This window comes from Amphiprion ocellaris, chromosome 18 (genome assembly GCF_022539595.1).
Source record: "Amphiprion ocellaris isolate individual 3 ecotype Okinawa chromosome 18, ASM2253959v1, whole genome shotgun sequence".
Lineage (NCBI taxonomy): Eukaryota > Metazoa > Chordata > Actinopteri > Pomacentridae > Amphiprion > Amphiprion ocellaris.
The window spans coordinates 24,119,537-24,241,432 of record NC_072783.1 but is presented as its reverse complement, the minus strand read 5'-3'; the positions used below and the strand labels follow the sequence as shown (position 1 = coordinate 24,241,432).

The 121,896-nt window shown below is 39.7% G+C and overlaps 9 protein-coding genes across 17 annotated transcripts in view; 5 read left to right on the top strand and 4 right to left on the bottom strand.

Moving 5' to 3' along the window:
• Positions 1–463: 463 nt before the first annotated feature.
• On the bottom strand, positions 464–13,496 carry LOC111582629 (sodium-dependent neutral amino acid transporter B(0)AT2-like). 2 transcript variants are annotated; one of them, XM_023291422.3, is made up of 12 exons: positions 13,350–13,496; positions 9,111–9,324; positions 8,704–8,861; positions 7,763–7,883; positions 7,465–7,640; positions 6,021–6,131; positions 5,685–5,926; positions 5,368–5,551; positions 5,073–5,274; positions 3,706–3,865; positions 3,393–3,555; positions 464–2,863 (listed from the first exon to the last, which is right to left on the bottom strand). In XM_023291422.3, the coding sequence occupies exons 1-12, from the start codon at positions 13,458–13,460 to the stop codon at positions 2,624–2,626; spliced, it is 2,082 nt and encodes a 693-aa protein (XP_023147190.2). In that variant the 5' UTR covers positions 13,461–13,496; the 3' UTR covers positions 464–2,623. The 2 variants fall into 2 exon arrangements, with proteins under 2 accessions (XP_023147190.2, XP_023147189.1); XM_023291421.3 differs by lacking the exon at positions 13,350–13,496 and adding an exon at positions 10,749–11,735.
• Positions 13,497–15,437: 1,941 nt separating this feature from the next.
• On the top strand, positions 15,438–26,605 carry LOC111582628 (epidermal growth factor receptor kinase substrate 8-like protein 1). 3 transcript variants are annotated; one of them, XM_035957752.2, is made up of 19 exons: positions 15,438–15,549; positions 17,334–17,378; positions 17,464–17,622; positions 18,577–18,726; positions 18,819–18,901; positions 20,052–20,164; positions 20,414–20,469; positions 20,556–20,685; positions 20,791–20,879; positions 20,972–21,046; positions 22,115–22,263; positions 22,861–23,005; positions 24,172–24,215; positions 24,312–24,408; positions 24,575–24,700; positions 24,825–24,975; positions 25,165–25,330; positions 25,496–25,628; positions 26,266–26,605. In XM_035957752.2, the coding sequence occupies exons 2-19, from the start codon at positions 17,358–17,360 to the stop codon at positions 26,350–26,352; spliced, it is 1,974 nt and encodes a 657-aa protein (XP_035813645.2). In that variant the 5' UTR covers positions 15,438–15,549; positions 17,334–17,357; the 3' UTR covers positions 26,353–26,605. The 3 variants fall into 3 exon arrangements, with proteins under 3 accessions (XP_035813645.2, XP_023147188.2, XP_035813643.2); XM_023291420.3 differs by having other exon boundaries at positions 24,169–24,215; XM_035957750.2 differs by having other exon boundaries at positions 15,457–15,549; positions 17,339–17,378; positions 24,169–24,215.
• Positions 26,606–26,778: 173 nt separating this feature from the next.
• On the bottom strand, positions 26,779–33,963 carry luc7l (LUC7-like (S. cerevisiae)). Of its 3 annotated transcripts, none has more exons than XM_023291423.3 (10): positions 33,739–33,963; positions 30,600–30,694; positions 30,248–30,346; positions 29,788–29,898; positions 29,509–29,652; positions 29,219–29,395; positions 29,040–29,128; positions 28,902–28,931; positions 28,613–28,774; positions 26,779–28,061 (listed from the first exon to the last, which is right to left on the bottom strand). In XM_023291423.3, exons 1-10 carry the CDS (start codon positions 33,797–33,799, stop codon positions 27,941–27,943), a joined length of 1,089 nt encoding a protein of 362 aa, XP_023147191.1. In that variant the 5' UTR covers positions 33,800–33,963; the 3' UTR covers positions 26,779–27,940. The 3 variants fall into 3 exon arrangements, with proteins under 3 accessions (XP_023147191.1, XP_054860615.1, XP_023147192.1); XM_055004640.1 differs by having other exon boundaries at positions 30,600–31,830; positions 33,739–33,961; XM_023291424.3 differs by lacking the exon at positions 33,739–33,963 and adding an exon at positions 31,760–31,822.
• Positions 33,964–34,238: 275 nt separating this feature from the next.
• On the top strand, positions 34,239–40,572 carry fam234a (family with sequence similarity 234 member A). The gene is made up of 12 exons (XM_023291406.3): positions 34,239–34,398; positions 35,046–35,351; positions 35,437–35,547; positions 35,670–35,852; positions 37,069–37,193; positions 37,403–37,535; positions 38,188–38,320; positions 38,408–38,551; positions 38,744–38,825; positions 38,945–39,097; positions 39,197–39,299; positions 39,429–40,572. The coding sequence occupies exons 2-12, from the start codon at positions 35,081–35,083 to the stop codon at positions 39,638–39,640; spliced, it is 1,650 nt and encodes a 549-aa protein (XP_023147174.2). The 5' UTR covers positions 34,239–34,398; positions 35,046–35,080; the 3' UTR covers positions 39,641–40,572.
• A 2,364-nt stretch (positions 40,573–42,936) lies between these two features.
• LOC111582626 (cytochrome c oxidase subunit 6B1) lies at positions 42,937–45,071 on the top strand. Its single transcript, XM_023291413.3, has 4 exons — positions 42,937–43,096; positions 43,860–43,973; positions 44,249–44,349; positions 44,808–45,071. Exons 2-4 carry the CDS (start codon positions 43,868–43,870, stop codon positions 44,859–44,861), a joined length of 261 nt encoding a protein of 86 aa, XP_023147181.1. The 5' UTR covers positions 42,937–43,096; positions 43,860–43,867; the 3' UTR covers positions 44,862–45,071.
• Positions 45,072–45,660: 589 nt separating this feature from the next.
• katnip (katanin interacting protein) lies at positions 45,661–66,858 on the bottom strand. 2 transcript variants are annotated; one of them, XM_035957747.2, is made up of 29 exons: positions 66,747–66,858; positions 66,097–66,218; positions 64,161–64,249; positions 63,682–63,857; positions 63,177–63,289; positions 62,957–63,058; positions 62,654–62,803; positions 62,166–62,406; positions 61,856–61,987; positions 61,563–61,714; positions 60,044–60,168; positions 59,664–59,760; positions 59,363–59,572; positions 58,575–58,712; positions 56,778–57,639; positions 55,161–55,928; positions 54,864–55,072; positions 53,146–53,224; positions 52,866–53,043; positions 52,587–52,752; positions 51,990–52,156; positions 51,825–51,889; positions 50,481–50,591; positions 49,097–49,236; positions 48,904–49,005; positions 48,655–48,815; positions 47,799–47,825; positions 47,385–47,470; positions 45,661–47,292 (listed from the first exon to the last, which is right to left on the bottom strand). In XM_035957747.2, exons 2-29 carry the CDS (start codon positions 66,133–66,135, stop codon positions 47,234–47,236), a joined length of 4,944 nt encoding a protein of 1,647 aa, XP_035813640.2. In that variant the 5' UTR covers positions 66,136–66,218; positions 66,747–66,858; the 3' UTR covers positions 45,661–47,233. The 2 variants fall into 2 exon arrangements, with proteins under 2 accessions (XP_035813640.2, XP_023147180.2); XM_023291412.3 differs by lacking the exon at positions 47,799–47,825.
• A 201-nt stretch (positions 66,859–67,059) lies between these two features.
• On the bottom strand, positions 67,060–78,435 carry dcun1d3 (defective in cullin neddylation 1 domain containing 3). Of its 2 annotated transcripts, none has more exons than XM_023291407.3 (5): positions 78,007–78,399; positions 76,853–76,919; positions 73,865–73,915; positions 73,178–73,722; positions 67,060–69,135 (listed from the first exon to the last, which is right to left on the bottom strand). In XM_023291407.3, exons 4-5 carry the CDS (start codon positions 73,609–73,611, stop codon positions 68,592–68,594), a joined length of 978 nt encoding a protein of 325 aa, XP_023147175.2. In that variant the 5' UTR covers positions 73,612–73,722; positions 73,865–73,915; positions 76,853–76,919; positions 78,007–78,399; the 3' UTR covers positions 67,060–68,591. The 2 variants fall into 2 exon arrangements, 1 of the variants encoding a protein (XP_023147175.2); XR_008599537.1 differs by lacking the exon at positions 67,060–69,135 and adding an exon at positions 74,926–76,003 and having other exon boundaries at positions 73,624–73,722; positions 78,007–78,435.
• Positions 78,436–78,776: 341 nt separating this feature from the next.
• Positions 78,777–82,897, top strand: lyrm1 (LYR motif containing 1). 2 transcript variants are annotated; one of them, XM_055004704.1, is made up of 5 exons: positions 78,777–78,860; positions 81,249–81,420; positions 81,516–81,576; positions 82,254–82,285; positions 82,394–82,897. In XM_055004704.1, the coding sequence occupies exons 2-5, from the start codon at positions 81,262–81,264 to the stop codon at positions 82,505–82,507; spliced, it is 366 nt and encodes a 121-aa protein (XP_054860679.1). In that variant the 5' UTR covers positions 78,777–78,860; positions 81,249–81,261; the 3' UTR covers positions 82,508–82,897. The 2 variants fall into 2 exon arrangements, with proteins under 2 accessions (XP_054860679.1, XP_054860678.1); XM_055004703.1 differs by having other exon boundaries at positions 78,805–78,912.
• A 32,360-nt stretch (positions 82,898–115,257) lies between these two features.
• Positions 115,258–121,896, top strand: part of kcnj12a (potassium inwardly rectifying channel subfamily J member 12a) — an 11,778-nt gene continuing 5,139 nt past the window's right edge. The window contains exon 1 of the mRNA XM_035955751.2: positions 115,258–115,830. The gene's annotated coding sequence lies outside the window, so the exon portion shown is untranslated. The remainder of the gene's footprint in view (positions 115,831–121,896) is intronic.

Below are 121,896 nucleotides of genomic sequence, written 5' to 3'. Positions count from 1 at the left end.
ATTGCACAGGTCGTGAAATAACATATGTTTACATTGCGTTTAAATGTTGTCTCGATTACAGCTGTTCAGATATTTAAGTTAACACAAGTCTCGATATGCTTCAACTTTCCCAGGCAGATGATAGTGCAGCACACAGCGGGCGATGGAAGCGTGTTTTTGTGGAGAACTTGATCGCAAAAAGGTTCTTTACACCTCCCAGCAACTCTGCACCTTGAAGTTAGAGAGCCACCAAATGCAACAAAGAAACCTAAAGCTGAAAAGTAAATGTTAATGTTGGTTCACGGTCGCCAAGATAATAGAAAAATGTGGCAAAAATAAAGTCTTTACTTCTATCTGATGACACATTTTTAGGAAATCAAGTGTTAATAAGTATCTTTAAAGCAAAGAACATTTTTAAAAAATGTGCAGAAAAAACATTGTGAAGTCAAAACTTGATCAGATGAAAGTCAAAACACTGTGTGAACAGAGTGCTAAAAGTTTTTTAATAAAAGAATAGAAACACTTGACAGAGCGGTGGCATATTACACTTCCTTAAAAATTTATATTACACATTTATAATCAACACACTATTGATCTGGCAAAAGAAATGTTCTTTAAAATTATACATATGCTGGAATTTATTCAACATTTTGTTCATTCAGCCCTGTTAAAGTCAAAGGCACCCAGAATTCAACAGCATTCAAGTTCATAAACTCAAGTGATTTTGATAGTAACCCGCTCAAATAACAGAAAAACTAAAAACAAACTACAGAAAACAAACTATGACACATTTGTAACCTGCAATCAAGTCTAAAAAATACTTACAATCGTATACTGCATGTAAATCTGAAGTGAAGAAGTACTTTGTGTGGATTTGTGTAGCCTGTTTAAAAACACACACAAAACTACTTTACTTTCCATACGAGCTTTACAAAAACATACAATCAATGCTTCATGCACATTTCCGATTCACGAAAAACTAAACAAGGCGGAACCGACATCCCACAGAGGTTTCATTACTGTTCTTGAAGAGTTTTTACATTATATACATATTTACATTGCTAACAGGAGTTTACCTTGATATTTTTACCATGCTGTCACAACTAAAAACAGCTCAGAGTCCTTGTACATGTACGCTCCATAACACTTCAATGCTGGTTTATTTTTCCCTCACAAACACTCCAGACAGTATGTATCAGCTGTTGGTTTGAAAAGAGAATGTTAACATGCATATTTTGTGCAGCTACAACTGCTTACTGTATGAATAAATATAAAAGTAAAACAGTGGCTCTGGACTCATTCATGTTTTTTACAGTAAACGCGGTTAGATAGCTTTTGTGTAAGAAGTTGCATTTAAGATCCAGTGTGGAGGATTTTGGGGAATCCGTCAGCAGAAATGCGACATAGTATTCATAATAACTTTCATATTAGTGTAAAAATTACCTGACATTTTTACACTGAAGTGGCAGAAGCTGTAAGTTCTCCCAGACACTTGGAAAGAGAGAGTGACTGAGTTGCTTGCACAATAAATCCTCCACACTGGACCTTTAATACAACCTTACAGTTGTACTTAAACCTCAAGTGCGGAACTTTTGTCTCCCCCTTCTGGCAGTGAGAGTAACTACACAAACATTGTCAACACTTCCAGGAGTTTTACTTCTAGTTGGTGTTGTCACTGCCTGATATGCAAATTTAACGCAATATTTTGAAAGTTTGCAAAAACATAAAAGCAGAAAATGAGTTTTTTTTACATGAACTGCTTTGGAGCAAATTAACTAGGCCGTGTAGAGGTGCTAGAAAGTGGCAGTACAGGCTAAGTTCCTCGTGGCTGTAACAGAGTAGAAGAGGACAAAAACAAAACCAATTGTTTGCCAACTGCTAAAAGAAAAATTCAAGGAAGAAAAAAAAATTCTGTCCTCAGAAATTCTTTTCAACCGAGCAAGATGTAATTATCCATTAAAGTTCCTGGTGTAACAGTCTTAATAAACTTTTACTGTACTGGAAGAAGTCATGTGACAGCCAGTTGACGAGGAAAACAAAAATATAAACATGGAAGAGCTTTAAATTGAAGAGAAGAGGTTTTTGGCAGCGATGAGCTGTAACTGTCCTCAAATGAATAGTGAAAGGTTGTTGGAATATTTTCAGTAGCAGGTGTGGATTGTTGAAATTAAGTACAACTTACATGCAATTATGTGTTTTTTAAATTGAAAAAACATTATAATACAGATAACTTAATATTTGAAATATTGATCCAAAACAACCAAACTGCAGGAACATGACATCATGTCTTCTACTGAAACATTGTTTTTGCTCATTTGAATGAATGAATCAGTCATGTTGTTGATATTCCACATTGTAGGCATCAAACAGAAATAAATTATTTGTTCCATATTTTCCATATTACATACTTTTTAAAAGTTTTACTTGCTGGAACATCATTAGAAAATCATATCCTCTGGATATGCTTGGACTTAACTAAAGTTACAAAAATAGTGGAAAAAAGTTTTAAATATTAAAATTATTGGGGTTTTTTTTTGGTGGCATGTGCACTAAAAGCTGTGAGATAACAGAATGGTCCTTAAAAATGGCCCATATACATTTCTAGTGCATACTTCAGGTCCTTTCCTCGATGCAAGTCCAAAGTTTAGGAAACAGAAGTAGCGACCCCGTTCTTATGGTCCAGTTCTGACATGTCAGTCATAGGAGTGTCGACAGTGCTAACGATGCTGTACTGACCAATCTCTGTGTCTCTGGATCTTGGATTTCTTCTGTCCTGCAGAAGAGCGTGGATCAGGGCCACTGGGACCGGCATCATGGCAAATACGATCAATGAAGCCAAAACAGCCAGAGCCCAACCAGGATACTCCAGGTACTCCTCAGAAGCCTAAAAACATACAAATCCAATGAATCTGTCAACAACTCAAACAACCTGAAGAGCATTAAATATTCATAGTGTTATTTCTTTCAAATAGAGAATTACTGTGCTTGTAATATATGCAATCACTTATTTTACATTAGATTTTTATTATTGTTATTATTATTCTTAACTGACATTACTGATGAAATTTGTTTATGAATTCTTGTCCAAAAACCCAAATAAAGTGACCATGATTCAATGTTGAAAAGCAACAACAAAGGAAAACTTCCAGTGAGGGGAATGCTTTTTATAGTTACAGCAGGTGCAGAGAGCAAGAGGCAGCGTGTTTTACTTTGTAGTTTTTGATGTGCAGAAAAAAACCTTACTCAAGACACAGCATGTCTTATGGCCTGAAGCTGTTGATAATTTAGAAGGTAAAGAACACCATGTTCAGACTTGTCTGAACTTATCCTCGGCATAGAAAAAAAAAACATAAATGCACCAATACGTCTCAAACAGCTTTTACTTTTTTCCACTTTAATAAAATTCTCCATACCTTCTCCTGATTCCATGCCATGTAAGTGGGGCGTGCGATGAACATGCGGATAGTGGTGGCCAACAGCAGCCCCAGCATGGCAAGTAGGCAAATGTATTTCCACAGGTACTTGTAAACAACAGATGGACGCCATCCCAGCATCGCCTCGATGTCATCAAGGAATCTTGAGGAAATTTTAAAAAAACAAACAAAAAGATTCAACTTCCAGAAATTCTATGTTTGTGATTAAGATTTCTTCCGCTGAGAGGTTGAGGAGTTAAAATTACAATAAATTTAGGATTCCAGTTTCCCGCAGTCTGAATAGAAACCTCACCTATCGGCTCCATATAGCCAAGACACACTGAAGGTCTCAAACACTACGACAATGATGAGGGGAAGAGTGGCGGAGTAATCATCGAACATCGTCACAAAGTAGTTCCCGCAGCGTTGGGTGAAGAGCAGGCCAATCACAAAGCCAACGATGCAGCTGAAAACTACAACAACAGAAAAAGACACATAAGGCACAACAACACACCTGTGTTATCAATTTAATATCTTTACCCAAATGAGACATAGATTGCATGGTAATATCATGTGACTGTATCTGTAAATCTTCCTGCTTGAAGTGCGATACCAATAATAGAGGGAGAACGGTGTGTTTCTTTAACCCCTCTTTGCTTCACTGGAATGGGCCATAGGGCTTGCAGAAAATCTTTCTTAGCTTCACGTCGAAGACAAGACACAAATAAAGAATGAAATATCTGCCAGCACAGCAGTAAGATAAGACTGTTCATTCCAAAAGCACTTACTGGGTGACATAAAACAGACATTTAATTCAGGACAGTGTTCATATTTTTGCTCTAAGTAACTAATACCTGAATTGCAGAATCAAGGTTTCAGAGTTTTGGCGATGTGCTGTCTTTTAACAACAAGTGCCCTGGTCAGTCAGTTAGTTAACTATGCTGAATCACTAATGTGATGTTAATGCATGAACATTTTTGGCTTCTGTCACATTTTTACTCACTGTGCACTAAATTTTTCACTACAATATAAAGTCCTGCACCTCTATGGAAACAGTACAACCATGAATAAAAGGAGAGAGAACCTACAAATGCCTTGTTTGTGCAGTAAGACACAATTACAATGTTTCAAATTATTTAAAAAAAAGAAGCTAAAGTGGAATTTCTTTGATTACTCATTTTTACAAAAATGATACAACAATGGAATCAACATGTACAAAAAGTGCCCACAAGTGTTATAAATACTGGAAAAATAATGGTGACTTCACATACTATAAATATGTTTACACTTTCATTTTTGTTTACATACTTGTCTGCTTGGTGTAAACACAGCCTGCAGTTCAGCCCAGCTTAGCTGAAAAGCCGCTAAATGCTTGTCAAGTGACTGCTGGTTGCAGCGATGTCACTAAACCCTTCAAAGTTGTGCTGAGGAGCATAATTTTTTACTTATTTTTAAAGAATCTGCTTAGAACAAACTACATATTTTTGAACATTTTTAAATAAGACATGGAAAATAACATTAATTTATTGAAATATAATGATATTAAGCATAGATTTGGTTCATTTTCCCCAATGCAATGGTTTTTCAAAGACACCATGCCTCTCCCTAACCTGCTGATGGGGTTGTGGGATACAGAAGATTAATTAAAAAAACAAAAGTAGAGGTAATAGAGGTGTTTACTTGTGAGTTTGGTCTTGTTGTTTGCCAGGGTTTTGAAGCGGTCACTGAGGGGGGCGAGGATGCCCTCCATCGTGCCAAACATGGTGCTGAGTCCCAAGTTGAGCAGCATGAGGAAGAAGAGAGCGGACCAGAAGGGGCTGCCAGGCAGGAGTGACATGGCCTCTGTGAAGGCAATAAAAGCTAGACCTGTGCCCTCAACGCCCTGAAAACAAACAGAAGAGTGTGCTTTAGGAATTATGCACTGCACGCAAGTGCAAAATAATCCTCTAATCAGTCCAAGAAAATCTGTGTTTACCTTCTGCATCTCTTTTTCCAGGTCACAGTCTGTTAAATTGCCAGGGACGAAACGTCCGTATTGTTTAAACCAGGACCTGTAGTCCTCCAGAGCAACAGACTTGGGATCAGAGTAATTGAATGCTGGCATCAGCCTTTGGTCCACATAAACGCTGTGAAACTGCTCTGATAGCTCCTTTAAGTTACTAAAGAAAGCCAAAACAATAGACAATCAGAAACATATACTCATTCATGTAAAAATGTGCCCAAATATTGACTATACATGGTATCAGAAGCAAAGGGAATGAAGCATACATTGCAGTATCCTTCATAACATACCTGACTACACATTCGATGACCTTGTTTTTGGCACGGAAGCCGAGCACTGCAAACACCACCAGAGTGGCCAGCACAGATGTGAGAAAGTTAATAAAGGAGACAGTGAAGGCATCACGGTGACAGTTGTTGTTCTTGGGATTGTAGGAGGAGTAGGCGATTATGGAGCCAAAACCGAGACCCAAGGCAAAGAAAACCTGTGTGGCTGCCTGCCGCCACACCTGCACATCTGCCCAGATTTCCAGCTGTAAACATGATGGGAAAAACAGGTGGGTCAGGGGGAATATTGACATTTGTCTCCTTTCTCTACACTCACGCAGACATTTTATCAGCGGATACCTTGGGGTAGAACATGTGGGATATTCCCTCTAAGGCTCCATCCAGCATTAGTCCACGGACAAGAAAGCAGAACAGCACCACGTAAGGGAAGATGGAGGAGAAATACATCACCTAGGAAACGAAAGGCAATGATTACCTGTCAGCACAGGCACTTTGGGTTAAATTTAACAATTGTTTTCAAGTGGCTCCCTATTTTTTATTCTAATCATTTACAGCAAATGAGCTCTTTTTTTTTTTTTTTTTTTTAACAAATGTCTATTTTTCTTGTTAGCATGCAGTGCTCCAATAAACTCCTTTCTTCAGACTGCTTATTGATATTCTTGCATGCTTTTGTGAACTGCCTTTTAGTTAAGTCTCTGCTGAATTCTAACAATTATGCTGCTATAGCAACTACAGACAGTCTATGATAGCAACACGTTCCCCATGGAGGGGACTAAAAATTGAGAACAAGACTATCAGGTTCATAACAAAAGACATTATGCTTGGGCGACAGTGTAAACACCATTTAGCAAATGTCAAAGCAGGTGAACAAGGAAGTGTGAAAATGGTTGCACTTTCAGATGTTTGTCTCTGCAGTTTTATCTGCATTCTTACTTTCAAGGCACAAATGTGAAAGACACATTTGTAACAAAGAGTAACCTTGACAGAAAGGAATACAAAGAAAGCTACAGCCTGTATCTTCACAGATACTTTGTCATTGCTTCTAATAATGTGCCTGTGGCTTGTTACAAACTGAACATATGGCCCTTGTAATCAATACAGCATGTGCTTAAGTCTGTTATCAGCTTGAGTGGGTTTAAGGTCTCTCCAATGCTAGCACCAGCACAAAAAAAATAACTTCCACTCATGATATGTTTACTTGGAGTCTCCTTATGAATCTGAATACATCTAGGTAGAACTGTATGAAATGCTTTGCCCTGGGTTGTTACTGTATATTGTCCTGCATAGCTTTACTGAGACTGGACTGGCTAATATGTTAGGGAAAACACAATACAGTATAAAAAATGTACATTTATATAAATTTATAACGCATTATGTAGTCTTAGTTTTGAAGCAGGTTAACACATAAGCCACACATTCCACAGATTCTCTCACCCACACTAACCCTGAAATCTAAGCCCAACACATGACAGGGATTTAACCCAGCTGAGAACGTCCACACAAAAAGAACAGGATGTGATTTTGTCGGTAAATCAGTAATTGTCAAATTATGGGCTTCTCTTTACATAACCTTCAGTCTTTCACTGAGCTAAGTCCACAGTAAACACTATGACATTCAAAAATGTACTGACAGGGTACTTGTAATATTCTTTTAGAACCGTCACAATAAATCTGCCCAGCATGATTTTAAACAAACTTTTAAATTTCCTTAAATGGCACAGCTTCCGTAACAGTAGAAATGAACATTTTGAAAGTCAGAAGTCACAACAGCTTGAACACACACCTTGACAGAGGACTTGATGCCCTTGAACATTCCCAGACACACAACAGTCCAGGCTGCCAGCAGACAGCAGACGATGTAAATGTTGAAAGAACCCGTTTCATCAATTGAGTCTGTGATATCCAAAGCTTTACGGTACCAGAAATACGATGTGGGGGAGCTCTTTTCACATTCTTTCACTGGAGGAAAAAGAAAAACAAGATAAATTACTAGTCTTACACGTGACACATGGGTAAATAAATTCTGAATTTGATAACTCCCTGTGCCTTGTGAGCTCTGAACCTTAACTGTGTGTGTTTACCTGTTACATTCCCATGTTCTGGACACTGTTCCCAAGGTAAAGGGTGCTGGAACGAATTCCCAAGGTAGAAAAGACTCCATGCAAGGATCACATTGTAGTAGAGGGCCACAAAGAAACAAACCTGAGAACATTTAAGAAGAAATTTATCAGGTTGATTAAAAATGATATTATGCTTTAAAGGGAAGCATTGCTAATACCATTTACCAATCAATAAATCAATCAGATTTTATTTAAATAGCACTTTTCATACAAAGGAAATGTAACATGAAGTGTTTTACAGATAAAAATGAATAACAAGGCAATAAAACAATACCCCCTACTCACACCAGCACAATGTTATAAAAGAAGGACTCAATAAAGCACGGACTGAGGAACTGACACAATCATAAATAAACACATGCAATGAGGAAACACCGGTGGCAGGATCCATAAAAATATAAAAGCGAGATAAGCCAATAAAAACAGAAAAGATGTGATAAAGGCCAGACAAAAAGCCAAACTAAACGTCAAAATTCACAAAAGAAAAATATTTAAAGATTAAATAGACTTAAAGATGTAAATATGTGAATAAAGAGAGAATTTTAAAAATGACTGAGCAAGTGTATTTCTCTGCAGTTACAGCTGCATGCTGATATTCAACAGACTACAAGAAAGACAAAACATTTTTAACAAAGAGTAGCCTAAAAAGGGAGTAATCCAAAGAAATCTACAGCCGGCATCTTGGCAGTTAGCTCAAGGTAATTTTCTGGAATAAAACGCTACATCTCATCATATCAATGCTCTCTGTCTGTACACAGTATATTAATAACATTCCTACATGTGCTTTTCTATCTAAAACTAAGCTTGAGTGGACAACACACTTTGAAAGAATGCAACAATAGATCCTAAACAAACTAACAGCATCAGAAGGAGGGCTAATTATTCAGCACTTGCTAACTTACCACACAGCTGGAGTAGCCAATGCCTGCGAGCCTCGGGGAGATGTACTTCCAGACTCCGATGCTGCCCTGTCGGATGGCTTGACCTGCCGCCAGCTCCAGGAAGAACAAGGGAATGCCCACAAGCAGCATCAGCAGCACATACAGCAGGAGAAAAGCTCCTGAGAAGAGGTGAACAACACTCAGTCAGCAAAAGAGCAACACATTTGAGTCTCTTTTAATTGTTCCCCAGCAGGATTTGTAACTCTGATGACTGCTCGGTGCAACACCGGTTCTACTGAAAACGTGTTTTGTTTATCCTTCAGATTTTAATATTAGATCATTTTTATCCTAAAAACGCTGACCATCTACTTTCCTGTCTGAATAAATACTGTGTAGGATAAAAACAATCATAAGTTACAGTTACCCACCTCCTCCATTCTGGTGGCATAGATATGGAAACCTCCAGACGTTGCCGAGCCCGACACTGAATCCCACCTGAGCCAGAAAATACTCTATTTTACTGTTCCATCCTGCTCGCGTGGACGACGATCCCTGCTGGCTCTCTTCACCAGCGTAGCCATTAACCTCTGACTCTCCGGCGTCTGTTTTCTCATCATCGGTGGGCAAAGGCTGCTTCTCCATCTAAAAACAAAGACGACAAGGGAAAACAGAAGAAAATGTCAAAACATTAAGCAGAACATACAACACTGCGCCGGTGAAATATCAATGTGGCTGACAATCTATCCAGACATCCTGCGATTGTTTCTTACAGATGTATAATTAGGGCTGCAACTAATGATTATTTTCATTGTTGGCTATTTTCTCAATTAATCTATAAGTAGTTTGGGGTATGAAATATCAGAAAGTGTCAATCATTGTTTCTCAAAGTTCACAATGATGGCCTAAAATGTCTTGTATTGCCCATAATCGAAAGGTATTTTGTTAACAGTCATATAGGAGGAAATAAAACCAGAAAATATTAACAACTAAATAGCAGAAATCTGAGAAAAATTTTTTTACTGAAAAATTACTTTAACCAAATTTCAGAAACACTATCAGAAATAAATGCATGCAATGAGCAAACACCAGAGGCAGAATCCACCAAAATAAAATCTAAAAAATTGGTTAAAGGTCAGAGAAAAAGAAAAATCATAAAAGCAAAATAATAAATTTTAAAAAATGAAGCAAAAGCGACAGATCAAATAAACTAAAACATGTAAATAAGAGATTGAAGAGATAAAGCAATAAACAGAATAACAGAGCAAGTGCTCTTCTCCATCTAAAAGCAAAGACGACAACAGAAAACATTAAGAACATGAAGAAGAACATGCAACACTGCACTGGTGAAATAAAACTGCAGCCGTTTTACTTAATTTTACTTGATTTACTTCAACCAATTACCAGAAAAGCTGACAACTAAATGATAAATGGATTAATTACTGTAGTTCTAGTCAGGTGTGGCATTCATGGTGAGCCACAGACTTATTATTGACGCATTACTACTGAGACAACACAAACCAGTGACTGGTGCACTGGTTTTCTTCTCTGGTGGCCAGTTTATTAGGTACTCCTGTTTAAAAGCTCGCAATAAACAGCATTTTTAGTAACATTTTAATGTTAAATTTTCTTTGAAATTGCTTTAGAATGTGTTAATTCTAATACTTGATTTTGGAGGCAGCAGTTCAGACTGAAATGTGCTATAATACAGTTTTTCCTAACATTTTATCTCACTGTTTACATGAATGACTATGCTATGCTAGTTTAACCTGAGAGTGTTACAGGAACTAGCATCCCCGCTATCCCACCAGGTGGTGACTTACACTAAGTGCTTTGTAACCCAGGTTCACAATAATCCCTGATTAGAGAAGGGTCCAGTTAGCACATCTCCTCATATATGTAAATATACATCACATTACAGTTAAACCAGCCACTTAAATCAAAAATAAAGCTCGTTTTAACGACTTTGTACGTTAAGTGACACAAACCAGTGAAGCTACAACCCGCCAGAGAGCATCCTCGGCTAGCTGACTCACAGAAAACAGACACTTTGGACAAAACAAACTGACCTGTGTGCCGGTAGACGACGTAAACGTGGAGGTAGAAGAAATAAATCGATGAACACACCGGAGACAATCGTTTATCCGTCGCTCACTGATAACGAGCACGTGCGGCGGCGACTTCAACCGTTACTCTGCTGTGGATCATGTCGCGCGAGAAGCTAATCCTCCATATTTCATTTATTCACATTAGCTTTAACATGAAACGCGCCCGTTTAACGTTGATAAACTCCACTAAATAAATAAAAACAGACACATGTGTTCTATCCGCCACCGTATTCTCGCGGTTCACGGATGTCGTCGTGCGTGGATTGTTTCTTCCGCGTGATGCAACACCAGCACCACACCTACGACACGACGCGTTCAGGGGCTGCACGAAATCTGAACACCAGCACGAACCACAACAAAGCTGCACCCTGAAAGCATAAACAATTATAATCACTGTATTTATTAGACAACTTTTAAAAACGGGGTTTTAACAAAGTGATTCGACAGACAAAGCTAAAGCGGGCTGCTTAGCCATTTATTAATTTATTGTCAATATTAATAAATATGAATAAAACGAGAAAAATAATTTAAAAACTTTATTAAGCAATGAAAATATCACATGTAAGCAAGTTGATAAAAACTGATTTTAAAGAAGTTCCTTCAAGTCTTATCTCCTCAAGCAGGTTCATCCAAAGCAGAGATTTGAATCAGAATCAGAATCAACTTTATTGCCGAAGTATGCTAACACATAGAAGGAGTTAGACTCTGGTGTTGTCTTTGCTCTCAAAGTATTTACACAAAATAAAACACACATGCATTTGAACAAAGGGACATAGAGTACAAAAGGTGGATTTAAACCTCAACTTTGTAGTACCTGAAGGGCCTCAACCTGAGAATCTGAGGCTACAAGCTGACTTATATGGATCCAACTCATATGGATCCATCTATATCTTCACTATAAAAGATCATAAATGAATGTAATCACATCAACTCATCTTTGCTGGTTTACTTTGTGTAAATATATACACTAAGTAAACCAGCTATACTTTGCTAATTTCTGGTCAACTGAACCTAAAATGTGTCATTTTTATTTTCAGACCACTTTCGAACTGAACAACATGAATTCTTATTAATTGAGGCATTTTGACTTAAAATGATGAGTTGAATGAACAGCTCATAGTTCATTCAACTTACTGTATTACATTTATGAGAAACAAAACTAGCATATAAGAAAACTTCCCAGGATGCACTGTTAGAGTTTAATTCCCCTCAAAACTCTTATTTTTTGTGTTGGTGGGAAGTCTTTGTTAAATTAAGTTGTGCCACGACAAAGGTTGGTACTGAATTCACTTAGACTCAGTTTATCTCACTGTAATCGGGAGCAGATTATCTTAGTACTAACTCTGATCAAAATGGCTTTAACAGCTGTGACTTTAAGTTCTGAATGTTAAATCAAAATTACACTGCTTAAACTTAGAATCTGTCTGAGTGACTAGTTGATTCAACTTAATATCTTCGTTTAATTAACTTGTTTTTTTTTTTTCAAATCAAGTTAATTTAACACACCTAGTTTAACACTTTTGCAGCTCACAAGATGACTTTAAACTAAATAATGAGAAGCGAAATTTACATTTCAAAGCTGAATGATGTTAAAATGATTTACAGTGTAGACATGCTTGCAAATGATCAGAAAAACCTTAAAATCACATGGAGCCAGTGGAACGAAGTCAGACTACAGGGGAAAGTATAATATTTGTGGATGAAGTGTAGCGGAATATAAGCACACTAGAGCTGACCTTATTTACAGTATTATGAAGGAAAATGTACTTAAGGATTTTGCACCACTCCTCAAATGTTATAATTCAAACTAGACTGGTAGATTTTGGAACTTTTATCTCGACGTAAATGAGCCGAACCGGTTGAGTCCTGACGGCTCTCACATGCACATTAACGAGCCTGAACGCAGCACGAGTCGAACACGTCTTTGAGATTTAATTTTCCGACACGCGTGACTGTGAGATGCCAGGTAGATCCAGGTGGAATCCTGGTCAGAAAGTGAAACTAGGATCCGAGAAATATTTAGAGTTTTTGTCTACAGCAAGGACTTTAAATAAATTTTAAATATTATGCTTACAAAATCTGATGAAGGAAAGTTTAACTGGTATATTTCGGGTTTCCTCATTTAGCAGATTACAACTTTTTACCATTTTAATTTGTGACTTTTACGATCATTATCGCTAACACTCGGTTTTCGCGCTCTATTTATGAAAAACCAAAAAAAAAAAAAAAAAAAAAAGAAAGAAATCCAGGCTGATGCAATAGTGCAATAGTGTCCCTCTGTCCTTGACTATACCAGCATCAGTGTTCAGATAATAAATAGATCTACAAATATTATAAAGTGCGTGCAGTCACACTGACCTGGCAGGACATTTTTCTGGTCACACACACGCACTCACTCGCACACACATACACATACACACAGTGATCCGTGCGCATCGTGTGCCACGTATGCCTGCTCTGGAGGTAAATAAAGCAGCCCGCTGCCACTCTAAGCTCACAAACTACAAAACAATCAAGGTGTCCGAAAGCACCAGCACGTATGTGTGAATAAATGATAAATACCTCTTGGTACCAAACAGTAGAGACTCTCGGGAAAGTTCTCCAAACGTCCTCAAACCCAAAGTCAAGCGGTAAAGTCGCCGCCGCTTCACCTGACTCGTCTCCGCCCAACATCTCCCCGATTGGAGAATAAAAGGGAGGTCTGTCCGCTGCCTATCAAACTCTGTTATGAAATGTAACACCTCACTTTCCATGTCACCCCACCGACCAAGCTATTCAGCTTATTTCCAAGGTCTTAAGTTACTGCTACCCTGCAGAGATCTTACACAAAGAAGTGTCTTTCGCAACACTTTTTAAAGAGTCTTGAAGTAACCAATTCAAATAAAATATAAGGTAAGAAAGGATAAGATCACCTTTACTGTTCCACTGAAGGGAACATTCAAATTGACAGCATCACATGGGAATGGATTAGCATCAAAGAAAGACATTTCCATAAATACCTACACAAAAGATACAGCCATCCTTTTTTACAATACAGTACAATAACTTGATTGTTTATTGATTATTTATACATTAGACATCATCTGTGCATATGAATAAGAAACCAAAAACATCAATCTGTGCCACAGTTTTTTTTGTTTTTTTTTTGTATACGTGTGCAATATCAGTGTTAAAGCATATACACTACCGTTCAAAAGTTTGGGGTCACCCAGGCAATTTCATATTTTCCATGAAAACTCACACTTTTATTCATGTGTTAACATAATTGCACAAGGGTTTTCTAATCATCAATTAGCCTTTCAACACCATTAGCTAACACAATGTAGCATTAGAACACAGGAGTGATGGTTGCTGGAAATGTTCCTCTGTACCCCTATGGAGATATTCTATTAAAAATCAGCTGTTTCCTGCTAGAATAGTCATTTACCACATTAACAATGTCTAGACTGTATTTCTGATTCATTTGATGTTATCTTCATTGGAAAAAAACTGCTTTTCTTTCAAAAACAAGGACATTTCTACCCCAAACTTTTGAACGGGAGTGTATACAAGTGCAATATCTGTGGCATAGTATATATTAGGCTACATGCAAAGTAAATAGATATCTATAGCATTGTATTTCTACTTATTATATTTATAAGCTACTTTAAGTTACAGTATACAACGTTGAGTTACAAAAAGAAAAACGATTGAAAACGCACTAACAAACCCTTTTACCAAATACATATTGGCATTTAATGTAAAAAAGGCTGCTGCACTCTGTCCTGATTATGATTTTTTTCTGATAATAGGGAGGCCAGAGAAAAAGCTGTTCAGAAAACTCATAGGATTTGTTTCTTTTTCATAAGGAATCTGACCGTTCTGTACTCCTGATCCTCCTCCTGACCAGCTTCAGTTCTGCAGTGGAGTATCCCACGTCTCACATTTCTTTTGTAGCACAATCTTTGTGAGTGTGCAAGATGTAATATCTGCAACATGTGCAATGTTGGTAGATGTGCATTATCAGTTACAGCACATATTGTTTACATCTAAAGGGCAGGGTCTGTGTTATAGTATATATGCATGAACATGATCTATTGCATGGTATAAACATGTACAACATCTGTGGTATAGTGCATATATATGTACAGTATCTCTCTATATAGTACACACACGTGCAATATCAGTGTGGTTTACTCCACATACAAACTATGAAGCTCGATAGCTCAGTCTGTGGCTAACATGATAGCTTTCAACTTCCTTCATGTCCTCCTCTCTGCCTCCACACTGCCCAGTTCTGTTCCCCACCAGTTTCCTCACCAGTTTGTCCAGTTTGTCCAGTGGCACCAGAAGTCCCAGTGTCACCTCCTGAGCACATCATAGCAAAGAAGATGCCACTGGACACTGGTGACTTCTTGGTACCTGAATTGAAGGATCTATGTTCAAAACATGCATAATATTGGAATCAATCACCGTGAGTATTAAAGCTACAGGCCTGCACAGCTATCCTAAATATATCCCTGTGTGAAATATGCAGACTTGTTAGCGTGTAGGTGTACAGGAGAGAGAGGAAATAAATATTTTTACCTCTGAGGTGGAGTGGTAGTCTGGGCGGGACTGCACAAGGTGACACACCTCTGCTTTGTCAGAGCTTTAATGCCAAAGAGAGCCGAGCGAGATACCTGCAGACACACTGAGACTCAGAACAGGTTTTACTGTCAGTATTAACTCACACACACAGCTGGTAACATCAGAGGAAAGCGCTGGAAGCATATCGACCTTGGTAAGTCCATTCTACATCTATTTCCAATCATCCATCTTTTGTATTTGACGGAGCTTCTAACAGTTGTCGACTGATTTTCAAATGTATTTAGACAGGAATTATGGGTCAAAAATGACCGTGGAAGAATTTTTTTTCATTTTTAATTAACAATTTATAGTAAGTTATCAAACAAAAAGGTTAAAAGCCCCTGCTGATTGAATATTTTTGAATCTGAAGGTTTAATAATGTTCACTCTGCATTAGCCATGATAGCTGGACCTGGCTTTTTTTCTAATTATTACTTCACAATATATCAACTTAAGTGTGACCTCTTTTTTTCTCCCAAATAGTTTTTCTTTTATATTAACTTTGGTATAAACAGGGCAAAGTGCTAAAAAGGTTGATTTCTTGTAACTTTTTTTCCAACATTTTACACAGTATTTTTCAATTAATAATAATATGTTTATGCTTATTTTCATTAATTGCACTGTCACAGTCTTTCATTCTGAAATGTGGACGTATGACAGCAGCCCCACTAGTTTGGCACTGATAGTGTAAACAAATGCATAGTAACAGTGATACTTTTGATCAAACCGGTCTTTGGGAAGTGTAACTGATACTAGACGACTGCTCTCATTGATACTGGTGATTCCTGTACTGGTGGTCTGACGCAGCAGCAGAGAAGCCGAACTGGGAGATTGACTCTACTGTAGACAGACTGGTTGGGCGGCTCAGTCACACAGTATAATCCCAGATCGGAGGCATAGAACGAAACAGGGGAAGGGCAAGTTTGAATCAGGATGTTGATTTCACAGGCACTGGTTGTGACCTGTCAGTTTAGAGAAAGATGAGCCAAGATTAAAACCTTAGCAGCGGTGGAAGAAGTATTGAGATCATTAACGTAAGTAGAAGTACCAGTACAGCAATGATGAAATATTCCATTACAAGTAAGAATCCTGCATTAAAAGCCTCACTCAGGGGGAAAAAATATACTTAAAGTATTAAGGTAAAAGCAGTGGTTTGGTCCCTCTGACTGGTATATTATTATATATGACATCATTCAAACTGAAGCTTCAGTGTGTCAGCAGCATGTTACTGATGAAGCTGCTGCAGGTTTATGTACAGTTTTATATACAGAGACCGCAAGTAAACCTGAGGGCTCATCAGACAAATAATGAGAGAGGAAAAAAGAATAGCAAAGTTCAGATGCACAAATCTGTTCTACATTTTTGGACTTTATCTCTCTAATCAATTATTTTTGTTGGAATATATTGAAATGAAACCACGTGAGAAGTTTAAGTAAGTGTTTGGTGAGGCTGTTAAGAACTCGTAGACATCTGAAATGTGCCCCGACCACATACTGCTTTTTATAGGAATCCAAAAAAAGGTTGGGAACCACACAATGTAAATATTTAATATTTAACTGTATGTTGCACTTTAAAAGCTTGTTATATTATCTGTTGTGCAAAATATTCATCTTAAAGGTAAATAAAGCTGCCAGATAGTTGAATATTGAGCTAAATAATAAGTAGGGAGCGTGACAACCACTGAAATGTAGTGAAATGGAACTATGTAGTAGCATCAAATAGAAGTACCTCGAAATTGTACTGAAGAAGAGTACTTGAGAAAATGTGTTTATTTCCACTGCTGAGCATCAGTACCACACAAACCATCTACTTCTGTGAATTGTTCCTGTCACAATGTCTTATATAATTCCGCCTAAAATGTTTTTTGAACAGTATAAATATTCTGTTCCTTCCCTCCAGTCGTACATCTAACTCAAACATCGCTTTTTCCTCACTCCAGTGCAGCTGACACAGTGGATACAGGATGACACGACATCTTGTTACCGTGAGTCTTAGTCCCATTTTCTGAGAGGCTGAGTGGTGCTTGAAGACACATTTCTCCTCACCTCATCCTTCCTTGCTATCTGCAGCACCTCCTGACGTTCTCGCTCCAAGACGGAGACGTCCAGAGCGTGGAGGAGGCTCAGGCTCGTCTGTCCTCTCTGGCTCAGAGCAACAAGCTGTGGAGTCAACAGATGTACCTGGATGTTGGAACAGAGGCCATTCATCTCCGGGACATACAGAGCCAGGTCAGAGCAGATCGATCATGGAAAGTGACTACAGAGATTTACTCCAGCATTTTTTTGAGTTACTTTCCATTTATTTAGTATTTCCTTGTTTGTTACTTTATGCTTCTATCATATTTCCTCATTTAGTCGAGATTAATTTTTTCCCACGTTATAATAATGTGGCCGATTGACATAATTTGCCTCATCTTCTCAGTGGATTATTGTTTGCCAAACTGAAATATTCCTTCATGGTTACAAAAATCTGATTCATTCAACCTGTTGTTAAAGTTATTTCTTCCAGTCCAAAGTACCACATTTACGGCTTCTCATTCAACACGATCTCTTAATATTGGTATGACTCAAAGGTATTATGCAACTTTAAAGCAACTTCATTATGTCCCCATTACCTCAGTTAGCTTTGTAATTCAAGCTAGAAGTTATCTCTATCCAAATGTAGGCAGAGTTTCATTGGTTAGTGTGTGCAAATACAAAATCAATTCTTTAAAATGGCACTTAAAGAATGATTTGCATAGATAAAAACAGAAATACACTACAATTTAGTATCAAATAATGTGCTTTTTACTCCACTGCATTTGTTCGAGACCTTTAGGTTTACTTTAATAACACAAAAAATGCAACAAGTAAATCAAAATTCATGAGCTACCCAGCAGATAAACTATATAAAGCAGTTATTTCAGCTTCAACATTAAAGTGGTGAACACAGCGAAGCATCATTCATCTGAAATATGTCTTTCTGCACACTGTGTACTTATACTTTTAGTATTTTAAGAATACTTTTGTTCTAATACTTTTACACTTTTACTGAGTGAACCTTTTAGTCACTTGAGACTTAAGTGCAAGGATTTCTTCTTGATGGTCAACACATGTGGAGGTTGTAAATGAATGAAGAAGTAGCTGAGAAATATTTTTCATATCTAAATTCATAATAACCTTCAGTTTCGTCTCCTCATGCAGGACGAGCTGGAGAGGTACGCTTTCAAATCCATCTACCGCTGCAACGCCGTCAACACAGAAAAACACTTTCCATCCCTCCTGCTGTTGGTCTGTCAGGGTGCGGATCAGAAGAGGCCGGACATTCACTTCTTCAGCTGTGAAACTGTGAAGGTGAGTGTAGTAAAACTCCAGAGCAGTGAGTCACTTCGAGCTGTCCTCCTGGTTCAGGTTTTACAAGTGATGCTGCTTCCCGATTCTCACAGGCAGAGCAGATCTGTGACGACATCTCTCGTGCCATTTCGGGTTCGTCCCCCAGCAGGAGTAAGAAGGTCCCGGATGCCATCAGGTGAGGTGAATGTCAGGGTCAAGAGCTCTGAAGAAAAGCATCAAAACGAGGCTCAGGAAGTCTAACTGTTCATTTCATGTCGTGTCCAAGCTTTCAAGTTCACAATTTTCAGATCTTATTATGGATTTAAGGGTGTTTTTCCCTTTTTCATTCTCTCTGTTTGTAATCATATTGCTTTGAAGGAGATTGATGGAAAGCAACGGAACAGACCTGTGACCAAACAAAAGGCCCACATAGATAATGAATGATAATCGAGGCCCATCTCCCATTCAGCTCTTTCTGATTTTCTTCTCTTTTGTTGCTATTATGTTTTACTTTCCACTGAGTTGAAACAGCCTTGTGTCACCATCCACCTGTCTGGGTGAGAGAGGGCAGTGTGAACAGCTGAGAGGGAGAGAGAGAAAGCGAAGCAGAGAGAGAGAGACTTGTTTAACCGGTTTCTACATAACTTAAGAAGGTGTGACAGAGATAACAAGGCCATTGTGACAGAACGTAGAGGGAGCAGAGGAGGGATGACGACGGCACTGTGCAGGCTCGGGGCCTGAACTGGATTACTTGTTTTGAAAAATCGAACTGGGCACACGTGTGGTAAGACAGACAGAGGGTGTTTATGTTTTTTATTGTATTTAAATGCTGATCTGAATGCTGATGAATTATCGAGAAGTTCTTTATTTGCATCTGTGTGTCCAAGAGCTTTTAAACATACAAAACATTTGACTCTGAGCCATCCTCATGCTTGTCATTTGCTTTTATAACTGTTTAACTGCTTGCCGCTTTTCGTAAAGCAGTTGTGAGCAGTACAGGGTGGAACCATGAGTAAGCACAACCAGGGTGTTTACTTTCATAGTAGAATAAGGGCTTGTGGGATTGAACTTCAGAGGCATTCTAATTTTATTAGAGGACAGTGTTTGTTAACTGGCTTCACTTATCAAACATTTCCTCGTGTTGCAACCGACCTCCAAAGCTGCATCCATTAGAGGCCTCTCAGATTGATAATGAGGCTTTAAAGGTGTGTTTGTGTGTTTGACTCCATACGTCCTTACTGAAGGGCGTTTTCCTGTGATGGTGCTGAGCGAGCGGCGGCGCCATCATCAACAAGAAAACTGTGTCACCCGTAGGAAGTGTTGAAACCCTCCTCTCGTCCCCTCAGGCTCCCTCCCAGCGACGGAGAGATGCTCGACCCCTATGAAATCCCCAGCCCCCCCATCCTTCACGCTCCAAACCCCCCGCCGCCCAACCCTCCACCTTACCCCGGACTCAGAGGTAAGGAAAAAAGAAAAGGCTTCTTTTTCCGTGTGAATGCAGCGTTTGGGTTGACATGTTGAGAAGGAGAGGGGAGAAGTGATCGGTATTTAAGGTTAGAAAGCTCCCAGGAGCACAGAGATTGCTTTGTGTGTTTGTGTTTGTAAGGGGGGTGGGTTTTCAGTGGAAGGAATTCCAAATGTGAGAGAAGACCAGGATCATGAATGAAAATGGATGAACTGAATCCTGTCCCTTCTTTCTCAACACCAGCAAACGGCGTGAGCGGCGGGCCTGATATCTCCTTCCTGAGAGCAGAGCGAGAAGTGGTACGACTCCTCATCACCTTTTTGTCTCTTTGGTCACCTCTGGACGTGTTTCATGCAGCTTAACCAAACTGGCTTTTTCCCTTTAGGGGATCCTCAATCACTGCTTCGATGATATTGAGAACTTCATGGCCAAACTGCAGCAGACAGCAGAGGCTGCCACGGTGCTGAACCAGAGGAAGAAGAAGAAGAAGAAAAGCAAAAAGCAAAATGGCGAAGGTAAGAAATATACACTGAAACTTCAGTTTAAGAGGTAACAAGATTTCATTTACTACAGCTCACAATAATTCTCAAATTTTGTATGTTATTGTTGCTGAACAACAGAGGATTTACTCACTGCAAAGGCTCGTCCCCCACCAGAGGAGGAATTTATCGATATCTTCCAGAAATTCAAATACTGCTTCAGCCTTTTGGTGTGTATTCAATCAAGTCACATTCATTATTTACTGTTTTGCTCAATCTGCTCAGCTCTGAATGAAATCCCTCTATTTGTTTCTCTTTATAGGCCCGTCTGAAATCAACTATTGCCAATCCGTCATCAGAGGAGCTTGTTCACCACGTCTTCAAACCCCTTGATATGGTGAGTCAGTGTCACAACTCAGCACCTGTTGTTGCTATTGTTGTAACCATGAGGTCCTGCACATAGACATCCCATGCAGGACACAACGGACACCTCAAAATAAATCCAAGTGTGTCGTGATGATATCTGGAGACTGATAGTTAAGCTATATATAGGAGAGGTTATTTTAATTCTTTACCTGAAGGAAACGGTTAAAAACTAAAAACGTCTGCTTGCAAAGACACATAGTTAAAAACTGTAAGCATGTGTCAAGTCAAAATAATGGAAAGTCCTCAGTGTGGCTCAGTGGTGTTGCCAGAAGCTACAAGTCTCATTTAGTGTTTACACAGGGCAGCTCCCTCTAAGGCGACCTAAATGAAACTCCAAACACTTGATAAATGCAGCATTTGTTTGATCCGGTTTGTGTGTTCTTGGTGCACAGGTCTCAAACATGTGGTCTAAATTTAAAAGGCCACATCACTGTTGCTCATGTTTGCTGATTGGTGTTCTCCAGCTGCAAAAAAAAAAAAAAAAATGTTCAGAAAAAAAGCCACCAAAGTTAGAAAATGATCTGAACAAGTAACATTTATTTACTTAAATTTTGGGCCTCAAGAAACTTCCAAAGCCTTTTGTTGAAGCTGCTTTACTCTTTATGTGTCTGCAGAGTCAGCAGAAATGAAAAAAAATGTACCTTATCTCAGGTACAATGTGAAGCATCTGATGTGGAATTCTAGGTGTATCCCAGCTGATGTTTGTCCTTATAGACCTACACCTGAATTTTCCATTCAGCTATGAATCATTGTCCTCATCAAGAGAATCAAAGGCTGGAATGGGTGTGTTTGATTTGTATGTGCTGGCACACCTGAGTGGAAACACCCAGCCTCATATCTCTGGGACTGAGCGTGTCTCTTCTATGTGCTTTTATGCACAGATACATCCATTAGGCTTTTATGTGTGTCTGTGCTCCAACAGAATTGTCGACTTCACTTTGTCCAACCCATTAGTGATTATTTGACTTTAGAATATCAGACCCGTTTCTGCAGATCTGGTAATGCTGACACTGATTTTGTCTTAACCGGGTGTGTGCAGATAGTGAAAACAACAGGAGGACCAGCTCTTGGAGCTTCAGTGTCCAGCCCTGCTCTGACCAGCTCTGCTGTGTCTCTGCTGCAAGACAGCCTGAGCGAGGAGGAGCGGCAGCTGTGGACGTCTCTGGGACCCAACTGGACACTTCCTCGGTTAGCAGCAACAATCACCAACATCTGAGGCCTTGATAATCACAGGAAACAGTGATTGATTTTACACTTTTTAAGACAATAATTCTAATTTTTATCTTATTTTGCTGGTTTACCCTCAGATAATTAATGATGCACCTAATATTTCATGGTGCAATTAAGGTATTTATGTCTTATCTTGAGGATGTATTGAATCCTCAGTAAGAAAATAGCTAGATGTTTATTATTGAATGTTATATATATTGAACATTAACCTCTTAAATGATGGAGATTTTTAACTGATCACAGCTACATGAAAGCATAAAACCTACAATGAAGTTTTTTTTTTGGCTTTATCTTGTAAACACCTGCTCACGATCTTTAATGGGGAACTTTAGTGTAATAACAGTTAATGTGCTTTTGAACTGGGGCAGTCTTAACATAGTATATACTGGTGTCTAGAAGTGTCTATTCAGAACTTCAAAAAGAAAATGTAAGAATTGGTATTCACTTCCAAAACCCTGGATTGAACCTTGTTAAATAGTAACCATAGTTTTGGTTGCGTTATAAAAAAGGCCATTGCAACCAGGCCGGGGACAGTGACTTCCTCTGCTCTCTCAGCTCTCAGCTCAGAGGACCTGTAGCTCCATACACTCCTGTGTTCCTGAGCGGCTGGAAGCCGGAAGCCTCGAGGGCAGACGGGCAGGTTTGGGAGGATCCGGTCGAGTCACAGCACAAACACGAAGCCCTCCGAGTACAACAAGAGGTATGTTATACATGCGTAAGCTATGAGTTTCAACTCACTCCATTGTCTGTCAATAAAGATGAAAGCTCAAAATATGAGTGTGTAAACACCGGAAGTGAACTTTTCTTTATAGTTCTTTCAGCTCATGTCACAGTTGTCACATAGGTACTGATGGCTGTATTTGGAGGACTATAGATCTCTTTTTAATGAAGACTGTGTTATCACTAAAATGGCTTTGTCTTCACTTGTGTGCAACACTTTGGCTCTAGTGAGATGAGTTTAACATGTAGCAACAGAAAACTTGGACTTGAGGGTTTTTTTTTCAATATGTTTGTACTCCAAGTGCAATCATGGCATATCCTGAAAAAAAAAACCTAATCGTTGGACCATTTTTCCAATGTACAAAGTTCCAGGTGTTGTTTATCACTTATCAACATTTTGTGTTGGTGGTGGCCTTAGCAAATATAACATTATAAGGGTGTCTGATTTTAGTCTCAAATGAACACAGAATGTACATATTATTACTTACACCATGCCTATAATGCCCCTGGTTTTAACCCTGTTACAAACTGATTGTTTCAGTATCTGCAGCTTTATATCTAACTGAGCTGATGCTGCTCACAAACTCTGCAGGAGGAGGGCTTCTTTTCTCTGGCTGCAATGTCAAGTCACATACTTTGTCTTTTCACTCTCAGCCCTTGGGTCTCCCTATGTTATCGTAATGTAACACCTTGAGCTGACCGTCTTGCTCATACTGTATATCTGTTACAAGTTATAGTCATCTGTGTGTGGGCTCTCGGTGGCTCAAGCTTGTTTGTACTTGCACAAGACACTGTGTTGTATGCAACATATTTAACATACTGCCTGCTGGACAGTTGATTGTGGGTCAAATGGGCAGAAAGGCACGCTGGTTGGGACATACTAAATGGTCTTCTGGGATGCTATGTAATATAGTTTGGTAGCATGGGTATTTAAATGCACCCTGCTCTGTTCTGTCAGTGGCGTACAGGAGCTTGAAGACAGAGGAGAAGCCAATAAGCCAATAACAAACTATGCGTGTGTTTAGCAAACTTTTGTGTTGTCACTCCGTCACACAATGCATGTTGATCACTCACGTATTTATCTGCAACTGTTAATGCATTTTTCTACTCTCTATATTCATGAATATCACTTTCTCGCAACAGCAGCCGCCTCAGCCCATCAGTCCTCCAGACACCCACATCGATGAAACGTAGGTCATCTTTATGAAGTAAATCAATCAGCTGCTGCTGTCATTTACCTCGACTGCATAAAAAAACTCTGTCTCCTGTGTTTCCTTTGGTTTTAGAGACGGACCAGAGCTTGACAGACTCTACAGTTGCAGTTACGACTTCATAGCCAGAAACAGCAGTGAGCTTTCAGTGCAGCAGGGAGAGACACTTGAGGTGACAAAGTCCCACAGTTGATCTAAAATGACACCGAAAAACATGTAAATGGTGCATTCAGGAGCCCACCATGAAGCGTCTTCATGCATTTGTGATCAGCTGTATTAATGTTGATACTGTAGAAATGCAGCTGTTGATCCACTCTGACTCCCCCTCCATCTGACAGGTGATTGAATCCTCCAAGCGCTGGTGGAAGTGTCGCAATCGCTTCAACCAGATCGGCTTTGTCCCCTTCAACATCCTGGAACCCGTGGCTCACATAGACAGCCCCGTCGCCCACAGACCCCCACCTGTAAGACATACGAACACAAACAGCGCAGACACACAGGAATCACACAACATTCAGGTGTGCTGTCACCTTGTAAATTCCAGAGTGAATTCCAGCGTTACTGTCTCTCCACTCCACATTCCTGCAGGCTCCAGCTCTGCCTCCCCTCGCCAAGACTTTCTCCACTGTCCCACCCAGCCCTCCTGCTCTGCCCAGCGTCCCCCCGGAGTCCCCCCAGAGACCTCGCAGCTTACCAGGGTACAACCAACACATGGCATCTGCAGAGGAAACAGATAAAGGTACCAAAGTTGATGTTTTTGTGTGGCAAGAAAGCTCTAATGTCCCCAACTATGCTGAAGTTTCAACATTTCAATAAAAAGTTAGATTTTGAACCTAATTGTCAAGTAGTTTCTGAGCTGAATGACTGTCTTAAGTTGTTTGAAGCCCAACAGTTGTGTGGTTTTGTCAATGATCTTCAATCTTTTCAGTCATGCTGGTGAACGACGAGCTGCTCCAGAGGCTGACCAACGGAAAAGTCAATCTGAACAAACCTCTCGTCATCCCTCGCTCTTCTGAAACCTCCGTCCCTCTCGACTATCACTCTCCTCCAGAGGAAGTGGCTGATTGGCTCCGAGGGAAGGGCTTCAGCGAACCGTGAGTGACGTCAGGACTCCTGACGACAGACCAGATGAACCACATTTCAGTTTAGTTACGCTGGGAGTGCTGTCCGTACGCTTGTGTTTATTCATTAGGACGATGCGTGGAGCAGCTATTCATTTTACTGGCTTTGTTTTAATCTTTTTCTTTTATTTCCCTCAGGACGGTGTCATGTCTGGGTGTGCTGACAGGCGCCCAGCTCTTCTCCCTCAACAAGGAGGAGCTACGAGCTGTGATTCCAGAGGAGGGAGCCAGAGTGTACAGTCAGCTCACTGTGCAGAAAGCACTGCTAGAGGTACACTGAAGGAGGATTAGAGCAACTTTAAAGCTGGATCCTTTTCCCCCGGTGTTTGTAAATCAATACTATCAATAACAAATATATTTAATAAGCACAAAGAGGTTTGATTGGTACTCAAGTAATCAGTAAAGTGTGCAGAGAAGTTTCAGGACTAAAGGGCCAGTTCTCAGTGTAGTCAGTGTTTTAAACTTGCCAAACTTTGAGCTTTTTACACACCACTTAAGTTAGCCTCTGATTTGGCTGCTAGGGAGAAAGTTAAGTGAAGCTTAAAGTTCTCATATGGTAAATTTTTAATGTGTTCTTATAAACCTGGAGTCATAAAATGAAACTCGTTGACATATGAAAACATTTACTTGTATTTCTCAAGCCCCACCCACAACTAGTTCGCCTCCCAGCTTCATAAATGAGTAAGGATTCAACTTAAGTGTTACCTAGCAACTAACTAAACAATAATCATCAAGTTCATTGGTTTCAGAGCAAAACAGCCCTTTTAGAAGAGCCTTAAAACAGGAGTTGTACAGTCATTGTGAAATGAACCATCTTTGAAGTGTTTAAGCTGAAGAACTGACAGACACACTGTTAATAACACTGAACCTTACCGTCGTTGGATCTGATTTGCTTCTGCTTTTTACAGGATGCCCGAAGAGCCACAGAGTTGGAGGCAGTGATGGAGAAACAGAAAATGAAGGTTGATCTGAAACTGGAAAGCAGCACATTGTGAGCTGCAGCATCAACATCATGAAGTGTCAGATGAAGGATTGTGTTGTTCTGGTACAGCTGTCACTGAAGAGTGAACTCTTGAATTACTAATTATATTTACCAGAGAGCGAACGTGACAGTGACGAGTATTTATGTCATAATGACTGCGGTGACATACTTACTTCATGTTAAAATCAAAGCATTTGGCAGCAAATAAGAAATTTAAGCTTCTAATGAAAGCAGGCGCAGTGCAAATTAAATATTTTAACATTCAAGTGCCCCATTTGTAATGCATGTTCATTTCAATGTGAATAGTACCTCCTGTCGTCTTATCTGGTAGTTAGACTAACTTAAATGTATTTATCTTTGTAACATACTTGTCTAATCACAATTAACATGCTTTGACAAAGACAAGACTTTGGCAAGGAAGGCCAGCAGACAATAAAGATTCAAATGATGGGATTTTTTTTTTAATTGAGACTTTTAAAGAAAGATTTTCCAGCAGAACATAAACAGATATGACTTCACACATTAGGTAAAGCAGTGCATCCATTAAAATCCGTTTGCATTTAATGAGAATTCTAGTCACACTAGTCAAAGTTGGGCCAATATTTTGATTTGTGACTTCATTCAAAGGTGTGTACAACTTAAACACTGGACTTCCAATGTCTTGTGTCTGAACCTGCTGCTTCACATGCCAACACTAATTCTGAACATACCATTTATTTTCATTATGTTAAATAAAAGTAAATCAAAGAGAAAAAAAATTATAAAACAAGAGACTTACCACCAATACAATTCAAAACAATCATTTACTTATACTGGCCAAACTCTCGACCAGATAGACTCCCTTCACTACTGGAAGCATAAACTAAAACCTGATTAGGAAAAAAAAGGACAAGAGCAGGTGTAAATTTGATGCTAACTCTAGGAAATTTTAAAACCTTGGTGTTTTAAATTTGAATCCCTAAAACTTTAAGTGGGCATTTAGAAAACTATTTACTGGACACAATTATGTGGACATTCGAGATCTGCACTTTACCATGAGAGGGTGAAAAGAACTCTTCAGAGGGAGAAGGGAGAAAAACTACTTGATAGGACAAGGCTTTTCAGACCATGACAATCAGTAGGCGCAAAAGATATTTACAGACAAACTCTTTATCAAAAGACCATCAGTTAATAATAAAAGAATATGGATCAGTTACATTTTATGCTCCAGTCCAGCAGACCAGCTTGTATTTGCGTTTACTATTGGGCTTCTTGTAGGGAAGTTATAACAAGACATGGGATGGACTGGATACAGACAGCCACCAAATTACAGATGTGGGTATTACAGTACACTCCACTACTGATCAATAACCAACCTCCATAATCCAAATGCAATCTGATGGATCTGGATACTAGAAAAAGTGACTCCATACAATATTTCAGTTATGTGTAGACTCTGGATCGGCTGCATTGACGATTAAAGCAAAGAAAGGAGGCAGGCGGGAGAACAGAGGGATCAAGGCAAGGACTGTGTGTAACACTAGGTTATTATAAATGGACAGACGGGTGAGAGAGAGAGACGGGGGGAGGCTGTGTGTGTCGTGGTGGATGGAGTTTGGTCTTCAGAGGTCCCCCATGTCCCTGTCGTCTGCCCGGCGGGCGTCCGACCTGCCGTTCATGCCGTCCCTCCTGTCTCGCTCCCGTGACCGGTCTCTGGATGAGCGCTCTCGGTCCCTGGACGACCTGCGTGACAAAACCACACGACTATTCAGGGAAATAACACAAATATACAGGTACAACAGAAAGGAACAGAAAACAAGATTTTATCTGTAGTCAAATTACAGGCTTTAACTGAATTCTCAAAAGCCTGAAGGTTTTTTTGGATTATGAGATGTGTGCGGGCAAAATCCTAACAACCAAAAGACATTAATTGTCCTCTGCCAAAAACACTAAATAAGCTCTGTCCAAGTACCATTATAACCACTTACATACACTGACAATAATACAATAATAATGTCTTAAACAGCAACTGTTAGGTTAAGCAAAAATTTATTATCATCCAACACAAACCTTAATGAGTTGTCTGGACTCAATCTTCTCACAAAATGCTGATCAGCTTTCAATTTTGCAAGTGTCTGAACACAAAGAGGCAACCCTAAACCTAGCAGCATAAGCACTTTCTCTGGAAAATAATTAAAAACCCAACATACAAGTTCTGACAAAACGCTTTCTAACAGTTTCTTAAAAGGAAAACAATGTTGGGGTTTGGTGTGAAACATGTAAGCTGTGATTACTTGTGTCTGGAGCTCTGCTCGTGGCTGTGACGGTGTCCTCTGCTGCGTGAACGAGATCGGCTGCGATGCCGCCTCCTTCTCTCCCTGGAGCGTGAGCGAGAGCGGCGCCTGTCTCGTGAAGAGGAGCGTGAGCGCCTCCTTCTACGGTCGCGAGAACGAGACCTGACAAAAATAACAGATGACACTTTCTAAGTATATAATTAATCTCATATCCCATTTGAGCAGAGCAACTGATTAAAAATAGTACACCACATACAGACTAACTGCATGGACGAGGTTGCTTCCTTACCTTCTATGCTCTCTGCTCCGTGACCTGGTCCTATAAAATAAGCAGATGACAACCGCAAGGTCAAACAGTTAAATATGCATTTGACACAACAATCCAACTTCCATAAATATGACCAGGATTTTAAGTGTCTTCACTCACCTCCTCCTCATCCTTTCCTCCTTCTCCCTCTCTTCTCGTCTCTTTAAGCGCTCCTGGTTTCTCTTCTCTTGCTTATCCACCACAGTTTTCTGATCAAAACAAAAAGAAGCTACTTAGTGAGAGTTAACACTTTGTCATTCAGCATTATTATCTTCAGTATGTGACAGGCTAGTGCACACCTTTAGCTGGTCCAGTTTCTCTCTGATCTGGATGAAGCCAAGATGAAGTTTCCCACCAAAATGGTCGGCCAAACGACGGTCATTGTCATGAAGTCCCAGGTAGGCAGAGCAGACCTCACACACCCGAAGCTTCTGTTGCTGGAAGCTGGAGGCCGGCATGGAGTTTCTGTATTCTTCCTGAGGAGGCAAAAGGAGAATGAAGATCTTGATGACTCAGAAGATGAAAGTATCATAATAAAAGCACCATATTCTGCTAAGCTTCAAATGCCTCCCAAACACTCCTTCCTCACCTCTGCGTCCTTCTTCCTAGTGCGGACCTTCTCCACTTCCTGCAGGACCTTCTGAGCCTCGTCCACGTTGCCCTCTGCTCCGAGCTGCTCAGCCTTGGCCAGGAGTTTCCCTATTTCCTCATTCAGCTCGTGCACCTTCTCTGCCTAAATACAGCCATAGCAACAGAGTTCACGTCAGGTGATGTCTAGCCCAAAGCACACTGATAGGGGAAAGTGAACATCGCATTAAAATGGTAAAGATCCAGGCTTCACAGCTTCTATTAATCTGTTGTTATTTACCTTTGCTGCCACTTCAGCACTGATTTCTTCTTGGGTCTCAGCCAGGCGCTTCTTGGCTAGTTCTGTCCTTCGGTCACAGTCAGCAATGAATGACTCCAGGTGATCCACCGCCTTTAGGAGTGAGAACATTTGTAAGTTACGAAAAAAGACTTGCGTATCTGACTCAGATGTTTATGGGTGTTACAAACCAATTTATCAAGGAGCTTGTATCAGAACTGCAACCTTATTTTGAATGTTCTCATTGAACTACTGTATTTTAAACATACAGATTCTGAAAGATTTGAGCTGAAAAAACAGCTACTTGGTCCTCAGTACGCATCTTTTACACTTAAAGTGTATATGTCTAACACAATGTCAGCCATCCCTTTGCCTTACGCTAATGGTTAATCTGCATTTTATTATGCTAGCTTACAATTTACAATCAGCACACCTATATTATTTATAGCAGGATATTACTTACATCAAGCTCAAAGAAAAGATCTCTCTCCTTGGATGCAATTTCATAATCTGCTCGTAGTGCCAGGTCATGGATCTTTGTGCACTCCCCCAGGTCCATACGCTGTCACCAAGACAAATGCAGACATGAGTACAACTGCAGAAACTTAAATATAAATAAATTATATTGCATTATATTGCATACATATTGCATGAATTATCTCAAAATACATATTCAGTTTCAGTTGCTTCTTCTTTCCAGTATTTTACTGAGGAGGGTGGTGGTATCCTGTTAAGAATCAAATGTGGTTTTAAAGCTTTCTCCACAACACTGCAACCAATTTTAGATGGTCTGAGGTTAAGTGTAGGCCACTTACGGTTCCAGACAGGATGTCATGTGGACAGCAGTTGAGAAGATGACTTTTGCAGACTCGCTCATCAGTGAACTTGACCCTCTGCCGCGTCTCATCTCCTGAAACAGTCCAAAAAAATAACCAGTGAGAATGACCTCACATACTTGGTAACAGGAGCGAAGTCTCCAGTGCTTTAATTTATATTATGGTAATTACATTACATTCCTTTGGCAAATGGGTGTCACTATTATTGTATTTAAATATTCTGTGCCCACATAAATGAGTAAAACACAATTATATTGTCGATGGTCAAAGTTTTCATTAAACTTCAATAATGTAAAATTACATTTCACATTAATTGTGTATTTGTGCCTCTAGTGGCTATAGAAGTGTGTGATACTTCCAATAATTTTTGGTCCTTACCTTACCCAAACCTTATTAAAAATGTGAAACTGTTAGAGGTTCAACTCAGTTTAACTTGTTATGAGACTGAATGTCCACTTTGTAAATGTGGAGCATCGAAGGACTGGGCTAAGAGGAGTTCAACACAACGTAAAAAATAAAGATAAGTGTTTCAGTTTTGTGGTGTCAAAAGAGCTACTTTGATTTTGTTTGCATGAAAGATGGCTATTGAGACTATGAATAAAAATTTAAAAGTTTCATACAAATAAACCAGCCAAGCCTTTTACAAATATGAAACATTGAAAGAAAATACAAAACAAAAACTGCAAAAATAAATCCAAGAAAAAAAATTTAGTTTATACACACTGCGATCTGCACCACATACTGTACCCTTCTGCATCTTCAAGACCTCAGCTGCAGAATTTTAAACCCGCTGTAGAAAAGTATAAATGGGAACAGTTTTCTTGCCCATACCTGTAGTAAGAAGTTGGGAGTCATACACAAGTCAGAGCGTAAACGATGTGTGAAAAGTGTTTGAGTGGACTGATTGCTAAAATTGCCTTCTGTAAACAGACGTGTAATGGAAAACTGCTCGTTTGGATTCAACGCGACCAGACGTCTTAGCTCAAGCTGCATATCACTATTCCAAATTGTAATTCTAGTGCCACTGAAGATTTAACCATTTGTATGATTTAAAAAAAAAAGGCTACAATGACTTCCGGAAGGCAAACAAATTGTTTGGATATTCATCATAACAGCTTTAAAAATTATGTGTGACTCACGGCTCGATGAACATGAGGCTTTTCTGCAACTCCTTTGCAGATTGATGTAGGCTGGCAAAGATACACTGAACCTTAATGAATAAAATAAAGGGGCCACAATTGTTCAGTTTGTATGCAACAAATGTATGGGAAGAATTTGATATCAATTTCATCACACATACACCCACAAACTCACAACACAAATGCACTCTTACTGTACAGACCGAATTATTAACTTATTAAAAGATGATCCACAGGGCTGCAATTTTATCCAAACAACTGTCAGAATGACACTGATTTATAAAATGGCAGGGTGGCATTAAGCTGCCATTTTCTGCCCACAAAAATCAGAGCAGACAGCGGATTTTACCAATTAATGTTTGTATCCAAATGGCTTTAAGCTACAATAACAGCTTTATTGTAACCATTTAAGATAACCATATATTTATCATTAAAAATAACTATTGTATTATAACTAAGCAATTAAAACAATACAGCCTGCATTTTAGGAGCAACCAGTTAAGACAAAATTAGTATATGTACACTGTACCCAAGACTTTTAAAATCAAGTGTGATTGTCTTTTCTTGAGTATTTCTATACTGCGTGAATTTACATTTGCATTCACTTAAATTTCCTGAAGCAAGTTCATTTTTATTCCCTATTGACAGCAGCAGCTACAGGTTACTTAGCTGATCAACATAATAAGCACAAATTGTATGATTAACTAAGATATGACGCAGTGTAATGAAATAAACTATCCAAGTGTATTTAAGTAGCTACAATTAGCCCCACCTGAAAACAGATAGACCACTGAAATACTGACAAAGCACTAGTATTAGTTGTAATACTTTAAAATACAGCTTTGGAAATAATTATTAGATTACTGACTACAAATTTATACCTCTTCCTTTGCGGTTCTCAGTGGAGCCATACTGTATCATCTTCTTAAAGTTGCAATGGACAGGTGTTTTGCTGATTCTAAGCCAATTACTCGCACTGCATCCCTCTTGGTTAAGCATCAAGACAGATATCTTCTTGAGTGATGACTCAGTATGGATTCTCTGTGGACTTTATATTTCAAGCTTATGGACAAAATAACAGTAGTCCCAAAAATGCTTTTGCCATTCAGTGTAAACTTTGATGTGTTTACAGTATCAATGCGTCATATAAGTATTTGATTATTATATTCATTTTACGTCTCTTAGAAGATGCTGTAGTTATTTAGCCAGCATAATAAACTTAAAACAAAACTACCAATGTTAAAAGACTGTTAAATAGACTTTGTTAAAAAAAAAAAACAAAAAAAAAAACTGGGAAAACACAACAACAGGTGGTCCAATTATTTCCAAAGCTGTAAATTGAAATAATGATAAGGGGCAACTTTAAATGTGAAATAAATTTTCTGAAGATATCTGTGGAATTACAATGTGGTAATATTACAAGGCATATTACAGGGCCTGACCTTGAGTATTTTTGCTCATCCAGTGTACCAGCTGAATATGTCGACTGTTAATGCGGCATGTACCGCTAATAATAGGCCTAATACGACGTCAAGCCCATTTGTGTGTTAAAAGCGTGTCAACTAAAAATATTATGAATTTTACTCAGTCGTGTTAAAATTAATCGAAAAGTGCCAGGTATAACTTGTATATCGACCAACAGTCATTAGCATGGCGCCTGACTGCTCCAGAACTTCACAATAAACATAACGCTAGCATTAGCTAACTTGGCTACTAGCTAAGATTCAGCTAGCGCTAAAAGTGTTAAACCGAAACTAAAAACGCATTTTAAACACAATTAGCCAATGTGGATGCAAACATTATATCCTAACATTAATCAATAAAGGCCGATTAAGTCTAATGATACTGTATTTAACACAGCCCTCTGCAGTACATCCATTCATGCAGGTCTGTCCATCACACGCCAACACCAGCCAGCCTCAGCTGTGGCTCCATCTTGGCTAGCTAGTTAGCTCAGCTAGCATGCTACGGAGACTCACCGTCCCTCGCTGTTCCCATGAGCTGGTCGAGCAAAGCTCTCATTTGAGCTTGGGCAGACATTGCTGTGGCTCTTCCGTCGGTAGCGCTATATAAAAAATAAGCAACTGAAAACAGTTCCTTAGTCAGTTTGTTGGGCTATTTGAATACTAATTTATCCGAGCATCCCCCCTCGCAGCTTTTCTCTGTTTTGTGAACTCGCCAGTTTCCGTTTAATATTACGGACATGACGATAGGGCCTCGTCCAACAAGGAAGTTCCGTTCAGTAGGGGGAGGGCTGCATGTCTGAAATTGACCAATAATAGCGTTTGAGAATAAGTAAATTGACCAATCAGAATACCATAAAGACTTCCGCAGTTTGTGCCCTGAATTTAGCCTGTCAGGCATTAGCTCTTTGTAGTATTTTGCCGACTAATAGCGCCCCTAACTACAAGTTATATATAGGTATGAGTTAGGCGGTGTTAATATTAGGGTTTTGTCGTGTTTTATGGCTTTCATATCGGTTGAGACTATACATTTTCAGCGTAGCACTACCTGACAGACAAGCTCAGGATACACATTCGCATCGCAGGTGGGCTTGCCTCTGAAATGTTTACGCAGCTAAAGTTGACAGGCCTGCTACTTCTGTTAGCCACACCAGTGACGAGAAACGAGAATCAAAAGTAAGAAAAAAAATTACCTGGTCTGCGTAAACTGTTGACTTGAGCGAAAACGGAAGGTGTTTTTGGGTTAGAATTGACCGTAGTGTGTTTCTGTGGAGCTGACTTCTCCGTTCAACAAGTTAGCAAACAAACCTAACCAGATGTCAAACTTTTCAATCCTGATCTTGCTAACATATCTGACACTGAGCTAGGCAGAGAAAACGTGTTAAGTAAATGAATATTAATTTCAGCATTTCAGTAAATTTGACAGCGCATCTGCTTGCTGTGTTTAGGTAACTAAGTTTCTGTGAAAAACCATTGTCACCTCCCCTTTTGACACCGGAGTAATAACCCTGTGGCAGCCATGATGACTGTTTATTGCGGGTTTGTTGTTTTTGTGTTGAGAAATCTCTGGAGTGGGAGCTGGCACGTCTGAATAGACAGGGATCCACAAAGGTTGATGCAGCAGAAACAGCTGGACTGACGGACACTGCTGCCTCCAGTATTTTTTCATGTGCTATATCTGTGAATGCCAGACAGTTTTATGTGCTGATTTGCAGATTTTGCAATCCACACAACGCTGGGACTGATAGGAGCACTCTGCAGTAAATTACAAAGATTTTGTCTCTGACTGTTTTGCATATAGTAAATGTCTTTCCACCTATCAGGCAGATCTGTGAGCCAGTAATGCATTGAGGCAGCGATGGAGACCACAGAGCATCCCACTGAGGGCGACCCCCTGAAGAGGGGAGAACATGGGGCAGAGACAGGGACAGCCCAGACAGCAACAGAGCTGAAGAAGAAGAGCTGCAAGGACGGCTTGCATTTTTCCAAAGGGACCCACTGGCGAACTGCAGTCTTTTTCCTGTCCTTGTTCATCTGCCTCATCATCGTGTTTGCCTTCTCCTTCATCCTCCCCTGTCCCGTGAGACCACAATATCTTATTACGTGGAACAGGACTTTCTCTGAAGCAGGTGTGTGTAATTTTTGCTTGTTTCATCTCTTGGCATTTTCTTAAACGTGACACTAACTGATTGTCCTTTCTCCCTCCCACCGCAGCAACATATGACTTCTTAGCTATTGAACATGCAAGCGACGACAAGGTGATGGATGTCATGTTTGTCCTCAAGAACACAGAAGTCACTCAGAACAAATCCTGTGCTGATGCAGGTATGAGGTGTTTCTAATTTTGATTCTAACTACGAGGAAATAAGTAGGATTGCTCGCTGTATAGCTGCTCTGTATCGTATGTTTTTTAAATTTAATTCACTTAAACTCTGTGTGTTCTCCAGGTCTGCCTTCGCCGTGTGTGTTTGTGTTGGCTGTGGATGGTACAGATGGAGAGACGCTGTGGGAAAGTCGACTGGAACCTGAGTTCCACTGGGCTCAATGTGGTCTGAACGTAGGAAAAGGGAGAACCTGGGACTGTCTGCTGTCCCATTCTGACAAACTCACAGCCATGGACAAACACACTGGTCAGTGACTCATTCAGTGTCTTTTAGCATGCTTCCTACATTACCTAATAGTTTTGTATTGTGCATATTATGCAGTCATAGCATCAGAACATTAATCTTACACACTCAAAATAAGTTATTTGTTCAGTCACTTTTTATTTTCAACTTAATTTAAACTGATGTGTAATTTTTTAGTCAGGCATTAAAAATCCCTCCCTGTGGATAATCTTTGTGTGATTGTATAGCATTTTAAATTACTCTGATATTGTGTTTTTGTGTAAGCATTACCTTTAACCCATTAACTGATTGTCTCTGGGTTGGATTTGTTATTTAAGTCACATGAACTGGACTGACTGGAAAAACCACATTTCTGTTTATGCAGTGGCAAGGACTAGATGACAGCTAACTTCCTACAGCACACACAAAAATTGAGGTTTTGATGCTTGGTCCAGATAATAACAAACTCTAGATACGGTCCTCTGTTGGTTCACTTAATGCCAATGTTAGAACCTTGGAATAACATTTGATAGCCACTCGTCCTTTAAGCAGCAGACCAGAGATATCATCCACACAGCTCTAAGATAATGCTCAACTTTAATGAAAAAAAATCTGGACTACTGTGGCTCTCTTTTTACTTACTTTATTATAGTATTTAATATTTATTTTAATGTCATTACAAATTATAATTGTGCTTGTTTTAGTATTTATCGTTTCACTATTTTATATGCACTCACATATATATACATTGGCACTTTAATAGCTTTAAAATTAAAAGTTTGTTCTTTTATTGACATTCTAATGAGATCATTTTACTCATTATATTTGTATTTTATATATGTGGTTTATTTATGGTTCTTAAATTTTAGCAGTTTCATATGAGCTTGGCTTTTTTTAAATCTGCATTTCACTTATATGAAATTACCTCTTTTGTGGTAGATTTGCACTTCTGTTTATTTATCTGTTGGCCCACTGCAGTTCATATTCATACTGGTATGTTCCTAAACTTTGTACGTTTTACAAGATGGGCATGCATAGGGCTCTGATTTTTAAGTTTTTAAATTTATACCTGCAAGTCTTTAACTGGACACTTTGTGCTCAAGCTTTCAAAGTGCTGTAGAATTTAAAAACATTAGAGTTAAAGAGATAATTTAAAGCACCGTTAATACAAAAAAATAGTATTAAGAAAGCTGCAACACAGTCAGACTGAATGCTCTGCTCTTGAATGGTTTGTTTTCAGGTCATGTTGTTTGGCAGCAGCTTCATCCTACTGGTCTGCACAGCTCGGTGCCTGTTCTGAGTGTCCCTGATCTGGATGGCGACAAGGTCAGTGATGTGGCTCTGGTGGCATCTGACAGCACACAGGTAAGCTTCAGTGATGCTATTTGTTTACTTTGCAATAATTCATTGTTGTGACATTTGTTTCCTTTCTTATTTATCTTAAAGTGCCACTATTAAGCTATAATATACTTCTCAGTGTTTGGAATTTGTGTATTTTTGACAATCCTTCAGTAATAATCTACTGTAACTTTACTGAATCCCCACAGTTTTAATGTCACTTGTCATACCTGCAGACTCAGCTGGTGCTGCTTTCAGGAAAAACGGGTCTCCAGATCGGTTCCACAGTGGTTCTTGATTCCACACAGACAGCCAGTCATCTTCTACACTGCACTGCTGAAGGTTCTCACTATGTCCTACTACAAAAAGGTTTGTATCTGAAATCAGCCATGACAGTGACAACATATATGTAGTCAAACCAGTTAGATTCTTCCTAATAGGGGAGTGTAGCACTCTGTCCAAGTAGTTCACAAGTGTCAGGAATCTGAATTTTAGTTCAAGCGCTTTTTAGAACTAAAACTAAAAAAAATGTGACATTAAAAAGTCTTTACTGGATGTCTAGAAATCAATTGGATTTGATGTAAAAATCTGTATGTATGATTTTCATCTAGAATGGAACAGAAAATGTGGTTGATTAGCCGGGAACTAAAGAGCTGCTCACTGTGACATAAAAGTAGCAGAATATGAGCATGTTTTAGTCTCTTACTGTTGTGAAAAAGTAGTTTAATGTAATACATCTACAAAAGCATTTTTTAAACATCTAATTTTAGTCTTGGTGTTATTTCTGAGAGCAGATCTTATTATGAGTCATCCTGTCTTTACTCTATTTTAAGAAGCAATGATTTATTATGGCTTTTTTTGGTTCCCATTGCTGATAACGGGACAAGGATAAGTTAACCAGTTATGTGCCCAGGTACAACTGAGGGACAAATTAAAGGAAAACCCTACTGTGAGTGTATTAGTGAGGTGTTGGGCCACCATGTGCCGCAATAGCAGTGAGTTAGTGTGTATTCACTCACAGATACTGGCTTGTACGGATTGGCTCTGTGGAGGATCGCTGCCAAGGCTAAAGCAGGGATGGAGGCGGGCCTCAAGAAGGACAAAACCTGGGAGAAAAATGCCAGTGCCACGTCTGGCCTTGTACCCATCTATGAGTAAGAAGCAGCCTACATTAACCTCTTGGTTATCACTTCGACAAAACAGCTTGTTGTCTCTGTGATGCTTTTGAAATTACTTTGCAGGTCTGAAGCAGTGAGTCGAGTGCTCAGAAAAGAAGAAGCAGACGATTCATCCAACCTGCTAGTTGTGACCAACAAAGAGGTGGCTTTAGTTGATGGGCAAAAACTGCAGCTACTGTGGAGATTCAATACCACTTCAGTCCTCAGGTAACCCTTCTGTGTCAAAATACAAAGTAATATTCTTGATGTGAGTCATTCACTTCTAGTAAAACCATAAAAGCCCTATAGATAAATTCTGGTAATTTTTTGCGTTGGGAGAAACCAGCAACTATCAGTAACGTGTTTAATGTTGCTAGAATGAGGCTCAAATAAATCTTCTCCTCTCTGTTGTTCTTTCAGTGAGCCCTCCTTTGGTCACTTTAATAAAGATGAAATACTTGATATTGTGGTTGAGGAGGACATTGGCAACTACACAAAGAAGGTAAATTGGATTTAAACTTTATAAACACTGCTGTGTTTTATTTTCCACACCCTGCCTGTCTCATATGGGAATCAATTTGAATCTTACAATAACTGCACCACTTTCTGTCTTGTAATTAGGTGATAATTCTGGATGGGAAATCTGGTGGAGTGCTGTGGGAAGTCAACCTTTTGGCCAGTCCTAATTCACCGAGACCCACCTCAATACACACCACTAACTACTTCTCAGTCTTTATGTTCTGGGGAATGATGCCCTCAGAGTTCAACTCAACTGTAAGTATCCACCTTAATTAAAAGGCGCATTTCATAGTTTCTCCATGGGTAAAATTTGGTTACAAATTGCCATCTGACAACTCCAACGTTTTCTTCCAGATACCATTAGCTGGTGACCGACGTTCTTACATGCTGCTTCCTCTGTATTCTAAAGTTCTCCTCGAGTCCACTAATGTCATGGACCACATCGTAACATTCAAAGGTGCTTTTTGCTTTTGTATTGACTTTGTTCTAACGTAGTTGTATGATCAGTGACACGTGACTGCGTGGTTAGAGGGAAACATGGGGATCAGCTCTTTTGGTGACTGTTTGTTTTGTGGCGCTATCTTAGCTACGCTGATGGAGCGAGGACGCCACGCTGCCTACATCCTGCTGACCGGTCCGGTGACGGAGGGAGCTGAAGGCACCGTGGTCCTCAGCAAGCGGAAGCTAAAGCAGGATGTCCCTGACAGCAAAGTGCTCCGTATCGGCACCGGTGGGACTTCCGAGAGCAACGAGGACATCAAAGAGACCTTCAACCGACTTCGCTTCAGCGAATGGTGAAAGGACCAACTGTAGAGTGCAGTTTATGTTAAAACTATTCTGACTTCCAAAAACAAAAGTATGTGCACTTGTTCTGACTTTCCAACTGCTGACCGCCAAAGAAATTCCTTTGTGTTTCGTGAACTTTAGGACAGAGTTTTTCCATTAATCTTCCTTGGACAAACTGGGCATTATCTATCTTCACTGCATATCAGAAGTTTAAATTTATCCAGTGTCCAAAGAGCTGCTGTTCACTGACAATCACTCTGCACAGATTGCTGTTCTCCTGCTGATAAACCCATCAAACCTGCCTTGCTGTATTTTTTCTCGCACTTTTTCGCATCAATGCAAAGCTCTTGAAATTTCTAGAGGCTGGATTATCATTTGGATCTATGCAACTGCTTGACATCCTGTGCCTTAAAAGGTAGCAGATGCAGACCACTGCAGTGGCTAAATCCTGAGTATTTCAAATTACAGTCGCCTTACAGGAACGGTTTCGCTGTGATACGGTTAGTTTAGTTCTGTAAATCTGACACATTTAAACCTGAAATACAACAGAAATCATATGAAACTTAACATGACATTCTTTGTTACGTATTCTGTGAAATATCAGTAAGGCAGTCTTGTTGTAAATGGTACTGTACATGTCTGTTATGTACTTAATCCAAGATGCTGTAACTTTGTGATATTCTTCTGCGCACACATACTAAATCTCCGCTCAATGCTGAGTTTCAAAGGTTCGCTATAATACTGACTGTTTGCTGTGGCTTTACGGCTCCTATAAAGCTGTTTTTTCTCAGTGATTTATATAAGATACGTGAAAATGAGGGCCTTGTGTTTGCTGAGCATTAATATATTGAACCTGTGGAGCGGGCTTTTAATGGAGCCAGCTTTTCTTTCTGACTTGTCCTGAAATGTTTGAATTTGAGTTATATTAAACATTTTTAAAATAATGGCTTTTCATTGCAATGTCTCGATATCGGCGCAAGTACAGTAAAACTTTGTCGGGCATCTTTCTAACTGTATCAAATGAATAGTAGAATGGGTGGAAAAGGGAGCCTGGAGGACACTTTCATTCAGCACAGCCGTTTATTGTGCAAACAGACTAACCTTTCATCTGTCTTCATCAGAGTCAGAGACAAGCTGAGAACCACAGAGAACCCTGTTTCTCTTAGAAATGTGGGCCACTTTGCAAAAGTAGACTTAGTTATTTGAAAAAAGAAATCCCCTTAGTCTGCTTCATATTATTTATTAACATGCTGTAGATTTAGAGAGAGGCACTGGCTCAAAATATTTTCCCTGGGTTCACCACAAGAGCAGAATTTTGATTATTCAGTAAGGGGAAATGCAAATTTTCACCAGTTTTCAAGTATTTTTCTTGAAAAACAGGTTTCCTAAACTTCCTAAACCCAAAAAATACACTGTTAAAAAAATCCTCTAAAAAGTTCTGAAAGTCAACAAACGGTAGAATACTGTGATTTTCAAAAGCAGAATAACTAAATAAATAAATAGAACAGCTAATATCTGTAAAAATAATGTTTTTGTGATGTAAATACAGTGAAATTATAAAAAACTAATATTTATTTAAAAAACAGTTTTTAGTCAACATGTAAATCAATACTTTTATTTCTCTGATTTTCTAGATAATTTCCTTTTCCAACCCTAATAGACATAATTTTTTTAACCTGTAAATTTTTTTTCGATTAAAAGTAATGTAATTTTAAGAAGTAGCATTTTTAAAAATGCAGATTTTTTATGTGTATATTACAGTTTGGGCCTGTGCTTTTATGCTAATACTTTGTGATTTAAATAGTGAATTTTAACGACGTGGGAAAAATCTGAAAAATTACAGTAAATTGTTTAAAAAAACATCAACGCACACAGCAGTACTCTGATCAATCACATATTGGGGTGTAATAAATTGGAATAATAGTCATTTCATGTGCTGAAGAGAAAATAACCCAGGTGATTATAGCAGAGATCTAACTAAATGTCCATTGATGAAACAATATAAAAGAATAGATTTGACAATGAATCAAATTTGATCTTGATGTCACTCCTAGTAAAGTAATCATTCAAGGTTTGTGTTGATGAGCAACCCTATAAAAGCCCTTCAGATAAATTCTGATCACTTTTCAAATACGAAATTAAATAATTTGTTCTTGTGTCCTGAACAAACAAACAAAAAAGAATAATGCATTTAAACGTCAATGCCATAGTAATGATGGAAAAACTAGTTTAGTCATAAACAATGTCTAAATACATGCAATCACCCCATTAATCCCAATCCAGTTGGGTCCAGAAGCAGGCATTTTGCTGCCCTCTGGTGCTTGTGGACTCAGAACACAGCAGCCATGCGCAGTGCAGCTCGGTCCAGTGAAGTCCATGGATGTATGGAAGTCAGTCACGTATCACCGGGGCCGTACTCCACCGTTTACTCCCTAAATAATTACAGCGCGTGATTTGTTCACCATGACGCACGACTGCTGACGGGTTTCTGCCCTCATGCACAAAAACCGGGAATGGAAAGCGTTTCCATGTAGGGACACAACTGGATCGTTCATCCCGCCGCAGTACCTGCTGCCTCTTTTTTAACCAAAAGCCGCGACACGAGGAGAAAGGAAAAGGCGGAGGCTGAGGTGGAGGGTGTGGAGGCGGGAAGGCGCACAAACGGGTCGCTGCTGGGTCACGATCAGGATAATGAATGAGTGGATTTACTCTGGGAGTACAGTGGGATTCATTTAAGCCAATATAGAGTGTAATGCAACATTTTACCCTCGTGGATTTCAAGTCCAAGCTGCTGAAGTTACGCGCAGCTCCGCACTGAAAAATGCCCCTTGATCAGTCTGTTTAACAGCACACCAATAAAGCAGCCTGCTAAAAGAAATGATCAGGACTGACCTTTTCCCTCTCGCACATTTCATACGTGTCATAAACGCTGTAGCTGCTGCCCTTACGCACGACCTCTTATTCCTAGACAGTGCATTCCTGGTTTGGTCACCGCCTCACATCATTCCTGCAAATCTACAAAAAGCGCAAAAATGCTTTCCATGTTTACACCTCCAACCCAACCACCTGAGCCACTTTACGCAGAACGAGCACCTATTAATGATTAACTAAAGTGCTGAAGGGCAGAATGCTTCCGCCTCGAACATGTGCGCACAGAACATGACATTAAAACACTAAAATAATGCCACGATCCCCCATGTGTGGCTTCATTCCACCCCAGGGAACCTTTCATTACGCACTCATCACTTAGCAGCAGACCTGAGCAGGCAGCCTGAGCTGTGAGACTGCGAAGTGTCTGTCAGTTCAATGTGACCTGAGTCCGCCATACCCTTATGATGGGACTGCACGGCTGCAATATCTCCAAACCGGAGCGCACGCGTGAGACGCGCACCGCTTATCAGAGGAGCGACACACTTTTACCGTCCGGTGTAAAGTCACTTTGAGCTCGAGCCAGAAACAGCGACAGAGGTAACGTTCACCGACGTGTCTTTTTATTCCTTTAATCGCCATTTCTGCTCACACAGACATCTGGAACATGTGTTTTAACGGCAGTGGATATAAAATGTGAATTTTCTTAGAAAACGGGGGATCTGCTGCTGCGCCCAAGAATTTCAGTTTCGCTTGTAGATTTCTTTTTATCTATTTTCAAAGACATTTTTAACGGAATGATCAATCAGGTTATTTAAATGCAATAACAATGGATTACCTGTATTTGTTTATGGAAAGCAAACAGAAACTGGGCTCTGTGAGAAGGAAATGCCAGTAATGGCCTGGTGGACGACGCTGATCATGTCTGCCAATACCGTTTGACACATACTTGTCCTGCCTGGTTTACGCATTTTTGGAGCAAAATATCTTTTATCGGGCGCTTTTTTTGACAGTCGATCGCATCTACGGGCCTATTTTATACCATTGATTTGCTCTATAAATGGACTATTGTATGAAAACAGCTCATTTCCAGCCTTCAGGTGCCGCATGCAGCAGCAGCACCCCCAAAATGTCCCCAAAATAATCCTCCGCTGAGCCGCTTCTCACTGCGCAAATTCACAAATAGAAAAGAAACCTTTCACTGCACAGGTTAAATAAACATCAGACCAATAATCTACATGTGCGTTTATATGGGGCTGTCTCTGTTGAGTGTGCTCGAAATAAGCTATGGTAACTAGGTAACGGAAAGGCCCTTTTGTTTTGCATCCTGTCACAGTCTGCATAAATGATTTTCTCCCGACAGAGGTGAAAATGGCTGAGGACATCCAAGACAAACTTGAGAGATATCGCACTGCTCCCTTTGACTCCAGATTCCCCAACCAGAACCAGACCAGGAACTGCTGGTCCAACTACCTGGGTAAGACAGCAAGTCAAGGTCAAAGCACTTTTCAAGCTTAGGATTAAAGGTCTAAAGCTACAGATGTTGTGCTGTTCGTTACTGAAATATTCTAAGATACTGCATTCTAGGTTATATTCCACCTTTGTTTAATGCTGTAGTAATGTTGATGAAGCTAATTTAGGTCACCTGGGGTCTTTAAAGGTGAAGCCCACCATCTGAGCTGGAGCTAGTCCAATTTCAGAGGCTATTTTTGATATTTTTTGTTGCAGTTATTTTTTTTTCTCTATTTATAGACTACCACCGCTGTCAGAAAGCTCTGGATGCTAAAGGAGTAGACACAGCCCCCTGCGAGTGGTACAAGAGGGTCTACAAATCACTCTGCCCCCTGTCCTGGGTAAATTTATTTTTTACTACTTCAACCTTTCCATGAGTCTTTGCAAACTGTGGGCGTGCTGAAGAAGAATATACAGTTGTACAGTCTGTTAGGGGGATGAGTTTGTTTAGCAGAGGTCAAAGAACTTTATCGTTCCAAGCATTCCTGTGAGTTTCTGCTCAGGCCTCAGAATCAAAACATTACAAACAGGAGATTACCCCCAATTAATCTCTGAAGAGTAAAAACACATGCAGGTATTTATCTCTAAAACGTCATTTGTTTAACAAAATAAATCATAACCACTTGAGTTATGTCATGTTAAATGGTAAATCCACAACAACTGAAAGGTAGTTTAGGTCACAACTTGATTGATAATGTTTCAAGAGAAGGTGTTTCTCTATGTTAACATGGCAAATTATCATTTAAATTACATATTTATGTCTCATACTACACCTTTCTCTGACTTTTTGTGCCTTTAGGTCCAGAAATGGGACGACCAGAGAGAGGAAGGGAACTTCCCAGGAAAAATCTGAGGCCGTCACCTCCAAAGATCTTTGGTCTGCAAAGATGTAATCTTTTCAGCTAAATGTTTGTAAAAGGGGTTTTGAGACTGAATGTCAGGCTCCTTTCTTCTGCTAATGCTCTGTCCTTAGAGCACACTGAAACTTAGTGGTCATTCCTTACAAATACCCTGAAATGTACAGCAGATTCTGCATTAAAATATCTCAGGATATATTTATGGAGCTCAAGTGTCCCCTATTTTTTTTTTGGTCCTGTTTTTTTTCTGGTATGCTGTGCACAGCAAGCATGGCAGTGCAATGGTTAGCAATGTTCTATCACAGTTCTGGGTTCAAACATGGGTCAGCTGGAGGCTTTCCATGTTGAGTTTGAGTGTTGCAGTTACAGTCAAAAGACATGCATGGCAGGTTAATTACTGATTCTAAATTGGCCTTAAGTGTGAGTGTGAGCATGTATGGTTGTCTCTTGGCCTTATAGTGAACTGGTGACCTACTCAGGGTACCCCAGGTTAAGTTTCAGCCCTCCACAACCCTCTACTGGATAAAGCCGGTACAGCTGATCGATGGATGGATGGTATCCTGTTCATCCCACCAGAGAATATTAATAGATACTCTTTGTCAGCCACATCAGAAGTATGTGAGATCATGGGGGGATGTGGAAGTCTGAACATACAGACCTGTGGCACAGAAGGACAGGGACATTTTTATCTGTTGAGCAGCTCTGCGGGCCTCACGCCTTTATGTTGGTCAATCCAGACGCTAAAAAAAAACCCTACAAAAAACAAACAAGTTGACATTTTTCACAAAACTGATTGAAGATAAATATTTTTTTTAAATTTTATTCATTCAAATAAGCCTACATCAAATATACAGATTTAATCAAGATTAGAAAAATAATTAAATATTTCAAAACACTAAATGTCACGCGTACAATAATAGCCACCGCCCCACAGATCAGAACTGCGACACAGAGTAATGACTATTGTTGCTGCTGGACATCCTGAAATTAAATACATAAAACTGCATTTTCATATACAATTACTCCCCAACTGTAAGGAGTGTGAAATAGTTTATACCAGGGCTCAATGAAGCAGTAAAAACTCCTCCAAACAAAAGTATTTAAGATAAGAACAGCTAATGCTGAGGAAACTGTCCCATGCAACAAGTTAGTACAGTAAATATCCAATGAAAGAAAAGTACAACACCAACTACCGAGTACTATAGTGAAGGTAGAACCACATTTATCCCTTTTTAAATACCATTCTTCTCAGTTTGAGGTAAGTTTAAAGTATTTGCATATTAGAAGTTGCCCGTTATCTACTCAGAATCTAAAATGGAAAATGTTTCCTGTTTTCAGTCAAATTACTCAAACTGCTCGAGGAGTGTTTGCCTCCAGAATTCTACCTCAGGAACAAAGCAACTTCAATAAAGGTCACTTGGATTGCAAACACGCTTTTTCGACCTGATGCTAAGCTGAAAACACATACTGACCTAAATTTGCGAAGCCAAATAAATGTTACTGCAAAGCTTTATACAGCTTCAGTTCTGACAATAAGTTTAAATGTAGGAAAATCTGCACTTTTTTAATCATCACATTAGCCATTGATATAAATGTTCCGAAAGTGAAAACCTCTCTGAAAGCACTTCCCCCGAGGAAAACCATTTAACTTTGAAATATATTAGCCAACAGATATAAATCATGAATAGATATAAATTAGTGACTGCATAGCATAGCGATTGGTTGGTGCACTGGTGGGAGTGTCAGTTTTCATTAGGTCAAGAGCCGATCTTCCAGGCTCATCGGTGAATAAATTCATTAGCAAATGTTGCATCGACCACATCCTGATGTGAGAGTGTGTTCAACTGGTCATGGAGCTTTTTTTTTTCCTTCCTTTTTTGTTTGAGTATTAACACGCCACAAGCAGCATTAGAATATGCAGCACAAAAGTCACAAGTAGCAGCCACAGATATAGTGTTTAGTACTAGGCACAATAAAAGGGCTGACAGAACGCAGCCTTGCAGGTTTCTCCTGGCACTGTGAGAGGGACGACCAGGGCAGCTGTACAGTACACGTCGAAGAAAACGTGTGTCTGCGGGTGTGTTTTCACAGCTAAGGAAAGGGGAATAATCCAACCATAAAGTGGAATCCTGTGGGTCTATGTTCGTGTGTGAGTGTGGGCACATCCAGTGTACAAGCTCAGTCCTCCTCAGGGTGAAACCATGTGAACCACAGACACGGTGTCATTACAAATCAAGGCTGTTCTGGGACTCATTGTGAAGGAGGTCTTCACACCAAAAAAGTGGAATGAAACAATCAGCCAAAGGTTCCCCGCCTCAGTCCTGCTCTCTCTGTATAAACACTGAATCTGTGTCAGTCAGTTCGTCACTCAGTACCTCCTCTTTCCATGTTTCCCACCATCGGTCATGCAGGTTTTAGGCCGGAGAGCTAAATTGGGGGAGAACGGATAAAAGTTAATATTTTTAAACTAGTATAAAAGTCACATTGTAATAATTCATCCCATTGTGTCTTTGATTCACCTGGATCTGCTGTCTGCTTCTTCTTGTTGTGATGAACTATCTGATTCTCGTTGGTCATCTTCACATCCTGATCCTCTACATAGTTACTGCAAAACAGCAAGAACAGGAAGACACAGCAGAATAAAGTATATCTGTGGCGCCTGTGGGAAACTGAAAAAGGGAACAAGACACAAAATGGAGGGTTGATAAAGCTTGAAGCCAGTAGGTCCTGGCCTTAAGGCCCAAAATGGAGCTAGAGAGGTAACAAAGAAGAGAGAAAGGGACAAAGGAGAGATTGGGGAATCACAAGTTAAATGCGTGGTAAGGAGGGTGTGGGATGACTGAGGGACATTTGAGGGCACTGGAGGAATCTTCAATACAGGGTTTGACCACAGGGAGGTGCTGACACGGGGCTTTCACAGCTCAGTTACTCACTGTTGGTGGTGTCTGCTGCCACGAGGGCTGAAGTGGAGAAAAGTACAACTCTGTTCAAAACAACTGGGGCAGTGGGGTTTAACCTAACCTACTTTTTCAATGAATCAGTTTCTTTATATTGGATTGTCTACAAATCAACAGCTTTCTTGGCAAAATTCACAGTTTCTTCACACGTGAGTTCTCCATCTAAAAGCCTTTGACCCCTAACTTTATAGATCAGGCAAACTGCAAAGACAATGTGCATTTGGCCATGCAGCAATCAGCCACTCAAGACCACGTCTATAACAGGGTTTCTGCAGAAATCAGCCAGTCAAATTTAATGCTTTTTAATGCCATTTTAATGCTAGACTGTAAAAATTTTAATGCCATGACCGTGAACTCAACAAATTACATGGTTTTTTTTTTTGTAAAAGATGATTTTTCTATACAACTGTCCCCTCATTTCACTATTTCTGAATCCGGAAACCACCCCTGACCACCCAAGGGCTGCAGTCATTCTCTGAAATCCACATTTTCTAGCCATTTTTGCTGGAATTTGCATTTCCCCATTTCCGAGTTCTCCTCCACTTTCCAAACATGCAATTTTTGGCAATTGTACCCGACCGGCCGGAGCAATTATCGCAATGCTTCGGCATGTTAATGCAGATCTACATATCTGACCAATTGCAGTCTATAATTATATATCATTATTATCAAATGTTTTTCTTGAAAACTGCAGAAAGAATCTTTAACAGCACTGAGAATCAAATTTAATGATTTTTAATGCCATTTAAGGCTTTAATTTTTGCAAAATCAATGTAATGACTATTAATGCTTTTTAATGCCCTGCAGAAACCCTGTATAAAATCTGAGGTACCTGATGACGGTGTTCCTCTCACGGTGTGCAATGTAGACATTGTCAGTGAACAGGATGGTGTGGTAGGGCACCACTGGCTCACAGGTGGGCAGGATGCCTCGTGCCACGTGGCTCACACTGTCCAAAATGCCGTTATACACCAGGAGGTCATCCACCAGCAGCTGTATACACAGAGAGACATGCAGCTTGAGATCCACATGTAAAACAAAGAGTGATTGCCAAACTCACAGCAGACAAAGAACGGCTTACCCCAAACTCTTTCACTCCTCTCTGAGGTGTCTTTGAATAGTTCCATAGCTTGATCATTGACACCGTCACTGGCTGATCAAAGATGACGTACACACGGTTCACCTACAAGGAAACAGGACGAGACACTCAATTCCACTGCAGAATTTCATCTGCTAACTTGTGTCCACTTTCTCTGTCACACACACTTCCTCACCAGTCCGGGTAGCACCGGCGCTAACCACATGTGTCTTCCATCGTGGGTACTGTTGACTCCGTCTATTAATTTATCGGGAGTCCTCACATCACCACTCACATTATCCAGCACATTAACACTGTCTGGAAAAGCTGCAATGTCTGGTGGACAGAATGTTGAGGACTTAAGAGAGCATATGTTCTTAATACATTATTACTTGTACAACAGCCGCTATTCATTTACCATCATTGACTCACTATATGCAACTTTTTTCTAGATTTCATTGGGATAGGAATGGCTTCATAGCAGTTACAGCAACTCATAAAAATATTATGGAGCAGAGTCTTGCACAGGTCCAGTTCTGCAAACCTGCACCTGCAAAGCTTTTTTACCAGAACTCATCTGTTACCTGCTAATATCTCCAAGTTAAACCTGAACTTGTTTGAACCTGTTAATATAAACATAACTTGATCTGTGATTTAACACATTAAAGGCGCTTTATTTTAATGTGCACTTGAAGCATGTAGAAACACAAACTCCAATTTTAGTCTATTTGGCAGAATCAATCACCAATTATGTTGCTACTAACTATGCCGACATTGAACAGCCCTTGAGGCTGCTGTGCAGTAAAAGATCATCGCCCACAGTCACGGTTTCAAGTTGGGCTTTACGTTCTGGAATCACATATTCGGAAAAGGAAATGTCTCTTTCACATGCTGTGGTCAATAGCAAGCACATTCTGTGAAATCAGCGCTAGGTGAGGAAACATTTTAACAAGGTTGTGCTGTAGTCTTTCACAAGCAAAAACAAATAAATAAATAAATCCTGGCAGCTAATTTGGCTCAATAATATTACTTGACTTCAGTGTTAAAATACTTCAGTGCACAAATATTTTAATTTCTGATTTCTTCAGATTTAAAAAACTGTTATGGAGTTGTAATTCTACAAACCAGATAACAATTAAAGCCACATGGTTATCTGATTTAAACATTTTGAGCTGTAATAGTAGGAAATGCACATATGTAACTAACAACACTAAATATTAGTTTTGTTAAGTATTGTCAATAAATTGAGAATATGATTTCACTTTGCCTTTTTGCAACATTTTTGTTGGCACTGACATGACAAAGATAGAAATTATCAATAAATTTGTCTTTAGAATCAGTTTTTATAGCGTCTCAATTCGATTAGTGTTAGTGTGAGACCAGAACACAATAATCCCTGATGGTATCAGGGTGAAAGTTTTGTGATGTTAACATTTAGTAATCTGCACTGACAGATTCACGACACAATTTTTTAACCAAGCAAACAGCTGACCACATAAAAGGCAAAAGAATATATATTTCAGTGAGCGAAGAGAGTGCAGGATTGTGAAGAATTCTGACTGACTCATTAGAAAGGATACTGTTGTCACTGAGATTGATCCTCTCATGGTTCTGGTTGTAAAACTCAAGGCCATTCAGACCGATGTAGTACGGGTCTCCCCAGGTTGTTAACAGCTGCAGCTGAAAGATGACTGACAGGTGAAGGTTAAGGAATATACAGTACAGAGCATTATATATCACATGCCACATATCACACAAGTCACAATGTTATAGAAAAAAATCTGACTGGATGCACCAAACTCATAAAGAAAAAAGCAAAAGCAAACAAAAGAAAATCAACTTTCTGCATTGACTTGAATTCTTTTACTACCAAAAGTGTATTTCCTGATTATACTAACATACATTTACTTTAAGTAACATTTTTACTGCAGGACTTCTACAGTGTAGTATACTGATTAAGTGAAGAATCTCAGTAGCCGCTCTATCACTGCCCATCTTTGTAAATCAAGGTAAACAAACACTCAATTATGTGTTAATATAATTTCATGTTTGTGAACAGGTGACGTTAGCATACCCACAGCCTGACTGCACATCACCTTTAAGGATGGTGGTGATGTAGACCAGTGGGTTTGTTGTAGGAAATGAGACTTTCCTGATAGGTCAGAGAACCAGTACATTATTGCAGTCACAGATAATTGATAAATAAATATTCTTTGTTTCTGTTACTATGACATCTTCCTGCACTCCTCAGTTACAGAAAAGTTACTTATTACGAATAAATCGAAACAACAGATACTTTACTGTAACGATAGCAGAGTCCAATCCTGTCCTTGTAAAGTGTTTTGTTGCAATTTAACTTTATTCATGATTCATTTAGAATGTCACGTTTGGAACTGGCTCCAAGTTTGAAATGGTTCTTGATGGCCAACCCTGTTAAATAGTGTGACACTGTGTCTAAACGATGGACCGACCTTTTGTCACGACACCAAAACTGCAACAAAAGCGTATGATGGTGATGTTGTGTTTCAATCACAGAATTGTTTCCCTCTCAGCCACTGACAGTTACATGAAACGTAGCTGCAGATACAGGGGCAACCAAATCAGTGACTGATAGTGCTTGGTGTTTGGAAGCCTTCTGCATTATTGCTTAATATTACTATGCACTGAAATGAAACAGATACATCTCTACATCCCCTCCAGTCTGTTGTTTTGGCTTTGTATTTAAAAAACCTGTTAGTGAGCATGTGTATGCCTATGTTGTTACCAAAGCAACTGATGCAAATAATTTGATGTTTACTGACCTCAAATCCGATACGTGTATTTACAAATGTCCAAACATTTTTTTATCACTAATAATGCAGTCGGGACCAATACACACTGCTGTGTAAACCATGTGCGTGCTTAATCAGTGTATCAAAGGATACATCCACAAGGCATGATGGGAGCTTCATAGTCCATGCTGGCTTGTTCTTGTTTCTTAGAGCTTCCTCTGAATTGCAAACAACAAAATTGCAAATTAGCAAGATTTTTTTTTTTACATTTTCTTATGAAATAGCAACTTATGCAGTAAATCAAACTCTGGTTTCCACCTGTGATAATCTTCGTTACTCTTGTTATCAGTGGGCGTCTGAAGGAAGTCGACAAAGAGGATTTCCTGGGCAAAGTCAAAGTGACAATTGCCTGGTCCTTTCCTGATCAGGAATCCTTCCGTTGGGGAGATGGCAACATCATCCATGAACAAATGGATCACTTTCACCTAAACCAAATGTACAGATTTGCACATTTTACATGATGCACACAGATGTTAAATGTAAAGCTAACAACAACTAATACATGCCTCAAATACAAGCATCATCACATTTTAAGTGTGAACTGTGTGATGTTTCAGACGTGTTTTCATGCTTTTGGTGTTCATTTATATACATAAGAATCAGTTTTTAATTATGTTTTGATCTGATGATTTCTACTCTGACATTTAAACTGTCCATAAACATCAACTGATCTCTGGCTCACCTAAAGGAACTGACACTCTAATGTACTTCAACATGTTTTGTTGTTTCACAAATGATTATGCACAGTACTATATTATATATTTTTTTCTGCTATTATTTTAAAGAAACTATATTTTTATGTAACAACTCCACCATCAACAAATATGGTTTGAGGCCAGCAGAAAAGTGCCTCACCCCTCTGTAAGAGTCTTCAGGAGACTTATTGTAGTTCCATATGCGGAGCCCGGCGATGGTTTGGGCCTTGCTGAAGGAAATGTTCAAGATATGGGGTTCTCCATAGGAGAAAGGAATCAGCCACATGTACTGGTCGTCAGTGGTGATGTTGTGGCCGTCTATGAGCCTGGTTGAAGAAAGCAGACACATAGGACAGCACCAATCACAGTGTTGATATGATCTAAGTCTGGATTTTGATTGTGATATTAGAGGGAATACTACATTTAGTGTCAGACATACTTATCAAGTGTGCGCAGGTCATGTCCATATTCAGGAAGGTCGTTGAGGTCTCTAGGTGAAGCAGCCATCATACTAAGGTCTAAAGGTAAACTCTCTCCATCCTTCCCAACCACCTCCAGTCCTGTCAGGCCCATGTAATGGGAGTCGCCCCAAGTCAAGACCAGTTCCAGTCTAAGGTCTGTGATGAAAGAAGACAGTTACTGCAGTATCCAAAAGTATCCAAAACAGAAAGCAAAAAAGAAAAGTTGACGTGGTGAGAAGTCATGATTGTTGTACTCACACTTTCCAGTATACATCCCAGGAATGACGTCCAAATTCTCCTGAGATTGGCTCACTGTAGGGTTGAGTTGAAGTTTCAGCTAAAAAGACATAAGGACACATTTAAGGCATCGCTATATGAAATTGTGCTGCTGATGGTGTAGCTGATTTACTCTTGATAACCATTAAACTGTCATTACTCAGTAATGCTGTGACCACTTGGGTCTCACACAATGAAATGGTACAATATATCTTGCAGAATTGACGGATTGAGTGGACTGAGCTTTGTTTGGTTAGATATCAGTCAAGGTCTGGAGTAAGAAACACTCCCCTCCAAAAGTATTGGAACGGTGAGGCCAATTCCTTTATTTTTGCTGTAGATTGAAAATATTTGAGTTTGACATCAAATGATGAATGTGAGACAAGAGATCAACATTTCAGCTTTTATTTCCAGGTATTTACATCGGAATCTGACGCATAACTTAGAAGACAGCACCTTTTGTTTGAACCCACCCATTTTTCATGTGAGCAAAAGTATTGTGACATGTGACTGACGTGTGTTTTGTCGCCCTGGTGTGTCCTACTACACTGATTATTCAGACAATAAACAGTGCTCAGTGTCTATGTTCAGCTTCAGATTTGGGTGTGGCCTGTGCAGACTGCATCTATCGGTAGAGGTGTAACCAACATGAAAACCAGAGAACTGTCTATGCGTGAAAAACAAGCAATTGTGAAGCTGGGAGAAGATGGAAAATCAATCAGAGCCATTGCACAAACATTGGCCATAGCCAGTACAACCATTTGGAATGTCCTGAAGAAGGAAGACACCACTGATGTACTGAGCAACAGATGTCGAACGAGTAGACCAAAGAAAACAGCAGAAGTTTACAGCTGTAAAGAAAGACCTTACAGTGATGGTATCACAATCTACTGTTCACAGAAGACTTCATGAACAAAAGTACAGAGGCTACACCAGAAGATACAAACCACTCATTAGCAAGATCAATACGAAGGGCAGGCTGGAATTTGCCACAACGTACAGAGATGAGCCTCAAAAATTGTAGGACAAAGTTTTATGGACTGATGAGACAAAGATGAACCTTTACCAAAATGATGTAAAGGCTAAAGTTTGGAGAAAGAAAGGATCTGCTCAAGATCCCCAACATACAAGCTCATCTGTGAAACACAGTGTAGGTAATATCATGGTTTGGGCTTGCATGGCTTCTTCTGGGATGGGCTCATTAGTCTTCATTGATGATGTAACACATGATGGCAGCAGCAAAATGAAGTCAGAAGTCTACAGAAACATCTTGTCTGACAATTTAAAGAAAGATGCCACCAAACTGTTTGGGAGATCCTTCATCATGCAGCAAGATAATGAATATTAAGTCTTATTCATTTTAATCTATTTTAAGTCTATCTGTTCCAATACTTTTGCTCACCTAAAAATTTGGTGTTCAGTTACAAATAATGCTATCTTCTAAGTTGTGTATCAGATCCAGATGTAAATACCTGGAACTAAGAACTGATAATAATGTTGATCCCTTGTCTCATATTCATCTTTTGATGTCAAACTCAAATGTTCCTACAGCAAAAATAAAGGATCGGCCTCACTGTTCCAATACTTTTGGAGGGGAGTGTACATTTACAAGTACTTGACTTTGGCATGATGTTCATGAAAACACAGAAAAACTGAAAACATGAAAACCTTCCCTTATTGATGAGAAGAGTTATACTTACAGCGAGGTCTTCCTCTCTGAAACCAGCCTGTGTGAAAGGTCTTTCCTCCCCTTCTCCATCAGCGGTGCGTGGCCTCTGCAGCTCCTCCTCACACACCAAGTTCTGAGGACCATCACCTTCACTAAGGAAGGTTTCATCATAGCGAGACATGGCCTCCAGAATTTCATCGTCAGTGGTGAAAAGGATAGTGTCCCCAAACTGGTCCAGCCCTAAAGTGACAACAGACCGAGTTTAACAAAAAACAAAAGTAACGCAGAACAGAGAACCAAACCTTGTGAGGTAGTTCTGATGAAATACCTCCAGAAAGGGTCCCAGAGGCCTTGGCAATCTCTCCCCTGAAGATACACCTTCCATCCAGCATCATTTCCACCTCTTTCACACCTCTGAATGAGTGGATGCGTGACTTGTTGTAGTTCCATACGCGTATCATGGCCACCTGGCAGGGAGTGCCAAAGTCCAGGAAGACGGTGTGACTTCGACCAGGAGTGAATGGGGCTAGCCAAAGATGCATGTCATCCTGAGTGCGATTAATGCCATCGATTAGGTTGGTGACCACGCGGGGATCTTTGCCGTATGCTGGGAGAATGTTGATGTCTGGAGGGTCGGCGAGGATATGAGCAGGCCGAAGAGGCTCTCCACTAGAGCTGAACACCTCCAGACCGTTGAGGCCCACATAGTGACGATCCCCCCAGGTAGACAGGATGTTGATTACCAGCCTTTGGCCCTGTGGCAGCACTGGGATCTCAAACTCATCTTCCCTCTCCATTGATGGATCATCATCAGCGCCTTCACACAGTGTCCCCTGGGTGTTCAGGGAGGATAGTGGGCTCCTAGGCGCTGTGGAGGGGTTGACTGGGACTGTGGGTGGACCACGGCCCTGCCGCTGGAGGAACTCATCGAAGATGTCACCTTCGAAGCCCATGTTGGAGATGCGTCCACGCTGACACTGGTTGAACTTAGTGAGAGAGTCCCAGGACTCCATGAGGGTGTCATCCTGCTGACTGTGCAGCTGGGCTCGAGAACTGGACTGCCTCCTGCTGGTGTTCACCAAAGACATCGGTTCCTCTGGAGAATACACAAACATTAGACTATGAAGTATTACCAAACCAAAGAAAGAAAAAAAATATGATTGTAACTGCCTTTAAAATCATCATCAAATATGGAACACAAGACAAAAAAAAATAGATTTGTATCTAAGTAAAATATTGCATTATATATGTACAGAAACAACATGGAGAAATGAAAACAACATTTAATCAGTTGCAGAAAGAATGACAAGGATTACACCACACAACTGTCTGAATGATAGACATGGCTGATCGTTAAGGTACAAATAAGAATTCTAGTAAATGCAATTATATGAGCAATAGCTCTTTCATTGTTTAATAAATCCAGTGACATGCATCACACAATGCTACAGCTTCACCTCATTAACACACAGTCATGTGATGACTGTCTTAAAACAAATTAATAAAAACAGTAGGGTGAACAAACCAAATTTACATTCACACTCAGTGTCATACTCTCCAAAATGCAGGGCGTGTATCTTTGCATTTTTGATGAATTAACTTCCTTTGTCATAATACTTGCATTAGTTATCCTATTAGGTATCTAAACCACATGACTCACTGAAGCTGAACAAACAGCAACATAGGAGAAGAATCCAACTACAATGATTTATTTGTATTTCTTGATTCCTTCTTTGAGGATTCCTGATAAAGTTAAAGAATAGATGTATTATTATTTTAATAGGTTCTAATATTACATTTAGAGGTGTGCTAGCCTGTGAACAGCCTGATATATTTTATGTGGAAGAGAGCAGGAAAATAACCATCAGAGTAAATAGTAATAGTAATACTGCAATAGTAACACTGTTGCAGTATTATAACATTGCGAAGAATTAGCAGTGCTTACCAGTGTTTGTCAGTGCTGTAGCTCTGAGGTGTTGTTCCTCTGTCTGCCTGGCAGTGACAGCAGGGTTTCTGAATGAGCTCCTGCGTCCACTGATGGGTCTGTCTGGCTTTTGCTCCCCGATTTCCTCCAGCAGGTCGCAGCTCAGGTCTAAAGAGTCAGCCTTCCACTGAACTCCATTTGTCGTCCTCTCCCCTCCTCTGCACACCCTGCCTGGGTTGCACGGCAGTTCCGGGAGCATAGAAGATGACGAAGATGATGGCGGTTTGGGGTCTGCAGACTGCTGAGGAACCAGCCACCGGGGCCTCTCCCTGCTGGACTCACAGCCCTCTGGGGCGCCTCTGTTCAGGGGCTGCAGCCACTGGGGTGCAACCCGTGAGGAAGCTGGCTGGGTGGTGACTGTGTGCTCCATAGGTGCCGGCTGCTCGACCTGCTGCCTGAGGGAGTGGGGCTCTTCTGAGGCGGACAGGTCAAAAGAGTTTCTCTGTGTGGAGGAGCGACGAGCGGACGATGAAGCACCCACTGAAGAAGCGATGGGTGGTAGTGGTGTATGTGATTTTTCCTGCATGTCTATCATACTCTGACCTGCTGTGTCTGACAGTGTATTTGAATTCTGGTATCGCTGGGTGCTACTGCTGCCCTCTCCACCCTTCCTGTCCTCATAGCGATGGGGGCTTGCACCCCGTAGATTATGTCCTGAAGACACAGGGCTGGAAAACACCGAGTCTGAGAGGTGGAAATCCTGGAGATCAACTGTGGTGCTGTAGTCAAAGACTTGGTTGCCACAGCCCTTCTCCAGCTCGCCTTCAAACACCAATGTGCTGTTGAGGTACAGCTTTATATGCCGTGCACCTATGTCAAGCTCCTGTAAAACAAACAGAGGTTGAGTTTACTGGCACCCTGCACTTATAGTGATGCTGAACAATTTGCAAAGCATTTGACTTACAGCAGAAATTTATGCCAAAATAATTAAGATTTTAACATTTGAAATTCACACAAAAGAAACCTCAAACATTTTATTTAAGATATAAAATCAGACAAAAAGTGTTAAGGGTTAAACTGCACAACAGAAACATGTTTTTAAATGACGTTTCATATAGAGAACAAATATATATTTCTAATTCAAGCAAAGTTCCTCTGAGCATAACGTGCAAAAAAATGTATTTGGAAAATTCCATAGACATACAATTGAACAATTTCCTTTTGTCTTACGAGAGCTCTCCAAGCTAGCCGTAATTAGTGCTATCACAGATAGCAAGTCAAATCTGCTCAAGCGTCTAGGCAGTAAACCACTATAAACCCAGTTCAGCCCAGAAACTACGTCCCAACAACAGATCTTTCCTTACCTTACAGGTTACATGTCCTATTCACCATCCAGTACAAACATCAAGTCATTGCTGATGGTTTTAGTAAACTAGAAAAAGATTCGATGGGGTCTTTGTACCCCTCTATGAACAACAGCAAAGCTGAGAGGCAGAAGCCCACGTTGCGCTAATCCTCTGGGGCTAATCTCTCACTGTTCCACATTTGGACAGAGTGACTGGTAGCTCAGCCAACCACTGCTTAAAGATAACCGCACCCCTGACGTAACCACATAAATACAGTCAACCACTATTATAATGACAGCACACAAGCGTACGCCATCCATCAGTGAGCTGCAGACAGCAGAATGAATAATCTCTGAACTCCACAGAGGGATAAATCAAAGCACGTGGAACAGATTGCACCTGTGCTAAGCAAATGTAATTTCACAATTAATCTTCTTAGTATTGACATTTTAAAAATATAAAAAGCACACACGTTCAGGCTTCTGTTGTAGTTCCAGATTTTGATGCAAGATATTCCAAAGTCTGGGGAGCGCTCTGTGTTCCTGACGATAAAGTAAAGCTGGATGGGAGGGTGGAATGGACACGTCCACATATGACGCTCTTTGGTGGTCTGTGAATCCAAGAAAATAGAAATAATCAGCTATTACTTAGTCCTTGGAAGTAAAGTCATGAATTCACAAATGTCAAGAACAAGTCTAAATGTTTTTATGTAACTGGCCTTACACACCGCAGTAAGATATAAAAGAGCAGGTTCATTACTAACATCAATGATAGTTTTGGGGCTTCCGCTTCAGGGGTTTGTTAGTGCACATACTTGTTTGCTGTCATGGCTTACTGGACTTTAAAGAAACTGTAACTGTAACTTAAGTGAATTAATTTATTTTACTGATGATTTTTTCTGTATGTTATAAATGCAGGAAAGTATTAATAAAATTACAAGTAATACAAAATAGAAATATTAAATAGAAACAAACTGTCAATTTACATGTGTAACAAAAATAACAAAAACCTGTGACTGTGAACAACATATTATATATCATGTTTTTTTTAGTGTGGAGCAGAGCCATCACTGCTTTGACAAGTCAAAATACCTTCCATGACACGGGCTTATTGTATTTTTTAAATTTAAAATTAGATGAAAGAAACATTAAAATATGTCACCAAAACAAGTCAAGCAGTTGATGCACATTAAATATATTTTAGATTTAGTTTGTTTGGCAGGTATCATTGAATTAAGATGCTGAGGCAGCACAAACCCACCTTCACCTTTCCGTTGACAAGCGCCCCCAGATTCCCGGGGTAGTCAGCATTCCTGATGTCTAGGTCATGAGGTGACACGTACAACTTCTTGTTTCTGAGGCAGAAGAACTGCAACTCAGTCAGCCCGACTTGCAAACTGTTCCCCCAGTTCGACAGAATCTCCATGGTAACATACAGTGCAGGGGTGACCTCTACTGAGGACTGTCTTCTCTGCAACAGCAACACAAGACATTCATAAGTTTCACACCCAGCAGTATCGGGATTAATCGGCCTGATCTGTGAGACGGTGTCACATACTCACCAGTTGCTTGCTGTAGTCTGTTTTGACACTCTGAGGAATGTGGTAGCTGTGTCCAGCATCAAGTTTCTCCAAGGCTTTCAGCAATTTCTGTTGTTGCCTGAACAGAAGGATAACATTCTCAGCTCATCTGCGCTGTCTGTTGTCCCTGACCTTCGTATTAGTAGTGAGCAATGGCTCTGTACTGTGATAGCTACACCAATAAATAATTCTTCAAGGTCATGGGTGTACACATCATGGATTTCCATTATCAGTTTCAAACACAATTAGATGTAGTCCAACACTGAAGCATGTACAGTATTACAACAGGCACTAGGTATCATTTTGTCCCTCATTAGAGAAATCATATATGTGTGTTTAAAGGTCATTGTATGTCAGTATACCTGGGGCCCATGAGTGTGATTCTCTGCATGGCCACAGACACTTTGTTCTCATCCTTGTCATGGGTGTTGTGGGTTACTAAGCCATTCATCATCTGGTGTCCCCTGGCCTGGATCTGACCATTGGCCTGGATGAAAAGCAAACAAAATGAAAGAGTCAGATAAATAACCTTCTGGTACAAGCTTCATGTGAAAGCCAAACACATTAAAACATCAAGACAGTCCAGCTGCAGAGCTCCAGTGTGAGCACAGGAAATGCCACCAAAATATATGTGATTCTGTCAATGACATTAAGCATTTTTTAGTATCTTATTAATTATGACAATGTTATGTGGCTGATTTTGGTCAGTTTATCAACATACTGTCCTATCATTTTAATGAAGCGCCACTGATTTATTCTGTGAAATGTAGCACAGTGACTGACTGTCGTAACAGTCTGCAGCCATAACTTCACCTGAAGCCTTCACTTTTCATACAACACTTGATCTGCAGTGTCTAACCAACAGACTAACTGTGATCAAGTGTATTTCAAACCAATTAGCAAATTATGTGTACATAAAAAACTGAGCTAACTTTAAAGAACTTGTAGGTCTCCAGTACTTAAGCTACATACAAGTAAAGTCAGAGGTTACAAAGTGTGGCAATGGTTGGTTATAACAATATACTTTCCACATTCATTGCCTCTGAATATACACCAGGGACCAGTTTACTAAGAATAAATTCTTAGTATATTACTATTATCATCACTGCTGTTGCTAGTCTATTTTGAACTGTATTAGGATGAATGAATAGTAAAACTAAAGCAACCCCAAAAAACTTAAAGTCATTACTCACAGGACTCACAAAGTCAATGTCTGTAATGCAGTAATGTAGATACACTGTTTGTAGTGCTTATGGTACTGAAAAAACAGTATATGCCTACAGCAGCAACAGATGACGCCTAGGTATAAGGGCTTCTAATGGTTTGGTGAAATGCAGATATCTAATGGTATAAACAGCCAATTAGCTACGCAGAGATAAAAGCCAAACCTACCGTAAAACTTAATGAGCTCGCGCTAAACACATTAGAATACCTTGCACACAACAGACAGCCTGACTAAATATGTGACATAAAGTAATTCTGATGAACATTTACACAAACTGACGGCACTATTTTAACATAAGAACGAGTATGGAGCATAACAGTTAGACAGTGTGAGATAATATAGTTTAGCCACTTTGAAAAACACTATAAGCCTACTTTGTCTTCTTTTGTGGTTTTAACTGGTAGCAAATCTACATATTTTCTGTCCTCACAGTGGAGGTCTGCATCCAGACCCCTGTCAGAAGGATCACTATATTAAATTCAAGAGCCTACACAGTACATGTGCAGAGCTACAGCGAAGAGGTACCAGGTTGTAATAATAAACTGCTCTGGATTAGCATTGAAACTGCTGCTAACAAGAAGAAAAAAGGTTCATGCTTGTAAGCAATGGCCTAAGCTAAGTGAAAATGTGAGAAGTGAAGTGTGTGTCAAACAGACTGTGTTGCGACTGAAGAGCTCAGCACTCTGCATGGGGTCATTTTCCCTCTGTATGGCCTGGCGCACCCGGCACGCAACCTCCTCTGGGTCTCGCTCCTCAACAGAAGCCTTTCTGGCTGCTGACAGGGGTCCCTCCACCCGACTCCTCGGTCCTTAAGCAAAAAGCACACGTTTTTTTAAGCTACAAACATGCATCCACCCAGCCCGTGCAGAAACATTTCTTCAATAGTTTCATCATTTTTTAGTGTAAACACTGAGCATCAAGTACATTTTCAAAAAGGTAAAAGACTTACTCTGACCATCCCTGCTCTCTTGTGAAGGCGGTCTATCTAATGTTTTGCTTCTCACCAACATAGGCTTGGTGGGTATAAAGGTGTCAATGCTTTCTTTCCTTTTTGCAGACAGAGAACGTTCAATCTTACGACCTGAAAGAGTGGAGGAAAAAATTATTTTCCATCAGGATTTGATGCATCTATTCATCTGCATCACACATGCTGACAGACACAGGCTGCTTATGTCAGTGCTGACGAGGCAGATAAGGAGGAGATGGAACCAGTCTTGACTCACCCTAAAAATCAATAACAACTCTGCATATTAACCCACCTTTAGGTGAGGGTCCAAAGTCCAGGACAATGAGGTTTGCTGAGTCGAAATGGCTATGGGAGCTGCTGGGCCGAGAGTTGGAGGATGACTTGGAGGAGGGGAGAGGCAACCCCAGTTCATCCAGACTTTCAGTGCTCTCCTCCCTCTCAATCTGCTCCTCTATCCACTCCTCATCTGACTCCTCCCCCGCTGAGTCGCGGCTGCTCCGTCGCATGCTAACCTCCAGGCTCCGACGCAAAACCTAGTTTACAAAGGTCAGCATTTATGCACGCATCCATGCACACAGCCATCAGTCTCAGCAGTCGGCGGCACAAACAGACACACAAGTCTGCTGACGGTTTAAGCATCCTCTTGATTTGTGTGACTACCACTAAGAACTGTCACACTCCTAGTAGAGTGAAACTAATTTATAGCATTCACTACATCTCGTGCCACACTGACCAGGTGACATCAAACAAATGCATGCATTATTTTTTTTATCGGCTCACCTTCACTTCCTCAAGGTTGAGAAGAACCTTCTCGCTGTGCTCCTGGTTTGCGTGGCCTCCCTGACTCTCAGGCCTGGAGCTGAAGGAGCGTGACACCTTGCAGGGGTCCCTCGAGCAGCGAGGACTACGAGGTGAGCGTGGACTGGAGCTCTGTAGGGAACATGGTGATTAAGTAAAGGGGAAATGGCAGAGATAGAGAGATGCTAAGTGGAACAGACAGCTGTATCTGACACATAGCCCCTCCCCTAAAAATAAAAACACCCACACACAGGCTTAGTAGGCATTGTTATGTCTTCACTGTACCTCCATGCCTACACTTTCATAGGGCTCAAAATCCTCAGAGTAGCGCTTTTGTGGGGAGATTTGTAAACTTGATCCATCCTTTGTTCGAATTTTAACAGGACCCTGCATACATTACAGACGAGGAAAACGCAAATATGTGTACTTTAATACAAGTATAGTCATTTTTGGTTGAAAAATCAAAAATTTGAAAGGATCAAATGAAATGCTTAACAGCCTGTACCTTCACCCATTCTTTCCTCTCGACCTTTCCTGGGGCAGTTTGGCTCCTCTTCTTGTGAGTCTGCTCCAGATTACAACTATCTTCAGTTAACTGGTGGGCGCTTCGACAGACATCTGCCGATGAGTCACAGCACAGAAAGGAACATGAGCAGCGTGCAGCAGACCATTGCCTCAGAGGAGAAGGAACACAGAGTCACGTGCGCAGATGGTCCACAGCACATAGAAGAAGAACAGAAAAACAGGCTGCCAGCTACAACTGTCACTATCATTTATTCACTGAGGCTGGGCACGGGATCATGCCACGCAAACTACCAGCTGAGGAGTGGTGGCTATTAGCTGGTGTTCCATATGGTCTAGGGATGACAGAAGCAACAAGAACTAGGGTAAAGATGGTACCTTGGATTTCTGCATAAACATGATTGAATACTTAAGAACAATACTTCCTCCTGCACAACAAAGGTGAAAAATAATGAGGTCGTCACATGAACGGTGCAGCAGCATTGTACCTGCAGTATGTGTAGGCCTCCAAGCAGGTGGGGAGAAGACAGACTTGTGGTTGGAGCCCCTCGGCTGCTTTCTACTGGCTTCAGCATTGGCTCCGTTGAGATAAATTGAAAAACCTTGTTCAAGCTGTTCCAACTCAATCTCCCTGCGGTCTTTGATTTTAAGGCGCTTTAAGATCCTGAAGAGCAAAGACAAGCGATAACTATTCTTGAAAATATAATCAAATTTGAATAAACTCTACTACAGGTTTAACGTGCCTGAGAAAGGATTTAAGATGCACAAAAGAACAGAAATCACACATTCTCAGGCTATTCCATCCTTCATGCTTCGACCTTTCAAGCACAAAATTCTTGTCTCTCAAAGGAAGGAACCAAACCAATCTGTGCTCCTATTAGGGAGCACTGAAAGTCATGGAGGAGTTGTGTATCTCCCCTGTGAAATCCAATCTGTCTCTCCCCAGCAGCCTGTGCTCACACTTCACCTGTTTTTGTGCTGGAGGGCGATTAAATATTCATCCAGAGTGTCATCTACAGCAGAAGCAAGCTTCTCTCCTTGGCTCGTCTTGTTCTCCTTCAAGAATACATGCATCAGTAAACACACACACACACACAATGAAGAGTCAGAAATGCCTGCATCAGCTGTTTGAGGAAAGCAAACGGTCATAATATACCTCATTCTTGCACAGGTATTCATATTCACATACTTTAATCAATATCCACTTTATTCTGTGCATCACAACATTTATGCAAGCAGTTTGCTCCTCCAGTTTTGTGTAAGTAAAGCTTCACTACAGGGCCTATAATGTGTCAAGTTGCTTCTTTAAAGTTACATGACATGTAGGCAAAACACCATTAATCAAACTTGTAGTTTGGTAGGGTCTGTTGCATCAAATGTGCCTGTCCAAGAACCTCAAGGACAATATCAGATCAAAAAACATTCAGTGAGTGTCAGATTTTAGGTGAAACATGTCACGTTGAAAAATGGGAGTATTTTTTTTTTGGTAAAAGCTGATTATCTGTGAAACACAGTTGTATCGTGGGGCAACAATTTATAAGCTTGTCAAATGAACTCCGCTGAATAGGGCCGAACAATACGCAAAAATAATAACACTGTGATGATTCTGACAGATACTGCAATTGCGATGAGTCAAGATTTTAGTGGGAATAGTATTTTTTCTTTATAACTGAGAAAAATATAAAAATGATTATGCCAATTGGGCTGCAGTTTGAACCAAACAAGCACTTTTCCTTATGTCTGAAGACTATGATTTATAGGCCAAAGCAACTCCACAGCACCACAATGACTGATTTATGATACTATTTTGTAACACATTTTACCTTTATCAAGAAATACAACTCCTATGATTTGTACACTGCACAAGCCTATATTGTAATTTTGATAATATTTGGATTAATTATACTGCTACTACTACAACTTCAGAACTGCAATAATATTTATCTCCAAAGGTTTCTAAACTGTAAAGGCCTGCAGACTCTCAATTTTGAGATGAACTGGCAGAATAAAGATCACAGCAAGAGGTACTGCTGAAAAATCTGCATAAACTGAGGGACACTACTGACTCAGCATGGGCCAAGATCCCCGTGGAGTAAGTCCAACACTTCCATGTCAATTTCAGGCTCTTCTTTACAATCCGGTCCTATCCTGTACTCATTAGGCGACTGCAAAATAACTGGAAGAGAGCTAGTACATTCTGCAATCTTTTTCAAAGAAACTGGCATTGACTACACATGTGACACATCAAAAATTCAAACCACACTTCAAGATGCCATATAGCTGAGGGATGGATTAACAAATGTTGCATTTAAAACAATGATTTTTTTTTTTTAAAACTGTAAAACTACATATATCACCTTAGCCAGTCCTGTTCACATGCACTTTGCTCATAGATCCCTGGAATCCACTAAAATGAAATCCTCCTCACTAAAACACCAGATGTCTGCCTGCTTCAAGCTTTAAAATGCTGGCCATGGCGAATTAAGCACATTAGACGCAAGTGTGTCTTGGAGGGAGCATCAGTTGTCTGCATGCATGACAGTTACTTACAGCTCATACCATTCCATTTTTTAAAAAATCATCATGCAAGACGAGAAAAGAAATCACAAAGCTCTTACTTAGTTTCTACAAGTCAACTAGGCTACAGCATCTGTCAATGTCAGGAGCAGAAGAGAGGCAAAGAAATTTGAAGGAAGAACAGAAAAATAGTTGTTAGTGACAGATTTATAGAGGCACAGAGTGATTGCTCAGTCACTGCTGTAAAATATGGCATGCATTATTGCAGTTAATGCCCTGTGAATGTGTGTGTGTGTGTATGTGTAAAGTAAAATGACAGATGATCAGATGTGAACTTAAAGCTGAGGTTACAGACAGAGCAGATGAGCCGTTACATAAAACCTCACCTCGTTATCCATCGTGTGGCTGCAGATGATGCTGTTCATATGACCCTATCCCATGTTTTTGACGCGGGCCGATGTTTCTTCAAACAAATCTCTGAAATCTGTGCTGTGTTTGATCACCCCTGCTGAGGGACACATGAGAACCCCAAGGTTAACCGTAACACGAAACCTAAATTACTCTGAATGCAGTTCGTTTAAAATGTCGCCACACCCGGTGGACGATTCAGCAGAACAAATACCTGATATGTGACGTCTCTTTAACGTTAAATATCCCGTATAAACCAGTTACAAGTCATTTAAAATAGCTAAATATACCGTTAACCTGCAGGGAATTGGTACGGTAACGTTTGCCATATTTGTATTGCATTAAACGCTAACAAGCTAACCTTACATGCAAGCTAACGCATATTGTTTTTGTCATTTTTAGCGCTATTGGGAGTTAGCTGTTCAACTCCTGAGGTTATTGGTTGACGTTAGCAGCATGTAGCATATAGCTCAGGTAGGCTAGCACTTACGCTAATAACAAACCGAGAAGGCTAACTCGTTAGCATGTAACTATTTCACACAAAAAAAGACGCAAAAACTGGGTGTCACTTTCAAATTCTCGAAGACACTTCTCCCCGGGTGTGGTGACTATTAGAAAGAATACTTACAGTCCGTGTGAAACGCTACTTTGATAGCCATTAGCTTTGAAATTAACGATTTTTTTTTGTGTTTTCGCATGTGCCTAGTGCGTTGTGTTGGTTGGTAACCAGGATAGCTGTCCACCAATGGGAAGAGCCGCATCCGAGGAAGCCACGCCCCCTGCCTGTCCGCTGCCTGCCTCCTGCTCCCTCATCCAGCAACCCTCCACAGACACACCGTGGACAGTCTGTTCTCTACATTGTGATATGCCTATTCAAGTGAGGGGTTTATGCGTAATGCTGTAGAGAAATATTCAACTAAAAATCACACAGATTTTCATGGTCAAAAATTCAACACTTTTTATTTATTATAAATCAATACATTTTATATAAAAAGAGGACAAAGGGTGTCTGAAATAAAACCATTGTAGATGTAAACCAAACAGATCAGGCTATGGCCACCCTCTTACACTGAATCCCTATCACAGACTCTTGATTAACCAGCATGTCTAATTAACACTCAGTCACTCATCTCCCAAAACACCCTAGGCTATACTTAAGATCAATCTACAGTTTGGAGAAGAGGTTTCGAATAGGGGGAAAAAATAATGTGGCTGACATCAATTTCTCCGCAAAGTGTTCCAAAGTATAGCAGATTAGCATGCCGTTGCTTTTTGTGCAATTCATTACAACCATCACCAGCAGCAGTCAACATCATTTGTGAAGTGCGCACACACTTTTTTTCCTCTCTTTTGTATAGCAGTTCAAGGATGTGAAGATTCAAACTCCTGAAGGTAAAGAAGCTACGCTTTATTCGCCCAGTGTAATGGTCCTGAAAGAAATGCAGGTTTAGGCATCTTCTGTCAAATGACCAAAGACCTTTTTGTAGCTAATCTGTTGTGATACAGATTTCCTAAAATGAGATCAATGAGGCAGTTGAGAATAGCCAACATCATTGTGTTGTATACATTTAAGCTGTTCTTGAAAATAAGTGGACATCAATATGGTAGATGCTAGAGGTCAAAAGGGAGCACAGCAGCTGCTTAAACAAGCTAAGCTGCTCACTGCAGTAGTAGCACTCAAAAACACTCAACACAGAAGAGAGGGTGGGGCTGTTACCATGGAAACTAACTCAGATTTTAAGTGGATATTGATGCATACAAATCTAATTGTCATTTGTATTATTTTTAAAAACAAAAATGCCCTTGTGACAGAATTGTAATTCATTACTGTTTGCCTCGTAATTGCAGGCCAACAGTTGTGAAGGCAATACTAGTGCAACCAACTCATCTTCACAGCACTGCAAGATAAAAAGCATACAATCAAACGAAATTAGTCCGATCAAGATCATTTTCACTCACCCTGACCCTTATGGTAACTCTTGTGTTTGGGAGTAAGAAATTATTTGTAGACAGGCTACCAGATTTCCCTTCTTCTTTCATATAAACCATTTCTTTTACAAAACACTTCAGCAGTGTTACCAGATCAAGACTGTTTAAGAGATAATTGTGGGAAAACGTTATGGCTTTCTGTTGCCTGTTTTTAACACCAAGCTTTTACTGAGCTAACTCTGCGGGGTTATGGTAGGTAGGTGTACATTAAAATGGACCACATGTCCAATTACTAAAAAACACTTATGGGAGGAGAAAAAGTAAAACAATCACTTAAATAGAAGTGCTTAAAACATAACAGTTCTTAGAGCCCTTTCAAAAACCAAAAAAAAGTTGCAAAGCAGAAATCCCACCCCAACAGAAAAGGAGAGCGAAATGAACAGCTGTAATGGTAATACTAATATTCATCCAATGATTCACAGATGTACAGTTCACTTATAGGTCATATCCTTCTCTCGCTTACAAATATTTATTTTTTTCCTGGTCAGTGGCCCCCCCACGTCTGTGAGCCACGGCTTCCCTCTGTTTCAAGTCTATCTGTAGAGGGAGAACACTCTGTCTCAGTAAACTTCCCCTCTTCCTCTTTTGCCATCAGTGCCTGTTCCTCCTCTTTTTTCCGGCGCTCCAACTCCCACTCTACGAAGGTGTCAAAGAGGCTGGGCCAGGCCTCGTCCTCGCTGTAGTTGCTCAGGTCAGGCCCGATAGCCTGGGTGAAGTTCAGGAACATGTTCCACGTGTCCCTTGAGATGCCCCGAATACCTGAGGGGTTCTCCGCCAGAAAGTCCAGCCAGCGCTCCAGGATCGCAGGTGTGTCCTGTGTGAAAACCAGACGCCACAGGGCGATGGCGATCTCCCGCTGCAGTGAGCGCTGGCCCTCCTCAGCGTCCAGGCCAAACTGGAAGGTGAAGCGGTACAGGTCCTTGAAGTTCTCCTCACACTGGGCCTCCAGCAGCATGCAGGGGAAGCGTGAACAGATACCCTCGAGGCTGTCTGCCTGGATGGCCTTGCAGCCCTCAACAAACTCTTTCCTGATGACACCAACAAAACAGAACTGAATGTCAGAACATTACAAATAAAGTCAAGATGAGGTTCAGAGATCTAACATTTAGATAATAACCTTTATAATAAGACTAAGGCTGAATTAACAGTGCCATTTGCAAAAGGTACATTAACACCTTGTGAAAATATCCAATACAAACAACAGAGTAACTGTGTATAAAATCACTAGTAGCCCATAGCAGTTCAAGAAACGCATTGTAAACTTTACTGAAACATTGACTTCCGCATTGCAACTTAACCAAATGTTATTTTCACTTCAGTGTTGTGGCAGATAAACTTTATCTGACCCCTACAACAGTGTACGCTTTTCAGAGTTAAATGTAATATAAAGAGCTTCAGTAAGCAGCAGTTGACAATGAAACATGTTGGTTACCAGAGTGTGGTATTGTCCAAAGCCTCTGGATAGAAAAGTGCTGAGCTAAAAATCAGAGAGGGGGAGCAGGGACAAGTGACCCAGCCAGCAGGCAGCCCTATTCATCTCTAACAGTAACTGCAGAGCAGGATCCATTTCCTGTGTGCCCCCTACCTGACAGTCAGTAACTGAGCCTGGGAGTGTGGATTTGTATGGCTTTCTTTGTAAGGACTAGTTTGGATTTTACACGCTGGGAGTGAGACACTTTAGTAAAGTGAGGCCAGCTGGCTGGCTGTCATTTTCTGGCACACCTTGAAAATATTTGATTGGTATTAAGCACTGACTGTATATGAAGATGCAACGCTTGTTGACGTCACCCACAGGTTTACTGATCAGCAGTTTTGAAGCTCAGGATGTATTCCAATACCTATACTACTAGCCAAAAATACCAGGAAGTGCTACTACATCCTGTTGCAGTACGCAGGTCAGAATGCTTTTCTCACCATTCTGACTCACAATCCTCCACACAGTTACGTCACATTCATCACAGTGTCTCTCGCGAGTATAATCAAGCTTGAGCTGCCAAGTGCGCACAGACAAAATTACCCCTAATTTCGCATTTACAGACTGTGACAGATATATGACGAAGTCGCAGTATGCGTACAGAATAGAACAGTATGTACTTTATAAGGGATGCTGACTCTTCCTATCTCCTGACTAATTCAAAAATGATCAAAGAAGTGGAGTAGAGTTGAGGTAGGCCATGGACTGTCCTATATTGTAATCTACCTGTCAAGTAAAGTGACTGTGCCTTTAATAATACATCATTTTAAGCCTCAATTTTATTTAAATAGGTGCATTATATAAAAATGACTCCCACGTATAGCTGAACAGGAAAATTGGTAATTAAGACCAAAATCACTTATGTGCCAGGCTGTAAACATGTTTATTTCTACTGTAAAATAGGGCACATTGAGGTCGATGGGAGCTGAATCACTTTTGGAAGCCGACTAAAGTGGCCATTCAAGGAACTGTTTTTGGCACTTCCACCTTGGATTCATTTCTCAGACCTGGGGACTGCCGTTAAGACTTGGTGTTATGGTTAAAGGTACAATAAAGTTTAGGACAGCAGTTGGGCTTAGTTATTCAGATGTAATGTTAAGGATGGGGTGAAAGCCTTGGAAATGCTTCATGCCTGTGAATATCCTCACAGAGATACAAGTACAAGTGTGTAAGTGCTTTTAACTGTGCTGCTGAAAACTAAAAAGATGGGTGGATGAACCACTGTGCTGTTAAAGACTGAATATTAAACAGAGCAGGGAGGGGCAGCTGCTGCTATCTTTACAGAGTACACAGTAGTATGAATTGTAGTATATAGTGCTATCGCTCAAATTCCTCTGTAATTTGCTTATTGTGTGGTTTGTTTCTATAGTGGTACATTACAATAGACAATATGAGTTTAGGGGGGTGAGGAGAGTCTGTAATTGTGTTGTGTCAACCAGATAGTGAGTGTCACTGGATTATTTACGATACTAAAATGTTTCGTGAACGCCAATACCAGTATATCGTGACACCTCTAAGCAGAACCAATTATGAAACATACGCACTTGTAATTAACAAAAAAAATCCTCTACTTCTCAAAACAAAAGTTAGAAAAAGGGAAAAACAGTGTGACATTTATGATAGCTGTTTACTGTAGCCATCTTACACCTTCGCTTGAATGTGAAAATCTCAGGCTGCTGTTTCTTATCATTTATATAACAGCTTAGGCATTTACCCAAACTATTCTAATCATGTCCAAGTGATTAATTCCTTAATTGGATATCGGCAGTGGCGTGCAGAGAAGAGGGCCTGGTCAGAAAAACTGTGCCTTTCTCAGTGACTTACAGTAGTGTTCATGTGCAGTTCTGATCATATGGAGATGCGTCAACAGTCTGGCTTTACAACATGTAGGGGGTTGCCCCAACATGAGTCAAAGTTAATAAAGCCTGTCTACCTTAGGCGGGATGAGTTTTATCAGCTTTTAGGTTTACAGTACAGCGTTACACAACGACAGGGTGGAATTCTGTCTCATACATTTTTATATCCACATATTGTCATTAAAGGAAACTATCTTCTAGCGGAAGATAGCATCAAAGCTGGTGGAAGCAAGACAGCAAATGCTCTCTGTCTTTTTAAATGTCAACTTGACTTATCTCTTAACACAGCTGACATTAACCTGTATTTTGTTTCATTTTAGCAGACAATACTGTGATCGCAATATAACACATTTGTCTGCAGCATCAAGAGTTCTCCCTCTCTCCATCTTTTTGTCTAGCAGGGCCCACAGTAGTAGCAGGAGGCGCAACACTCATACTGTGCTTGCAAATCTGTCTTAGGAGGGTTTAAGGTGCTGTCAGACAGCAAACTGTAGCCGCCACCGCTGCCTCTGTTGTTTTCAATGTAAACATGACTGCAGCAGCGAGAAGCCAACTCGCCACTATGGCTTGCTATGTTACTGTGGTGATCACTGAAACCTCAGAGGGGGAAACAATACAGGAAGAGATTTCACAGGTACTGAGTCATCTGAATGACATCTCTTCACCAGGAAACAGAGACAGTTCAGTGAAGAGAGATGGTACCGGAGCAACATGAGCTGCAAAGTCTGATTATCCGATCTAGGACAACTCTATGATTCCGGTTTCAAAACTTTCTAGATTGGCTAATCATATCATATTACTAGCAATTTCCTCTATTTTAAGCCACAACCCACTCTATTTAGCTGCATGATTAGATTATACTATGCGGACAGCAGCAGCCTGAGGTGTACAGGCTGGTAGGATGAGAGGCAGCTGGGAGTCGCCACAGTGTTATGTCCTGATGTAGCGATGGCAACCTGAAGGCAGTTTTAATGTCATTTATTCACTGCAATGCGAAGTTATACAGCTGGAATGAATGAGGTACAGTGAGCAAAGGTTAGGACATAAATCGGGCTGACGGCAACCATTAAACAAACAAAAAAAAAATGTGATTGTCCTCATCCCAGAGGAATCCCTTCAAAGTTTACCACATGAGGTAATAGTGTTGACAGTATGAGGTAATAGTGTTGACAGTGTGTTACAGGGAAGAGAAGGACCAGTTTCATGAAGCAGGAATACCTTTACTGAATAAACTTAACTTTAAAAAAAAAAAAAAATTTAACATCATCCATGTTTGGGATATGACTTTTTTTTTTTACATTTTTCTAACAGTCTGACATGACGAAGCAGACAGGAGACAAAGGGAGAGTAACAGGTATGAGATGAAACAAAGGAACCTAACATGGGACGTCAACGCCCTAATGGTATGCACCTGAACCACTATGCCACCAGAACACCCAGGAAAATGGGCAATAAAATACCAGAGCAAATGTGGAATGTTTGATGCATCTAAATTTTAATACTCTTTGCGAGTCATCATAAGTGTTGGTAGATACTTGAAAATGTCATCCTGTCGGGTAATACAATGTCATCAGAAAGTAGTAAAGTTATGTGTTTTGTGGTTATCGGACAAAGGCATGCATCTGGACCCATATGAAATGCTCAATTGGAGCCAGTTCATGAGCAGTAGTCATGCTAGTTTATCCTGATCAACAAACACCACTAAAAACAACACGCCCCATTCCCTAATCCCTACCTTACCTTGTAAACTTGCACATGGTGGCTGCTTGAAACTTCCAGGCCAGAACAAGCACACGAAACTCTGCTGGGTCCACGCATAGATCGTTACAAAACCTCTCCATGCCCTCCTCCAAGATGTTGTCTTCCTGTTCATCCTTGTAGCAGCAGAACAGCTCCTCAATGCGCAGCACTGACAGCCCATCTCCATCCGAACACTCATCCTTGCATGGCCCCAAAGCAGGAATGATGGGTGTCTCCACTGTAACCTCTAAGGCTTTGGTGCCATTTGACAGCTCACTGGTGGCTTTGCTACATGGGGCACTCGGCTCTTCTTTGTGGCCCCCACCACCAGCACTGCCACTTTTCTTGTGGGACTTGGAACCGCTCTCCTTGTCTCCACTCTTACTGCCGAGGGAGGACGTCGGATTCTTACACTTGGTGACACACTGGCCCATGTCTTTCTCCCTGGTCCCTCTTCTGTCTTTCCTCCTCGCCTTCAGTCCCCGTCCGAACCGCCTAGACGCCTCTGCTCTGGCCTGGCGAGATGTCTCAACATACCCTCAAGCCTGAGGTGAAGAACAAGGAAAACTGTTAACTATCACGGAAGGTAGGTCCAAACTGTATCAGTCTTGTCCACAATAAAAAGGCAGAAGAACAAACTCATAATAAAAGGATTTTTGGACACTGGTGGTCAAGAAGCTAAGCTACCTGTGCCAAATCTGCCACGATCCAGGTCTTCAATTAGTAGACTTAATACCCCTAAAAAGTGACCAGAGAAAATAACAATTTATAGGTATACATACAATGCTTCCACAGGGCACATTACCAAAGAAACCTTGACCAAAAAAATACATGAAAAATTTCACTTGTAACCACAGAAACCACTGGCGTAAAACTACATTTGTGTCGAGATAAAAGATATGTAAAACATTAAAAGGAATTCTATTGGACGTTTTTGGTGCCACCAAAGTTTCAGCTGAAGAAAATGAAAATATTACAACATTTCTATACATTCATTTTATCATATACCTTAGCAGCTTCATTGCGTTTTTAATATTTGTTTTGATTATTTATTTTTCTCCATACGAATGGCTAGTGTACATTTAGCCGTGTCTATCTTTGCTTGGTATGATAAGTGAAAACAGAATTCAACAGAGGAAGTTTAATAATAGGAAGAACATACTTTACTATATACCAGCAGTAATGGCAGCAGACGACAAAAATGCAAGCACACAAATGATGAACTTACTAAAACAACAACCACTAGCCAAGACCATGATATTACGAAGGGTGTCTATTAAAACTGCAATATCTTTTCTATGACATTTACAGCATTTCCTTTATTACATGGACTTTATGTAGGCCAGTTATTTATGGAATTACTTCCAACATTTGGCAGCATAACATATATGTACAAGAGTTTCCTCAGGTTAGAGATTGAAACTGAGATTAAAAAAGCTTTGACATGACTACTTGGCTATTTATGTTCCTTTTTATGGCATTCAAAGGCTTTAAAAGTTGCACAAATGTGCACTGAATGGATAAGGGGAATAATGTGACACTGAACACTGACTTTGTAGAAGTTGTGAGATGTCTGGAAAGTTCATTTCTAAATCTTCCCAATAAACACTACCATGGTAACTGAGATTGTGACTGGTAAGTGATTAAACAATAAAAATAATTTAAAAGTAACAGAAAGATAGGAACATAAGATACTGAACAAATTGTAAGTAGCTAAAATAAAGCAAGTATTCTCGACTTTTACCTACCCATTTATTCAACATTGCCTGGTTTTATATGCTGCTTGGTTGCAGCTCCTTTAGCAGCAATAACAGCTTCCAATCGCTTTGGATAGCCAGCAACGAGTTTTGCGCAATGGTCCTTGGACAGTTTTGCCCACTCCTCTTTGCAATACTGCTCCAGCTGAGTCAGGTTACTTGGTGACCTTTGGTGGACGGCAATCTTCAGATCCCTCCCCATGTTTCCTATCGGGTTGAGATCTGGGCTTTGACTGGGCCAGTGTAGAACCTTCACTTTCTTCTTCCTGAGCCATTCTTGTGTCACTCGAGCCGTATGTTTTGGATCATTATCCTGTTGAAAGGTGAACTTCCTCCCAAGGTTCAGGCTTTTTGCAGACTTGAAGAGGTTTTTCTCCAGGATGTCAATATATTTTGCACTATTCATAATCCCTTGCACACGGACAAGCTCACCAGGACCGGAGGAAGAGAAACAGCCCCAGAGCATTATGCTCCCACTTCCATGTTTCATGGTAGGGATGGTATGAGCCGGATCATCAGCTGTGTTGGCTTTGCGCCATACGTACTTCTTGGTGTTCAGGCCAAAAAGTTCTATTTTCGTTTCATCTGACCAGATCACACTTTCCCACATCGCAGGAGTGTCTTTCAGATGTGTGGTAGCATACTGCAAACGAGCCTTGAGATGTTGTTTCTTCAGATATGGCTTCTTCTTTGCGACACGCCCATAGAGACCTTCCTTGTGTAAAGTGCGGGATATTGTGGACTTGTGTACGTTAGTCCCAGCACCCTGGAGAGACTTCTTCAGGTCTTCAAGAGTGACGGAGGGGTTTGCTCTGGCTTCCCTGAGCAGTTTCATCTTGCCTTTTGCCGTGATCTTGGAGGGACGCCCTGTTCTCCGGAGGTTCATAGTGGTACCATGGCGCTTCCACTTCTGGACCAGTGATGCAACAGTACTTTTTGGCACATTGAGTGAACTTGCGATGGCTACATAGCTTTGCCCATCTCTATGCTTCTCTACAACTTTCTTTCTCAGGTCTTCTGACAGCTCCTTGGACTTCATGACTTTTGTCTGCTGACAACCATGGGATGACTGTGGACAGGTGAATATTGGGCACTATTTATAGGGAGAAATCAAGCCTATACAAGTCACAAGTGACTGAATACAGTCCTGTGACACTGTGATGCAATAGTTTATAGTGTGCAATCATTTTTGACTCAAAATAACATCTTCGGTGCAAAGGTGTGAATACTTTTGCAACAATGAAATACAGACTTTTGCAATCTATTCATAGTAAAGAGTGTTTACGAACAAAAACAGTGATGGATTGTTGTGTCTGTGCTATTTCCTTTCATATAAACAGGTGAAACTCACTTTTGCTTTATTCTGTTCTGAGAAATTGAGTTTTGGTCATGGGCGTGAATACTTTTGCAACCCACTGTATATGTACAAGAGTTTCCTCAGGTTAGAGATTGAAACTGAGATTAAAAAAGCTTTGACATGACTACTTGGCTATTTATGTTCCTTTTTATGGCATTCAAAGGCTTTAAAAGTTGCACAAATGTGCACTGAATGGATAAGGGGAATAATGTGACACTGAACACCGACTTTGTAGAAGTTGTAAGATGTCTGGGAAGTTCATTTCTAAATCTTCCCAATAAACACTACCATGGTAACTGAGATTGTGACTGGTAAGTGATTAAACAATAAAAATAATTTAAAAGTAACAGAAAGATAGGAACATAAGATACTGAACAAATTGCAAGAAGCTAAAATACAGCAAGTATTCTCGACTTTTACCTACCCATTTATTCAACATTGCCTGGTTTTATATGTAGATGTTCCTGCAGTTATTGTTTCTGCTGTCACATCTACACACACACAAATGTATGAGGCGATCATGTGTTTGATAATAAAGTAGCTGATTAGGATGTGACTTACAGACAGTCCTTCTGATGGCATTGTCTTTCTATTCTGCTCCATCACTGTGACCTTGACATCTGCAGTGCTGAAAAGACACATTATATTGTCATCACAAGCAGAAAGTGATAGCTCATCATTCCCAAACCTGCAGGACTATTTCTGTCACCATGTTATGAATATGTGATTTGAGCACGACCAAACAGCTTGCCCTATTGCAGGATTATTCAGTAACTGATTTATAACTACACAGATGGTTCATAGTATTTTCCTCTAAAACACATTTGGCACTAGCAGGAGTAGTACATTTCTTGTTCTAAGACTTCGTGCATATCGTCAGGTGAGGGCAGACTCGCTTAGTCCTGCATCGTCTCTACTGTAAACCCCACAACTTCTGGTTTCTGCTCAAAGAAACTTCTACTCATTTCTGCGATCACTGATTGTGTCCAGCCATGATCCTTGGCCTCACAATAATAAGACAATCCATGTTCCGTATCGGGGCAAACGACCACCGATCATCAGTGCACATGTATGGGCAAATCTCTCACAGGTCTAATCAGGCCAACTTCACCTCACCAACATGAGATGGACGTCTGAAGGCCTGCTTATTACATTAAAATTTTAGCTAAACATCATCCACAATAAGATAGCATGACAGTTAAGCAAACACTAAGTAATCTAGTAACCAATCCGTTAGATTAACCAGCTTGTTAGCTCACCCTAAAAACTGTCCCAGATAAAGTTAAGCTACACCACGAACACTGCAACACTCTCGTCAAAAGGCCATTTGAAGTTAAATCTGATAACGGAGCTCAACTAACATCAGCACTATTTTAACAAGTTATGTCCGTTACCAAGTGTCGAGCACAAACAGGATCAAGTGGGCTTAACAGCACATGTACAACACTCACAAATGTCATGTAAACAGGGTGTTGGTTATCATTTACAGCTGCTTATTTACACAATTACACGCTACTTTAAATAGTGGGTGTTGTTAAATTGTTGTGGTCCGTCACCGGGCCATTTAACATCCGAACTGCCTGGCCCGGGCGACGTCGCCATAGCTAGCTAGCATCAGCTCGGTTAACTAAAAGTTAGCTATCGGCTATGCTAGGTCTTTTTCGATTAAGACATCGAGAAATACCACAATCAATGCTCCTCGTAAAGAAACTTACCTCTCTGGAGAATTCTCTTGTGTGGAATTTGGATGTACATCACTTCGGGAATGCCAGTACAAATTAAATAGTTAAATAAGTTGGCCGAAATACCATATACGACCAGAAACGAACTGAGGCAAACTCGTCGCGTTAACTCAGATTGCTAGCTAACTAGCTGGCAGCTGACAAAAAAAAAAAAAAACTTCCACATCAATGTCGAATTCTTTTCAGCCTTTAGAGAAAAATAAGTTGCCAGCTAGCAACCTGAGTTTGCTTTTGAATCCATTTTTCTATTGTGTTCGCTCTCTGGAGTGAGTTAAAAGACCATCTCGGACTAAAGCAGCCAATTTCTTTGTGCTTCCCCCTTTTAGTCATTGAGTGTAGCTACATTATGGACATTTTCCTGCATCACTTCCTCCCTGCCTACAAGCGACCAACAGCTGATCTCCATCTGAGCGACGATAAGATACATCTCCTAATTTTAACCAAGTTAAGTATTTGTAATACAGACGGACACGTTGTGATAAAAACACCAACTAAAGCACGTGTTTTGTCGATGACATTTTATAAGATCACCGAGAGAATAATATTCAATATTGGGAAATGCGTCGCAAGCCCGTTATAACTCAAATTAAAAGGCTAAAATCGAACGTATAAACAGTGGGTATCGATATTTTTTCTGATAATTTAAAAAAGTGAGACAGCTGCAACTTTATCCACGAATGAAAGTAGAGGTGTTCGTTTATATTTATGTGTTTATTCGCTTCCCGATTAGCAGCCTGCTCAGGTGAAACGTCATCATTATGCGACAGCTGTGTTTCTGCTGCCCTAGCGAGCTGCTGCCAAACTAGCCTCTTCTCCAGACGCGGTCGGTAGGTCAAGTTTTGTAATGGTAAACAAAATGTGAGTAGTGACAACGCAAATGTGAGTCGTTTATGTGACTGGCACTAATATCGTTATTATTTAAATCTGCGTCCTTTGCTTGAAGATAGCTCAGTTTGTGCTGTCAAAATGAGGTTCAATGATAGCTGGCTTAATGTTTACAAGTGATGCTAAAGTATTCTGTAGGGGAAAGATTAAGGAGTACAAATGCTCTAATAGCATCGTTGTATGACCTCCGTTTATGGCAACACTTATCAGAACATATAATTAATACCTTATAGTGAGTTGTGTAACATTTTTTTTAAAGAAACAGTGCAGTACAATGCAGCACAATACAATGTAAAGATAATCGCCAGGAGGCTACAAACATTCAGGGGCTACACCTTAGAACATTACACTGCACCAATATATTAAAAAGAGCACACAAATCAAGAGTCTTAATGACTTTCATATTAGTGGAATGTCTAATAGTTTTAATATATTGTTTGACTTCATTATCAAAGATGGAAAAAAGTGGTTTCTGATTAATGTATCGACATTTGTGGATATGCCATTTGGCTAAATATATAATAAGATTAATAATGTAAAATTGTTTTTTTGTTGTTGTTTTTTTTTTGGCAGATGGATAGTCAGTGAAGCCAAACAATATATGTTCAAAGCACAAGGAAAAATCTGATTCAATACAAGTAGAAATCAATTTGCAGATATCTTCCCATAATTTGGTGGAGAAGGGGCAAGACCAAAATAAATGAAATACATCTTCAGAGTGTCCTTCACAGAAAGAGCAAACTATATCTATGTCTCTTTTGAATCGTTGCAAAAAGAATTTTGATGGGTAAAATCTGTGAATTATTTTAAAAGATACTTCTTTTACTTTATTATTTATCATATATCTAGCTGGCAGGTTCCACGTCTTTTTCCAGTTAAGGTTGTTAATAAAGGTGTTCCAATAAGATACCACATATGGGACTGATATGACATCTTTCTGAAATAATGAGCATATACGACAATTACTATTGCTTGTTGAGGAGGAACAAATTTGACCAATTTTAAGTTTGGTTGGATCAATGGGTAATAATGTTGTAGAGTCGTGTAACAGTTACTTAAGGTTGTGTTTGGGAAACAGCTCAATGTTCGTTTTAGTGGCATCTAGCATTGAATAAAAGGAACACTCAAAGCTGGACAACAGACCAGACTCGTCAAACAGAGGAACTAGATTTACAGGGGCCCCAGATGTCTATGATTCTCTACTGGATTTGGTAGTTTTATCAACTGCAAAACTGAGGTACAACACCAACAAGTTATGTCCTATATTACACTGAAAATTTTTAAAACACCAGGTAATATTTGATCAAATTCTGTCCCTTCTAGTCAACACAGGGATGTTGAATATCTGTTTGTTCCGCACACAGCATCTTGACAACAGAATGGATGTCATGAAGCAACTAAGTACGCCCTGTATTTGATATAATGACGGGCAGCTCAAGAGTGGTGTCACTGATCAGAAATCACAAGTCAGTAATGAGTCACACATCTGTGACGCATAACTATAATGAGATTGTCGGTGTTGGCTTGTTGAGTGTTGTCCCACATTTCCTGAAGGGTTTGGCGAAGTTGGCGGGCATTTTAGGGCACAGGATTATGTTGAACATGTTCAACTAGAGCAGCATGCAAGCAGACTGTCATACCATGATGTCTGAAATAACCTCTTAGATGACAAACAGTGGAGTTGTGGACATTTAAGTGCCTTTGTTATCTGTGGCATCCTTTCATTTAAATAAAGCAGCATTTTAAGGTGGCCTATTGTAGTCAGTGGTCAAAAGTGGTGTTCTTTAGAGCCACATCTGTCTAAATTTACCCTTTCCTAACAGAACAATAGATGAGATTGTTAGCTTTTTCTCGAAGTTAGAAAAGTGTGCTAATTAATCCTGTTGCCCCGTCATGCAGAGGGGCAGCTTTGTTGTTTTGTGTTTGTTCATTTTTTTCACATGATACATATTAGTAAATCTAAAATTAAATTAAGTTTTTCTTAAATTAAATTTCCACACATTTCCTGTGACACTTTTTGTTTCATTGTCTTTCAGAGCTGTCTGATTTTGTGGTCTCTGGGCAAATAACGACCCTGCCCCATTAAGTTGGTGTATGGACTATACTTAATGGAAAAAAATCAAACACCACACCAAAGAAAATTTAAAAGCCTTTACTAAATGAGCCCACCATCTGTGCATTTCAATGTATCTAATTATAGGGAATAATTTTTGCAAATGTATTAAATTGGGTCTGGAAGCACAAAATGGACAATAAAATACAATTACTAGGGTTTGCAATGTTCTCTCCTTGAATTGCCTTCATTGTGCAGGCATCTGTTTTTTTCTCAGATTTTGAGCCCTGATGACGGCCTCCACTCGCAGTACAGTGTTGTCGCTATACAGGCGTGTGATTCGCATCGCCCGAACCTGGCAGGCGCAGAGCGGTGTTACAAGTGACACAGAGACTGAGAGGAAGTACATAGTTCAGGAGGCCCACACTCTGTTCAGACAGAACCAGCAGGTGTGAAAAACAATACAACAATAGAAATGTAAAAACAGTGGTAGTAGTCATTTTATATCATGTTGTACGACTAATCCTTAGTCCTTTGTTTTCAGCTTGAAGATCAAGAATTAATAAAGAGGTGTATAGAAGAATGTGAAGCAAGGATAGAAATAGGTAAGAGTGAAAAGATACTGCAAGTTTTACTGAACTAAGCTTCATCCTGTGCAGTAGCACTATTTTTTTGTTTTTTGCTTTCCATGAATTTCAGGGTGGTTTTATGATTTATGACTTGTTTAGCCTGAAGTCATTAATAAGCATCCTGAGTGGCAAGTTGGGCCAAATTTAATGAAACATCCAAAAGGTGCTGACTTGTTAAGTCATGCATGTTAAGTGATGCTACTGTCAAATGCTCGTACAACATTTCTTTAATTTTTGGTCATTTAGAGCAGATGTCAGCCCAGCAGGTTGCTTGACAGCCGTGTCAACCAGTGTGAAGAAGCGTCTTTCATGGGGTGACTGAGCAAGTTCAGCTGAAAATCTTGAGTGTTTCAGCATGAATAAGCAGAGGAGTAAACACTGATCTGAATGTTTTCGACAAAATAATCTTTGTAGACTGCAGAAAAAGCAGAACTATCATTAGTCAAGTGAAATACAAGCCTGCTGTAATAACTGGTGCAAATAAGATCAGTTAACTGTTATGCTCCTCCATGCTTGATGATTTGTTTTTGTTACATTAGAAGAGATTAGTTCAGTTATGGGCAAATGGAATTTTCCACTCCTTTGATTTTTGTAGCTACCTTAGTGGTTGATATAACATTGACATCTGTCACTGACACAGTGTTATTTTACAGGTCTACATTATAGGAACCCATATCCAAGGGCTGTAAGTAATAACCATATGTTATATACAGATTCAAAATTAAATATTCTTTCTGTTTGGTTGAGATATTTAATGTTATTACCGTATTTTATTCTCCGATTGCTCCTACAGACCTACTTACCACCGCTGGGACTGGCAACACAGAAGGGCAGGAAGCTGCGAGCACAGCAGCGCCTGAGGAAGCAGGCCAAGCCAATTTACTTACAATCACATGACGAGACCTGATGCTTGATATCCTTGATCCTCGCCAAGAGTTCAAGTTACCAAGGACAGGAAACTAGAGTGCAGTCACAAGCTGATCTTGTGCGCTGAATTGTCGCAAGCACTCACTGATGCAAGAACGCTCATCATTCAGGGAAAAGCCATTTTTCATTGTTTTTTTTTTTTTTTTTTTTTACCATGAACACGAGTTGTAACTGTAGGGGATGTTTCAAATGTCTAAATCAAGTTGTAAAATTTATTTATACTTATGTCTAAATACTGATTATTGTTCATTTGAGTAACAAAGTGTCTTGATGTGAGGGATTTCTGACCTGTTCAGTATGTGGTCTCGTGATGAAGCCCAGTGATGGAATTCTCAATGAAATAAAATAAATTTTGTTATTCTAAGACTGATGCTTGGCTGCATATTTGATCAAAATGTGTTAACAGTCCACCTCTCCTGAGAAAAATTCTAAATATATTTTTTAAGGAATAAAGTTTTAGTGAAAAGGCGCAACAGAGATGTGAGAAAGGTGACACAGTTCCTCAACGGTAATGGTTTCACAAGCAGAAAATGATGGATCAGTTGAAGCTTAAATTTATTCCCATGCAAGTGACCTTTCTTGTTATTCAGAAAATCTGAAATGAGCGGTGCAGAGACAACTGAATAAAAAATTCAGGGCTATTTTTGTGCATGATGATGTTCTTCCACTGAAGTCATAAAACTTAAAGAGGAAGGTACAAAACAGTAAAAGGCTTCTTATGTACGTCTCTATCTCTAAGACATCTACAGAAAGAACATGCAGTAATAACATGAAGCACCTGTTTGCTTTAAATAGTGTAGATGGCACTGAGACACGAATATCACCACAAAGACCGTGGAGAAGCTGTTCTGGCGGTTTTGATCATGTCACAGATCTTATCATCAGCAGATGGAGTTTGTCCCAGAATTGCAAACTGTGGTAAATGTGCCTCAAACTGAATCTAAACGCCTTCCTTTTTTTTTAAACAGTCAAGCACATGACGTGACTGACTGTCTGCTCTGAGGAGGCTGCAGAAGGAGAGGCGAGATGTTAACTGTTAAACTACGCTGCACTTAGATTTCACACTTGAACATCTGGTCTAAAAATATAAGAGATTTGTTTCTTTTTAGGAATGAAGTCACAATTAACTGCTGCACTGGAGATTTTGGCAACAATATACTACATCTGTCTACTATTCAGTATCCTCCTATACCCCATTATTTTGTGTGAAGGAAAGTTTCCTACTGACAGAAGAACAGACAGGAATCAGATTTACATGTTTATTTTCTCTACCATCATATTGAAAATGAGTGAATTAGAGTTATTTCATGTTCTTTAACGTGACGATGAATGACGTGGATATGATGTTAGAACTTGTTCTTTAAAGTGTATATTAACAAAGTACAAGCAAAGATAATCACTTTTTTATGTTCATAGTTTTAACAATCATTGTTGATTAAAGCTTATTCGGATGGATATTGATTAAATATGGAAAAAGTCGTCATTATAACTTGTTCTCAAGTCATTCATTTGGATTTTTACTCTAACCAACAGTCCGAAAGCTAATATACTCTTTTGGATTGCTGCAGCTGTATTTCAGATCTTATTGGAAAATAACACAGACTTTTACGGAATATCAGGTTTGTGTTAATATTTTCTTTGTCTAACTCTATCCTTTCCATAACAGTGATATCAGTGCGGTGAAGAGCAGCTTTGTGTGTACATTGCTTTCAGGTCCGTGTAGAAATAATTCAGATACTGACAATAGTAGCAGTGACCTGCAGGTGGGGTCAGTGGCTCATATTCAATATGGTGTGTGTTCTAATTGATGGAGTATCTTTTCAGTACAGACTATTAACCATTTAGTCATGTTACTATAATTTAGGAAATAGTGTAGAAATATTCTGCTCTATTTTAAATGAGAAAATCCTGTTCTGATTATGGGACACTGTCTCATTTATGATATTAAATTGCATTTTGTGTGTGGCATTCACTGATAGCGGCACTTGTATAACATATATGGACTCACTTGTGCTTGTACAGTATGTACACTACCGTTAAAAAGTTTGGGATCACTTAGAAATGTCCTTATTGTTGAAAGAAAAGCTGTTTTTTCAGTGAAAAAAACATTAAATTAATCAGCAATACAGTCTAGACATTGTTAATGTGGTAAATGACTATTCTAGCTGGAAACAGCTGATTTTTAATGGAATATCTCCATAGGGGTACAGAGGAACATTTCCAGCAACCATCACTCCTGTGTTCTAATGCTACATTGTGTTAACTAATGGTGTTGAAAGGCTAATTGATCATTAGAAAACCCTTGTGCAGTTATGTTAGCACATGAATAAAAATGTGAGTTTTCAGGGAAAACATGAAATTGATTGGGTGACCCCAAACTTTTGAATGCTAGTGTATGTACAGGAAGCAGCCACAACATTAAAACTACTGACAGGTGGAGCAAATAATACTGATGATCTCATTACAATGCAATGTTTTGCTGGGAAACCTTGCATCCTGGCATTCATGTGGAAGTTACTTAGACTCAGACCACCCATCTAAACATTGTTGCAGACGAAGCACACCCCCTCATGGCGCCAGTGCTCCCCGGCAGGAGCAACATGCCCCACCACCTCACAAAAACTGCTCAGGAACAGCTCGAGGAACACAACAAAGAGCCCAAGACGTCTGCAAAGTACCTGCAAATTATCCAGATCCCAATCTGACCAAGCATCTACAAGCCCAATCCATGGTGGCTGCACTCTGCAACATACAGGACCCAAAGGATCCTTGCAGATGTCCCAGACACAACAAGATGCCCTCAGAGGTCGCAAATCCATGACCCAGTGGGTCAAAGCTGTTTTGGCAGCATAAGGAGGGACTTACACAATACTAGGCAGGTGGTCTTAATGTCGCTGATGAATATTGGTGCAATTGTTCCTTCCTTCTCTAAAAGATGTCACTTTAAATTGATATTCCAAGAGAATGAATTCTCTTTGCAAAAATGGAAGTTAAAAAATGGATAATTGCTGCATTTTAGTAAAAAGAGTAAACTACCTGGATTTAATATGTTGTTGAAATTATTAATCTGAAACAGCAAAAGAGGACAAGATAAGTGCAAGTTTGGTGTTTTTAGGAGCCATGTAATTTGCAGAAATAATTGGATTCTATTTCAATAACCTAGTGCATTTCAGTAAGCTGGCTAAAACCCAAAAGTACTTGAAAAGCCCTCTGCAGGTGTTGTATTCTGTGGGGATTAAAGCATATCTCATGTTCTGCTCCACTTTTTCCAGCAATAAGTGGAAAATCAAAAATGTGGATCAGCAAATATGACCTCTGATGATCTCAGTGGGACGCTGGTTTACAGTTCACTTCTCTGGTAATATAGTACAGAGCTGTATATCGTGGACCTGTAACACCCCAGAACTCATAGACTCCATCACATCATTTAAATTTCACTCTCTGGTCGAAGTCACCTTGACGAGCAACACCTCTTCTCTTCTAGGACGTTTTGAGGTCGTTTTGTTTGTCCTCCAGCGACACATTAACCTGCATGCAGCCACATGATGGAGCCCAGTGAACACCAGAGCTCAGTCCAGTGGCTGACATGGGAGGATACAACCTCAGGCATCCGGCTGTGTCGTCTTCACAAGTGAACAGAGTCCTGGTCGAACTGAATGGCCTCGGTTTAAACACGGAAGTAACCTGTCCTACATAGACCGTATTCTGTCCTCACACCACAGGGAACAGACAGAAGGAGTGGATATACGTTTCAGTCACAGATCTACATGGCTGCCACAGGACCTAGTGAGTGACGCACACAGAAATAGGGTTTGTAAAGGAATCCTCAAGGGAGACTGTCTGTAAAGTAATCTGCTGAATGACGAGGGGTCAGACAAGGAGACGGTGGGAAGGTGAGCCGGTAACAACATCAGAATTAGCTGAAGAATGGTGTCGACAAAAAGTGCACCTATAAACCAGTGTGAGTACACATAACCATTATCCACTCAGGGCATTAGCTCTGGATTTTGCTTGCTAAACTATGATTGTGGTTGATATTCAAAACATTAAAAGGAAGTTAAGGCTAAACTTTTCACCTTCAAATTTGAAAATGGAAAAACCTTTCTAAAAGCCTCATTTATGTAAAGTATTGTTGGGGATTCTCCATCTCAGATCATCAGTTGCCTTCTGCCTGGGCATCGCTTATCTAAAACTATGGAAATGTAAAATGCTATTTGTAAAATTTTAGATTGCTATATCAACACTTACCAACATCTTTGGGGTATTTGTTTTTAGTTCCACATTGACCCACTTTCAGCATATTTTTGTGCACACTAAAATTTCAGTTTACATTTGGATGACAACATCTATTAAATAATCTGAGAACCATTGGGAGACTCCAGGACTGGATTAGATTATTTAGCAACTGTTTTTGTGGTACATTTTGTTATATCTGGTCAATCACTTATGAAAGTTCAACAAAAAAAGCTTTCTTTTTATTTTTGTGACTAAGTATTTCATATTAAAAAGTATTCTTTATGTTTTGTTTGGTATTATTGTGACATGCAGCTACATATGGTTGAGAAAATATCACTAGTTGACTCATCAGTTATTTTAATACGTGTTCAAAGATGGGACTTTTCGAGATGGTTTAATTTTTTTTCATCTTTAACCTCACCCATAATCAGAGCTTATTTTTATCTACATGCCAATATTGCAGATCAATGGCATGATGAGAAAAAAAAAATTTCAGGCTTTTATCTTTAATAGTTCCTGAGATATTCTCGGTCAAACACAATCTCAAAATTCAGTGCAAGGGGGGGAAAAAGTGTCTAAAGTGAGTCTTAACATGCAAATTTTGAAAAAAAAAAAAAAGATCCTGGAAAATATTTGATAAATCAAGCTAAAATCTCACAGATATCTTTATAAATATTCATATTTTTTCTTACAAAAAAAAGTCCAGGAAAATCAGAGTATGTCGACCGGAAATTAAAAAAAAAAAAGACTATTTAAGATGGAATGACCCTGTTGGAAACCTTGGGATCTGTTACACTGAGAGGCATCTTCCCCATAACAGTCATATGTAGGAGGACATACAACAGGCAAACAAAGATTTAGCTCAGCTAAAAAAAATCCTGCAACTGATCTCTATTTTGACTCTATATCCACCAGGGGTCACACCATACTTAGTACTGAAGCCTGGTGTAGTTCAGAGAGTTCACGCCTCAGAACCATGACTGAACTTTACCAGTGGGAGTAGACTGCAGCCATTTGAGGTTACATAGGACACCAACTTGATGCTCAGAGGAAAAAAACACCCATTGAAAATGAGTAATAACAAGCCGCTATTTAATTACAAATGCAATTTTTTAACATAAATTGAACTAAAAGCATTTCTCTGCTAAGAGTTATGAGTCATCTCATTTTTGATTTGACTCATTACCACTTCATACTTAACTGCTTCTGATGCACAGTGATTACAGTTGGTTAAAGTGTGGGGCTGCTGCTGCTCCCTCTGTTCTCCCTCTGGAGACTATATTACACCTGTGATAAATGACTGATGACTGTGCTCACTGTAATTGACCACTGATGGGAGACCAGTGGCGGCAGCAGACTGTTTTAACATTAATAGATGACAGTCCATGTGTTCCTTCTCTCTGTGAACTAAATATCAGCAAGGAGAAGTTTTCACACGTACAATTCCTCCTCTGTACTCAAACAAATAACTCCATTTAAACACCCTTTGTAAATATTATACAGGGTGACCCAAAAAACAAAAAATTTGACATCATTTCGCAGGCCAATCATTTTGGCAATTCTTGTTGAAATAACCTCAAATTTTCACAGAATGTATAGAAACAGATCAAGATTTTATATTTAATGTTTTATTTTTGTTCTGTTTTCAGGTTGAGCCATGCCGTTCACTCCCAAAGAGAAGTCATATTGCGTCTTGGAATATGCTCGCACACAGTCACCCAAGACTGTGCAGCGTGAAAGGCTTGAATTCAAGTGTAGTGCTATTATTGTTTAAACTTACTTTTTAAAAGTGTTTGCACTGTAATGAAATGCAGACAGAACTTTTGCAAATTGTGAGCTCAAATTTGCAGTTTTGCGTAAACATTACAACCAACAATTCCCCGTCTGTGAGCAAACTCCAAAATAAAAGTCTCAAAGCAGTTGTATGACCCATTTTGGCTGTGATGTCACACGAGAAAAACTGGATCATAGAAAAAATTGTGGTTCTTTTTAAAGGTTGTCTGGTGTAAATATAGATATTTAGAGATTCACCTGAGAGCAGTGTCATTATGGAAATGATAAATAAGCTTCGGCACAAGAAGAATACAACAGTTCCAGAAAGAGGAGAGTGATCCATCATACAGCCCCTTTAAGCCCTTCACTCGCTGTGCATTATTTAGGGGTTTTAGAGAGACCCTGGGGGAAATATGGTGAAAGAAACAGTGGGAGCAGGGGTAAAAAAAAAGGGAAAAGGATAGGGTAAAGAATAATGCAGGAGTTGGACATCTAATGTTGTACTTAAAGAGCTACGATAAGGTAATTAGATGCTTGTAAATGGGGAAATCCATCTCCTCGTCTTACCTGGTCAACCTGCTTTAATGCTTTGATGGAGATCACGTTATCGACTGTCCGGACAACACTTGAACCATCATTAAATAAATATCAAGCTTGTGTTCACTTTACAATGCAATCAAAACACACAAGATAAGGCAAATAATTGTGTTGCTATAATGGAAGGTCATCTCCAATGAGGTTTATAACAAACAGACTCTACTAATCCTGACAGACTTTATTGCTGAGGGCGATTAAATTGAATTCAATTCTTTTTATGTAGCGTTTCGGCATTTTGCTCTTCTTCTGCAGCTGTGGCCTTTATCATTTTTTATGCTTACTAATGTAAAAAAGCATAACTGCAGATCTTTGATGCACATTTGATTTAAACAAGTGCTAGTTCTTAAGCGGATTACACAAGTGCTTCAGAGATGTTGTGAAAATGAAATAATCCTCATTAGAGTCATGAAATGGAAAGGTAAAGGCTTGTGCTGTTTTATCTGTCTGTCTTTCTTTCTTTTCTGAAATCTACATTCAAAATATGAATACTGAGGGCAACTCTGCACGTACTAGACACAGTTTCCCATCTGTGGTCCATTAGACCACGACTTATCACATCATATCAAACTGATGTACTTTAACATAAGGTGCAATAGTGAAAAAGGGTAATATTTTTCAATGAAATCAGTATTTGCAAAGCAGCAAAACAATTAAATACATCTGACAGTGACTTTATTTAATTTACTGAGTTATATTTGGAGTGACACAATATAGACAATAGAAGAATGAGATGTTCTTTTATGACTAAGTGCTTAATAACGCTTTCATTTTGCCACAGACGTTTGTCTCATCTCCAGCTCTCTCACTCGCTGCCGTCCCACTCACTCTTTGTCTTTCTCTTGGCTTTTGTTTGGACTATATGTTTCACATTGTCTCAGCTCACGGAGTATCTAGTCCGCGATCAGTGGAGGAGGACTGAGGTGTGTGTGGGTTGACTCGAGTAGTGGAGCGAATATTGCTGAATGCCTGCAGTATGGAGAGCGCCGGCGAGTGCTGATGCATGCTTGGTTAGGCTGTGTCTACTGGGACGCTGCACAGAAAGTGTGTGAAAGGAGAAAGAGTGAAAGAGTGCCAGAAGGTCAAGGTGAGGTCAAGAGCGACTGGATGATGATTAGCTTATGATGAGGAAGACTGCAAATGCAAGACATACAACTTTTTTCTATATTTTTAAAGGAAAACTAGTGATTGTAATCTCCTCACACATGGTGGCAGAACATCTACCACCTGAATGAGTCGATGCAGTGCACTGACGAGCACTCTTTCCCTTTGCTGAGAGTCATTACTGCATCCACGGCTTCAATACAAAGAGCAGAGTGAGCACAAACCTGAGAGTGCTTTATATTATTGCCACCCAGAGTCATGTGCCCACAAATGTCAGCCAGTGTTCTGTAGAGGTGTTTAACAATGACTGGATGTGCTGAGGTCCAACTCTAGTGTTGGGTCACAGGGTGACTGTTCCTGAGTAACTTGAAGAAGCCATCAAATATTTAGCTGGCCTCCTTTTCATGATCATGGTATGTAAACAAACATATTATGTGTGTGATTGACACACAATCTTTCGTCCTGGCACGCCAGTGAAAGCCTAGACAGCTCTTTAGTGTAAAAGGAAAAGAGGGTCACAGCAGAGGATTAATTATCAAATTAATTTCCGCAAGATTTGATCAGGCAACCGGGAATATCACACTTTTGCAGACACACTGAAGAACACAGTCTGGGTTTTGGAAAGTGAGCAAACTCTTGACTGAGTATAATTAGTTTTGAGTAATAAATTAGAATATGAAAGACAAATCAGTTTCAGTGTTACAGCTTGCTTTCTACACTCAGTTGTTATTGTTTTTATGGCGCCCAATCTGCTGAAAAATGTACCCTTGTGTTGCATTCTGCGCTCCATTATTTAATTCTGCCTCACTCATTCATGCTACTTTACACTTAGGGACACTTAATGCAGGATAGATGCATAATACCTTGATGAAATGCAATTAAAGTGATCAAACACTGTAATTGTTTCTTTTAATTGTGGTAGATGCATGAAGGTGGATGGAAAACTCATTAAAGGAGGCAGATGAATAATGGAGGAGGGTGTGTTGGTGTTGTGCTAGCTTAGTTTACATCTTCGCTGGATGGAGCGCTGTTGTGGCTCCTCAGGGGGAGGCGGGGTGTGGGTTCGGGGCAGATGGGGTGGTCAGACACAAAGCAAGGGGGCAGGAGGAGGAGGCTGGCAGGGCAGAGAGCCAGAGTGTCTCAGCACAGTGCAGTGAAAGTGAGGAGACAGCTTCACTGAAAGGCCCAGCCAGCACCGGCTTCATCAGGTAAAAATGGAAAAAAAGTTAGCCAGCCAGACAGCAAGCTGCAGGGATGCAAGGCAACCATGACCACTGGCAGCCATGACAGGAAACACAACCTTTCTCATTGTAGTTGGTGGAAAAAAAAAAAAAAAAAAAACGTGGGTGGGAATTGCTTCGTGCAACATGATAGGCTGCCTGATTATGCATGTTTAATGCACATTTTGATTTTGTTACATACTAACTCAGCTGTAGGCGAGTCAGTGAAATTGCACTGTGGAAAAATGCCTTTTTAAGGACGCATAAAAGTATCATTCTATTGTAATTCAGTTTTTAAAATCTGTGGTCCCAGAAATAATAAGCGACATCTGTTTGCAGACCTTATTGATAAGTTATCATTGGGTTCTTAAAGGCAAACTGTGCTTTGCAGAGCTGTGGGGTGAAAGTGACAAATGAAGCAGACTGCTTGTAGGTGGCTGTAGGTGCTGGGTTTCAGGTGACCAGTGTTGCATGGTCAGTGTGGTAACCAGAGCTGGAATCTCCTTCACACAATAAAGAGTCCACACTCCCTCATAGTTAGTCCACACAGGTCCAGACATGAAAGAGGCAACACAGCTCGAACGCTGATGAACAAAAACTGGTACATGAAAATTCAGACTACAACATGCATGCATTCCTACACACACACACACACACACACACACACACACACACACACACAGACACACACACACACACACACACACACACACACACAAATGAATGTCAGTCATGCTCAGTGCTACTGCTCCTTTTAACCAGCCATGCTTCCTCTTCCAAGGTGTCAGGCAGCATCTGGAAGTGAAAATTAATAATCACAGATTGTAAAGTGTGATCTTCTGCACATCCTTTACATGTGCCTTGTTACGAGGGACAAAGCACTGATGTGCCTGTCTAATTTTAGAACGTATCTAATTGCTGTTGGTAAATCATCTGTTACATTAACATTTCTACAGAGTAAAATCAGGGTAAAAATTTTAGAAGGTTGGTAGATGGCAAAAAGTTCATTTGTAGCTCGAAACACTTATTTACCTAAGAGGAATGTGGGGAAGTATTGCAGAGGACAACATCACTTGCTATTACATTCTTGAACACTTTTCTTTACGTCATTAACAATAAATTTAACTGGATCCAAGTGTGGAGGACGCATTAGTCATTCTACTTGACAGAAGCATATTCACCTTTATTGCCTATTTGTTTCATCAGCTTTGTCGTTTTAGAAGTTGTACATACAAAAGCCTTTCATTTTGTCACTGCACTGTTTCTGAGTCTATTTAGAAAGAAATGGGACACTCATTTGTTGCTTGTCACCTGTGGATTGAACCATTTTAAGCAGAGAGAGGCGGGCAGTGGTTGCAAACTGAGAGAATGATGGTGGCAGAGATAAGGTTCAGCCGAGGTTTGTGTTGGTATAGCAATGGTCCTCGTGCAGCAGGTAACCTGGTCTGAAATGACGCTCTCAGAGTGGCAGATGATTCATGTTGAGTGCGTTTGCACAGCACTGAGAGCAGACAAAGAGAGCGTGGTTGAGAAAACACTCACCATGAGTAGGAAGACTAACAATTCGGAGCTCGGCATTTAAATCAGAAACAGATTCATCTTCACTGCACCTATGCTGTCACGTGTAGGTTAACATTCTGAACAGCCAAATAATATATTTTGTTGAGGTTTAATTATAATAATTTATAGGTGACCTGTTCAGCATGAGCCCCACCTCTTGCCCATTGTCAGCTGGTATAGGCTCCAGCCCCCTGCATCCTCTACAGGATGAAGCCAGTACAGCAAATGGATGGATAGACTACGATATGATGAATACCCATAAAGAAAAATGTTGTCTTGTTACTTATTATGTTTATAATAGTGTGAATGCAGAGTCAGAGTTCCACGGCACTTACAGTAACAACAAAAACAGAGCTTTCCACAAAGTGCAATGGGGCAGTGTAAGACGTACTTTAAACAGGAGATCAATATAACGCTTAACATAGATTATTTCAGCGTTAACAGCACTATGTTTTCAAGTCAGCTGTCAAGAAAAAAGAAGGGAATAACCTCTAATGTAAGGAATGGTCTATGAATCATTAAATATAGTTGCTTGCAAAAGTTTCTTCAATTCTTCAAAAGCTTTATTACTCTCTATTACATGAACTTAAAAAAATTGAATAAAAAAGACTTTTATGTTTTGTGATTTTTGGTAGAAAGTTTGTAAAGTCACTAAATATCCTTTGGAATGTAGTTAAATTCGTAATTGAGAAAAAGAAGGAATGAGGCATCATCCACAGAGACAGAGTCGCCATGCAAGTAAAAAAGATCTACGATACCTCTGAAGGAGTTTCAACCTTCAACTGCTGCAGTGGGAGAGACAGTGCATGCAACAACTGTAGTCTGGGTTGTTTAACAGTCAAAACTTTATAGTAGAGTGGCAAAGAGCAAATCACTATTGAAAAAAAAAAAAGCAGCTCATAATAAATCTCAACTACAGTTCACCAGAGAGCATGTGTGAGGAGTCAACTGGAAAAAGCTTTATTGGTCTTATGGCTACAATTGAGCTTTTTGGTCATCAGTGTAGAAGCTATGTTTGGCAGACACCAAAGACTACGCATTATTAGAAAGGCACCATTCCCAACATGAAGCATGGTGGTGGCAGCATCATAATGTGGAGAAGGTTCTCAGTAAGAGGTCCCTGGGAAGCTTGTGAAGGTAGAGGGGGAGATGAATGCAGCAAGGGGTGCGGAAATCCTTGAGGGCAACCCGATGCAGTCAGCAGGAAAATAGCAAGTGGGGAGAGGAAACTTCAGCATACAATTGAAAGATGATCTATCTATCCAGCTATCTATTGAATAGTAGACAGCTATTAAATAAATGGTATTATTCAATTAGATAACATTTTAATCACGTTATCTATACACTGTTTAATCGTCATTAGGGTCGTGGGGGGCTGGAGTCTATCCCAGTTGATTCAGGGTGAAGGCAGGGGACACCATGGACAGGTCGCCAGTCTGTCACAAATAACCAAACACACTTATATTCACACCTACGGACAATTTAGAATCACCAGTTAACCTCAGTATGTCTTTGGACTGTGGGAGGCAGCTGAGCACCAGGTGAGGACAGAACATGCAAACTCCACAGAGAAAGATCCCAGGCCTTCTAGCTGTGACTGGACAGTGGTAACAACCAATCCGCTGTTCTATTTAAATTCTGTAGTCTTTTTAAATAAATTTATTCCAACCAACAGGATGACCTGGACCACATTATGAAACCTTTTGTCATAAATTGATTGTTTTGAAGTTTGTTTCAGCAGTGGAGTGGACAGCCAGAAAAGCACAGGCACTTATTGCTGAAGAAGCTGCACACTGGTAACAGAAAAAAGGATAAAATAGCTCTTTTCTATTTCATTGTGCCTTTAACAGACTGGTACAGTCCCCCAGAGCAAAGTTTTTGGACTGGATGTTTTCCTGTGTGGGCAGGTCAGTGGTGATCCTTCCTGTCGCTACACATCACTCTTAAGACTGCCTGTTGGCTGTTTGAAGAGATGTGCCCTCCTGAAGGTCACTGCTGGGTTTAAATGGCAAATAAAAATATTGTTTATAACAATAAATTAAGCAAATTCTTGAAATATGTAACTATTAACAACCAAAGTTTTAATAAATGTTATTTCTGGTGTTTTATCTTAACTTTGGACACAATCTTTATTCCTAATTTTTTTTTTTTTTTGCAAAGCATCTCCACAAAGACCATTTAGTACTGAGCTGTATTTATCAGTGACAAGGAGGAGCAAAAACTACATTTATTTATATCAAAATGTCACAGACTATTATTTAGAGTTAGTGTCTATCTTCGCAAATCCAGTCAGTTCATACAGGTCATAGGAACATCAAGCTGACCTAGATACTAAAAATACCACTGGCTATAGTTAATTATTGAAGTAATAAGATTAGATAGCTCAATTGGAAAGAAATGGACAGGAGCTGGAGCACAGGAAGACTAATCCTGCTCAGCAGCTGTGAGCTTAAGCATAGATCCATACACAGCATTAATAGAGCTTTGATTCACTTGGCAGACAAAAAGTTGAATTGTGATGTTTAATAAATAACATGAGAGTAGCAATTCAGAATATGTATCAATACAGGTTTATAGCAGCTGTAGCAGCCACAGAAAGTCTCAGCTTTTTACACATTTTTTTTTAGATCAGATTTCAGATTCAAATAGAAGTGCCATTTATATAACTAGGAGACAGACACACATCATGAGCGTTATAGCAACAGTTCCCAGTTATACATGCATTTTGATGAGATGTCTGCTGGAAACTACTTTTAGCCATTGGCTGAGAGATAGCCAGCATCCATAAAAAGACAAGAGGCATCAAAGAAGCAGATGGCAAATGTTGGCAATTTGCATTAAAATCTGAACAAGAAGGAACTGGGAAAGTGTACCTGTGCTTTTGGAAAGGGTCTGTGTGCTTTTGTGTTTCATGTTTTACCCAATTTCATCAGTGCTGTAGCTATAATTATCTGTGCAGTGTATATATTTTGACCTACCAGGGCACAACCTTACAAATGATTGATTTTTGATTACCTATAACACTAAAGAATAACTGTGATTCAGTGATGTAGTTTCATAGTACTTGACCCAGCTTTGCGTCAATAGTGGCCAAAGAAGAAGGAACACTACACTGACCCTGCAAAATACTCAAAGTCCTGTTGTACTTGGGGACTCACTTCTTTGACAGTGCAGTAGTTACTTTGCCGGACAGCCGCACGCTCAGCATGTCTATAAAAGCACAGAGCACTTTGTAAGTCCCCAGAGGGAGTACAAGAACAAACACAAAGTGACACTACATTTTGGATTTCAAAAAGAGGAAGCAAAGTGGGAAGAAATTACATCTGTCTGACCCAGTAAAGGGAAATTTGTCAACTTCCAGGCAGAAGCACAGCTTGGTGATAGTTGATTGCTGCTAAACGAATCCAAACGCTCCTCAAAGACTTCATTCAGCCAGCGGCAGACAATTGTGGCAAACTGTTCAACCCTTGTTTTTCATTTTCTATCTCGACGACACTGACAAAAACTGAAACAAGTAATATGTAACAGTATGTTTAGCGTTTTCTTTTCCACCAGTAAGTAACATGTAACTTCCATTTAAAAGACAAAGTTCTGTTCATGCAAATGAAATTCCATCATATATGTACTTTGGAAAAAAATACTACAAACAAGTTATGAAATATATAACATTTTAAATCTTCCCCTCTTCTCATATCAGTATAGAGTACTTCTATGCAAAAGAAGGCCTCATGGGACAGAACACATGCCTCCACTGTACGAAGTGATAAAGCTTTTACATCGAATAGATGAAAAGACCATAAAGTCTGGATAATTATGCATTAAAGGTTATAAGGTGAAAAAGTGAGAAAATGTACAGCATCTTATTAGAGTTCCCAGCTCCCTGTGGACATAGCGTTCTCTATTGTAACCCAAAGTACCAATGGTGAAGCAATAATTGCTCTTGCCAGCGCTACAGTTCACATTGTGTGTGTGTGTGTGTGCGTGTGTGTGTGTGTGTGTGCATGTGTGTGATTAGAGCCGACGTCCCACTCCTGCAGATCATCTTAACACAGCTCCAATTACACAGGAGTTGATTAGATGTTCCCTGAAGAAAAGGCCAGGAGGAATACAGAGAACCCAGACAGACAAATGGGCTGCACAAAAAAATTTTTTTTTAAATGTCTCTGATTATTATGAGAGCAAATAGCTTTACTGAATGAAAGGTTTCTTTTTGAATCCTCAGACAGACAGGTGCCATCCAAAACACGACATTTAGACATTATCAGTGACAATAAAAGTAGAAATTGTTTAGCAGTAACATTTGCTGATGTCTGACCTTCCCTCAGAACACTCAGAAAGATGGTGAGTCAACAGTAGTCCTTTAAAGCTTTTCTTACAGGCAGAGTGGTTAGAGCTAAATGCAACATGCTCACAGTGACAGTGCTAACATGTTAATAATCATCTACCATGCTTACATAGATATGTAAGAACACTGAGGAAAAGTTACTAAAGTCACTAAGGTCTGTAGGATTCATCCTATAGGTGTCATGATTGTCCGTATGAAATCAAATTAAAATCCATGCAATATTTGTTGAGCTATTTCAGTCTGGACTTTAACTATGAACCGGCCTGGCATGATTATTTGACATAACTCATAATGTTGACACTGAAAATGCATCATCATCAATATTTTAAACTAACGTGGTTTTATTTTTTTTCCATGAAATGCTTCAGTTCATTGAAAACAAAGTTTCTCTTGCATATCACTGTCATGTCATGTTTTTGGCTCCAGTCATTGGTCGGCTGCCCTCAGCGCAACAATTTTAGACAATGCCAGCTGCAACTTGGTCCAGGATAAAAGTTTGGAAGTACTTCAGGTTATTACAATACAAAAAGGTATTTTGTAAGACTGTCCAAAACCACCGAAAGCATTGTCTGTTAATTACACAGTAGGAAGAGCATTTTGTTCTGGAACACTCTAAAAAATTATGTTTGGACTCAAGAAAAAAACGGTTTTCATCAATCTTTTTCACTTCAACCAGCAATCTACACTAAGTTAGCGGAGTTAGCTGTAGCTCTGCAATCAAAAGTCTTCGTAAATACCACTAACCAAATGACTGGCAGCATAAACAAAAGCTTTTAAGTCAATTACTCAAAAGAATTAAGTTGTTCCAAGTCATATTGTCACATTAATTAAAATTATTTTTAAAGTGGTATTAGTGCTAATTATAAAAACACATTTTTAAGATCTCAAAATGTTATAATTATGTTGCTTCAGTGTTAAGCTGGTATAATACTAACCTCAAGATGAAGAAAAATGTAGTTATCAAACTGATTTCACGAAGTTACCTCAACTTGAATTTAGCTTTAAATTCACTAAATTTGAGTTTAAATCACAGCAAACCACTCAAAATAATGTATGCAGCTTCAAATAGTTTACTTAAATTATTAAATCAGAACAGGTCCCTTGAATTATTTTTAAGGATTTAGCAGCTAAATACACTCACAAAGTCATAAAGTTGTCAGTCTGCTTACTGCCTTAGAATTTCTATTTAACAAATGTCTGGGAACATGTATAAATGAGAATCTGGGCTCACTGCACTTTAACAGTGTCAGTGTGTGTATGTTCAGGTAAATTGGGTTTGTTGAGACATGCCTACATCTAAAAATCATTTTTCATCAATTATTTGTTTACATTATTCCACTAATCTGTAAAATATTCAATAGATTAATCAGCAGAAAAGCAGTAATTAATAGCAGGCCTAATGGCTGAGTAAAGAGCTAAGGATCACCCATATTCCTTTTAAAGAAAACCACCATGACACTGCATTAACACACACCATCTCATCCATACAAACGCTGATGCTACAGGTCAGATTCTCAGAATGAATAAGCAAGACAGGCTGTCTAGAAAAGCTGTTTTCAACACCCATGCAGAGGGAAACCCATCACAGAAGTGTTAAAGTTCTCAAACTGTCTAAAAACAGAAGCCTCAAGACACCACGATGCAAAGCAACAAAAAGGCATTTTGTGTTCAGTAGTGGGTGCTACTCTCAGCTTTTATCAAATGAAAATTCTCTCACTTCAGTACATTTAATTGCTCTCCCTGCCTGCTGTACAAATGTAAACCGTGGCTGAATGCAGCCAGTTCACACCCAGCCACTGGAGGCTTCTGAGCAACACTCTGGGAAATGTAGAAAAACAATAACTGAAGAAGAGGCAGACAAGGCTGAGAAAAAGTGGCCACATCAGTGATAGAAATATAGAAATTACAAGACAAAGAAAAATAGATGAAGAAATATGAATCCTGTAATTTTGATAATGTTAAATATCAGAGGGACTAAATAGCACAATGACTTTGCTGACTGCATGACAGTGTACTGGACTGCTTTATACTCAGTGTGAAGCTGGTGTATAAAGAACATAAAATAAGAAGTAAATGGATCATCCTAAGATGTCCAGCAGAGAGAGCAGTCCAGGGTGACTGCTGGGAAAAGGTTGCATGTCCTGGGAGTGTCACTGCTCTGCTGGTGCCCTGCCTCGAAGACTCACTGACAATAAACCAGGCTGACAGCACCATACACTGCTGCCTCTCCTTCGCACTCCTCCTACCTCAGCTACTTTCAAAACTACCTGGCCCGAAGTAAAATTAAAATAAAAATCTCAATGGCTCAAAGGGACTGAAGCAATGTCTTGTTTAAAGACATTTTTTTGCCTTTAAGCCTCATGCTTTAAATTTGGTGTCTTCATATAAAGAGCCGCCACAGAGTGCATCTGAATATGAAACCAGAGGAGGCAAAATGGAAGTGAGCAGCTGAGGAAACAATTGTTAGCTTTAATCATCAACCAGAGAAAGGTGCTTTGCTTTTACCTCACCAGTTTTGATTATTCAAACTGATCTATAAGGCTTTTTCTCTATACATTACAATAGCGCTGCAAAGGGGAGCAGCTGTGACACAGTTTTGTAATAATTAAGTGATTGATTAATGGGCTGAATCTTAGCAGGTTTCGCTTCCAAATCCCACAACACCCAGACAAAATCAATCATCAACGAACAAAATAATTAAGCAACTCAGCCTAAAGGTGCAATTTTTACCATTCATGAATAAGTACAACATTGCATTACATTAAATTACTCCTAAAATTACAGTGTTCAATATTTTATTCACTCCACATCGCTATTATACCAACGTTTCCATAAAGCTTTCAATAAAAACTGCAGGTCTTCTACCCACATAGAAACACAGAATCCCTCCCTGTGGGGTCGTCAGGGGGGTGGATGTGAAGAGCTGACTGGTGAAACACAATCCAGGAGGATAGAGTGGTTCGAGGTGATAAAGCAGCTGAAGCGATGACGCTCGGAGGACAGTCAGAGGCCGGTGATCACGGTGCCACCGTGGCTGTTCCATGCCACCACACCAGCTTCCTCACCAACCAATTACAGTAATTAGAGGATCGTTTCCAGTTGCTGAAAGATTAAACGCTCAATTTCCTGGCTGCTAAGATCGCTCTTACTTGACATGTTTCATTATCTGCATGGAAAGTGGAACTGTCATGCAACAGTTTGCAAAAGCTATGAGACTTCCAAACCATCCAACAACACATTTAGTATGTCCATATGAAAACTTATATGTGAGTCAGTCTCTGATGAGCAATTTTAGGTGACAGTTTTGCTGAAGTGTTTCTGCACTATTTCTCAGAGACCAACTTTAAAAACAAACCCTGTGTACATGTTCAACTGAAAAATTCTGGGTTTCTGTTCAGGCTTTTGTCATCCAAAGAATAGTCTGACTCACGTCCTGTTGGAGGATGTGGGTATAAGCCTCCCACTGGCCGCTCATTTTAGGTGGCTATGTTCTTCTCTTCTGTTTCCTAAGTGCTACAGTTTTCTTCACTTCAGAAAAGAACAACAACAACCTCCGACCAGCAACCTAAAAACACTGAAGTTTCAAGTTTTGCTTTGGATTTGATTTGATTTGGACTGTGCAATAAGGCAGCCCTGCTAGCTTTGTCTCAGCAAGTTGTCCATTTTAATCACAGTGCTCACTTCCTTGCGAGTTTCTTCCAACAAAGACTGATTGGTTTAACCCCTTGACGCCTATTGTCGCAAATTCGCAACATACCACTTTCATTCAGACTATAGCCAAAGTAGCGAATCCATTCCCCCAGTGCCGGCTTGTGCATATTCAATACGTACTGCGGAACCTTTTGCAAGCACTGGTTTCTCATAGGATCGGTTGGAGTGGGACCTAATTATTATATATCTGTTATTATTATTATATATCTGTTCTATGTGTAATAGATAAATTAACAATCTCCACTTACTTTAGCATCAGCTGGAAAGCAAAAACACGCAAAAGTTTTTTTAAAATTTATTTGTAAATAAATTCAGGTGTCAAGGGGTTAAAGAAATACAAACAAGCCACCGTGTCTTTTTCCAACATAGAAGAATGATAATGAGGTGTAGCCATACCATTCTGTGTGGGCTGGCAAAGTGAGATTAGCCAAAGAAATTCTTGGTCGACTAAAATCGTATCTATTCTTAAACCAAGTGATTGGTCACAAGGGAAACAAATCTGCAAGTTATCTCTAGATTAAAAGTTGTGCGTTCCACCTGCTAGCCTTTTTAATTAGATATAAATACACATATAAAACTAGTACCTACAGCATATAAGGTCATGTTAACACAGGTATTTTATACTGAAATGGCAACAAGAGACTTGGATCAGACCATCATGTACCTGTCCATATTCATATTATTTCCAAATTTAGAATATCAATTTGTGTTACCAGAACAAGAACTATTAAGCAACATAACACTGACTGCTTTGGCTACTTTTTGGCAATCCATTTTTTTAAAATACAGCTACTTCTACAACTTCTGTCAATTAGTTTGGACTAGACTCCCAGCAAAGTTTATTATATAATAAATATGTAAGCTGGACATTGCAGCCTCCATTACGTTGGGTGAGTACAAAGTTGTGAGAATGTGGAGGTGCCCACATGTAGTCTGTTCCTTCAGCGACCAAAAATAATGTATCGAACCTGGAAGACTATTGATGTACTTTTTTAATGACAGTAACAACAGCGATTGTCCAACCAGTCTGAATTTTGTCAGGTGAGAACATATCGACCAATCAATTAAATATTTGACCTGAATAATACAACCCTGGTTTCAGTATCTTGAACTTTTTTATTTTCCCTTCCAATCATAGCTATGACTGTTTAGTTATTGCTATAGTTTTTTCCTTCTAGGTGTTACAAAACCAGCTTAAAGCACATTTGTGTGACTTGTGTGTCACTATATAGAACAAAAAAACATGTGATCATTGATCGAAAAGTCTGACTCCTTGCATGACCCAAGTCAACATAATTTTGTGAACCAAAATGAAGCCCACTTCTAGCCAAATCATGCTCTACTTGTCATGCATTAATGGCCAGGGCATCCAGGCTACTGTACAGTGCTATTGCCGCAGCCACTCAAGCTCTTGTGTATGGCGAAAGAGCCAAAAATAAAATAAAATGAGAGCATGAAACATCACCGCTTGGGACCTTCCTGTCCTCTGCTGTTACTGCCTTGTAAACCTCTGATGCAACCCAGTGAATAACCTGCAGCAGTAGGACACTTGTGCCTCGGTCAGAATGTGCTGCAGCCTAGTAGCACCCTGACACAAAATGAAATTCACAAACTGAAGGAGAGGGAGTCATTTACAGGAGCTGAGGCCTGGACAAAAAAGCTGCTCTTGGGTTATGATTATTTTCAGGGATGATGAAGCCTCATAAGTGATTTAGACACATTACATGAGCTGCGACAGATCTATTGTGATTCTGAAACTCACATTTGGCTGCTCATTACTGATTCACCGACTATATCCATCTTTATCCATTGTCCTGAAATAAATGATGACATGCATAAGAAGCACATACAATATAATAAAAAAGTCAAATGAGACGCTAACACTGACAAGAGACGCAAAATAATGTATTACTAATTATAAAATGACCATAGAGATCCTGTAAGTAGAAAAACAACGCATCACTTCAAAATTGACCTCATCCCAGTCATTTGTGCTGTGACTAAATTATAGTTAAGTATCAACTTGAAAGAAAAAGACAGTTTAGAAGAGATAAGGTAGAGTTACAGGTGAGACAAAACCTCAGAGGGTGTCCTGTGTTCCTAGTCTCACTGACGACTGTATTGTGGGGTTAATAAGAGCCTCTCCCCATCAGTGTAATAGAGATGAGTGGTGACTGCCAGTTTGCACCTCTTCTTTCATGTTGCTGTGGGTCTAAACCTAATGGTGACATGAGGGCTCACTCAGGAGGCTCAGCGCTGTAATGAGAGCGCCCCATCCCAGTGTCTCCTGAGTTGGATAATGTTATGAGTGCACAGCTTTACGCTTTAATGCCAGAAGATTAGATGCACTCAGGCTAAATGTTACATAAGTTTGGGTCCTCCATGTCTGAAGTCTCCACTGTGATGAAAGGATCTTGCATTAAGCACAACAACAAGTCTTCCCCAACAAAATACCCAAAGGTACAATAACTTCAAGCCTGTAAAGAAACCTTTTTGAAAGCCTAGTTTAAAGTCTTTACACTGGTTATCTGTTAATTTTCATACTGATTTTAATATTAACTTTTTGTTGTGTTTTGTTGTTGTTATTTAGAAGGCACTGCATGGCCGTGCACCAGACTACCTCTCAGAAAGGCCATTAATCTATGAATCAGGTCAACCTCAGAGCCTTCGGTTCTTCTGTTTTATTTGTTCCACAAAATATAACAAATAGATTTGGTTTCAACAATTACGCTCTAAGCCGTTGAAACACCTTTTCATACTGTTGAAAATAAATAAATAAACTGTGAAAGTCTTGCATTAAAGATGGAAGAAAAAATAGCTGAAATACTACAACATTCAGAACACTATAAAAACAGTAAAAATAACAGCAAATATCTCTAAAATGGTGATATTTTTAGGTGACATAATTAATTAAGACAGTATAATTTTACAGTTACATGGTGGTATTTGTAAAAATACAGATTATTGATATGGACATATTTATGGCCAGTTTTTCTCTTTACATTCAACTTGTAGCTAAAATTGTTATTTTGCTAGGAATTATCTGTAATTTAGCAACAGAAAAATTCTGTGAAATAACAGTTAAACCAATTTTTTAACATTTTTAATCCCAAATGTACAGAACTTTTCTTTCAAATAATGTCATTTTTGCTGATTTGTATACTTTTAAAAAAACGTGTAATTTTATGGTGGACCATTTTAAGAGAACAAATTACCCTTTAATTAAAAAAAAAGATTTTTGAGATGGATGTTATGTACAGTTTCGGCTTGTTTTTTTTATGAACAACATTAAAAACAACACTTTAATAACTTTTTGGTTTCAACAGTTATTATATGTAATTTCACAAAACAGGGCAAATACGTAAAATAATAGTAGATTGTTCAAATTACTGCCGTTAAAAACTTTATTCTCACACTGCAGATGATGTGAAAGGAAACACTGATATTCATAAGCTAAGAATCTCTCTATTCAGTCTTGCTTTTATGTAGTGGGGTTTTTGTATGAATTTTATGGGTTTGGTATAAATACATTTTTTTCATATTATATTTTTCATATTATTTAAAATTATTTTATATTATTTCACTTAATTAACATTTCAGTGGTTAACTGTAAATTGTTTATGTATTACTTTTATAATTCTATTTGTCCCATTATTTGTATTGTTTTTTGTCTTGTTCTAGTGTTTTGTCTTGTTTTGGTGTGCATTACTCCCTGAATCTCTTTTTACATCTAAAATTTTGTCATTTGCTTGTAAAACACTTTCAACTGCATTTGTTTACGATACAAATGCTATGTATGATCAGATTATGCTCTTAGCTGTTATGGTGTGTGTGTGTAGTTTAAGAGGAGCTACTGATATGAATGCATACGTGTTATGAGTCTGTAACCTCTCTCCCAACATTATGTGATTCCCACAACTAAAATGAGGGCTGACTTTAATAATTTCACACACCCTCAGTCTATTTCTCACTTCTCATCCACACGCCCACAGTGAGAGCTGTTAAAGAGAGACAGCAACTCAAAAAGCTTAATCTCACACAGAGCCAAAGTGAATCCCTCTGTCTTATCTTGGGTCAGTGACACCCAAACACACTCACACACTTTTCTATCAGATATTCTCTAACAGTTGACAGAAGGTTTTGGTGAACTTCGCTCATGTAAACAGTAGCAGTCCCCCCCCAAAAAATTGCTGAACATCATCCCGTTCCCCAGCCATCCCTTTAAATCCGGCCTCTCTCACGGGAACAATGGGAGAAATGTTTGGCCTTTGGAGCCGGTGAGCGGGGCCATTGAGCGCCTTGCTGCGGGATCGGATGCAGTGAATTAGTGTAAAGCCTCAGCGGAGAATAAAGCTGACGCAACGACACTGCTGTGGCCCAGCTAACAGCTCCTGCTATGCAACACTGGGCCCAACCTGAAAAAGTCCAGAGTTGGGAACAACTGAATCTACCACGCCCAGCGGTATATTTTTATAAAGGCATGGAGATGCAGATGTGGATGTGGAAAAAAAAGACTGAGTTCATGCTCGAAAGAGGAAGAATGTGAAAGTCAATCTTCAACTAGAGGTTGTGCAGAATTTTCCAATGGTTCGCCTGGCAATCAAGAACTACATCTCATACAATTTATTTGCTAAATATACTACATTGATGGCATGTTTTAGTCCATTAACTGCAGACAAAAATATACGTTTCTAGATTTTTGTGAAACTTTTCACACAGGCAGTGGTTCACAAGTGCAATCTGTTTGCAGAGCCTTTAAAGTTGCTGGCACATGTGGAGGTAACAGCAAACAAGACATTATCAATAATTTAGTTTGTGTTTGTGAAGGTTAACTTGTGTTTCACTGTGCTGCAGGAGAGAGCAGGTACCATTTTGAAAATTCTTGTGGTTTGTGCATTTAAAAACATCCTGACATTTAAGACTTTTGCGATTGCTCCTAAACAGAAATGCGTTTGTAAACCATGATGTCAGACTGACAGCAGCCCAAGTTTAAAACTGTTGGTGACCTTGGGTTTTTGTGAGTACACCTACAGGTACAGTTTTCACAGTTCTAGCTTGCAGCAACACCTACAATACAGCAACAAATCGTAGCTTGAACAATATAATTACAGTGATGGAAAATTCACTAATAGTCAGTCAGGCTGCATGCCTTTTCAAGTCTGACATTCATATTATTCTAACAAGGATACAGGCCATTAGCTGCCTAAAAGGAAGTGCCATTTCTAGATATTCATTATAGAAATGTACAGCTACAAATATCATCCTTTAAATACATACAACACATGGTCCTGGCATGTTGTCTTTACTCCAGCTCTCATGTGTAAACAGCTTCCTAGCACAGTCTTATGAATGGCATCTTGTTGCATCCTCCAAAGAAGCCCCAAGCTAAAGGGGCAAGTGGCATCTTACCATATGCCTGCACAAAACCGCCATATGCCTCACTGGTTGATTCATTTTTCCAAGGCCACAGGCATATTTTTCTGCATCTCAACATAGCGGTCATACCACAACACACATTTAAATGTTTGCCCAACCCCCTTTACTGCCTAGCATTTAAGTTATCCAATGATATCTCTGACTCCCAAAAGCTTGTTGTCACTTAAATCTGCTGCTTCTTGTGTCTATTCTAGTGACATTACAGATGAGTGTGTGTAGGTGTGAAAGTGACTGTGCCGCCCCGAGTGTGTGAAAGAGCATACGGAGAGTAAAGATAGGTCTTTATGAGCGTCTATGTTGGTGAGAAAGGAGAAGAGGGAGAGAGTGTAGCAGACAGTGAGAGTGAGAAAGCAGAGAGAAAGTACTAGAGAGTGATGCAAGGAGATAACGGGGTCTATGATGCCACGGAGAAAAAGGGTCAGCTGCTGGTAAATTTAGGGTAAAATTTGGGTTCAACTGGGCTCTGCTGTGTGGAACTGACAGATGGAGGATGGGCTCCCAGGGAGCTAGACCTGCTACAAATAGCTGTGTGCGCACACATTCTCCGGTGTGCTCCTACATGCCATCATGAAAGAAGCTCAGAACAAGGAGACAAGCTCTAACACAGATGTACACCCTCCCACACAGACAAATCTGAAAACAAGCACAAGGAGTATTCTACATTTGAAGCTTTCAGACAACACACACAAGCTATAATTAACCTTTGGCTTATGCAATGGACAGAGACACACTATAACAGACCAGCATAAAGACATCGGGTTCATTCTCTCCTATCTGTTTGTACATGAAAACATTTGATACCAGTTTCAGCCTGGTTTTGTCTAAAATCACACAAACCCAATTCTGTGACCAGTCCCCTTCTTGGGACTAACTCTGAGGCATCTACAGGAGTTGTCCAATCACATTGCAGCGCCACCATTAAGGTTAGGGGAACAGAGGAACAAGGGAACACATACAGGAGCTTTGATGATGTACCTGCTGACTCCTAACTGCTCTCATTGTCCTTGTTCTGCCAGTTAAAGTGAGCTAATTTGCAGGAAATGCAAGGGATTTCCAAACTTTGAAAAATACAAACCACTGTAATAAGGGCTGTGTCCTAGCTCTGTGACCATTCACCCATTTTTTTTTTGTACTAAAGATGGACACTCTTTGGTCATAATGATAATGCATTAGCTTTTTACTGAATGAGTGACAATTAGTCCTCCATAGCAGCTGTGACTTTGAAAAAATAAATGAGCTAGGTGAATTCTGTGTTGCTTTTTTTTTTAAAGGTGTGAAACCACCTGTAAAATTTTCACTAATAAGACAGAGACGGTACCAAGAGTGTCTGAAGACACAATCAGTTGAGCAGAGAGGCTGAATTTGTGTCATGAGTGACATCATTTGTCGTGTTGAACTTGCTAAGACACAGTGTCACATGGGAAAGAGGAGGCACAACTCGAACATTAGGTGAGCGGTTATCTCTCATGCAAACATTACCTCATTTAGTAGGAAGTCTGCATTGGAGCTCACTGAGGCTCCAGTAAGTGTTCAGTATGACTAAATTTACTAGCACTTGAATGGCTTAAATCCTAACATAAATGGACAGAGAAAAAAAATCTTGCTTTGGCACCACAAACACACGATGGTCCTTCGATCGTGTTCAATCTAAATTGCATCATGGAACTCCATACGAAGATAATAAAGTAAAAATTACAATTTCAGTGCATTATATTATTATAAACGCCCCTGTTTGAATTTTTGTTTTATGATGTATTATTTTTAGGGAGCATTACAATATTGTCGCTGGTTGGACGAAGCCAATTTATTCTAAGATAATCACACAATTTCCAACCTTAATCAACTAAATTACTAGTATTTGCTGCTGTAAAATGAAGAAAAAAGTACAATGTCTCAATCTGATATGTGGTGACAGAAAACTCAAAAAGGAAATACTCAAGTAAAAGTACCTCAAAAATGCTTGAGTATATATACTTGAGAGCAATACTGCAGGGGTGGTCTGTCGTTTGGGCAGAGGCAGAGGTCAGGGTCAGCAGAGGGAGGGGTGGCAGCCAGGACACTGGATCCTGAGCCGATTAATTTCTCACCCCCAGGGTATCAGTGGAAAGGCAGACAGGAGCTTTTCTCAGCGTGCTGTCAAGGTGAGGACACAGTGAACCATAGACACGCAACAGCCACCCCCAGCATCTCACCGCACAGCGCATTAGATAATGAAACCCTTGTGAAAAGTGAGGATGCAAGTTTCAGGCAAGGTAAAAAGTACATAAAGTGCGGCGGTCTGTATGAAAGTATTGTTCCACCAGACATTTATCAGGCGATTTAACAACTCTGCCTGATTGTGCGATTAGAAGATCAAGACATGTCTTACACTGTTTTCAGGAGCAGTCAAAGTGAGTGTTATTGTCCCAGTCATTCCAGCGTGAAAGATTACTCACTGAACAACAGAACTTTTCAATGCACAGTGCCAAAATAAACATGGCAGTGCCCCGGTTGCTGCCACACACACTCACCTTTGTGTATTATTTAAACATCAAAACTTAGATTCATCTTGTTTACTAAAGTGTAACCTTCAGGACAGTATAAAACTAACACCACTGGGACATACAGCTAGTCATTGCATCATGAGACCAAAAAAAGGCTCTCAAACGCAATCAGAGTGAATTGAGCAAGCATGTTTAAATCCACTATAGATTAGCGTCAGCACCAAGAAAAGTAGATGTTAGCTAAGTGGGAGTGAAAATACATCCGAAACATGGGATGGATAGGGATTTCCGGACATGTGGATTACCTAAGACACTGCTACGTCACAGAGTTTACACAGGTAGACGTGCTGTAGGTAAATACATTAATCAAATGTGGAAATGAAATATTGTGCTCATGAAAAAAGTGGGTGGCACAGTAGTGTAGTGGACTGTGCTCCAGAGATATACACATTAGTTTAACTGGCGACTCTGAACAAAGAAAACACCAGTATTGAAGAATAGTTGTGTTGCTGTGCCGTTCAGTGACCTATTTTAGCATTAAGTGCATTCATTGTTTATTAGTTCCAATGTTTAATTCAAGATTAGTCATAATCACATCTGAATAGGCACACCAGTTTACAATGTATTTATTAGAGAAAGATTTCTGTCATCATAACAGCAGTGATAAGAGGTAAAAGGCAGTGCTGCTTTTATTAAATAGCTATTTGCCTAGACCTACCAATAACATAAATCAGTCCATAAACGGAATTTATGAAGCACAATAAAAAACAATTTAATTTATTTAAAATCTAAATTGTCATTTAAACTTTCAGGGTTTACACATGCATGCCTATTGATCACTGTACACTATATAGTTCATTCATGCATGCTATGGTTTGACTGACATAAGTCCAGTCGTACTATTTACTAGCAAAACATCAGATTTTTGCATCATGTCTGACCCGAGGTTTAAAATGTTGTGTTCGTAGCTTTACAAATTCATGGCATCCTCCTTGTGCGACACTTTTGATTGCATCTCAACTAGTAATGCGCCACAATTTATCTGTTACACACTAAATATCGAACTGAAGCTTGACATTAAAAATTACATGGCAAATGAAATTGCAATCTCTGCCGGAAACAACACAATTGAATAGTTTCCCCAAACTGTTCAGCTCCAGTGATGGAACATGACAAAAAATGATAAAAAACAGAAATTGGTTAGTTTCACAATCAAATGCAGAATTGTTGTTATGGTTTACTGTAATTTGAGAATTATCTATTAATCTGTTTACTGCTGTAGTTTGCAGAGTCATGACGTACAACTGTATAAATACCTTCTTGCCAATCATAAAGTTGGCTGTTAGCCCTCAGCTACCTAATTACTTAAGTCAAAGCAGACTGGAGGAAACAGCGCAGAAGTGTAAGTAGGCTGTGAATAGTTAATCCTAGCGTAAGATAGGACTAACGTTATTAAGGGTAGTTAAAATGTCCCTCAGATCAAACCACCATCATTGTCCTTTTCCTGGACTTAAAGGAGCACCAGCTGCCCACAGTGAGGCGTGGAGAAAGCAGGATGGAAAGTGCAGCTGTAGGAATCATTATGTAAAAGCATTAAGTCTCTGTCTTCGCATGCAGCCATGGCTCCTGCAACACTGATAGTGTAGGTGTTGTGGAATGCAGCGATGTAGTTTTTTTTGGCCCCACGATACTTTCTCTGCACAAATCTGACAGTGTCACACCTGGCTTGACATGAACTGTGGGTTTGGCTGGCAAATATATAGGAGGGATTGTATAATGATGGAGACTTCTGCTGCTTGATGACAGGTGACAGTATGCAGAACAAGTGGAGTTTTCCTTAATGCCTGCAGCCACATGTTGGCGATAACATCTACAGCAGGCTTAGAACAAGCAAGTATTAAACATTTAGATATATACAATGTGCACACGACTATCTTTAAGTATTTGTCTTAATTTCTTTCTAATAAACGCACAATTTCCTCTCAAACATATTAAACTGGAATCTGCTATTAAAATCTCCAGCAATACGAAGCCACTGATGGAAAAAAAAATGGAAAAAAAGACAACCAAAAAAAAAAAACCAAAAGTGAAAATTTGGCAGGAAGAGTGCCAGGACAAAAAAGGTTTAAAAAAAAATGCTGAAAAACTGTAACATTCAAAAACTGAACAGGAACTAAAAAATCCGCATATATATCTATAATGTCTAAATACAGTAAAACAGCAATTTTATAGTCACATACTGTAAAAGAGCAAATTACTATTTGTAAAAATACAGATTTTTGATGTGATGAATTATGCAAAGTTTTAGCCTGTTTTCTTGTTCTTGTTTTGCATACAGTCATGTATGTAAATTAATATTTTCCTGTGTGATTTTACTAGATATTATTTGGAATTTAACAATACAGGGGAAATCTGTAAAATAGCAGTTTTTATAAATGATTTACCATTTTGCAATCCTTAATGAAAAAATTTTTTCATTCAAATGATGGCAAATATATGTAAAATTTTTTTTGCTGATTTAAAACAGTTTAAAAAAATGGCTAACTTCATGGTCAAACACTGTAAAAGAATTAATTACGATTACGATTTGTGCTGTGGAAAATATTCACAGTTGTAGTCGTTTTTTTTTTTGTTTTTTTTTTACAGTTAACGTGAATTTATACCTTTTGCTTTGGTTTCACTATTTTTTTCAAATCCGGTAAAATCTTTAAAATGACAATAAATTGTAACAATAAAATTGTTTTCAAATAATAATATTTTTGCAGTGTAAATATAATGATCTGTGTAAAAGTGCTTGATGTTCTGCAGCACTCATATGAAAACAATCACTTCAAACTGAAAGAATGAAAAAACACTGAAACTTTGATATAAACCAAATTAAGCCTTTGTGTTTTTTTGTCTAGTTAAAGATGTTGCTTCCACACTGTCAAACAATGAATCAACTCCCAACACATATACACACCACCGCCGCACGAAACAACAGCCAGCTGGGTCCAAGAACAAGAAGGCCTTTTCACAACTATTCCAGCCAGCGCCAGTACAGTAATATCACATTCCTAATCCCTACTGACAAGAAATGAAGTTGCAAAAAATGAAATGAACAGGAATGGCTCCAGAGCCTGAAATAGCTGCATCAGACAGGAGACTCAGAGAATAATGTAATTGGGGTGCTTAGTGACAAGCTGAGCCAGGGTGGAGGGGGGAGATCAGAGCTCTTCTGGGCTTCCACACAGTATAGAGATGGATTAGTGCAGGGCAAAAGATGAAAGGCAGAGAAAAGCATGTAACTGTAGTCTTGTAGCATCAAAATAACACACTAGTTTGCATCATTTTTAATAATGTGTGATGAATCGTTGTGATACAAAGCTGGAATTTTGCTTTTCGTGGTCAGAAAAAATGGATTATCTATCACTTTCAAAAGCTCCAGAAATTCATCTTCAGTCAAAAAATACACATGCTGATTTCATTAAATTCAAATATGACACATCTCTAATACAGCAAGTATTTCATATGTATTTCTCTGTGTGTGTCAAAACCCTTTAGATGGTATTTCTTGATTATGATGGAGAGAGATTGAGCTGTCAGCAGCAATAAGTCAACAGAGCTCCTGTGCAGTGTCTGCCTTAGGCGAGTGTCATTGTAAAAAATGAAATGCCACAATCACTATCACCAGAAAGATCGTGAAAAGTTTATTCTTAGGACCCTTCTGATTAATGCAAATTACACCTTGCTGCATACAACTGGCAGGAGTAGAATGATTGCACTATCACCAACTTTTTTCTTCACTTTCTCTGCTCAGCTGCAGTTTTAATACCTCAGCATGCTTCCTCTCGCTTCCATTTTCACTTCCAGGCTTCACCTCAAAGGTCCCAGATTAGCTTGTTTTAAATTACACTACAACTACAACTACATTTTGGAATCTATCAGTCTCCTTTTGATTTATTTAGTCAGTGAATTTGAATTATTTCAAAAACATTTCAGTTCAAATGACCAAATCAGAAGATGCATTGACTGGAGATGCCGTAAAACAAACGTGATGACCAATTTAAAATGCACACATTTTGATTGAAAAATCTTAATTCCCACAGACAGTGACAAACTAAAAACAACCCTTGCCTCCTACAGTGGGAGGATCTTCTTGCCCTCCTTACATGAAGGGTCTCTGCAAATCACTGCAAAATTGTTCTGAGAGATCACCTCTATCCTTTGATTGAGTGGTTTCTTTCTGACAAAAGCTCTCCATAGAGAACAAAGTATCATAGAAAGATTTGATGAGTATGACAACAAGGTGAATCATATGTTTTGGCCTTCGAGGTCACACAGACTCGAACCAATTGCACACTGACTGATGTGTTAGACAGCGCTCTCCATTAGCATCATCAAAACACCAAATGAGGAAATATCACTTCAAAAGCATGTTTTTTCATTCTTTGTTGTGGCCGCTCATGGTTGTCTAACACTCTACTAAGATATTTTGTGTTGTTTTTGCCTTTAACTGGTCAGCTGTATGTCATCTTTTAACCTTCTGTAACCTCAATCTTTCATTTTTCCAACACGATCTCATTTTCAATGGCCTTGATTTTGCAACAGCCTGTAACAGACTCCTGCTTTTTTCTTTCTCTCCCTTTCTCTCTCTTTTCTTAATTTCTGCCAGTTGCTATTGGTCTGAAAATAGTGAAAATGTGTTATACCTGTAGCCATGGAAGCGGCAGTGAATCCCACTTAGCCATCTTCCCAGGAGGCAAAACCCTCTCATTTAGGCACAGACATACAAAGGATATGTGAGCAGCCACCTGTGATTATGGTGCAGTTACATAACAAGGTTTACAGGGTAGATGTGTGAACCTTGTGATCTACTGTTCTCCAAGCTTGCAGCGCTCCGTCGTCGAAGCTTTACATTATGCAGGAACCAGTACAGTACCTGTTGCCGACACAGACTGAGAGGGACCTTAAAAGGACGCTTTGAGCTCCATTAGTTGACGTCCTCGGCCAAACACAATAGCCTGGTGATGATCACACACAGGCTATTGCAAATCACCCTCAGAAGTCTGAAATCAGAGGCTGCGAGGGAGAAAGAATAGGAGCACAGAGAGAGAGAAAAAAGAGAGAGAGAGGGTTCCTGCACTGATGAATCATTAGTGATAAAGCTGGGGCTGAGCCAGTATGGCTGTATTTAGAAACTTCTCACTCTTTCAACCCCCTCCCTTACTAATTGTCATCTCTTTTAGCATTTGACTGATGACTGGCTCTCTGAAAAGACGTGAGAAAAGGGGAGCGAGAACTCAGCTCTGAGGATAATGTCACACTGAAGTTATCAAGGGTAACAGTAAAGTACTCAACAGTGGTGGTAACTGACAAAAAAAGCTACAGCTTGCTCCCAAAAACAACTGAAAGCTGAAAAATGTTACAGGCATAGTGACACATCAAGATAATAGTCTAGTGTCAACACTGAAAACAGATCTTCCTCAGGACTTTTCCTGAAGGTCTTTACATGTATAACTGTGCTACGGAACATGATGAAATAAAAGAACTGACTAATAGTGATTGGCATTGCTCTAATAATTTCAATTCCTCGGACAAGTAAGTCCTGGCGTGGCGAGACTGTCATTTTGCTAAGCACACATGGGCACACACTCATCCTCGGGTCATTTGCAGCTGATTAGTTATTGGTGACAAGTGTGAAAGGCATCAGTCTGCACTGAGACACAGCACCCAGCAGCATGATATTTTGAACCCATACAGTCTTCCATTACAGCAACTGGTTGTCACAGGTCAAAAAGACACATGAAGATTCGCCCTTGTCATGTCACAGAGGTGCAACAGTCACTTGATGCTACAGACACCAAATGAATTAACTCCTTTCTGCGTGGTGGGATAACTGGACTTATCTCCAGAGTAAAAGGGGAATAAATAGACTCAAAAAAGAACAGTGAATTCTGGGCTTGGCTTTACTCTTCCCAGTGTTGCTTCTATCGACTTTTGCTCAAATATGATTTCAGTCCGATGGTCTGCTCGTGTTTTCTCAATGATACGTCTGTGCATCAAGTTGCTGTCAACTGGTAGTGCCATGATGTAGGAGGGAGGGAGGGAGGGAGTGAGACAACAAGATAGGGAGAGAAAGCGAGGAGGGGAGGAGAAAAGAGAGAGAGGGAGGGAGGCTGCAAATGGCAGCTTCTGTGACACCACAGGAAGGAGGGAGGGAGAGAGAAAGAGAGAGAGAGAGAGGAGAGAGAGTGAGCAAGAAACAGTCAGAGGGAGAGAGAGTGTGTGAGAGAGAGACAACGGCAGTCCAACTAGATCAGATTGCAAAAGACTGATAGAGAGCTGTTCAGTTAATAAGCAGTGAGAGGTTATTAGACAGGTTTACGGCAAATGTGAAGGATAGACTTAATGTTAGCAAAAAATAAAGGATGTGCAGAAGACCCGCTGAAGAAATTGCCTCAAAAAATGGAGATACAAAAACCTGACTTTTCATTTGGATAGTTCTCGTTAAACCTTTTGCACCTGTTTCGCAAGTCCGGCACTCACCGAGCAGCAGCAGCAGCAGCAGCTTGACCCGGGGTTCTGGTGTGGTTCAGTCTGGCCAGAACTGAAATTCCTCTGTGCTCCTGAAAAAGAGAGAGACAAGAGATCAAGCAAGGATGAAGAAATTCAAAGGGGGTCTGTGCCTTGTGCTGAAGATGATGGAGTGGTTTTCTCCGGTATTAGAGTGACACACAAACAAGGAACAGCTGTAGTGGTGCAGATGCAGATAATGCCTCAGTTTGGTTAACAGGGACACTGGGAGAGAAGATACCAACTTCTAGTGCTACAGCCTGGAGTAGGACAGGTAGAAATAAAGGTAAGACAAGGACAGAAAACTTTACTTCAAACTTTAAGCCTGCTTTTAACAACAATATCGATCACGTCATTAGTCTTTAGTTTTACAAAAGCGGCAGTAGGCGGTAATGTCCACTCTCAAGGATTCCCTGTGGAGCACATCCACAGTTATTCTGCTGAAATGTCAGAAATTCAATGCTATGAATTCATAAATCATTTTCAAAACAGCTGTTGATAAAAAGCATTAGTCTGAATTAGACTACACTAGGTATTGAATGCAAAGGCTTTGTAAACAAAATAAAGTGTGACGACTTCATCTTTTTATCTATGCACATGTCACCTTGAACTACGAGAAAACACATAAAACTGACCATACATGTGATGTAAATGTAAACAGCACAAACTGACACTGAAATCATATCTGTCGTCTGTTTTATTCCAAATCCATTGTGCTGCACCACAGAGCCAAAACAACAAATACTGTGTGATAGTGTAGAGCTCGCAGCAGAGAAGTCTTTCTGTAGAACGTGTTTGAACACAAAATAATGCTGTTGATTTTTCCACCTTAAAACCCTGTCTTTAGATTTTACTTCAGATTTTGGGCTGGTCAAGAAGGCCTTTTCTATCGATATAACAACATGACTTTGACAAGCTCCCAGTTCACAAAGGGTTAAAACAAAAAACTGACATGTACCTAAATGGGAGACACAGATCATCCTTAAAAATAACCAGTTAAAACAATAAAATTCAGTCCTGAAGTGCGACAGATGAAATTTGAATCCATAATAACGTAGCTTTCACTTCGATCTAAATTACATCTTGTTCTCTAAGCCAGGATAGCAAAGAGATACGATAAAAAAGCATTATATTGTGTGATAACAGCATTGCTAAAATGATAAAATAACTTACTGAACAGATATTCATTTGGTGACAATCCACTGACAATTATGAAGAGATTAATGATAAATGCTAGTTTTTAATTAAAATACATAAACATAAATGTGGAGTGGATTCTTTTCTATATGTTTCTTATCATAAATTGAATAGCTGTGCCTTTTTTGACCAGACAAATAAGCAATTTTTAAATATGCTAAACTGTGTGTGGTCGTGGGGGCTGCACAGTGGCGTAGTGGTTAGCACTTTCGCCTTGCAGCTAGAAGATCCCTGGTTCGCGTCCCGGCTTTCCCGGGATCTTTCTGCATGGAGTTTGCATGTTCTCCCTGTGCATGCGTGGGTTCTCTCCGGGTACTCCGGCTTCCTCCCACAGTCCAAAAATATGCTGAGGTTGATTGATTATTCTAAATTGCCCGTAGGTGTGAATGTGTGAGTGATTGTTTGTCCATATATGTAGCCCTGCGACAGACTGGCGACCTGTCCAGGGTGTCCCCTGCCTTCGCCCGAGTCAGCTGGGATAGGCTCCAGCACCCCCCGCGACCCTAGTGAGGAATAAGCGGTGTATAGATAATGGATGGATGGATGGATGTGTGTGGTCGTTACATTTCATACAATAAATAATGACACTAATTAGCTTGGTTTCAGAATCAATTGAGAACAAAAACAATTTAACTCTATTCAGCAGAATCTGAAATGCAGTCAAAGTAAACAAACTCTGTCTTGTCTGTATTACATCTTCACAATTCAACTACTACAAATAACTTTAGCACCCAGTGTCCTGGGAGTAGAGGACAGACATGAGTAGGTATTAATGGAAAAATGAGTTGCCTCAGATATTGCACTTTCCTGCCAGTCTATAAAGAAATCACTGATGTGCAGGTATAAAAGAGACAGAAGATGAAGAGAATGAATATTATGCAATGTTGCCTGACAGTTCAATGACCCCATCCTGCTTTTCATCTCAGCTTAGCTCAGCTTGATTCACTTTTATTACCCTAAATAGAAATTTAATATGCAATAAACAAAGTGAAAACATAAAAAACAGCACATTTGCCAAAATGGTACAAACAGGATCTACTGTGTGTACACACACACACACACACACACACACACACACACACACACACACACACACATACATACATAGATGTGTGTGTGTATGTATATATATATATATATATATATATATATATATATATATATATATATATATATATATATATATATATATATATATATATATATATATATATATATCACACATATCCTTTTGTATAACAGTATCTGTAAAGGCCAGTAGTACTATGTTTAAAGCTCTAACCAACAGGTGTCTCCTAAAATTGTAAATTGCAGAGTTCAGGTTTAATTTGAGTGATTCAGTCTTTGTGCATGGGTTCAAATAATTAAAAAACAAACTGCAAAACATAAAGATCAAAAAGGCCCAGGGAGAAGCTCACATGTGAGGATGATCAATCAATGGGAACCAGGTGTTCGAACAGTGGAACAGCTACAGGTGCAGCAGGAGAGAGAATAAAACACTCATTCTGTTCTACTTACGTAAAATACACAAGCTGTTATGACAATGTGAGAAGGTCACTCACTTCTGGAAAGTTTTATCAGTTCTAGATTAACACTTTTTTCAACAGCCGCCTGAGATGGCATCTCAGCACAGAGGATGGCCTACATACACAGTCGACTAGCCTCCAGGGTTGGTTACTGTCTAGTTTTACTGTTGTTGTCCTTTAGTCTTGCAGTTACAGCCTTTAAAAATGCCACCTGCCACCTGTTGCATTCCCTTTGAAAACAACAAAAAACATGCTGTTAACTAGCTTGTTTAATATACTTGCAATCTCACATTATCTCTGCATGTTAAAGTGGTGTTACTTTCTAGAGGAAAATACTTGCAGGTTACTTGAGACGAGATGAGTTCCGCGTGGTGAGCTATAGGAAAATACAATGACATCTGAGCCTTGGCTCTTCCTTCACAATGGCCTTGGGAGGTGGGCCGGGATCGTAGTTCCTCAGTAGCTCAGTTTCCTGTATGCATGTCTTGAGATGAAGTACCCTCTTGCACTCCACTTTATTGTTCCTCCCCAATCCTTTCTATTATTTTGCACATCCAATTATTCATTCTATTCATCCTAATCAGCTGCAAGCTTATCATCTCCCCTAGTCGCCCCTCTCAACTCCCTAAGAACACACACGGCAGACGAGGTCACAAAAGGTTATTGAATACGGTGCAAATCACCTTCTGTGTTCGTCCTTATGAATCAAAGATGTACGTTCTTCGGTTATTTTGTATTCTAGATTAAAACTGGTTCAACTGGAGGACAAGGTAAAAATTTAAATACAAAAATACACTATTAAGGGCATTCTTCTGAGAAGTCATCCCATGCTGCTTTTAGTATATTTGCACTGTAGTGTTGTAGTATTCTAGGAGTCAACAACTAGCAATAAAGACACAATCTGTGGTGCCAAAACAAAGAATAATGTCAGCCCACCACCAAAATTCAACTGTAACTACTTCCAGACTGACTGACACATCTCTCAATACGAGGACTAACACTAGACAACAACTACATCAACACATATTGGACAGCAGCACTTTAGTTATATTTAGTTGTTGTCTTTTGTTCATTCCTGTTTTTAAAAAATAAAAATTATAACTTCCGGGTAACAGCAGGTGCTTTGAATACTGAGTGTGGAGTTAGTCACTACAGGTTCATTTAAATAAATAAAAACAACATTAAAGTAGAAGCTTTTTTTTTTTTTTTTTTTTTTAATCTTATTTTGTATATTATCAGCTTCATATTAGGCTACTTGGTCATATGCTATTTTTACAATCAATGTAATTAAGGAACTATGGATTGCCACTTTAACTGCATAAGATTTATAGTTATTCAGCTGTCAAGTCTATTCAACAGTGATATACCAAACTATTTGGCATTTTAAAGATAACTATCAAATCTATTTAAGACCTGGAGACAAAAACTGATCTTTAACCACTGTATATGTTTTAATACACAAAGTCTCAGAGGGTCAAGCTGATTTTAGGAGTTTCATATGCAGCTACAAAAAAGGCTTTCTGCGTGCTTTCAGCTTCTAAAGCACTCGTCTAATGACTCCAAGGATACACAGAGGGTTTTTACTTTCATTTGACCAATTCGCCAGACACCTGACACTGCACGGCCACAGTATGATATGGACACTGCACAACATGAAGGGCTAGTCAGGTCATGTGTGTCATGTGGAGACCAGGATGCATAGTGTGAAATGCAGAGATGATATTCAGGCTCAAGATTCATCTCAGTTATGTAACACAGTCAGTGTCGCTACTACGTCAGCCCACCTACCATTACATGGGTGATCCAAAGAGCACAAACTAGATTATTTAAACCATACCTGTAAAAGTCGATTTCCAGATACAGTCAGAAAGGATTCGACAAACTATTTTGCCATATTACAAATTTTAACATTTATAAGGATTACTCTTTTTAGCATTAACAGGTGTACTCTATTGGGACTGTATGGTGTTGAAAGTCAAAATGGGCGCTTGGAAGTATAAAAATAGCACATTTAGCTACAGTATGTTTTTGTGATATGTGTATGTGTTTGACCCGAGGGGACAGTTTTAAGATTGTGCAGGAGGTAATCTAACCCTGTATCAGGAGAACTTCCACCTGAAAGCCTGTGAGAGAGGGGGGTATTTAGTGTGAGTTTGCGGCAGACAGCAGGGCATCTGGGATTTGGGAGCGCACATGAGTGAACTGTCAAGTCTTCAGGGCCCAAATCAGACAGGCAGACACACAACGGATGTGGCCAGGCGATAAAAGCTGTCTGCACCCAGAGGGGCTTCAGTCCAGCTCTCATGGGTAAAACTCCTTGACCCTGAGGCGCAACATCCAACGACCAGGCTATCTGCAGCCTGATCGAGACAATGACTTGACAGCTGTACTGACATATTTCAGATTAATTAAATTCCAAACACACATTCTGACACATACGGTAGGAGCATGTGCTTTAAAGTGTCAAGTATGTTGCAGGGCTAATCTTGTAATATTGCTATAAGCTAAAGTTTTAGAGTGTAATTACAATGAATATGTAATACAGGGCATTGCACCAAGGAGAAATCTGCTTGTATGGAGCACCTAGGGAAGCGAGTATAAATTTACTGCATCCTCACAACATGATTAATAACACCGCATATTGAACAGAATGGGGTCAAATAGAGTCCTCCTCCCTACATCTCTGTATGTAGCATCTGGAATTGCATGTCCGTGGAATCGGTGGCACACATAGAAGTCCCCTCGGAGCTAATACACAGACACACTACACCTAAGTCCCCTATTAAAAGTAATATAGTGAAAGGACAACGACAAACAGCACAGATAGAAGAGCATAGCCTGCCTGTTGGATGAGTGATAAGTGCATGGCATGCTGTTGATAGACTATAAATACAACCAAGAAGTGCTGAAAATTAACGTGACAGCCTTTTCCTACCAAGCATGACAGGCTCCTCATTTTATAAAACCAGACATGTGCAGCTACTAACACAATGGCAGTTTTTGTCATTAAATAATAATAAACATCTGGTAGGACTTCGTTTGTCTCCACTGCCAACCGTCTTTATAATTTGACAGAGGAGAGCACAGGAAATGCCATGTGGCAGAAGTGGATGTGCTGCGAGGCCAGCTCTTCACTCACCCAGCAGACATCAAAAGACTTGAGGACCCTTCAGTGAGGGCCAATTGGATTTTGAGTCGTGATGTTTAAAGAGAGCAAGATGGCGAGTAGAAGGAGTTTGAAGTAACTGAGGTAATCAGTATTAGGCATACTAACACAACAAATCTTGCACTGAGAAGTATGACAGGGAAAATCCTTATAGCAATGCTAAAAATACTATCAAACTTCACTGATACACAGTTCTTACAATCCGTGATTTTTCTGCTACATTTGTTATCACACAGATTTGGAAGGAGACAAAACTTAACAGAAGATTTGACTCAAGCAATACTGAACTGTTGGGTCAGATATTAGGAAATCTTGAAATAAGAAAACAACATATTTACAACATGGTTCATAATGGTTTCATCTAATCCTAAAATGGATCTTGATCATATATTAAAAATTCAAATCAGGTTAATCCAATGCAGTTTAACCATCTAGTTTGTACTCTAAAGCACAGACAGTTAAT

Bases quoted from the DNA above. Each gene is read 5' to 3' on its own strand.
- katnip (XM_035957747.2), bottom strand. From the start codon at position 66,135: ATGAACAGCATCATCTGCAGCCACACGATGGATAACGAG. The intron at 61,715-61,855 runs GTAAGTCTTTTA...TTTTTGCTTAAG, and splicing joins AGAGAGCAGGGATGGTCAGA to GACCGAGGAGTCGGGTGGAG. The intron at 50,592-51,824 runs GTATCCTTTGAT...TTCACCTGTCAG, and splicing joins TCCCATCATGCCTTGTGGAT to TCATCTTTCAGCTGCAGCTG.
- LOC111582628 (XM_023291420.3), top strand. From the start codon at position 17,358: ATGACACGACATCTTGTTACC. The intron at 17,623-18,576 runs GTCAGAGCAGAT...CTCCTCATGCAG, and splicing joins TCCGGGACATACAGAGCCAG to GACGAGCTGGAGAGGTACGC. The intron at 20,470-20,555 runs GTACGACTCCTC...TTTTCCCTTTAG, and splicing joins TGAGAGCAGAGCGAGAAGTG to GGGATCCTCAATCACTGCTT.
- lyrm1 (XM_055004704.1), top strand. From the start codon at position 81,262: ATGACGGCCTCCACTCGCAGTACAGTGTTGTCGCTATACAGGCGTGTG. The intron at 81,421-81,515 runs GTGTGAAAAACA...CTTTGTTTTCAG, and splicing joins TGTTCAGACAGAACCAGCAG to CTTGAAGATCAAGAATTAAT. The intron at 82,286-82,393 runs GTAAGTAATAAC...TTGCTCCTACAG, and splicing joins GGAACCCATATCCAAGGGCT to ACCTACTTACCACCGCTGGG.
- LOC111582626 (XM_023291413.3), top strand. From the start codon at position 43,868: ATGGCTGAGGACATCCAAGACAAACTTGAGAGATATCGCACTGCTCCC. The intron at 43,974-44,248 runs GTAAGACAGCAA...CTCTATTTATAG, and splicing joins CTGCTGGTCCAACTACCTGG to ACTACCACCGCTGTCAGAAA. The intron at 44,350-44,807 runs GTAAATTTATTT...TTGTGCCTTTAG, and splicing joins CACTCTGCCCCCTGTCCTGG to GTCCAGAAATGGGACGACCA.
- LOC111582629 (XM_023291422.3), bottom strand. From the start codon at position 13,460: ATGTTGGGCGGAGACGAGTCAGGTGAAGCGGCGGCGACTTTACCGCTT. The intron at 5,927-6,020 runs GTATCCGCTGAT...TCATGTTTACAG, and splicing joins CCCACATGTTCTACCCCAAG to CTGGAAATCTGGGCAGATGT. The intron at 5,552-5,684 runs GTATGTTATGAA...GGCTTTCTTTAG, and splicing joins GTCATCGAATGTGTAGTCAG to TAACTTAAAGGAGCTATCAG.
- dcun1d3 (XM_023291407.3), bottom strand. From the start codon at position 73,611: ATGGGCCAGTGTGTCACCAAGTGTAAGAATCCGACGTCCTCCCTCGGC. The intron at 69,136-73,177 runs GTAAGGTAGGGA...TGGTGTCATCAG, and splicing joins ACCATGTGCAAGTTTACAAG to GAAAGAGTTTGTTGAGGGCT.
- fam234a (XM_023291406.3), top strand. From the start codon at position 35,081: ATGGAGACCACAGAGCATCCCACTGAGGGCGACCCCCTGAAGAGGGGA. The intron at 35,352-35,436 runs GTGTGTGTAATT...CTCCCACCGCAG, and splicing joins CAGGACTTTCTCTGAAGCAG to CAACATATGACTTCTTAGCT. The intron at 38,321-38,407 runs GTAAGAAGCAGC...ATTACTTTGCAG, and splicing joins GGCCTTGTACCCATCTATGA to GTCTGAAGCAGTGAGTCGAG.
- luc7l (XM_023291423.3), bottom strand. From the start codon at position 33,799: ATGTCTGCCCAAGCTCAAATGAGAGCTTTGCTCGACCAGCTCATGGGA. The intron at 30,695-33,738 runs GTGAGTCTCCGT...GGACTGTTTCAG, and splicing joins CATGGGAACAGCGAGGGACG to GAGATGAGACGCGGCAGAGG. The intron at 28,932-29,039 runs GTGAGTGAAGAC...CTTATTTTATAG, and splicing joins GAGGAAAGGATGAGGAGGAG to GACCAGGTCACGGAGCAGAG.